The following is a 117,774-nucleotide window of genomic DNA, read 5'->3' as shown; positions in this document are numbered from 1 at the left end:
GTTTTTGTTTTTTAGGGCTGCACCCAAGGCATATGTAAGTTCCCAGGTGAGGGGTCGAATCTGAGCTGCAGCTGCCAGCCTATGGCCATAGCTACAGCAATGCCAGCTCTGAGCCGTGTCTGTGACCTACACCACAGCTCATGGCAACGCCAGATCCTTAACCCACTGAGTGAGGCCAGGGATCAAACCCACAACCTCATGGCTCCTAGTTGGATTTGTTTCTGCTGCACCACGACGGGAACGCCTTAAAAACCTTTTTATTGTGGAAAATTTCAAGCATACCCCTAAATAGGGAGAAGCTCCACTTACTCAGTATCAATCTTCAGCAATTAGCAATATTTTGGCAATCTCATTTCAACTGCCCACCCACCTTTATTTTTATTCAGTCATTTACAAAGAAATTCCAGATATTGTGTCATTTCACCTGTAAAAATTTTAGTAGGCATTTCCAGATAAAAACGTTTTAAAACATAACTATATGCCATTGCAGTTCCCGTCGTGGCTCTGTGGTTAACGAATCCGACTAGAAACCATGAGGTTGCGAGTTCGATCCCTGCCCTTGCTCAGTGGGTTAACCATCCGGCGTTGCCATGAGCTGTGGTGTAGGTTGCAGATGTGGCTCGGACCCCGTGTTGCTGTGGCTGTGGTGTAGGCCGTTGGCTACAGCTCCGATTCGACCCCTAGCCTGGGAACCTCCAAATGCCATGGGAAGCAGCCCTAGAAAAGGCAAAAAGACCAAAACAAACAAACAAACAAAAAACAAAAACAAAAAACATAACTATATGCCATTATCAAACCTAATCATTTTTTTATTATCATCTACTACCAAGTCCATATTCAGATTTCCCTATCTCAAACCTTTCTTATTACAGTTGGTTCTTTCCAGTCAGAATCCAAAAAAAGGTCCACACATAGCTTTTGGCTATGTTTTTAAGCAGCTTTTATTTGTTAACCATCCTTCTCCTTTACCTGATCACTGATTTACTGTAGAAATTGGGTGATTTGTCCTGCAAAATGGCTCACATTCTGAATTTGTCTGTTTCCCCTTACTGTCATTTAATATATTTTTTTTTCCTTTTGAAGGCCGCACCCATGGCATATGGACACTTCCAGGCTAGGGGTCAAATTAGAGATACGGCGAGGTCAGACCTGAGCTGTGTCTGTGACCTACGCCGAAGCTCATGGTGACACCAGATTCTTAACCCACTGAGTGGCACCAAGGATCAACCCAGGTCCTCATGGATACTAGTTGGGTTTGTTACCACTAAGCCACAACAATAACTCCTAATGCGTTTATCTTCACTTGCTTCTTTTTCGTTAACTTGTTTATTTTCTATAAACTGGCTTGATGGGATTCGGTTGGATTTGAGGGTGAGAGAACGTCAGTCTTTCCAGTGCATCACATCACACGTCCCATAATGGCACACTTGTCCCATTTTTTTTTTTTTTTTGGTCTTTTTGTCTTTTTTTTAGGGCCGCACCTGCGGCATATGGAGGTTCCCAGGCTAGGGGTCTAATTGGAACTAAAGGTACCAGCCTATGCCAGAGCCACAGCAATGCCAGATCCAAGCCGAGTCTGCAATCTACACCACAGCTCACGGCAACGGCGGATCCTTAACCCACTGAGTGAGGCCAGGGATCAAACCCGCAACTGCATGGTCCCTAGTAGGGTTTGTTTCCACTGAGCCATGACGGGAACTCCTGTCCCATTTTTCCAGGCTTCGTTAGTGTGTCGAGGGGGTGTCCTCCTTGTCCAAGTTAGCCATCATCCCCTCACTGAATGCCTTTAGCCTCCACGAATGCTCATTCTTTAAACTCTTTATCCTATTCGTATGTATAAAACAACAATTAGATATTTTTTAAAAAACACTCCTGCATTCATTAGCTGGACTTCTATAAAGAATAGCTTTCCCTCAAATACCATTTGATGACACAAAAAAACAGGCCATACAGCAAAGGCAGGATGAACTCTTTCTTTGCCCTTTCTCCCTCCAGTTTCAGAATAATACAACCTCAACAACGACAGGAAGATTTCATATTATCATGAATTCAGAATTTTTATATATTTTCCATTTTCTCAAAAGTACATTTTTAAGGGAGTTCTCTTGTGGCACAGCAGATTAAGGATCTGGCATTTGTCACCACAGCAGCTTGGGTTGTTTCTGTAGCACAGGTTCAATCCCTGGCCCAGGAACTTCCACATGCCCTAAGCACAGCCAAAAAAATAAGTACATTTTAAAAACTGGTGCTGGAGTTCCTGTTGTGGCTCAGTGGTAATGAACCTGGCTGGTATCCACAAGGATACGGGTTTGATCCCTGGCCCTGCTCACTGGGTTAAGGTTCTGATGTTGCTATGAGCTGTGGTGTAGGTTGCAGATGGGGCTCAGAATCTTCGTTATTGTGGCTGTGGTGCAGGCGGGCAGGTACAGCTCTGATTCAACCCTAGCCTGGGAACTTCCATATGCTGTAGGTGCAGCCCTAAAAAGACAAAAATAAAATAAAATAAAAATAATAAATTTGGTGCTGGAGATGGAATCATGATATGTTGGTATCAGCCTCCTGAGATAATGTTTTTTGAAGTGTGGCCACAGACCATATACATCAGCACCCCCTGGGGGTGTTCATTGGCTAATATGTAAATTCCAGGTCCCCACCAGGACCTGTGGGTGAGAATCTTTGGGAGTAGAGCCCTGGTATCTGCATTTCTAATAAGTTTTTCTAGGGATTTCTAAAATCGCTATGGAATGGATAGCCTTCTGGGACAACCTCATCAGAGCTTGGGGACAACGCACCAAGTGGGTACATATCTGAGCAGTTACTTCCAAATAAGGTGATAAGATCAATATACACTGATAATACCAGAAAAGAGAGGGATGGAGTTCCTGCTGTGGCTCAGCTGGTTGCAAACCTGACACAGCCTCTCTAAGGATGTGGGTTCAATCCCTGACCTTACTCAGTGGGTTAAGGATCTGGCACTGCCATGAGCTGCAGCATAGTTTGCAGAATCGGCTCATAGCCAGTGTTGCCATGACAGTGGCATAGGTCTCAGCTTCAGCTTGCAACTTGACTCCTAGCCTGGGAAATTTCCGATGCAGCAGGTGCGGCTATGTCAAAAAAAAAAAGAAAGAAAAGAAAAGAAAAGAAAAGAGAAAGAAAGAAAGAAAGAAAGAAAGAAAGAAAGAAAGAAAGAAAGAAAGAAAGAAAAGAGAGGGCAGATAAATTAGTTCCTTCAAGAAGGGCCCCGCAGACAAGAGCAGAGCTGTGTAGTCCTGGACTCCCTACACTGCTCTGCTGTGGTTGAGACAATCCAGGCTCTGACTACCCGCTGTTATGAGATCTCTGAGAAATGTTCACAACAGTAAATCCTGGACACCATGGCTCTACATGGCACTGTGGATTCCCACGGACCAGTGTTGTTCACATCCATAGCCTCAGATCCGGCACAGCTGCTGTCCTCTTGGCCCCGAGAGACTCCCACTGTCTGATTTGTGTCATCGCATTAAGAACATGGTTCTGCATCCATGAGGACATGGAGTGCTAGTTGTATTTGAAGGATCACTTAGCATGGTTCTCATACATCCTATTTTTGAATTGCTCATCTCCTCTAGGGAACACACGTCCAATGTTTTATTAAAGTCCCTAATGCTTGACATTTTGAGCATTTGTTTAGTTTTTTTTTTTTTTTTTTTTTTCAGAAAAGTGAGGATCCATTTTGGTCATTTCATTTGCCTTGTATTTATTGAATTTTAAATAGCATTGTTGAATGCACTGACTCACGGTGGGGGGAGGGATGCAGATGCTTCAAAGCAGAGCCAAACTTGCAGATCTTGCCAATTGAATTTTCTGCAGATTAGAGAAAACTCAACTACATCCCTCAGCATTTTTTCTGAGAGAATGGGAATCAGGTTCCTGGTGCAGAGCGGAAGTCCCAGATCTCCCCAAATGAATGCAGCCCCATTGTATGCCAGAGGAGCTCTGTGTTATGCCAATATCCAGCCTGCAGAAAGGGCATGGCAAAGACAGTGCTGGGCAATCCAGCAGGGGCCTGCAGGGGACCAGAATTATACAGAGCCTGCTTGGAGGGCCTTCGAGTTGCTGCCAAAGCCCTGGCATTGAGCTCCAGGCAGAAACCTGGCCTTGATACTATTTGATTAGGGCAAGAATCACAAATTCAAATACCTCTGTGGGTCAGGAAGGCAACATAGAGGAGTGAACTGGCCTGTGTAGGTGACTGGTGAGTTAGGGAGCTGTGTTCTCACTGAAGGAGGCCACCCCCGTCAGCTCGTCCGGGCTGTCACCAGGAACGAGGTCCCTGAATGGCTAGAGCCTCTGATATTTCAAGAAAGGCCGATCATCTGAATTTTTATATGAACGCTCTAGATTTCAAATGTGGGCATGAATTCAAATAGATTTTAAAGGCTGCGATGGTTAAGCTAAGTATGCCTGTGGGCTGCTGTTTTGATTTAGGGAATACAATACTTTACATTAATAAGCGCAATGAAATAGAGGAGAAATTATATTTCCCAGATCAAGATGGTGAAAGTTAAGAGTCTATAGCTGGTCTGCTGATGCTGTTAGCGAAGACGCAAACCATGAACCTTATAGGGATAAATTAGCTATATTCTGGTCAGCAGCCAGAGGCTAGGCATTTGCAGTTGTATGCCATTTGTCATGTAGAAGCTCTGAGTATGAATGTATATGGATCCGTGAGGAGCCATAAGTCAAAGTCCACGGTCTGCTGACTGGGTCAACGGTGATATCTTCCGACAAGAAAGCCATTGCATTACGGAGCTAGCCCCCCACCCCCAGCCCCCAGGAATCCTCAGAGGAAGACAGAGCTGGGGATTGACATGGATTCCTTTATAAAACTCCAAGCCCTGACTTGCTGACAAGGGAAGCAGTGAGAATTTAGACAGACTGCTGTGTCTTTCTGCAGAGTGATAGCCAGACAGCTCTCTGGCTATAGTGTTCTGTTGGGATTGGATTTCAGTGTCGAGTTGTCTTCTAATTAGTCAGAGAGAGAAAGCATGGCTGTATAACTACAACACGTGGACAGAGCGTTCTTTCATGGTTAACTACGTGCACTTACAAAATGAACCTGAACTCTGGGAAACTTAACTGAGTTTAAAGAGAAATTTTAGACTTAAGAACATACATTGAATAAAATGTTGAGTATCCTAGAAAAGATTAGGGGTAAATGGAGTAGAATTCTAGTTCTGGCTGTTTGCAGCTGGGGTAGGTCTTGACCATTTAACCTCTCCTGGCCCCGAGTTGGCTGAATTAGATGAATCTAACTGTAATATTCGATTATTTTACAGCTTACTCTTTATTTATTTTTCTAAATTTTTAGCTCTGCCTGTGGCATGTGGAAGTTCCTGGGCCGGGGATGGAACCCGCACCACAGCGGTGACCCAAGCCACTGCAGTGACAATGAAGGACCTATAACCTGCTGCACCATGAGAGAACGCCACACTTTATTTTCAAAAGCTGGTTGTTTTTCTGCCTTGCTTTTATTTCTCTATCCTACTTTATTTCGAGGAGATATTAGATGAATCTTTCTGTTTGCTAAATGGGTCAGCTGGGCCTGTCATATGTCTATGTTATTGTTTTTATATTAGTTGGGACATAGACTTCTCACCAAGATGGGCCTAAAAGGAAATAGGATGATGTGGACTTGGTGCCAAAGATATTTTAAAGCACATTATGAGGTTATAAATGGTTCTTTCTGTTCTGCTATAAAAAGAAACACAATTAGTTGTTAATTAAAATATAGTACTTGAGGAATTCCATGGTGGCTCAGCGGGTTAAGGATCTAGCCTTGACACCGCTGTGGCTCAGGTCACTGCTGTAGGGGGCGTTTGATCCCTGGCCCTGACACTTCGGCATACCGTGAGCCAAAAAAAGACAGTACTTTAATAACACAAGGAAATACAAATATATACATACCTAGCAAAGTGGCTAACATGAAAATGCTACATAATACTAAGAATAGGGAGATACAAAACAACGGGACTGCTGACATTCTGCTAGTATGAGTGTGTGTTAGTATGACCACTTTAAAAACCGGTTTGGCATTATCATCCCAGTTGAACACGCGCTGACTCCATGACTCAGCAACTTACCCGGAAGTGTAGACCCAACAGAAACAAGTGTCTATGTTTACCCAAGGACAAGAATGTTCACAGAAGCATTTCTGGTAAGAGCCTCCAGCTAGAAGGAAACGAAGTATCCCAAGTATCCTTCAGTGTTGACCTTGTGTATCAATTATGACATCTTATACAAGGTAATAGGATACAGCAACACAAACTAACAGACTACAGCTTTTCTGAGCAACATGGCTGACTCTCATAAGCATAATATGGAGCAAAAACAAAACAAAACAAAACAAAAAAAGCCTGGCAAAAAAGAGCTACGCACTGCATGATTTCATTTATATAAACACACACGAACAAAAAACCCAGGCGCAAACGAAGCTATGGCTTTAGACGACAGGATAGAGGCTACCTTTGGGGGAGAGAGGACAGTGATTGGAAGGATCATGGGTGGGGTGGAGGGGGCTTCAGGGATGCTGGTTAAGGTCTCTTCTTTACCTGGTGGTGGAGACACAGGTATGATACACACAGTTTCACGCCTTGTGCTGAGACATAATATTAACAGCTTTCTGAAAAAGTAAAAACCAGTAGGAATCAATAACAGCTGTTGCTGAAACGCATTAAAACAGTGACTTCAACTAAATGGTGCATAATTGTCACTCCCCCCACCCCAAGAAGGCAAATAAGCTACCTTGAATTGTCCTTTCTATTGAAAAATAAAGCCTAAACAGCAAGGAGTATAGTGTGCTTAAAATGAAAACATCTACAGTATCACTGATTCAAAGGTTCCAACTGAATCAGAATTCTATCAAAACCACATAATTCATTTGTAATCACCTGAATCAGTTAGTACTCCTGAAACTTTTGAATCCATTTACCTAGTTCATGCAGATCTGGAAAGGCTTGTCGAGTGAGTATTTATAGCACTTGGAGTCGTCAGGTCCCCACAGCCTACCTCTATATGGCCACTAGTAGTCATCACAGTAGGTGATGACTGGCAGGTGCACAGAGCTTTACAAGGTACATAGCACCACAGCCACCGAAAGGCGGATCTGCTCATGTGGCCTTATCAATGTCATGCCTAATTTGGCTGTCTCTCCCTATTTTCCGAAAAGAAATGCAAGAGTAGAACCCTAAACCCTGATTGGGGACAAAGTTGTACAGTGAGAGAATTCAGCAAAGTCTTGTTTTCCATGAACCACAGGGTTGCCAGCTTTCTAGAAGGGCATGACCACAAAGGAGAATTACAGGTGCTGCTGCCTGCAAGAAGTCTCATTCCAGGTGCCACTTGTGAATCGCTGCCCTCCCACCAGGTGGCAGTGGTGGTCGAGAGGTGGTGAAAGCTATGCAGGTGATCACACATGGGCTGGGAGCACACCAGGGTTTCATCTGGCAAGAAAGAACACATCTTTCCTTTATTGTAAGTAGTGTTTGTGGACATGGGAGGAATGTAATGCCCCCTAAAGAAAGCTTGTTCTAAATCTGTGCCTGTTCTAAATCTGATTAGGCTATTCGAACAACTATTTACTTACCCCAGAGAGTCTATACTTAAGAGTTTTCCCTATTTGATCCATTTTCAATGGCCTATTCAACAAATACGGACTAAGTACCTTCTAGGTGCCTACCATTCTGAGGCTGTGGCAGAAAGAAAGCAGCTGCAAATCCCTCCCTTGGGAGTGATGGAGCTTCGATTCCCCCGAAGGAGCCAGGGGCCATCTCATGTTAATTTCCTCAACCTAATAGATGGATTTGCTCATTTCCAAAACTCTTGGGCCCTCAGTCTGCCCTCCTACCCTTCTAAGAAGAGCACTCCATCAAGCCTCACTTATAGGTTCACTAGCCCCTCACATTTTGATGACAAATGTGCTAATAATCATGGCAAAGGGACAAATAAAATGACCAAACCCTTCCATCGATTCCCTGGCCTCCTTTAAGCTGCTGAGATCGCTCCATATTTTATGACCAAATCTCTCTAGAAAGTCTCATTTCTAAATGAGGGAAGCTCATTTGCTTCAACTTCCTCACCACGTACTTAGCTTCTAAACCCAGCCCTCTCCATACTCACGAGGGCTGTGCTTTCGTACAATTCAGATCAGAACTTAGAGGAAAGAGAAAACCACCAGGAAAGCAGGACGGTGAGTAAAACGGTTCTGCTCAAGTATTGTAGGTAAAGAAGTATTTACCGGAGTTCCTGTTATGGCTCAGTGGGTTAAGAACCCGACTAGGATCCATGAGGACGCAGATTTGATCCCTCGTCTCACCCACTGGGTTAAGCATATGGCGTTGCCTTGAGCTGTGGCATAGGTCAAAGATGCAGCTCGGATCCCTCATGGCCATGGCTGTGCATTGGCCGGCAGCTAAAGCTTTGATTCAACCCCTAGCCTGGGAACTTCCCTATGCTGCAGATGCAGCTGAAAAAAGAAAAAAAGAATTAATTATCTGTGGATTATATGAGAGCCTCTTGTGTGCACCTGCATTGTGCCAAGCATTTTAGTTTCTAAAGAAATGTCAAAAGTAACCTTTGATAAAAACCTGTCAAGGAAGATGAGACTGAGAAGTCTTTCTCTGGAGATGAATTTGAATGGAGTTTTTTTTTGTTTTTGTTTTTGTTTTTTTTTTGTCTTTTCTAGGGCCGCACCCATGGCATATGGAGGTTCCCAGGCTAGGGGTCTAATTGGAGCTGTAGCCACTGGCCTATGCCACAGCCACAGCAATACCAGATCCGAGCCATGTCTGTGACCTACACCACAGCTCACGGCAACGCCAGATCCTTAACCCACTGAGCGAAGCCAGGGATCAAACCCGCTACCTCATGGTTCCTAGTCGGATTTGTTGACCACTGAGCCACGACGGGAACTCCTGAATGGAGTTTTGAGGAGTGAGTGCACTCAAATTAGAAGAAAGAATAATCCATTGAGGGTGGGGGGAGTGGAGAGGCTGCAGACCGGGCAGCAGGAAGGGGGAGTGATGTATTTGATTTAAAGGTTAGAAGAGAAAAGAATGTGAAAAAGTATAGCTGTGTGTGCATACAAAACAGAAGCACTTTGTTGTGCAGCAGAAATTACCGCAACATTGTAAATCAACTCTACTTCAATAAAACTTTCAAAAATGAAAACAAACAAACAAAAAGGTTAGAATAGGTTGGGGCAGAGCCAGGTTAGGGAGGTTCTTGGGAATAAGGCAGAGACTCACTCCCCAAGGTAGTTTTGAGCTCTTCAATCATCTGCCACCTTATTTCCCCTTCCCTTGAAAGCCAGACACGTTTAGTCTGTTTCTTCACCTCCCTCTCACTCGTTAACCCATCTCAATATGGATCATCCAAGAGCCAATACTCTAACTAGTCCACACCAACTGCCTTTGGTAGAATTCAAAGAACTCTAGAGTAATAGGATCCATGGAAATAATGCCTAAATGAATCTGGGCAAGTTACTTAAATTCTGAGCCTCTGTTTTCTCTGAAGTGGGGAGTATAATAGAGCCTTCCTCATTGGGTTATCAGAAGGATTAAAGGCATCGGGGAGTCTTGCTCAAGAACTGAACATTGCTGCTACTATTGTCTTCTTTCATCTCTTAGCTGTATTTGATCCTTTTGACTGCCCCCTTCCGTCCTGAAACACTCTGGCATTACTGATACTGCATGCCTGTTTGCTTTTCTTCTACCATTTTATTTAATTTATTATTATTATTATTATTATTATTATTATTATTATTTTGCTTTTTAGGGCCATACCTGCGGCATATGGAGGTTCCCAGGCTAGGAGCTTAATCGGGGCTACAGCTGCTGGCCTACACCACAGCCACAGCCACAGCCAAGCCAGATCTGAGCTGCATCTGTGACCTACACCGTAGCTCATGGCAATGCCAGATCCTTAACCCATTGAGTGAGGCCAGGGATGGAACCCGTAACCTCGTGGTTCCCAGTCGGATTCATTTCCACTGCATCACAATGGGAATGCCTCTCTCTCTCTCTTCTATAATTTTGGAAGAACTGTATTAGTTTTCTTTGGCTCCTCTTCCTCTGCCTGATCCTCGCATGGTAGAGCTCTTTCTGACTATCCCTTGTCTATTCTCAGTCAAAACTCCTTGGTAAAACCCTCCCTAGGCAATTTCATCCATAACCACGTGGTCTCTGTTATCTTGTCTATATAATTACTTTTAGATTTATCTCCAGTCCAGACATATCTTCAGAGCCTGACTAATACCTGATAAACACTTCAGGTGTTTCATGGTTATCTATCTCCAACTCAGTGCCTCTGAAACTAAGCTTATTTCTCCTCAACCACCTACACCTGCAACCTCTCCTCCAGCATCCCGTCATACAGCGTGCCATTCCTTTTCATTCTAGTCAGAAACTTGGGTCTCATCTTTGACTCATCCTTGTCCCTCATCTCAATCAATCACCAAGCTCAGAGTACTACCTCCCCAAAAAGTCTTCACTCTGTCTGCTCGTCCCTGCCCCCCTTTTTGTCTTTTTAGGGGGCATCCGTGACATATGGAGGTTCCCAGGCTAGGGGTTGAATTGGAGCTACAGCTGCCAGCTTACACCACAGCCACAGCAAAGCCAGATCCGAGCTGTGTCTGCAACCTACACCAGAGCTCACGGCAACTCGGGATCCTTAACCCACTGAGTGAGGCCAGGGATTGAACCTGCATCTTCATGGATGCTACAGATTTGTTTCTGCTGAGCCACGATGGGTACTCCTGCTTGTCCCCTTTCCATTGCTCTTCCTCACCTAGGAATATGCAGGCTCCCAGCAGCTCTGTGACTCTCTCTGCAGATCTCTAAGTGGCCTCCCCTAGAGCACTTTCGCTCTTCCTCCACCCTCTTCCCCATCCAATACCCAGCTAGAACCATCTCATCTTGCAGTTAACCACAGTGTGTTAGCAAATAAAAATCTAATCATGTTCCAACTAGCCTAAAAGTCCTCCAATGGCATTTCAACCAACACTTCAAAATAAGCCAATTGTTCCTGAGACTTAGGGAATCTTAACTGCCCATAAATATCCTCATGACTTTAGATGCAGTTCCCCCATTGTAGGAACTCATTCCAAGGTTAGTTTACCCTTATTTTATGCTAACTGCATGCAGAAAGTAGTGCAGACCTTCATAAACAATGCCCATGCATCCCCCCATTAGAAACCAACCAGAGCAAGTGCCATGGCTGCCTTCTCTTATTCTGAGATCTCTAGGATCCTTCCACAGCGTCAGGCACAAAGCATGGCTTTATTAAGTATTTGTTCCGTACATGATGAAAAAGGAAAAAGGCTGTCATAAAGTTCTTCACAGAATTGCAATACAATCCTCAGAAACTTGTTTGGTTTTAAACTCAAGTCTACAGCCAGGAAAATGTTCTCCCCCAAGACAGCCCAAGTTTACTAGCATTTGCATCTCAAATGAGCTGCCATAACCTATTTGACAATGAGGAAAAAAGGAAAGGAATGAATGTGCCAGGCACAGTGCCTGAGACCGGATGAGACTTTCTTTTTTTTGGTTGTGCCCATGCGCGGTAACAGTGACCCAAGCCACTGTAGTGACACCAGATCCTTGACTCGCTGTGCCACAAGAGAACTCCCCGATGAGGTTTCTCAAATGCACAAAGTTCCTTCTCTGAAGGAGCTTCCAGGCCACTTGGTGAGAAGCCACTGCCCAAATGTTTAACATCTGATTTCTTAGGTGTAAAATGGCAAGCAAAGCAGACCTCTCTCCCCCTTTACATCCAACTAGGGTCGGGAAACAGACAGTAAGCAATCGTGTGCACAATAATAATAGCAGCTATCACTTATGCAGTGGTTATGCCAGGCAGGTGTTTTGGACTCTAGATACACAATCACACTCTCTGAAGAGGCTTTTTCCTGTTATAGATATAGAAATTTTGGCGTAAAGAAATTAAGACAGGAAGTTTCCTTTTGGCCCAGTGTGTGAAGGATCTGAGACTGGCTCGACTGTGGTGTGGGTTCGATCCCTAGCCCAGGACCTTCCACATGCTGTGGGTGAAGCAGAAAAAAAAGAAGAAAGAAGAGGGGGAGGAGGAGGGGCAGGAGAAGGGGAAGGGAGAGGGAGAGGAGGATTAGAGGAGGAAGTTAAGACATTTGCCCAAGATCATACAGTTGGTCCAGAGAATCTGGATGCAGTATTCATTTTTTTTAACCACCCACTCTACTGCCTCCATGCTGTGTGCTGGATGTTATAAGCATATTCATAAATAAAAGGTCTATGAAAGGAAGATCAATGGTGCTGTAAGAACACATGACAAAGGCATCCCACCCTGTCTTAGGTCATCTGACGGCTGAGTGGTGTTACCTAAGCAAGGAAGGGAAGCAGGAGGGGCACTGACACAAAACTGGTAGCAAATGAAGGGTGAGCATGGAGCCACCTGGGTATAGCTCAATGGCTGGTGGTAGGAAACAATCTCGAAAGGCGACATGGAGGAGGCAGATCTGAGGGAGGAAGACCTGGAAAAATCCATCCAGTAGAGAAGAGAGGAAAGGGAAATATCATGAATTTAGAGTGAACCCAATGCATTTTGGGCACAGGGAGACAATGGTGTATCAGAACTGTTTCAGCTGTGAGCAGCAGACACTCAATTTGAACTACCAAAGAAAACAAGGACTGAGTTCCCTTGTGGTGCAGGTTAAGAATCAGGTGTTGTCACTGCTATGGCTCTGGCTTCAACCTCTGGCCCAGGAAAACTTCTGCAGGGGAGATTAAAAAAAAAAAAAAAAAAAAAAAAAAGGACTTTACCATCTTCCATCTTAAGTTGCTGAAGATTCTCGGATACAGATCTGGCAGCAACAGGATAAATGATGTTGTTAGGATCTCTTTTACATTTCTCAGCTTCATTTTTCTTCATTCTCAGGCAGTGGAAAGATGGTACCTAGAGATTTTATATCAGCTCAGCAAGCTCCAGAAGGGGAGGACATCTTTCCCCAAAGACGCAGGGCTAATTCTCATTGGCTCAGCTTATATTACATCCTCCTAGCTGAACCAATCACTGTAGCTGGCCCATGAGATGCTCTCATTAGCCAGGCCTGGTTCTTGGGCCTTCATTTGTTTAGTGCCAGCCTATGTCTCATGTTTCCACTTTCCTACTTTCCCCAGTTTTGACTCTCTACATTCATACCAGCGGGCCTCTCTATGTGAAACACTTTCCCTCCAACTTCGCTCATTAGCTTGTCAACATTTTCATCATTTTACCTCTTATCACCTCAAAATAATGATTCCTCCCTGAACAAGGCTGAGGTTACAATTATTCTTCGATTGATGGCTTTTCCAGTTCAGACCTGTGAATACCAACCACACAGTAGTGTAAAAATGCATTTAATTATTCATGAGTCTGACAAGATCTGCTGTGTTCAATTGATTTGTTGTGTTTGTAATTCACTGCCCAAGTTTCAATCTGGATGTTTGTCCATATTGACCACTTTGGTTTTAGGCTATAGGCTGTTAAAAGGCATGCGAAGGATCCTTTTAACTTGCTGACATAGCACTCAATAATCAGATGATGTTCAGTTTTCATTATGTCAATGGCATTTTTCAACCCTGTGGACTTTGCGATCCATTATGCTAATGTTGGCAAAAATACTGAACTCTATGATGGCATAAAATTTTCATAGATTTAAGGCTCTGAATTAATGTCTTTCTAGTGGAATATCTGTGAAACTGCACCCCAAGGCCTGAGGTTTGGCTTTGAGGTTGCTCTTGAACTTGTTCTGTGACTTTCCTCAAGTATTTACAGCTTCCCAGACATCAGTTACCCAACTGGCCATAGGCTGGGTGTTTTTTGCTGTCTTCTCTCTTCAAGGTGCTTAGCCAGGCCAGCACATCAGCTTCCTTTGCAACATTTGGGTAAAAGGATTGAGGTAGGATACTTGATACCTAAGCCTTATTTATTATTTTATTTATTTATGCGACACCTTCGGCACGTGCAAGTTCCTGGGGCCTGGGATCAAACCTGAGCCACAGTAGTGACAACTGCTGAATCCTTAACCGCTAGGCTGCCAGGGAACTCTGATACCTAAGCTTTATTTTCCTGATCTACAAAAGACAACTGTAATAGTATCTATTACCTGATAGTTATGGTGATGACTGAAGATCAGGAATATAAAGAACGTCATGATTGAAAATGGTAAGAAATCAAAGTGAGTGATCACCATGTTTGGAAGTAAGATGTAGGTAGAATGACCTAGTTTAAGCAGGAATTGATTCTTTATTTTATTTTTGTCTTTTTGCCTTTTCTAGGGCCGCTCCCTTGGCATATGGAGGTCCCCAGGCCACAGGTGGAATCGGAGCCGCAGCTGCCGGCCTTTGCCAGAGCCACTGCAACTTGGGATCCAAACCACGTCTGCAATCTACACCACAGCTCACAGCAACGCCGAATCCTTAACCTACTGAGCGAGGCCAGGGATCGAACTGGCAACCTCATGGTTTCCAGTTGGATTCGTTAATCACTGAGCCATGACAGGAACTCCAGGGACTGATTCTTTAAATCCATGGAAATATACAGAGCCAAGAAGACCCCAAGAAAGCTTTAGTCGGCTGTTGTCTTTTTAGTCCCATCCCAGGTCCTAAGCATATTAGCAACCAACGGTTCTGAAATCTTACGTGTAGAACACTAAATAGATAATGGAAGACAGCGTGCTCTTTTCCCAGTATGGGACTCTTGGTTGGATAAAAGCTATTTTCAATTATATTAATTTTCCTCTAATTCGATTTGTCACAAAGTATATTGGTTTAAGAATTATCACCGGTTTCACTTGTACAACTTCTCCGATGAAAGCAGTAAATTGTAACCTTGTATGAGAACTGTTTCACACCTTCGGAAATTGGCTCCTCCACTTCACAGGAACCTATCTGCTAAGTGGTGTAGATTCGCTGCTTTGAGTCAGAAACCATGACCTTTTCTGCAGGAAATGCGTACACGCCCATACGATGACCCTTCTCTCAGGGGTTGGCTGCCCCTGAGAGAGGTATGCTTTCCTCAAAGGTGCGGAAAAGTTTGGTTTTCATGCTTTCCAGATTCAGATCTCTCCTCGGCCCTTTCCCAGTCCTTGCGGAGACCTCTCCTTTGTACCTGCTAATGTCACAAATTGCCCAGCGAGCCTTGTCTGGCCTCCGCCCAGACCCAGATTCCTGTCCCCTCCCGGCGCCCTCGACCAGGCAGCTAGCCCGCGGCTGGCCAGGGCTCTCGACCCCACCGTGTCCTGACCCCGTTTACTTCTTGGGTCCCCGCCGGTGCCATCTGGCCGGAGTCCCGGGGAGAAACGAAAAGTTGGACGTGGTCACCCCAGCACCTTGCCCCTTCCAATCTCCCAAACCTTAAAATCCCCTGGGCTGCGGAGGGCCGCGCCGCAGGCGACAAGTGAAGGCAAGAAAGCGGCCCCGCGTCCCCGGCGGCCTCTCTGCGGCGACGTGCCCGGCTTCCCCAGCCCGCGGGCGGCCCCTTCCGCCGGCCGACGCCCGACGCGGGCGCGGTCCCTGCCTCCCCGGCCACGCCGCGGCCCAGAGGAGAGGGAGGAGGCCGCCGGCGTTTCGGGGTCCGCCCGGGGTACCCGCAGCAGCGCGATCAAGGGCCTGGCTGCGTATTCCAGCCCATACAGAGCGAAGCAGGACCTTTTAAAAAAAGAAGAAAAAGGCCAAGCCGGGGGTGGCCGGGGTTGGGGGGGGCGGAAGAGGGAGGAGGAGCCGCGGGGACCGGAGCCGGGGACGGGCGCGCGGCGGGAGCGCTCGGGGCGCGGGCTGCACGCGGCGCTCGGGCCGCCCCTCCTCCCGGCGCCGCCGGCCGCGGCCCAGGCTGCTTCGCTCCGCCACTCCCCGCCCCTCCGCTCTCCCTCCCGCCTCCCGCCTTCCCCGCCCTCCCCGCCTCCTCTCCTCCCTCCCGGCCTCCCTCTCCCAGCCAAACTGAAAGCCGGAGCCCGGGCCGCCTCCCCGCCGCCGCCGCCGCCGCCGCCGCCGCCGCCGCCGCCGCCGCGCCCGGCCTCCCCGCGAGCGCTCCACCATGGCCGGCCCTGCTTTCACCTTATAAAGATGGCGGTGCGGGATCGCTGCAACCTTTAGACTAATGACTGTCCGAAACATCGCCTCCATCTGTAATATGGTGAGTGGCCGCCGCCGCCTCGGGGGTCGCGCCCTAGGCGCCGCAAAGCGAAGAAAGGGAAACCCGAGCCGCACGCCTGCCGGGCGGCCCGCGGGGGTGGGGGCGTGGGGGAGGCGGGGGCCTCGCGGCGCTGCCCCCGAAGTTCCGGGCCCCCGGGCGGGGCGGGCCGGTGGCGGCCCCGGGAGCGGGCGGGGGAGGGGCCGTCGGGCCACCCGCCCCCCTCTCGGACCCGGGACCCGGGAGCTTGCCCGCCGGTCCTCGGACCGCGCCGCTGCACCTCGGTCCTCGGGTTGCGGTGGAAGTGTCTTGGGGGAGGGGGCAGGCCGAACCCGGACGTCCCGGGGGACCGGGTTGGAAGAAAAGCTGGGGCGAGCGGGGGTGGGGGTGGGGGGCACCCATCCTGCCCTTGCGGTAGATAAAGCCCAGCCCGACTCCGTGACCGCCCTCATCTCGTTTTTTTTTTTGAGTTCACTCCTTAAACTGTATTTAAAAATTCACTTGGCAGAGGCCATCGCTGTATCTGGAGACATCTGAAATGCGATAAAGCTGTAAAAAGTGCAAAATGTGGTTAGGGAAGTGAACTTCTACCTGGCTTGGGAAAGCATGGCTATTTGTTTTGGAGGCCTCAGTTTCCCCACCTGTGAAAGGGGCACAAGGTTATATGGCAGTAACCCTTAGAGGCCCTAAGGATGGGGCTGACTGGGGGCGTGGAGGTCTCCAGGGTTATCCTGCCAGATGCTCTGCAGACCCAGCGCAGGCTGATGGGCCTGGACACAGCAAGGGGACTTCGCTGGGCTCCATCTGAGGATTGAGTCCACCGTCATGATGTGGAGATCACTTTAACTTGGGTTTCTCCCATTGCTTTCCCTTCCTTTGCAGTTTCTGCAGGAACAGCCAGAGCCCTTGGGTCACCAGGGTGCATCCTGCTGGTACCTCCACTTGTCAGAGCCTCAGAGAGCACAACCTGCACCCTGGCGTCAGGCATTGCCCTCCTGTGCGGGGTTTAGAGAGGGTGTACTTTGCCTCCACCCTCTAGGGGTACCACTCCCCTCCCCCCAGCTGGATGGAACACATGTTCTTTTAGTGCAGGGTTCGGGGGGAAACCTCCCTTGAAACACGCCACTAAAGGGAATCTGAGGAGGCTTGATTGAGAAGCCTGGGAGTAAGGTGATCTGGCTGCCCTTCCCCCCATCACCCAGCTTTTTAAATCTTCTGTCCCACATTCTATTGCAAGATTAACACATGGGAAAGGAGCATTAAGGAGCCATGTGTTAGCACAGGGGTGGCATCCAGACCCACTGGTGCTGGCTTCAGTTTTCAGCAGTGTTGATGGTGGCTGCCGCCCTCGTTGGCAGAGCACATGTGGGGCCTTCCCAGGGGGACAGCTGCAAAGGTATTGGTGCAGGACCCCTTGCATTTCCTCTCTCCCCTCCTTCTCCACTCATAGACAGGTCTCCCGCTCCTCCCTGTCGAGTGGCATGGATGTTGCTTGGTGCAGTGAAAAGGTGATGCCTTTCTTCTCGGTTTCTCTGTCTGCTAAGACCTGCTCCTGAGGGGAACCGTGAAACCAGAGCAGCTCTAATCCTCTGCTTGGTGCCTGCTGGGGTGGCCTTGGGCTTACAGGGCAGTGAAGCCATTGGTGTTGTTCCTATCCTGCTTTGTGTGTGGTGACACCTCTCTGGATTGAAGCCAGCTGGGAACTGGAGTGTCCCAAGACAAAGCCAGCCTCCAAGCTTTTTTATTTTATTTTATTTTTTTGTGCCCTCAGTGCAGCTGGGGCTTCTTGGCACACCTGAGCCGAATGTTACAACCCATTTCCAGTAGAACTTGGCCGGGGAGGCAAGCTGCAGGGAGAAGGTGAGAGGAAAGGGCCAGCACTGGGTCTGGAGAGTTGACACCTCACGCGGAGTCCCTAAAAAGGCCCCCAATTTAGGATCATCACCCAGGCGAGGTGAGGAACCCATAACTCAGAACTAGAAAGTTTTACGTTCCTATATAGACACCGTCTGGAGTAAGCGATGAAGAGTTTGGTCTCTAAATCAGACTTCCTGGGTTCAGTGTCCTGGTTCTGACACTAGCTTTTTGTCCTTGAACCAGTTGCTCTGTCTCTTTACTCTCCTTACCTATAAAAGGGGGAGGCTAAGGGTTCCTGGCTCATGGGACTGTTGTACTAAATGAGTTACTGAGCCTAGTAATGAGCCAGTGCCCATTGAGTGTCAGCTGATATCTACATCACCTTTCTCATTATTATGTCACCGTCAGTTGTCCAAAGGACAATGGAGATGATGTGTTTGTGGACCTGCTGGAAGCAGCCACTCATCGAAACAACCCACTTGTTCATGGATGCAAACCAGCCTGACTGTGGTGTAGATGGCCCAGTGGGAATCCTTAGCCCCGCCCCTTACAAAAGGCTGCTCAAGTCTTCCTGGCCCCTCCCAGTCTTACTTCCCACGGGGGAGGCTTTGGGATGAGCAGACTGCTGTCTGCTCACTTGATCAGACATCCGTTTTCATTGGTCCCCTCCTTCGATCTTTTCCTGGATGAGGATGAATTGTTTCCAGGTAGGTCTTTTGGGGCTCTCCTCGCCGTTTGGTTTCTCTCTGGGGTTCTTACTGATCCTTTCCACGTCTCCCTCCCTTTAGTCCCAGGTGCTTAGAGTAGTTGTAATAAGCAAATGGCAGTTGCTTTTTTTTTTTTTTAAAGCAGGTCAGTTGGCATATATCAAACAGCCTGCTGTGTATCCAGAAAGAATGTTAAAAAGGTATCATCCCTTTAGGGAGGACTTGTACAAACCCAGACCTAGCCCTGAGAAGTGGATTTGTTTCTGTCCAACAGACAAAAAAGGACCCAGCAGAGTAGGAAAACACCTTGTCGCAAATCCTTCCTGTGATTGAGAAACACCTTCTCTTGCCCCCACGCTTGTTGTGCCAGTTTTAGATACAGGGGTCTTGGGAAATGTTCACCTCCTCCCACGTGTCTCCTGCCCCACTGAAGTTCTGTTGTCCACTGGCACATTAATGTGAGTTCCCATTTGTTTTCATCATTTCGCTTCATGTGAATTCCTGCCATAGTGATTCTTGATCAACTTGCTTAGGGCTTGTCAGCTTAGCACAGAGATAGTAAAGCTTGTTTGGCTAGTGTGTGGTAATTTTCAAAATGCTGCTACCAAGCATGAGGAAATGTTCCTTGTTGATAATCCTCTGACTTTTGTCCAGGCCAATGGATTTAACGTCTTACTATTTTTATGGTCCTACAAATGGAAGGTTTGGAGGGGGAGGGGAGCGCATTTTCTCTTTGAAGAGCCTAAGGGATTGATTTTCTAGAGAGGAAGGATTTGTTAGGAGACACCACATGCGCCCTCTAGAAGTGGGACTTGTACTGATGCAAAGTGGTCTAAATCTTCAAATCTTAATTTCATTTGTTACTAGTGCCGTAAGATGTACCGTGGAAGAAACGCTGTGTGTCAAATAGATTATATCTTGTTCCTGAAAATGGCCATCTGTTGAGGACCTCTGTGCTAGTGTTGGTACCTATTATGTGCAGGTGCTTAATTAAATGAGGTGAGTCCCGGTCTCCAAGATGCTCAGCGGTTTCTTATCTTGCGGGTATAACATTGGTAAAGATGAAACAGTTTCAGTATAGTGTCATCCACAGGGGTGAGGGTTGAACGGAATCTCAGAAGTGATACAGTGGCCAGAGGAACACAGAAGGATGTTTCTGTAATACAGTTTGCTTTTGACTCCTTTTTTTTGGTCTTTTTGCCTTTTCTAGGGCCGCTCTCCCTCAGCATATGGAGGGGTTCCCAGGCTAGGGGTCCAATCGGAGCTGTAGCCGCTGGCCCACACCAGAGCCACAGCAACACGGGATCCGAGCTGTGTCTGCAACCTACACCACAGCTCACAGCAATGCCGGATCCTTAACCCGCTGAGCAAGGCCAGGGATCGAACCTGCAACCTCTTGGTTCCTAGTCAGATTTGTTAACCACTATCCCACCGGGAACTCTGAATTTGACTACTTTTTAAATTTTATAGGAAAATGTGATGTTAGTCAGTGTAACTTAGAACTGGAATCTGTGTCCTTGGCTGTCTCTCCATGAGTCTAATGGTGCGGGATTTTAATTCCTGTAAAGAGTGTGACTGGGTCCCTTTGCTGTACAGCAGGAATTGACAGAGCATTGTAAATCAACTATAATAAGAAATTAAAAAAAAGAAAAAATGAATTCTTGTAAATAGATGAAATCACCATGATATGAAGGGAAAGTAAAATTAGTAAAAAATTTGTAATAAAGCTAGAGGTTTTTTGATAGAGATCATTTTTTTCCCTTTGCCTTTTTAGGGCCGCACTCATAGCATATGGAGGTTCCCAGGCTAGGGATCGAATTGGAGCTGTGGTTGCCGGCCATAGCCACAGCAACACAGGACCTGAGCCCTGTCTGTGACCTACACGACAGCTCACAGCAATGGTGGATCCTTAGCCCGCTGAGCGAGGCCAGAGATTGAACCTGTGTCCTCATGGATGCTAGTCAGATTTGTTTTCCTGTTCCCACAACGGGAACTCCCTGAGATCATTTTCTATTGGTAAGCCAATTATTTATTTGAGGCAAGTCTTTTGAAAAAAGCTGAAAAAAATGTTAAATATTTTTTAAAAATATGTAAAAACCCAAATTTGAGTGAAGAGGTAACTTGCCTCTTCCTCAGTTATGGTTATTCCTTTCTAAAGGAGATGCAGGGAAGTTAATTATTGGAGATGGTGAGTTGAGTATAATGTATCAGCTAGGAGAGGTTAAAGTCATGTGTAAGCATCTCCTCTGATAATTGTCAGATTTAGAAATGCAGTCTGCGGTGGGATGAGCTACTGTTTTTTAAAAAAAAATTTTTTGTATTATAGTTGGTTTACAGTATTCTGTCAATTTCTTCTGTACAGCAAAGTGACCCAGTCATACATATATATATATATATGTGTGTATTATATATATATTCTTTTTCACACATTATCCTCCATCATGTTCCATCGCGAATGATTACGTATAGTTCCCTGTGCTATTCAGCGGGATCTCATTGCTTATCCCCTCCACATGCAAGAGTTTGCATCTACAAACCCCAAACTCCCAGTCCATCCACTCCCTTCCCCTCCCCCTTTGGCAACCACAAGTCTGCTCTCTGTGTCCATGAGGTGGTTTTTGTTTGTTTTTGTTTGTTTGTTTTGGTAGATAGGTTCATTTGTGCCATATGTTAGATTCCAGATGTAAGTGATATCATATGGTATTTGTCTTTCTCCTTCTGATTTACTTCACTTAATATGAGAATCTCTAGTTCCATCCATGTTGCTGCAAATGGCATTGTTTTGTTCTTTAGATGAGTTAATGTTTAAAGAAAAATTCTGCTCTTCTGGCCTCTCAGGTCTACAACGGAGGAGTTTGTGTGGGGTCAGGACCTAGCAATGAGGGCTACAGATTCTTTGCTGTTTTTTGTGAAATTGTAGGGGAAAACAAAGCTGAATACCAATATTTAGTTAGTAACTATATTCTAATAGTTAGTTAGAATTAAAGATTGATACCATTTTTTGAATGTCAACTCTAATTCACCTAAACAATACAACCTATTTATTTATTTTTCACTAATATGAAATTTTGGTATGTTCAGGTTATACTTGAAAGTAATTTTCTTTTTTTTTTTGTCTTTTCTAGGGCTGCACCCGCAGCATGTGGAGGTTCCCAGGCTAGGGGACTAATTGGAGCTGTAGCCACCAGCCTACACCACAGCCACAGCAACGTGGGATCCGAGCCACCGAGCCGTGTCTGTAACCTACAGCACAGCTCACAGCAACACCAGATCCTTAACCCACTGAGCGAGGCCAGGGATCGAACGCACAACCTCATGGTTTCTAGTCGGGTTCATTAATCACTGATCCACGACGGGAACTCTGAAAGCAGTTTTCTGTTTTGATTCTCATGTGCACTTCAGAGAAAATTCTCTAGTTCATACTTCTCTAGTTCATATGTTTTCCCCCACTGGCCTGGTTTGTCTAGTCAGTCTGAAGGGGTTGATGTTTGATTCTGTGGTATCATCAGAAAGGTATCTTTTGGTGGTTTTCTCTCTCGTTGCCCCCAGAGCCAGCCCAAAGCAATCTGATTGGGAGAGTTGAAAAAAGGGTGTCTTTTAGTCTAGTTGACTTCTCTGGCCTAAATATGTTAATGCAACTTCTTCTAATAAACCTTCAGTTGTGGTGCAACCAAATGCTAAAGATTTGGATGGCCTTGCTGATCTTGTAAGAGAAAAGGCCACCCCAAAATATGCCAGCAAAAACTTTTCTTGAGGGAAATGAATTCTGTATCAACAACAAACCAACTCTAAAAGCGTTTTGGAATGTTGCTGTTCTGGGATCATGGCTCGAATTTGGGAGACATCATAAGTCTTCCACATGACATTTTACACCCCTGAGAGTGATTATTTGTCAAGATAATTTGTTATGGTGGTGGTTGTTGGCCATGGCGTGCAACGGCTTGATGTGGCACCTCAGTTCCCAGACCAGGGATTGAACCTGGGCCTCAGCGGTGAATGCACCAGATCTTGACCACTAGACCACCAGGGGACTCCCTGCCATGGATAGTTTTAAGAGCATGAGGGAGAGGGGGAGCCCTGTTGCTCTAGGCTTCCTCTTGCCCATCAAATTCTGATTCTACTTTCAGTTCCCTCAGATGCTTTGCAGTAGCTCAGACCTGGGACTCGTTCTAGGTTGTGGTAAATTTTAAGCATACAGAGAAATAAGGAGACTAATAGAATGAACACCCATTATCTCCCAGCCCATGAAGAAACAAAGTGCTACAAATACAAGTGAACCCTTCTCCATCTCATTCCCTTCCCTCCAGACCATGACCACTATTCTGAATTTGATGTTTATCATGTGTTTTTATACTTTTACGAGACACTTAGGTATTCATAAACCACATAGAGGATTGCTTCCTCATGGTTTTTGTTTTTGTTTTTGTTTTCCTTTTCTTCTTGGCCATACCTGTGGCATGCAGAAATTCCAGGGCGAGGAATTGAACTCGTGCAGCAGTAGCAACCTGAGCTGCTGCAGTGACAACTCTGGATCCTTAACCCCCTGAGCCACAAGGGAACTCCAGCTTTCTCATATTTCAAATGTGCTCTTGTAATACTGAACATCCATCTCCTCAGTTTGCTTTTGTTTAAATTGTGATTTTGATGAGTTCCTATCATGGCTCGGTGGTAATGAACCCGACCAGTATCCATGAGGATGTGGGTTGGATCTGTGGTCTTGCACAGTGGGTTAAGGATTTGGCGTTGCCATGAACTGTGTTGTAGGTTGAAGATTCGGCTCAGATCCTGTGTGGCTGTGGTGTGGTATAGGTGGGCAGTTGCAACTCTGATTCAACCCCTAGCCTGGGAATTTCCATATGCTGTGGGTGTAGCCCTAAAAAGACCAAGAAAAAGAAAAAATTAATGACTTTGAGATTAAGCCATTCAAACACATGCAATTCTGGGTTATTTTAACTGCTGTAAGATATTCCTTCACATGAATATGCTACAATGTAATCATTTTATTGTTGAGTGTACAGTCTTATGTGTGTGCCATGACAGGTTTTTTCTTTTTTTTTTTTTTTTGTTTCTTTTTACTGCCTCATGGATGTTCCCAGGCCTGGGTTGAATCAGAGCTGCAGCTGAGGGCTGCACCACAGCCATGGCAACACCAGATCCGAGCCACATCTTTGACCTATGCCACAGCTTGCAGCCATATCCGATCCTTAACCCACTGAGCAAGGCCAGGGATTGAACCCGCACCTTCAGAGACAGCGTCAGGTCCTTAACTCACTGAGCCACAATGGGAACTCCTGCCGTGGCAGTTTTGAACTTGTATTCCTGTGCATGTGTTTGGAGTTTCTCTGTTGTTCACACCTAGAAGGGAAATTGTTGGGTCAAAGGAAATGGGCATCTTCGACTCTAATATATTTTGCCCACTTGCCGTTCAAGCAGTTGTGCTAATTTGCATTCCAGCCAGCTGTGTTTGGGAGTTCTAGTTGCTCCATATGCTTATAACACCTGATACTGTTAGACTTGAGTTTTTGCCATTCCGATGGGTGTCAGATGGTATCTGTGTGGCTTAAAATGTGCAATCTCCTGTTTATTAGTGAGGCCAAACATCTTTTCAGGTGTTTATTGTGCCGGGTTGTTTTTAATCCAGGGGCTCCAGGGCCCTTTCTGGAGCTTGAAAGACAGGCAGCTGGTTTTGTCTGCCCGTACGGAAATGGATGAGAAGGGGAGCATCAGGGAGGGCAAAGAAAAAGTCAACAAAGATAAAGATGCAAGGGAAGACAGAGGCTGAGGACATAGCAGGGTGAGGCAAACTTGTAGCAAAAGGATTATAGGCTAGAATAGAGAAGATATCTTGTGTTGAGAGGTGATTTGGGATCTGTTACTGTGCTAGCCAGGCCTCTGTTCAAATGACATTGTTCATGCTTTTTTTTTAAATTTTTTTTGCCTTTTTCTAGGGCTGCTCCTGCGGCATATGGAGGTTCCCAGGCTAGGGGTCGAATCAGAGCTGTAGCTGCCAGCCTACGCCACAGCCACAACAATGCAGGATCCGAGCCGAGTCTGTGACCTACACCACAGCTCACTGCAACGCCGGATCCTTAACCCACTGAGCAAGGCCAGGGATCAGACCCGCAACCTCGTGGTTCCTGGTCGGATTCGTTAACCACTGCGCCACGACGGGAACTCCTATTCATGCTGTGTTTAATCGCATTTGGCTTTGGTGAAAATGCTTGTCTTGGGGCCTCTTCTGGTGAGAAAGGGCAGCAAGGCTGGACCTGTGGGGTTTTGCTGTTTACCCGGTTGCTTTTTGAAGTTCTTTTGGAAAGGCAGTGAGAAGCTGGGTTCTCCTTCCTAATGTGCACTTCTTTGTCCTTCAGGGTAGACACACGGTGCAGGAAACCAGTTTTTATCAGGATCCACTTGAATGTACTTGGGAAATTACAGTCTCAAGTATTTAGAAAACATTCCCTGCACTCTATTTTAATTTTCAGAGTATGATGACTGCCACCTTATTGAAGGCAGACATGAATGGTTTTAAAAATATGAAGTTCTCCAGTGGTGCAGTGGATTAAGGATCTGGCATGGTCACTGCAGAGGCTTGGGTCATTGCTGTGGTTCGGGTTCCATTCCTGGCCCAGGAATTTCTACATGCTTGGGCTCAGCCAAAAAGCAATTTGATTGACGATAACTTAAAAAATGTACCTGAGTTTCTTCAGTGTACCAAAGACCCATGCCTGCAGGTGCATTCTTTTATTAAAAATTCAGTTCTGGTGGTGGGGGAGGGGTTTCCTAGGTGGTCTGGTGGTTAGAACTCAATGCTTTTACCACTGCAGCCTGGGTTCAATCCCTGGTCTGGGAACCGAAATCTCACGTCAAGCAGCTGCATGCCTTGGGCAAAAAAAAAAAAAAAAATAAAATGATAATAATCAAACTCTGAGTTTCTGTCCCTAGAGATTTTGATTAAGTGGGCCTAGGGCAGTGGAATCTGCATTTTAATAAATATTTTCTCTGCTTCTCACTCCTTCCTTCTGTTGCAAGCGAGCTGAGGATCACCCTTTGAGAAATATTGCTTTCCTTGAGTAATAACCTTGGCCTCCTAAAGAAAAATGCAGCTTATAGAAATTACCTGCCACCTGAAAGTTTTAAAAAAACTATATAAAATTATTTAAGGTAGTAATTTAACTTTAAGAGCCATAGATCATTGCTATCCTGGTAGATGTAGTTCTTGGTATTAAATAGCTAGAGTTTTATTGCTTTATGCTCCTCGAACAGAGATCCCCAACCCTGGCTCTATGTCACATCCCCTGTGAAGCTTTTGAAAAATGAAATCACAAAACATGAGCAACCCCCAAAAAAAAGGGATAAAAGAACATCATTTAATATATGTTAGAGACCCAAATGCCAATCCTTCAGATTTTAACAGACTTATAATTTATTCATAGTTGGTTAAGATCTTTTTTAGGATATCTTACATAAACTACCTTACATAAACCGCCAACTACCCCTCTTTCCTCTCTCCACCTCCTAGAACTAACCATTTTCCTGAAGATGGTATGTGTTTACTGGGCATGTCTTTATGCTTCATATTTATGAATCCATAAGCAGTATCGGTGTGTATAAAAATATGCAGCCTTTTGCAACTATCTTTTTTCACTCAGCAGTCGTATTCAAGAATATGCTGACACACACGTCTGCTTATTTTCTCTTTATTTATTCCTTCTAATAACTCTTTATTTTTTTAATTTTTTATTTTTATTTTTTGTCTTTTTAGGGCTGCACCCGCGGCGTATGGAGGTTCCCAGGCTAGGGGTCTAATTGAAGCTGGAGCTGCCAGCCTACGCCACAGCCACAGCAACGTGGGATCCAAGCCGTGTCTGCAACCTACACCACAGCGCATGGCAACGCTGGATCCTTACCCCCCTGAACGAGGCCAGGGATCGAACCTGTGTCTTCATGGATGCCAGTCGGGTTCGCTAACCGCTGAGCCATGCCCGGAACTCCCTAACAGCTCTTTAATAGTATTCTTTGACTTAACCATGGTTTACCTATTCATCCGCTTATCCAATGGTCCCTAAATATAGGGACCATTGGATAGTTTCCAAAATATTCTCTCTGGAAACAGTGTGGCAGGGAGTATCCTTGTTCCTGTCTTTGCACACGTGCCTCCGTTTCTCTAGGATGCAGTCCTAGAAGTGGAAATGCTGCTCTTAGGAGACGGTCCTCTGCACCTCTCCTTGGTTTTGTCTAACTGCTCTCTCCAAAGTGTTGGGTGACTTGGAGCTTTGCTGATAAGCAGCATCTAGGACTTCAGTCTCGGTTTCTGACTCTATGGAGGTGTAGGTAGGTCTGGGGTGGGTTTTAGGCACCTGCTTTTTTTTTTTTTTTTGTCTTTTATTTATTTTTTTTTTAGGGCCACACCCACAGCATATGGAGGTTCCCAGGTTCCCCAGCTCAAATCGGAGCTGCACCTGCCGACCTACACCACAGCCACAGCAATGCCAGATCCAAACAACGTCTGTGACCTACACCACAGCTCAAGGGAACGCCAGATCCTTAACCAACTGAGCAAGGCCAGGGATCGAACCCGCGTCCTCATGGATACCAGTCAGATTTGTTTCTGCTGAGCCACAGTGGGAGCACCTGCTTTTTTTTTCTTTTTTTACTTTTCAGTGCCACACTCAACACTCATGAGCACCCAAGGTTGGAAAACCACCATTGTATTAGACTGACATTTCCAGGAAGGCTCTGTTTATCTCATTCACTGTAGATTTCCCAGGCTTCAGCTCTCTGTGGTGGATGCACAGTAAATAATTCCTGGGGAAATGAATGAAGAGATGCAGCATGGGAGCATCTGCAGTCATGGATTGCCTTGCAATCAAGCAGTACTCCTCAGATTTTCTTGGCCACAGGACTTACCAGGATCTTGTTAAAATGCAGATTCTGATTCAGTAGGTCAAGAGCAAGGCTGAGATTTTGCATTTCTTTTTCTTTTTTTTTTTATTAAGTATAATTGATTTACAGTGTTGTGAGATTTTGCATTTCTAGCAACCTCTCTGTGGACCAGCTGCTCCTGGTTTAGGGAGCACACTTCCAGTAGCAAGACCTCTAGGGAGAAAAAGCAACACAATTTCTTTTTTCCCTACAGCTTGAAAGTGGAGGAGTTGGAGGCTTGACATCCTGCTTGGTAAATCTCAAGGCCTCTTGATCTTTTTCCAACACACAAAGTCTTGATGAAATACCCTCCTCACAGATTTTTTTTTTTGGGGGAGTGACAATCAAAGGATGTCCTGCCTGCAGAAGCCCTTTGTAAGCTGGGATGCCCTCACACATATTACTTCTCATAATTTTCTTTTAGTGAATGAACATTTTCCTTCAGTTTGCTCAAAGCACAGAGCTGTTGGTCTTGTAGGACCCATGGAATTGTTTCCTTTTGACCCACCATCTACGTTTAGTGGGTATTTTGGAGAAAAAACAGGATTGGGAAGAGCAGAGGCAAAATTCATGGCATGGTGTGGTCCTGACTGCGGGTGCTGGGGAGGTGGGGGCTCCCTTCTCATGTGTCTGGGGTGCGATAGACTGGAGAGAGGTCCCAGTTCTCTCCCAGTCAGCTCTCCAGTTTGTTCCCAGGTCAGACACTTAACATGGGGGGTTGGGGGGGACGCTCACAATAATTATGTAGTATTTTTTTTTTTATGTCTTTTTGCCTTTTTTAGGGCCACTCCTGCGGCATATAGAGGTTCCCAGCCTAGGGGTCAAATCGGAGCTGCAGCCACCAGCCTACGCCAGAGCCACAGCAACGCGGGATCCAAGCCGTGTCTGCGACCTACACCGCAGCTCACGACAATGCCAGATCCTTAACCCACTAAGCGAGGCCAGGGATCGAACCCACAACCTCATGGTTCCTAGTCGGATTCGTTCACCCCTGCACCACGACAGGAACTCCAATAATTATGTAGTATTAATTGATCTAATGTAGGTGTCATCAGAGGTATTCAGGGCAGTATGGGCCTGCGGTCAACTCAAGGTTAAACTACCATGAGACACTGCCATCTCGGCTTTGGTAGCTGGGGTCCTATGCCTCATCCATGACAGAGGCTGTGTGGTGTGGACAGAGGTGGAGAGATAAAAATAAATACAAATGACATGACATTCGGAACTCGTGGGTTTAGTGTGCTGGGCTATTCCCAAGCCTCTCTTCCTCTAGAGGAAAACCGTGGACCAGATCCAGCTCCTGAGACCAGTGGTTTTCCTTAGACCAGACTCGGTTGGCTGTCCTTCATGGTTTTCATTATATCTCTGGACCACTTACACTTATTTATTTAGTAGTAGTCCTTAAATCTGTTCAGCTTCTTTTAAGTTGGCCTCATTCTGTGCTAAGACATCTGTGCAGTAAGGGGTTTCACGAACTAGTGCTGGAGGCCAGCTCCGGGGGCCTGGGAGTGTACACTTTCCCCAAAGGAGAGGGACACTCGTCGTCTTTTGCAACGGAGACAGCCTCTTTGTCCCTTCTTTTAGGGCGCTGGACTCCTCAAATTTTATTGGCGTAAGTGGTTGATTATATAGACAGTTTCTCACTACAGATTACATCATAGTGTTAAAAGTATATCGGTTAACTTTTACGTGGTACAGCAGCTATACATCACATTCTAAGATCTTTGTTTTAACTAAATTTAGTGAGTACAATTTAAGGGCAGTTAGGTACAATACATCATGTGGAAAGGAGGAGACTCAGTACAAATCATCCCATGGCCAGCCAGTCTCCACAAGTTGAAGAGGTCACGGACACAATTTGGCATTCACAAATCTTGTTTTTAGACTGGTGCTTATCTTTAAAGTGTTATGGCAAGGAGACAGTGTAAGAAAATATAAACCAACTTAACTAGCTATCCCTTAAAAGCTTCCATAACTCATAGCTAGGTGTCTTTTGGTCAAGAATAATATATGTCTAACTTCTGTGAACCTCATTAAAATCCTAACTCTAAAGTTTACAATGTAACTAGTTAGTAGATAAACACTATGTTTTAATTAAGTTGGATTTAAATAGGGGAAAGTCCTTCAGGATGAAATTCTTATTATATTATTGTTGTAACTTTGTTAAATCACAAATCACCACAGGAAAATAAGAATGGAAAAGAAGAATAATAAGCAAGTAATCAGCAAAGACTGAGGAAAACTAAATAACAAATAAAACAACAGGAAAGACTAGGTCACCCGGGAAACAGTCCATGTTCTCCGGTGCAAACATGGAAATTGCTTTCCTAGGAAAGCCCCAATTCTTCCCCATCAACATCAAAATGAGAGCTGTGTAACCTGAGGCCTGCCCTGGGCTTGTACCATACAGGCAGGCTTTTATCCTGACCAGAAGCCCACCTTCGGCATGCACTGTTCAGGTGAGCTCCCTTCCTTGGTTAGGAACCTGCCTTCAGGTTTTTCTGCCATCAGGCAAGGTCCTTTTTTCAAGTCCCTGCATTTTCTCGGCTCCCCACAAACTAGTCGTATGCTTTTCTAATACGTAGCAAAAGCATAATTGCTAAAGTTAAAAATGTTGGTACTTGGAGTTCCCATTGTGGCCCCAAGGCTTAAGAACCTGACTAGTATCCGTGAGGATGCGGGTATGATCCCTGGCCTCGTTCAGTGGCATTGCTGTGAGCTGTGGTGTAAATTGCAGACATGGCTCTGATATGGTGTTGCTGTGGCTGTGGTGTCAGCCGGCCAGCTGCAACTCTGTTTCAACCCCTAGCCTGGGAACCTCCATATGCCACAGGTGCAGCCCTAAATAAACAAACAAAAAAAAATCTTCATAGTGGTGCCATCTAGGATTGTCTCTCCTCCCTCTAGGATTCATGGTCCATAATTTGGGCAACATTGTCTCAGCTAAAATATTCTTTTTTTTTTTTTTTTTTTGGTCTTTTCTAGGGATGCACCCTCGGCATGTGGAGATTCCCAGGCTAGTGGTCTAATCGGAGCTGTAGCTGCTGGCCTGCACCACAGCCACAGCAATGCCAGACCTTAACTGCATCTGTGACCTACACCACAGCTCACGGCAACGCCAGATCCTTAACCCACTGAACGAGGCCAGGGATAGAACCCGCAACCTCATGGTTCCTAGTCGAATTTGTTTCTACTGTGCCATGACGGGAACTCCAGATGAGAGATGCTTTATGCTGGTTCAATTCACTGGCTCTTAGAGGAACACTGTGAAACTGGTTTGCAGATTGTGGGCTGGTGCGCTTCCTTTGGAGGCAGGTGAGCTTCCTTTGGAGGCAGGTGAGCATGTGGATGGGAGCCAGTTGAAGTATTCACGTGGCTTTTGGCTGGATGTAGGAGCTTGCTGCCCTCCACCCTCTTGGAGACTCTGCTGCCCACTCCAGGCATATGGGTGATGAGAGAACTTCCCTCCCTGGGGCATTGCAGGGCAGAAGTGGAATCATTTCTGGCTTGCGCTTAGCCCAATGCCTGATCATTTTATTGGTGTTTTCTTCTCGTGCCCCACCCCTTTCCCCTTGCAAAGGAGTACAAACGATGCAGTGGAAAGATCCCTGAATTCGAGACTCGAGGTCCCAGGCTCCAATCCTGACCCTGTGCCACTTTGTAACTTCTGTGGCTTTGGGCAGGTAAGTTAGGTCTCTTTGGTCTGTAAGATGTTAAGAACCATTCCTTCTGGTGGGCAGCGCTGAGGAGGAGCTGAGCTAGGAACTCACTGCAGTTTCCAATCAGAGGCAAGCCCCGGCAGGGGAAGTGCTTGCAGCGGACAAAAGGAGGAAGGAGCTGTGATTTCCGACTGAGATGTTGTTGGAAGATGCAGGGCTGATGGTGTGTGTCAACGCTTTTGTAATCATCAGTCAGGAGACTGTGTTTTTCCTTTCCTGGTAATGAGGGCACATCATGTAGCAAACGATTTTCAGTCATCCGACAAGCATGCCACCTACCCTTTTGTGTTACCTGGTGTACAGTTAGGTGTTCCTAACAAAAAAACACCAAGGGGCTAAAGCTCAGTGTCTTTTTAAAACACTTTTTAAATAGAGTTTTTGAAAAGGTAATCTGAGTTCACGCCGTAGAAATTTTAGATTGTACAAAAGGATATATGTTGCAAATACACTCACAGTCCAGTTCTTGTCTCTGGCATCTGTCAGTATTTGCTGTTTCTCCCACTTCCATTCAGAGGTGTCTTATGCATATATAAGCAAATGTGTTTATATTTCTCTTCTAGTTCATCAATTTTAAATTGAGTTATTAATTTATGATGTGTTTCTGATATATAGAAATTGATTCATTATACACACACACATACATATATATTTTTCATGTTATTTTCCACTTTAGTTTATTACAAAATATCGAATATAGTTCCCTGTGTGATACAGTAGGACCTTGTTGTTTATCTGTTTTATATGTAGTGGTTTTGTATCTGCTAATCCCAAACTCCTAATTGATCCCTTCTCCACCCCCTTTCTCCTTTGGTAACCACAGGTTTGTTTTCTATGTCTAGTAAGCCTGTTTGTTTCCATTTGGTAAAAAAGTTCATTCGTATCATACTTTAGATTCCACAGATAAGTGATAGCATATGATGTTTGTCTTTCTCTGTCTGCGTTGCCTCACTTAGCTGATAATCTCTAGGTCCATCCATGTTGCTGCAGTCTCTTCTATGAGCATATACAGATCAGACCTGACCTGTCCTTTGCTTTTTGGTATCTTGGAGTTGAGTCTGTGCTGGTCTGTAAGGAGCATCCTCACCCTTTTTTTTATGGCGGCAGAGTTTTCAATTGCCTGATATATTAAGTTCATTTAACCAGCTTCCCCACCCCGATGGACATGAAGGTAGTTTTCCAGTCTCTGGTTTTTACAAACAGGGCTGCAGGGAACAGCTTTGTCCATACATTATTTTGCATATGTGGGGGTGTATCCTAGAAATGCATTATTTGCATTTGTAACTTTGATAGGTTTTGCCAGATTGCCCTCCGATATCAATATGTGCAACTCTTGTTGCCCACAGCCTTGCCAAAGCAGGGTGCTGTCCAAAAACCTCTTGATCTTTGCCAGCAGGGGAGACAATGGTGTCTTAGTATATTTTTGGTTTGCATTTCTCATATTAGGAGTGAGCTTGAGCAGCTATTCACACATTTCAGAAAACAAGCTCAGTTTCATTTAACTGTTTTGCTGTTGGCAATTATTTTCCAAGTCTGTAGGGAGGGACCAGTTTTATTTTTATTTTCAATCTGTCACAGACTAATACTTTCATAAAATACAATAAAAAATTAATTGCAAAATGGAATAAAAACCCCAAAGATATATAAAACACAAACTCCAAATTTTTATCTGTACTCAACAGATACAAAATTACTCTGTCCATTCATTACACATGTTTTCAGTTTCTGAACTTCACTCTTGGCAGAGGGTTAACACTTTTTGAGTAATACTGCTGTGAAGACCCCCTTGCTCCCTCTGTTTCCCCATTGCCACTCTCTTGGGGATGGGCAAAGAGAACAGGCAATTTTATTTTTTTTTTTTTCATTGTTATTGTTTAACTTTATTACTATTGCACCATTTATACAATTGCTTATAATTTCAATGCATCCATTGCACGTTTTTTTGTTTTATTATTATTATTATTATTTTCCATTTTCCAATGAATGGTGTGCTGGTATCTGTGACACAGGTTGGAAGAGAAACTGGAACTGCGATGAACACAGACTTTTTTTTTTTTTTTTTCATTTCCACCGACCAATAAATAGAACCACAGGTGCACCCAACCACAGACATGCATTAACTCGTCATGAGAAGTTTAGAGAGGCTAAGTAGGATGAGAGAATGTTTGTTACTCCCCAAAATACCTGTGGCGGAAAAATGGAGTCTTGGTGCCGAGATGCATGTGGACAGGCTAAGTGCGCTGTCTGAAAGTTGGCATCCAACCACATTAAAAAAAAATCAGGAGTTCCCGTCGTGGCGCAGTGGTTAACGAATCCGACAAGGAACCATGAGGTTGCGGGTTCGGTCCCTGCCCTTACTCAGTGGGTTAAGGATCCGGCGTTGCCATGAGCTGTGGTGTAGGTTGCAGACGCGGCTCGGATCCCGCGTTGCTGTGGCTCTGGCGTAGGCCGGTGGCTACAGCTCCGATTCGACCCCTAGCCTGGGAACCTCCATATGCCGCGGGAGCGGCCCAAGAAATAGCAACAACAACAACAACAACAAAAAGACAAAAGACAAAAAAAAAAAAAAAAAAAAAAAAAAAATCAAAATAAGAAAGGCTGTAAATTGAACAGAAAACACAGAAAATACCGCTTTCGTAAGGAATCTGATAGCCTTGGCATGGGCCCTGCAGGCAGAATCAAAACGCATCACCCCTGACTCCCCTTTGCCGAAGACACAATGTCTCGGATGTTAGTGGCTGGAGTGCGTGTAACAGCAGCTCAGGTATGAAGTGATATGCTTTCAAACCGTGCACTTTAAACTCCAGGACTGATTGGTAGCGTTGACTGAAAGTATATTAGATACTTCCCCACAAAAATACTATTTGGATTCTCCCCACCCCCTCCCGCCCTCCCTCGACGGGACCACATCCTTTTTCTTGGGCAATAGGTATCATTACTTCCAGTTTGAAACAAGTTAGTGTAGGGGAGAGAGCACGCATGCGCTTCAAGAGTTGTTAAGCGGTATTCTCTTCTCCAGAGGCTGCTCTTGTTATCTTTTGACTGCTCAGGTTTGATCGAAATTAGCTGCTGGGGTCTCGGCAAGTTTGACCTCGTCTGCAGGGGCTGCTGGGGTCTGGGCTTTGGCCGTGAAACTGGGTGCTTCCGTGACTGCTGGCGTCTCCTTGGAGGATAGGGCAGCCTTGAAGCTGCCGGGTTTTGTGTCTGAAGCTGGGGCGTCATTACTTTTCAGAGCCTCAGTCTTTGTGGGTTCCCCTGCCTCGTTGCTCTTGTCGTTCTCGGTGGGATCCCTGGGCTCTGCCGCCTCCTGCTCAGAATCCTTCCGGGGTGCCTGCTTGCTCTTAGCTGCCTCCGTCTTCCCCAAGCTCTGCCTTCGACGTGTCTTCCTTGGCTGCCTCTGCGGCTCTCTCGCCTTCCTTTGTCGTCCGGCTTGCTGACAGCATCCTGAGCATCCTTTTCTGGCTTCTCCTCCTGGTCGTTTTTCACCTCTGGGGTCTCCGCAGCTGCCTGGGTCTCATTCTCCTTCCGGGTTCCTTCCTCTTCTGTCCAGGCTCCTTCTGCCTTCTTGTCTTTGTCCTTGGCCTTCTCATCATTCACATTGTACCCCTTTTTCTTCTTGCTCAGCTTGCCTCCCATCTTGCAGTTCGGATCTGGGTGCCTGTGGTGTCCCTGGGTGAACGCGGTGCCGCCAAGGGGCCTGGGTTGCTGGCGTCGTCCAGCCGCGTGCCTGGCTGCTAGTGGAGGCTCTCTCTCCAGCTTGAGTTTTGACTGGGGAGCCCGGAGTGAATAGCGAGTTGGAGTGCTGACGCTGTCGCCGCTGCTGCTACTGCCCTGCTGCGGCCACTGCAGCCTCTTGAATTTGATATTTTATGTTTCATAATCAGTACATTACCGGATGTCTTCATTACATTAGAGGAAGATATCTCTGATGGTGCAATATTGATGCAAAGGCCAGGACTCCATGCCGTGTGATGGGATATTGGTGTCCTGGTTTTTCATTGATGAAGACCTTGAGCTTGAACTAGAGGTGGGCTGAGGGAAGTACTTGAAATCACTCCATTATTTAAATTTGCAGTTGGCCTCCTTGACTGGGTGCTTTGCCCGGAATCTCATGCCACCAATGCTGCCTTTCAGGAAAGTGATGGGAAGGGTACCTCAGGGTAAAGCAGGTGCTTAAGAGACCTCAAGTTCAAGGAGGCATCTTGGTGCCTTTGTACAACACTGGGTTGGGAATGAGGTTCTTGCTTCTAGCTCACTGAACTCGATGACTGGGTAAATATTTCCTCCTCCACCTGCAGCTAAAAGACAGACCCAGGCCCAATTTTCTCTGTTCTGCTTTTGAGTCGAGATTTTATCTTTGCTTGTAGACCTTGTTGTTTCTGGACACGTGGAGCATTGATTTCCAAGCTGGAGTCTTTAGCTGCTCTTTGCTGTCCCTTTCTATGAGGACTTGGATCACCGTGTATCCCAGGGTCACCTTTTTTCAGTAGTAGACAGTTTTGCTCTGTGTTGTGGTCATGAAGTGAAGTCATGTTGAGGTTTTTCCCAGAGGTCTTTCTCCCGCCCCAGGAGTGTAGAAGGCATGGAAGTGACATGCTGTCCCCATGCAGGATGCAAATGTCCTTTAACTGCTTTCTTGTGGATACCTGGCTCCTCTTGGATGCCTGGAGTTGTGGTTGGAGTGTGTTGGTATTAAGGTCGTGGGTTCACAGCTGACCTCCGCCTCATACTAACACTTGACCTTGGCGAGTTGCTTAAGCTCCGTTAACTTCATTTCCCTCACCTATGAAACAGGGTGAGTGAGTCTGCGTTAGTGACTTGTCTGGAGGGAGAGTGTCGCTTGGTGGGACTAGATGACCTGTCTGCTCCCTGGGCAGGATGGGTAGCACCCACAGCCCCTCTAGGTCCTGTGCACCTGGGGCTGGGTGATGTGCGATGGCCAGCAGCCAAAGAGGACACTCAGAAACAGTTGTAGCCCTCTGCCCAGTCTCTACATCTGTAGCTAAGGGAGTATTAAAAGTCTGAATGGGAAGATCTTCCTGGACTTGTGGTCAGGAGCTCAGACTCTGGAACCGAGTGGCCTGGGGTTGAATCCTGGTACCGCCTTTGCTGGCTGAGTAGAGCCCAGGCCCCTCCCCTCGTCCCTGCATGAATGGGATGGGGACAGTAAGTGGAACTGCCTTGGTTCATGGCCAGGAGTAATGAATACAGAGACGTGATCAAGCGCCACATACTTCTTACCCTGTTTACCAAGTTTATTCAATCAGCGCATTTAGTAAGTGCCTACTGTATGCAGCATGTTCTGCAGGGCCCTGGGAAACCTGTCAGACGTAACCCTGACCTCACAGAGTTGATGGTCTTGTGTAGGGGTTGGCAAGCTTGTCGGTAAAGGGCCCATTGGTAAATATTTTAGGCTTGGTGGGCCAAACTGTGTCTGTCACAGCTATTCAGCTCTGCTGTCGTCCTGTGGAAGTAGCTACAATAAATGAATGAGTGATCATGGCTGTGTTCCAATAAAACTTTATTTACAAAAACAATTGGTGGACCACATTGGGCCCATGGACTGTCATTTGCCAACCTGTGGTCCAGTGAGTGGCAAGACAGATGTTAAATAATCACAACTCAGTATGTTATTACAAATCGTGATTGGTTTTTATGAAGTGACATGTGTGGGACTCCGTGAGAGGGAAGGGTCGGAGAAGGTAGCTCTGAAGAAGTGACACTGAAGCCAGATGCCGAGGAGGAGGTAGCGGGGACAGGGGGCAGCGGCCAGCTGTGAGGGGCTGGAGAATGGGCTGCATTGTTGAGGATCAGAATTGCAACCTGTATCTCTGCCTCTGTATAGAGTCACAACAGATGTTTTACGACTTTCTTTGAATAAGAAACTGACGGTAGCTTTTTCCCCTGGTGTGTAATTCACATCCCTTCTCCCAAATGATCCCAGCACTTAGAGATGAGCTGTATTAATAACATATTTTGTTCTGCATATTTCGAGTAGGTTCGTTTGTTTGTTTGTTTTTTGTTTTTTGTTTTCATCTTTTTGCTATTTCTTTGGGCCGCTCCTGCGGCATATGGAGGTTCCCAGGCTAGGGGTCGAATCGGAGCTGTAGCTGCCTGCCTATGCCAGAGCCACAGCAACGCGGGATCCGAGCCACGTCTGCAACCTACACCACGACTCATGGCAGCACTGGATCCTTAACCCACTGAGCAAGGGCAGGGACCGAACCCGCAACCTCATGGTTCCTTGTCGGATTCGTTAACCACTGTGCCACAATGGAAACTCCCTGTTTGTTTGTGTGTTTTAAATATAATTGTCAGTATCTAAAAATGTAGAAGTTAGGGAAGTCAGCGTGCACATGATTCCATTACTAGGTGTAAAACGGTTTATTTCTTAGAACTAATGCTTATTTGATGTTGTTTTCTCTTTCCGCTATTTTAAACAATATTATCTTTTCCTTATTTGGCTAGATAAAGACTCACAGCCTGAAACCATTTGGGGAAAAAAAAAAAAAAAAGATCCATTTCCTCTTGACACCTTCAGTTTCTCCAGACTTCCAACCTCCATGTTACCTTTAATCTGAATAGGTTGCCGTATTCTGCGGCGATTTTGTAGAGGACGCCTGTGTTCCTCATTCTAGAACACTTTGGGAGTTGCCTCAGAGGTAGGGGCTTGCCTCTGTAATGCTGTGGCCCCATCTATGTCCTCAATTCTTGTACTTCTGGGGTTCTAAGGAGCCCCTGCCACCCTGAGGGTCCGTGCTGTGCAGTGCTTGGAGTTGTCCCTCTGGGGTCAGACAGCGTGAGTTCAGAACCTGTTCAGTACTTATTAGCTGTGCAAACTCGATAAAGTTGCTAATCCTCTCTGTGCCTCAGTTTTCTTATCTTTAAAACGAGGACAAAATGACATCTACCGCATGGAATTCTTGTGAGGATTCAAATGAGTAAAATATACATCAAGTCCTCAGAGCACGTGACTGGACACAGGGTTATTTTTGTGTCATCTATTATTATTACTAAGTATGTCTAGAAGCCAGTGATTGTAATTCCTCCTTAACTACCTTGAATTCTGGTAAGTGGCTCTTGACGCATCCTGAGATCTTGGGCTGCATTACTTCATTTTTGCTTTACTTTCTCCATAAAGTTCTAGGAATGACCTTTTGTCATCAAAAGTCTGGGAGTACAAGTCCTTCTGGGAACTGGTCCACTATGGAGTTCCTGTTGTGGTGCAGCCGAAACGAACCTGACTAGTATCCATGAGGATACAGGTTTGATCCCTGGCCTTGCTCAGTGGGTTAAGGATCTGGCGTTGCTGTGAAACTGTGGTGTAGGTCGAAGACACAGCTCAGATCTCACGTTGCTATGGCTGTGGCATAGGTGGGTGGCTACAGCTCCGATTCGACCCCTAGCCTGGGAACCTCCACTATATACTTTTTTTTTCCCATTTTTATAACACCCCCCCCCCCCCCGCCCCGTGGCATATGGAAGTTCCTGGGCCAGGGGTTGGATCTGAGCTGCAGCCATAGCAATGCTGGATCCTTAACCACACTGCCTTGGGCTGGGTTTTGAACCTGTACCTCCACAACAACCTGAGCTGCTGCAGTCAGATTCTTAACCTACTGCACCACAGTGGAAACTCCCACTACATACTTTTATACTTTGACAACATACTTAGTAAGTAAAATAAGCTCTTTTGAGCATATACCTAAAAATGTGATTTTTAGCAACAACATTCACCCTCCTGTCATATTTTCTTATTTTTAAATTTTATTTATTTATTTATTTATTTTGTATTTTTGCCTTTTCTAGGGCTGCTCCTGTGGCATATGGAGGTTCCCAGGCTACGGGGTGAATCGGAGCTGTAGCCACCAGCCTACGCTAGGGCCACAGCAACGCAGGATGCGAGCCATGTCTGCAGTCTACACCACAGCTCACGGCAACGCTGGATCCTTAACCCACTGAGCAAGGGCAGGAACCGAACCCGAAACCTCATGGTTCCTAGTTGGATTCGTTAACCACTGAGCCACGACAGGAACTCCCCTGTCATATTTTTTAAATTCCTGGTTTGTAATCAGTGACTTATTCTCTGTACTTAGAAATCCTTTCATGTTATTTTGAGCCTTTCTGTACTTTGTACACACTTGAAAGAGATCCTGCCTGCCTCAGGATGCAGAAGAGTGGGCTGCCGTGGGGTGATCTTGGCCTAGTAGACTTGCGTCTCTGGGCCTTGGTTTTTTTGTCTGCGAAGGGGTCTAGCTGATTTCCAAGGACCCTTCCTGCTCTCTGTGTTTGGCTTAGGCTCCTTCATGTCATGACAGCGCTCTCAGTGCCATCACTCAGATCCTCTCCTCCTGGGCAAGTGTGTGTCTCCTTTCTCTTCCTCGCCCCCGCCCCCCACACACACACCCCGAAGGAAGACACCCTGACATGGTTTCCTGATAAATTGCTTTTAATATTGCTTTCAAAGCAATGCCTTTTTATACCCATCCTGTACGTCTGTGATTCATCCTTTCCAAGCTGTTATTGTTGGTTTGGTGTTTTTGTAGGTCCCCCCACCACCACCACCCCCCGGCAGTCACACAATTGCTTTCAGAAGTGCTTTGAAGAACTAGCATTACAATCTCCTTGTTGGAACTTGTCCCAGCCCAGATTCTATTTTTAATAAAGTGTGCTGCCTTGTTTTTCAAAGGTTACCAGATTTTGTACTGATGGCAATGAGACCACTGCTTCTCATACCTCCAGCCCCTGTGACTTAGCGCTAGAGATCAGCTTTTTGTTCAGCATGTGGTCAGTTATTCTCAGTGCCTCCCCTTGGCCTTTCACACCACTGTGCTAGCTGTTAGCGAGGAGCAGGCGCTTGGGCTTGTAACACACTCTGCTATTTACATGGTGCCAATAAGGTTCCCAGGTTTGCCGGATTCCCTCTGCCACCCTGAGCCATGAGTAGGCTGAATATCAGCAATCCCACCTCTCAACCAGGAAACTAAAGGCCAAGAGAGGGGACGTGACCGAAATCAGAGGCAAATTTACACTCAGGAGGAAAAAAAAATGGTCCAATACAGCTCTGAAGTGTGTGCTGTGGGCCTTAGATAACAGGTCTTCAGGATATTGGTTTGCTAACTTACTATTAATTTTTTTGCAGCGAAAATAATATATGCTCATGGTAAAACATTTGAACAGTTGCAAAAACAAAAAGCCCCCTGTGGCATTGTCATCTGCCAGCCCCGCTCCTAGACACAGGTGACAAGTGTTAATAATGTCCCAAGTGCACTTTCTGGAATTTCCATTAAAATGTAGGTGTTGAAGGTGGGCCCAGGCTGCTGTGTTCCAAACCTCTGTGCCCCTCAGAAGTATGTCGGGCTGGGCATGAAGAAGGCTCAGGGTCTGCTGCCTGAAGGGAGGATGTTTCGGGAACCTTCCTACATGCACCCTTACTCTCTAATGTATTTATACTCATCAGTGTGTCTTGGGCAAATTTTCATAGCTGTACCTATAGAGCAACTTTTAAAACTAGCTACATGGTATCCCAGCCTATTTATTTATTTAAATTTTTTTTTCAGAAAAAGTACCCTATTTATTGCAGTATTCGTGCCTTTCTCAAGGATTTAAAGTAGGTAAAGATGTGCTATGATTTAAAAAAAATTCTTATCTATGAAAAAAAAAAAAATAAAGGCAAGGGAGTTCCCATGATGGCTCAGTGAGTTAAGAACCCTACTAGTATCCACGAGGATGCGGGATCGATCTCTGGCCTCCAGTTCAGTGGGTTAAGGATCTGGCATTGCCACGAGCTGCAGCATAGGTTGAGGATGCAGCTTGGATTCTGAGTTGCTGTGGCTGTGGCATAGGCTGGCAGCTGCAGCTCGCATTTGACCCCTGGCCTGGGAACCTCCATATGCTGCAGGTGTGACCTTAAAAAGATAAATAAGTAAATGCAAGATTCATGTCACATACAGTTAACAATTTTTAACTGTAAAATCCTGTGGCATTTTTTGTAGAGTGGGAGGCCAGCGAGAGGGACAAGGGGTGTAGAGTTTTCGGGAGCTTGGGAAGGTTGGAAATAGTGGCTGTGGAGGCGCCTGGAGAGACGCTGTTGGAATGCGGGGCCTGTTGAGGGCCACCTGATTTTGACAGCTTTGTACGTCTGTCTGGGTGTATGTTCAGAGAAGGTGGATTGTTTGACTCCCATTGGGTTTTTTTTTTGTTTGTTTGTTTGTTTTGTTTCGTTTTGTTTTGTTTTTTTTGCCACATGGTGTGAGCCAAGGACAAGGTAAGGGGAGTTTATAAGAGCCATAGAAATCTAGATTCACGGACTCTAAGCTGAATAGAAAGGAGAGGGGTGCGGGCTTCCAGAGGGCGTATGTGTGGCTGGGATAGGATGAAGCCACCAGGCAGAGCCCATCCTGGCTGGGTTTGGGGCGGCGATCAGATCCAGGGTGTGTCTTTGGGAGGGGGTGGCTGGGGTGGAGTGGAATAAAAGGCAGCTGGAGAAGAGGATGTGGAGCAGCCGAGAGATCAGGGTGTGAGAGGGTGCTGCCACAGGGATGCTGAAACCCCCCAGCATGACGGCAGGAGATGGGGTGTGAAGGTAGGGCATCGGGAAATGGGGGGTCATGCAAGGAGAGGAGAAAGGAAGGGGCTTGTATGGGGCTGAGAGGCTGAGCTGCAGAGGGCGGATGTGTGACAGAGGCTGGGGTGCAGTGGTCTGGGAGCAGCGCCGAGGAGCAGAGCCCAACTGATCTCTTGACCCTCCCAGACCTTGTGTGTGTAGGTTCTGTGAAAGAACATGGGCAAGCCTGACCTGAAGGTGGCGAGGAGGAAATGGGGACCTCAGGGAAGAGCCGTTCCACCGCAGACCCTGTTGGCTCACTTTCTTTTTTCCAGAGCTGTGCTGTGGGTGCTTCTCCCTACCCCCCCGCGCGCCTACGTGGTCTCTGCCTCTTGTCCAGGGTCTTTCTCTTAAGCACTGCCCCCTGGGTCACTGTACTTAACGTGAGTCTTGACCAGCCAGCCCCACCAACCCTCTCTTTGGTGGGAAAATACTAACATAGGTAGAAAGAAGCAGACTCAATCCAGTAATTCCCAACTAGCAAAAAATCATTGAATAGATGGCTGCCTCATAAAGACAGATTTAATGAGCTCTGTCTCCATGTGCTAATATACTTTGATATCTGACATTCCTCCTGGGTTCCAAGCTGTATATTGTAATGTTGCTTCAAAAGTGGCTATGGGTATATTTAATACACATTATTTACATCAGTTTATGATTGATATGTAACTTTATTGAAAAAAGTGCTTTTTGTCTGTTATAAAATTCTGCTTTAATGTAAGTATTATTTTATTTATTTATTTATTTTTTATTTTTTTTGTCTTTTTGTCTTTTCTAGGGCTGCACCTGTGTCATATGGAAGTTCCCAGGCTAGGGGCCGAACCGGAGCTGTAGCCACTGGCCTACGCCAGAGCCACAGCAATGCGGGATCCGAGCCGCGTCTGCAACCTACACCACAGCTCACGGCAACGCCAGATCCTTAACCCACTGAGTGAGGCCAGGGATCGAACCCACAACCTCATGGTTCCTAGTCGGATTTGTTAACCACTGTGCCACGACGGGAGCACCTATAAGTATTATTTAAAAAAGAAAAATCAGACTACTGTAGAGTCGTGTTATTGTGAAGGCAATGAAAACCACACACACACACACACACACACACACACACACGAAAAGACAGTGAGACTTATGCACACAGATGACCAGTGAATTTGATCTCTGATGACGAGTAAAGGAATTCAGATAGGTGGAGCAGTATAGTGAACCCAGAAAACAAGTGGAAACAAAGGATATTATGATAAGGGGATGGAAGGTGCTGTTTCTGCTCTGCTTCTGTTTGCTTAGAATTGAATTGTTCTGCATTTAATGTTTGCTATCGACATGTGACCATTTCTTTTGGCCCACTTTTTGGCCATTTCTTTCTGCGATGGGAGATTCTAATTATATGACTCCAAAATAAGCAACAGCAGCAGATTTATTTTTTATAAAACATAGCAGTCTCTTTTCTTTTTAAAATCCCTGTCTCTCAAAGCTTTGAGAATCTGTGAGCCGTGAGTCTCCTGTGATGGCCTTGGGGTATGAGAAGGTTGTGGGATGATGACAGGGCCTCAGGTACACGTGGTGGCTGGTCCTACCCACTACCCCCAGACTCATCTGAGCCTTGGGGTGGGGGATGGGGGAGGAGGATACTCTGTGTGGTGTTCCCAATGACCCCTTGGCCCTGAGTGGGGCTCAGTTGATGGTTTTGTTTGATAGCATTGCTCTGTGTAGAATTTGGTTAAGACCGAGGGCTCTTGACTCCCAGGTTCAAGTCCTAGCTCTGCCACTTATTGACTGTGGCCCTTGGGCAGATCCTTGACCATTTTAAGCCTTAAATTCCTGCCTGATAAATGGGAATTATAATAGTGGGAATACCTAATGGGAACATTGTGAGCCTATGTAGTGCCATTCCTGGCACACAGCGGGAGTCCCCAGTAACTTATTATCACCATGTTGGAGTGTTGAACGTGACTTGCCAGTTTGATGCATTTGGGAATTTTAGATTTTAACTTGCATTTCATTATTTATGATATTCCTTGGACTTTTCACATTCTCCGTCAGGCCTTCCCCGACCAGCCCATTGAAGCTGCAGCTTTGCTACCGTCCTTGCCTCTGTTCCGCCTCTGACTCCCTGGAGTTCCCCCTTTCATGTCCTGCTCTGTTTTTCTTCACTGCACTTAATCACCTTCTAATGTCCTGTCCAGTGTACTTGCTTTTTCTTCCAGGCTGTCCTTGTCCACTGTTCTGTTGTCAGAGCCTGGAATAGTGCCTGGCACATAGTGGGTACGTGATGGATAAAGCTTTATCCCAGTGGTGCCATTGACTTTGCCAGTGGTGAAAAAGCTACTGCAGCTGAGCCTTAGAATGCTTCATTTGGAAGGTCTGAGCTAGAGTTTGCTCATTTGCCTACCCCCAAGCCCCTTTCCTAGTAGAAGAGGGATGAAGCTGGGTAGAACGGGTTTGAGGGGATGACAAAATTGGGGGAGGAGAGGAATAGGCTGATGTCATTATCTCATCTGCAGTTGACTCATGCCACCTGTTCTTTCAGTGTGATCATCACCAAACTCTGTGGCCACCGGGGAGATGTCGCTCTCAGTAATGGACTCTCTCAAATATCAAATTTTGCTTTCTCATCTATTTGACGCACAACAGAAAACTTGTGTTATTTTTCTCTTTTAGGGCACCAATGCCTCTGCTCTGGAAAAAGACATTGGTCCAGAGCAGTTTCCAATCAATGAACACTACTTCGGATTGGTCAATGTAAGTATTGTAAAGTGTGCTATTTTATTTGATTTTACTTTTTTGTCCACGCCCGTGGCCTGAGGAAGTTCCCAGGTCAGGGGCTGAACTTGGGAGGCACAGCAGTGACGATGCTGGATCCTTAACCTGCTGAGCCAACAGAGAAACTCCTAAAATGCCTCATTTTTATTAAATATTTTAGAGTTCTTGAAGCAACTCACTGCCATTTCATCATCATCAAGTTTTAAATAATTGTTCATACTCCTTGGTTACTGTAAGTGGCAGCTGTTGAGGTGGGGGAAATTTAGTCCAGTTTTTCAAAATACGTGTTATCCTAGAAAAAACGCTTTCAATTATTGATCCATTGGGTCAGATTCTCATTTTCCCCCTCTACTTTAAAGGATTTCCCTTGCACACATAACTTTTAGGGTGATGTGATTAGACATTGTTTTCACATGCTGTCCTTTTACCATCTGGGTGGGCTCCTCCCTTGGTAGTCTTTTTGGAAGTTCCCAGGCTAGGGGTCGAATTGGAGCTGTAGCTGCCCACCTGCGCCTTAGCCACAGCAACTTGGGATCCGAGCCATGTCTGCAACCTATACCGCAGCTCACAGCAGTGCCGGATCGATCCTTAACTCACTGGGCAGGACCAGGGATCAAACCTGCATCCTTGGGGATACCAGTCAGGCTGTTAACCCACTGAGCCACAATGGGAACTCTGATTCCATTGGTGGTCTTGTTTCAGTGTGTATTGATTCAGCCAGAGTGTTCAGAGTGTTGCCAGAGTGTTCAAAGTGTTATCAGCTCATCAGCAGTAGCTCTTTAATAGCATAGCTTGGTATTTGAACTGTGGGTGGGGAGTGGGGGTAGCGCTGGGACCAGTTTCTCCCAAAATCCCTTGGCCTTATTTTGCTCATGCTCAGCAGTGGCCCCTTTGTCTATGGCCAGAGTAGCCAGGCTCTGCGTCCTTGACAAGTTGATTATGACCAAGTGGTAAGGCAGTATTATTACCCACCACCCTTGTGAACTTCCTTCCTTGCCTGATCCTTTCTCTCTGGGGTAGAGAATTTCAGTGACACCAGCTGTTGACTCCTAAGCACCTGGTTTTCTGGAACAACTGCTCTGAGCATGATCTCAGAGCCCAGATGCGATAGGTGCTAATTTCCACTGGGATTATTCTTTGCGAAAGAGTGCCACCCATGGTATAATGGCATGGACACTGGCTTTGAAGCAATGCTGACCTAATTGTGCCTGTGCTGGTCACTAGCTGTGTGGTCTTGGGCAAGTCACTTGACCTCTCTGAGCCACCATTTCTCTCCCTGTAACATGGCGATCATAATGGTTTCTACCTCTTGACTTATAGCGAAGGATTCAGGAGAGCTTCTGCCACGAGGCCGAGGCACCTTGTGGACACCCAGTAAATGTTAGTTCCTTTTCTTTCCCAGGAGTTGTCCTCTGGACCAGGGCCAAGCGTTACTAACGGGTGTCTGGGTAGAAGTGAGATACTGAGTTAAAGAGTAGAAGGAGGAAGGCCGAAGTACTGGAAACGTAGGGCATTGTGTTGATGAAACACTGACTTCTAATTTTAATAGTTTTTTGTTTTTTGTTTTTTTTTTTTTTTTTGCCATTGTGCAAAGGCCTCTTGCTTAAGCCCTGTGAGGAGAGTCGGGTTGGGGGATTTTGCCTTTAGGGAAGTACAAATGCAGACTATGGAAGAAGAAATGATGAAAGCCATCTCCTAGTCTGCTGGAAGCATCGAGAGATCTAAACTGAAGGATAGTTTCATGTATGTCCACCTCGGGTGGTAATTCATAAAAGTCCCAGCTTCTCCTTCAGAAGGGTTTTGTCTCATTACATCATTGTCACAAAGTAGACTAAAAATGTATATAAAAATAGGAAGTGCTCTGTCTCCGCATACGTGGAAATGTCGTGTGAAGTATGGCGGTGCATCTGCCATCTCGCACTCTTGGGCAAACGACACCCAAGCCAGCAGCCAGTCTTGAGAAGAGGCTCATGTTCTATTTTCATCTCACACAGCATTTTGTCAGCCACGTTATTACTCTTGTGATTTCCTTAGATTGTTTTCATTTTAGCATGTGTGAAAAATTCTACAGTGAATGTCTCAGCTCCAGGTTTTCCCAAAGCGTTGGCTCTGTGGTTGGTTGAAAACCAGTGAGATGGTGTCTTCCCTTGTTACTTATGATCTTGAGTATCCATGGCTTTTGAGAGGGGCAGAGTCTTACGGGGTGAGCCCCAGTCAGATTGCACAAGACCGGGACCTGAGTGGTATTATGGTGGGACAGCTGCCTCCTTGGCAGAAACAAGATTGCTCTGGAGAAAGTGAAGAAAGTCTGAGACCAAGGGCAGGTGTGCTAGAATCTTGAAAGAGAGAAACCAAAACAATCCCCTTGCACTTCAGGCAGTTTTAGCTGAGCAAGTGGTTTCTAGAACCTGGATTTCTTTCTGATTGGGCTTTTAATTTTCCCTGTCGTAGGAGTTTTGGTGTGTGGCAGTGTGACGTCTTTTGTGGAGCCAGCTACTTTTCTGAGGCTCCACAGGAAGTCAGTTTTTTCTTCCTCAGAGCCTCTCTTTTTAAGCACCGGAAGTTCTCATTAGGTTATTTAAAAATCAAGGCCAAGGGCTTCTGATCGTCTTAAAGGCTTTTATGGGCTGGAGTGCGAACAGGCTTGAACAGGCTTGTGGTGATTGGATAATTGCTGGTGTTCAGAGTGGCTTACTGGTCTTAGAACGTGGTGAGCAACTCTGCAATGTGTGTGCTGAATCTGGGCCGGTTCAGAGGGTGGCCCTCTTCCCACCCATCACCCCATCCAGAGGTGGCACGGCCCTGGACCCTGATGGGAACTCTCTTTGCTGTCCTTTGGCAGTTCGGAAACACCTGCTACTGTAACTCTGTGCTTCAGGCCTTGTACTTCTGCCGGCCTTTCCGGGAGAATGTGCTGGCATACAAGGCCCAGCAAAAAAAGAAGGAAAACTTGTTGACGTGCCTGGCAGACCTTTTCCACAGCATCGCCACGCAGAAGAAGAAAGTCGGCGTGATCCCACCAAAGAAGTTCATTTCGCGGCTGAGAAAAGAAAATGGTGAGTTAGCCTGGGGACAGATGTGTTTCAGGCTCTGAAAAGGGGAATCGATAGTTCTGTGTCGCCTCAAAATGAATCTTTTTTTTTTTTTTTTTTTTGTAATGGGAGTTTGCTTGTGTCACAGCTGGTTAAGGATCCGGTGTTGTCACTGCGGCAGGGTCACAGCTGTGGCTTGGGTTGATCCCTGGCCCAGGAATTTCCACATGCTGCAGGTGCAGCCAAAAAAAAAAAAAACCAACACCAACAACCAAAACCATACAAAACTGAATAAAAGTACTTAAAAACTTGAATTTGTCATTCCATTTTGGAGTGATCTTTTTAATTGCTCATTGTTGGGAGGAGTTTTTTCTGGATAGGATCTTGTAAGAGGAGAGATCGCCCAAGGCAGGACACTGATTGAAATAAATAGATTGATAACAATAATTGAATCAAATCGTACTGTCTTATAAACTTGTCATAAATGATTAAAGTAAATGCATATTATCTAATCAGAGCCTCTGCGCTGTTTTAAAAATAATCCTCCTGATTTTTATTCGCCAAGACATTTGAAAGATATCACATTGATATTTTTCCATGATAAAAATGTCTGGCTGATTTTCTTCTTCCTTTTTTTGTCTTTTTAGGGCCTCACCCTCAGCATATGGGAGTTCCCAGGCGAGGGGTCCAGTGGGAGCTGCAGCTTCTGGCCCACGCCACAGCCACAGCAACACGGGATCCAAGCCTCGTCTGCAATCCACACCACAGCTTGAGGCAATGCCAGATCCCTAACCCACTGAGTGAGGCCAGGGATTGAACCCACATCCCCATGGATACCAGTGGGGTTTGTTTCTGCTGAGCCACAAGGAAATCTCCTTTTTTTGTTTTTTGTTTTAAATCTTCTTTTTGGAAGAGGTAGTGGTGGAGACCAGGTTATTCCAAAAATTCTGCCTGGGTAATTTTGTGACTATAGAATATGTGCTATGGCAACTTGTGCTTCCCCCAGGATTTCAACCTCACTTGCAACAGACTTGCACAATCAGATGTTTGTGTTATAAAGTCTCATGGAACTTGATTGCTGTCTTTTGAAGTTGTTGTAGTTTATACAGACCAGAATAAAACTAATCTGAGAGGGAAGCAGAGCCCCCTCCCAAGTCTCCTTGTCAACATGATTAATAATGAAGTTTCATAGCTGCATCCATCTCTTGCTTGTCCTTAGGGCGAGCAACAGCCACCGGCTCCTGGAATCTTTTGTATTTGGTTTCAGAGCGCTATCGGATAGGTACAGTCTCATGTGTACAGCCCTCATCTCCCTTATGTGCTGCATTGAAGCCGCTTCCAGGCTGGTTCAGGGTTTAATACAATCTTTGGGAAGAGACCCTGTTGCTCTGGATAAAGTACAAAGTGAATAATTAATCATTGGTGGTCACCTCATATTCAATATTGATATTTTATCAGGGAGCTTATCAAGTAATTCCTGTTATTTTTCTTTCTGTAAAACAAAAAAGCTTTGGTAGCTTCGTATATGTATACACGGTATACACACACACACATATATATGTATACAATGGCTTTAAGAAGATATGGGAAATTTAGTTCTTGGTGGATGGTAGGTGAAAAATGGAAAAAGAACAAAAATTTTCTAAAAACTAATCCATTGAAGTTGCACAATAGAGATGAATATATGCCATACCTCTCTCCTCTTTCAATATAAAAGCTGAAGTGTGGTTTTTTACAATTAAGCACTGTCTTTGCCTTTTAAGAACCAGAGGTTGAAATAATGGCCTTCTCCCTTCCAGATCTCTTTGATAACTACATGCAGCAGGATGCTCACGAGTTTCTAAATTATTTGCTAAACACTATTGCGGACATCCTGCAGGAAGAGAAGAAGCAGGAGAAACAAAATGGGAAATTAAAAAATGGCAACATGAACGAACCTGCGGAGAATAATAAACCAGAACTCACCTGGGTCCATGAGATCTTTCAGGGAACGCTCACCAATGAGACTCGATGCTTGAACTGTGAAACTGTAAGCATCAGGAGGGCTTTCGTGTGAGCTGCTTGTGCGTGTTTGTAACAGCTGCGTTGTGCGTGAATGCAGGGTGGTGTCGTGAGTGCAGGGCGGTGTTGTAGCCCCCGCAGTTGTCTCAAATACCTGCACATCGTCTATTTATGTGTGTGCACCTCAGATGCAGACTTTTGGAAGCATGCCTCCAGCCAAGATGTTTCAGCCACCTCAAGTAGAGTGAGGAGGGAAAAATCGCAAAAACTAGATTGCTTTGCATCACGGGCTGTTTTGAGGGTCTAAAAATTCGACCATTGAACTGGACCTCCACCACTTAGCTTGAAAAGATTTTGGCCATGAGGCGGTCCCTCTCCCCCACATAAGGGGAATCAGCCATGGTAGGATGAACTTGAAATGGAAAGACAAGCTTGACCTCGGATTCTCCAGCAGTTTGCTGGGTGTTCAGGACCAGTCCCTTATAGCACTGCGGTAAAGACTGGGTGACTTTGTGTCTGGGCGAGTCTGGCACATGGCAGGCGCCTAGTGTTAGTCGAATTTGAAAATATTTTCCAGACAGTGATTCAGGATCATGTATATTTAACTCTTTGAGTGGCCTCATAATGTAGTGAAAAGCCCAGCTCTAGAGCCAGGCTGCTGTTGCATACTGGTTCTGCCAGTCAGCAGCTTTGGGACATTGTGCCACTGATTCAGCCTCTCTGTCCTCAGTCTCCTCGTCTGTAAATTGGGGATGATGAGAATGCCTATCTCGTGGGGTTGCTGGGAGGATTAAGTGATTTAACTCTTGGAAAGCACTTAGGACCATGCTTGGCCCATACCAAGTATGGGATAAAAGCTGATATTATTGATTATAACCACTAACAACATGGAAAGTACAGGTTCATCTGGGGTCTCAGAGTTTCTTAATAACATGGTATGAAAAATTCGGTAGCATTGTGCATTTTTCTGGGGTGGCAGATAGAAGCTTTTATCATACTCTGCAAATGTACTTGGACCCAGAAATGGTTAAGAAATGTGAATTTAAGTGGGAGGTTCTTTGTTTTTTGGCAGTCTTCTGTACTTTTAAGCAATTTTTGAAGCATTGTGGAAACAATTAGAAAGTATAGCTAAGCAAAAAGAAAGCAGAAGTTACTAGTACCCTCCCCACCCAGAGATGATAAATTTGTAGCATTTTCTAAAAATTGTGTATCGCATTAGCCCAGAGCTAACCATATAAACATTTTGAAATACATACTGCCAAAGCATTTAACATAATACTTACCTATCTAGAGATCTCTCCTCCTGCCCTTTCTCCTTCGTTTCCTATGTTTTATGTTCCGGTCACATTCAAATGAATACAGGGAGTCCCCACTGTGGCACAGTGGAAACGAACCTGACTAATATCCATGAGGATGCGGGTTCTGTCCCTGGCCTTGTGGGTTAAGGATCTGGCAGGTTGCAGACATGGCTTGGGTCCCACGTTGCTGTGGCTGTGGTGTAGGCTGGTAGCTGCAGCTCTGATTTAGTCCCTAGCCTGGGAACTTCCACATGTAGGTTCGGCCCTAAAATGCAAAAAGCGGGGGAAAAAAAAAAGAAAAAAAAAAAAAGATGAATACAGAAGTAGAGAGAATAGTGTAATAAATCCCACATGTGCATTACTTGGGATCAATGATTGTTAACACACTGGCTCATCGTCATCATCTTTCCTTTCACGGTTCCTCCCACCTCTCACCAAACTATTTTTAAGCAAATCCCATATAACATCATTTCATTTGTATTTTTTTTTTTTTTTTTTGGTCTTTTTGTCTTTTCAGAGCCACACCTGCAGCATATGGAGGTTCCCAGCCTAGCGGTCTAATCGGAGCTGTAGCTGCTGGCCTATGCCAGAGCCACGGCAGCTCCAGATCCGAGCCACGTCTGCGACCTACACCACAGCTCATGGCAACGCTGGATCCTTAACCCACCGAGCGGGGCCAGGAATTGAATCTCTGTCCTCATGGATGCTAGTCAAATTTGTTTCCACTGAGCCATGATAGGAGCTCCATGTAAATTTTGACTTATCTCTTCTTTGAACGTTTGGTGGAACTTGAAATTTATTTTTGCATCCCTAAAATAAGTAGTTCAGTTTGACTTGATTTCATTTGATCTTTATATGGATGGAATCATACAATAGGTATCCTTTTGTTTTTTCCCCTCAGATAATGGACTTAGTCACATTTGCAGGGTTTTTTGGGTCTATGAACAGGTTCGTTGATCGCAACAAAGGCAAATGTTGCACCCCCAGATCATTGTATCGCAGAAGCTGTTCCCAAGACCGATGTTACGTGGAAGGTTACCATGGCTCGGAAGTCTGTGCCCCGAGGGTCCTCCAAACTTTCGAACATGCCATGGAGTTTGTTTCAGGGGGATTCCAACCATGTATACTTTGTTTGTGGAAGAGAATGAGAGTGTGTGTGTGTGTCTTTGTGGAGGATGGTGCAGTCTGAAAAATCTTTTTTTGTGTGGTAATCTCCTGAAATGATTAGGTTGGAGGCAAGAGTGTTCTCTCTCCTCCAGAGTTCCTTGGGTCATCACCTCCATTTTCTTCACTCCTATAACTGGATGGGATCCTAGGCGTCACCAAATCCTTCTCTACCAGTGCCTGAGTCCCTGCTGTGATCTCCTTGCCAGTTGGTCACCAGCATCTGCTGGATCCCGTCCAGAGATGCAGAAACCCAATCTCCCAAGGCGACGCCTTCCATTTTTAGAAAGCTCAAATTGTTAGAAAGCCCTCTACTTTCGAAGAAGATGCATGGTCTGCAGGCTTTGTTGTTGTTGTTGCTGTTCCTGTAAAATGCTGAGAACTTGGAGGAAAAGAAGCCCCGTGTTTGTTTTCCTTCACAGAGTGGGGAGCGCAGGGCCGTCTGCGTAGCATCCTCTGCCCGGGGCAAGCTCCCTGGGCAGAGTGCTTCCAGCAGAAGTGCCAAGACCCTTAGGGAGCTCTCACAGTGGACCAAACTATACTAGATTTGGAGCAGCAAATTAGCCCCCCCCCCGGGGGGGGGAGCCTCGCTGCTGTGGTGGCCTCAGCTGGTAGTTCCTCCAATTGTGCAAAAACCCTCTGAGCCAGTTTTCATGCTTTCAGAAAACAATTTTTCCTTTTCTTTATCTGGGGCTCACCCTTCGTAAATGCTGCCTTTGATTGCAGTGCAGATGTCAGCTGACGGGTTTATGGAGACACATGGTTTCCCTCTGGGAGAGACGATTTTAAGGGCAGGGGGGTGGGGGGGGTTCATCAGGGCTGGCTTTTCCCGGGTAACCTTGACCGAGGTGCTTCAGAAGTGACTTGTGGGGCTTTTCCACTCAAGCCCCCCCGTTCCCTCGGCTGTCCTCTGCTTGGATCACAAGATGGGCTGGGCCAGTTAGAGCTTAATTCTGTTGTTGTCAGTCCCCCACTTTCCATTTCAACTGAGTTTTTGCTTTGCAGATTTGTGGTTTTCAGTGCTTCTCGGTGGCTGTAAGACACACTTATGTCTGTTACTGGAGCCAGGAGGTTGTCTAAAGAGCTGCTTGATTTAAGTACCATTTGTAGGTTCCTTCTTGCCTTGTTTGCAGAAGTGAAAATGGAGTCCATAGGGCTTCTGGGCCCTTCACGAAAAAGGAGTGGGGATGGGTGATGTGGTCAGGTGGGATCACTCACTGAACGGTGGTTCCGAGTGTCCAGGATTCAGGTGGGCTCCGGTTGTTCCCTTTTCCTGAGCCCACAAGCTTGGCACCGCCGCTAAGCCAGCACGTTTTCAGTGCCTGGCTGAACAGCATGGAGCTGCCACCTGGCCACCTTTGGTGCTGAGTCCAGTGAAGGCCTCTGGGGATTTTGAAGCACCTTTGAATGGGATTTTAAGAACTCAGGAATTTAGCAAAGCTCGTGATTTCTAGGTATGCCCTGTATATGCATATGTCCTCTTCATTGATTTGCAAGTCATTAAAAGGAAAAGCAAATTTTCAAGCCACCCTTTGAAAACTAGTTTTCAGGGACGTCCATGCCCAGAACTGAAGGAGAAGAAAGGAGACTAAGATGTAGCCGGTACCTGCTGCGAGTGTCTTGGAGGCTTGGTGATATATATGTTTCCTTGGAGACAAGCTGTGTTTTCACTTAGACCAGAATGAGATCCTTGTGTGTGGGAAGAAAGTGGTTTTATTTTCTGGCAGCTTTCTGGGAAGAGAGAAAAGGGAAAAAAAAAAAAAAATTGCTTGATCACTCATTGCTTTTGACTATGTCAGTCGGAGACGGGGAGAGAGAAAAAAATCCAACTGGATGGGTTTAGCACCATGCTTTGTTATCTGCTGTGGGGCTGATCCACCTGAACAGGACTTTCTCGCTCTCAGTTCTGGAAGCAGTTTGCCCTGGGAATTGATGAAGTTACTGTAACGTCCTCTAGTCCTTTAATTAGATCTGTACCTTTTGCCCTTCTCCCCGAAACAATTAAGTACAGGAAAAGATTTGCATCCAAAGGGAGACAGTGTTTCTTTGTTTTTGTCCCCCGTTGAAGTACAAGAGCCTTAGTCGAGCCTAATCCTAACTATCTAAATTATATATGACTTCAATTAGCTGTAATCCTTTTGTTATCTCCCAGAGAAGGGCCATTTTGGTTTAAACAAAGCTTTATTAATTACAGAGTTATAGTACCTGGGAATTATTTTTTAAAAAATCAGACATAAGAATGTAGAAAAAGAAAACCATTCATAATTCTGCCACCCAGATACCACTTAGAGATCTTTTGTTCAGTTATATATTCATTTATTTAGTAAATGTTTATTGGACACCCATTAAATGCTGGAAGGTGTTTTATGTTCTAGGGATATGGCAGTTAAAGCAAACAGAAAAGGCAGTCCCTACTCTTTTATTGACTCATGTACTTAAAGCCGTACATTTTCTTTTTACCGCTGCTTTAGCTGCATCCCTCAAATTTTGGTTTTTTTTTTTTTTTTTTTGTCCTTCGTTCAAGACATTTTCTAATTTCTCTTGTGTGTTTTTTTCTGTCTTCTGTAGTACTTTGAAGTATTCGGTATTATCCTAGATGTTTTAGTGTTTTCCAATTTGCTTCTGTTCTGGTTAGGAAATACGTTCTGTTTGATTTGTCTTTTCAAATTTTTTGTGACATGTTTTGTATCCTAACACATGGTCTGTCTTGGTAAATGTCCTTGAAAACAGAGTCTGTCCATCTTAGGACTGTTAATCTTTTGGATCAATGACTCTTTGCTGTGGGGGGGGCTGCCCTGAGAATGTTTAGCAGCATCTCTGGCCTCTCCTACTAGATGCCTGTAGCATCCCCGAAGATGGGACAACAGAAATGTCCCTTGACATTGCCAGCTGTTCCCTGAAAGGCAAAAATTCCCTTGTAGAGAACCCCTGAGTTGAAAATAAAGTGTATTTTGTAGCTGTTAGGTGTAATATTCCATAACTGTCAGTAGGTCACGATGGTTAATAGTTATTTAGATGGTCTGTTTCTCTTCATTTTTTTCCCCATCCAGTTTTATGTTATTTGCTGAGAAAGGGTGTTAAACTATCTAAATTGTTTTAGGAGAAATTTGCTCAATGCTGAAGGATTTCTTTGCCTGGCCGTATTTACCAGTCTTCCAGAGTCTCTGGACTGAGCATGACTGTGTTTGCTTTTACCTCCTCTCCCAGGGCATTTTTCTACTCTTTTGGAGCACCTTGGAGTAGAACGGTGCTATATTCCTACTTAATTTCTATAGTCTCAGGACCCGATTTTATCCTATGTTCCACTTGGTCAAGTTAGAGATCTCAAGGGACTCATTCCAATTTCACTCACAGAAGGACTGCCAGAATCTGACCCTGAAAAAACTGAAATGCCAGGGCCCATGGGATAAGCAGATGAATTAGGATCCCCATAGAGGTGAGAACTAACAAACACATACAAACAAACTGCTCTTTGGATAAATACTCTATTTATGACATCTAAAGTAGCATCTGTCACAGTGTAAATCCTAAATAAATACTTCTTAAGTCAACTTTAATTTAGCCAACATTGATTGGGATCTTTTCTGTGCCAGAGACTGGTAGCATATGAAGATTCAGTGGTGATACAGAGAACACAAGAGCTCATCACCATTTTTTTTTTTATTGTCTTTTTTATCTTTCCTAGGGCCACCCCTTCAGCATATGGAGGTTCCCAGGATAGGAGTCTAATCAGAACTGTAGCCGCCTGCTTATGCCAGGGCCACAGCAACTCAGGATCCGAGCCGCATCTGCAACCTACACCACAACTCATGACAACGCTGGATCCTTAACCCACTGAGTGAGGCCAGGGTTGAACCCACAGCCTCATGGTTCCTAGTTGGATTCGTTAACCACTGAGCCACGCCGGGAACTCCTCATCACCATTATAAAGAGTAAAATATAAGGAATGATAAGTGCTACTGAAACTGTCTAGAGATGGCATATGAACTCTCTTAGATAAGGGGATATTTGATCCAAAATATGAAGGTTGAAGTTCCCTCGTGGCTCAGTGGGTTAAAGATCTGGTGGTTTCACTGCTGTGGCACAGGATGGACCACTGACCAGGGAACTTCCGCATGCTACAGATGTGGCCAAATAAAAAAATGTGAGGTTTGAATAGGAGTTTACAAGATAGAATGACACTGGGAAAAGGCAATCTAAGCAGACAGAACATATGTGAGAATTTGTAGGGTGTTAAAAAGAAAATTAACAACTCTGGAACCAAAAAAAAACCCCAACAAAACCTAATTTTGAGATTGTCTTATTTCTCCCTCTAATTTTGTCAGTTTTTGCTTTGTGTTTTTGATTATTTTTAAAAAACAGCTTTATTGAGGTGCAATTTATATACCATAAACTTCATTCATTCAGTGATTTTGTGTGTGTGTGTGTGTGTGTGTGTGTGTTTGTATGATTTACTGAGTTGTGCAACTATCACCATAATCCAACTTGAGAAAACAATTTGAAAACATGTCTGTCACACCAGTAAGATCCCTTGTATCTGGCAGTTAATGTCTGTTGCAAACCCCAGGCCACTACTAAGCTACTTTCTGTCTTTAGGTATTTGCTTTTTCTGGACATTTCATATAAATGGAATCATACAACATGTGGTCTTTTATGTCTGATTTCTTTCACTTACATTACATATTTGAGATGTCGTAGCATGTGGGTTCATTCTTTTTTATTGGAGAGTATTGTTCCAGCTTCATGTATTTTTTTTTTTTCAGGCTCTGTTATGAAGGACTTCCATATTTTTTATCATGTTTTTTAGTAATTGATCTAATTATTAGGAAATATATTTTATTTCTCTTTTGTTGAAAATCAATTTCACTTCATATTAATATAGCCCACTACATATGTATATTAACTCTTTACATAATGTATCTTTTTCCATCCATTTTTAGCTTAACTGTTTCTTTATAATTAAAGTATAGCTCTTGTGGTTTAAAAAAAAAATCCACTTCAATTTCTGACTTTTACCTGAAAAGTTTATTCCATTAATGTTTAGTGTAATTATTGATATTGTTGGGTTTGAGGCTTCTATTTTATTATTTTTTGTTTGTTTGGTTTTGGTTTTGGCTGCACCTGTAGCATGTGGAAGTTCCTGGGCCAGGGGTTGAACCTGTACCACAGCAGTGACAATGCAGGATCATTAACCTGCTAAGCCACAAGAGAACTCATTATTTGTTTTCTGTTTATTCCCCTTAGCTTTTTTCTCTTTTCCTCTTTATCTGCTTTTTTTTTTTCTGATTATTTGTGTGTGTATATACTTAACCATTACATTTTAATTATCCTCTTAATGTATCTTTATATGTTGTCTTTCAGTGGTTGCACTAGAGATTACAATGCATATTCTTCACTTTTCACAGTCCACTTACTGCTAATAATGTTACTATTTCACATAAAACATAGATAACTTACAGCTATAGATGCAGTTATTTAGGAACTGTATTCCTTCCACCCCACTCTACCTTGTCCTTTATGCTATAGTTGTTATATTGCATTTATGTATTTTGTTTTTGGTTTTTTGGGGTTTTTTTGTTTGTTTGTTTTGTTTGGTTTTTTGGGTTTTTTTTTTTTTGCTTTTTAGGGCCACACCCATGGCATATGGAGGTTCCCAGACTAGGGGTGGAATTGGAGCTGTAGCTGCTGGCCTACCCCACAGCCACAGCAACGCAGGATCCGAGCTGAATTTGTGACCTCCCCCTTCCCTCCTTCCCCTTCTTTTTGGTTCATTGTGACTGTATTTCATTTTACTGGAGATATTTATAATTGTTTCTTTAAAATTCATGTTCGTTACTTCCAACAGCTGGCTTATCTCAGGATTGGTTTCAATTGTTTTAAGAATATCTTCCATTTTCCTGGTTCTTCACATATTGTAAATTTGGGTCATATCTGGGACATTGAAAATGTCCAGTTGGCTCTGATCTTGTTGTTTTTCTTCATGACTTTTGAGTTTCTTTAGCAGGCAGTTATCTGGGTGGACTCAAACTGCAAACTCTACTTCTTAGGCAGCAGCCTGATTCATGATGGGTCAGCACTTTTGTCTCTAGCTGAGTTGACCTGCATATTACTCTGTGTAGGTGTGTGGCTCGGGGGTTAGCCAGAGATGTGGGCAGACCGTTGGTGATACCTTCTCAGAGTCTTTCCCTTCTTCCCAGGGGACATAGTTTCCCAGATTCCTTTTTCTGGCTCCTGGACCAGAAAGACTGCATCCCTCCCCCACCCACCCCGATCCCCAGCTAAAGGCTGTGAAACCATGAATTCACTCTTTGACCCTCTTCTCCTCCAAGTGTAGACTCCCTGTCTGCCTGTTTGTGTTTGTTCTTTTTTTTTTTTTTTGTCTTTTTGCCATTTCTTGGGCCACTCCTGCAGCATGTGGAGGTTCCCAGGCTAGGGGTCGAATCTGAGCTGTAGCTGCCAGCCTTCACCAGAGCCACAGCAACGCAGGATCCAAGCCGCGTCTGCAACCTACACCACAGCTCGAGGCAACACTGGATCCCTAACCCACTGAGCAAGGCCAGGGATCGAACCTGCAACCTCATGGTTCCTAGTCGGATTCGTTAACCACTGAGCCAGGACAGGAACTCCTGTTTGTGTTTGTTCTTAATGCCTTCAAGTGGCTGCTGTCAGTTTATAGTTGTCTGAGTTTATGGTTTTCTGGAGGAGTGTTGAAAGGATAAGATCTTAGTCATTACTGAAGCCAGTCTTTTGAACTTCCATTTTAGTAAGGCGGAAAGAGACAATAAATGCATAAAAATAAAAGAGAGAGAGAGATGTACTTTGGAGATATTGCAGGTTTGGACCACTACAATAAAGTGACTATCACTGTGAAATGAGTCACACAAATTTTTTGGTTTCCCATTGCATATAAAAGTTACTTTTGGAGTTCCCGTCGTGGCGCAGTGGTTAACGAATCCGACTAGGAACCATGAGGTTGCGGGTTCGGTCCCTGCCCTTGCTCAGTGGGTTAAGGATCTGGCGTTGCCGTGAGCTGTGGTGTAGGTTGCAGACGCGGCTCGGATCCTGCGTTGCTGTGGCTCTGGCGTAGGCTGGTGGCTACAGCTCCGATTCGACCCCTAGCTTGGGAACCTCCATATGCCGCGGGAGCGGCCTAAAGAAATAGCAAAAAGACAAAAAAAAAAAAAAAAAGTTACTTTTACACTATTCGTAGCCTATTAAGTATGAAATACCATTATGTCTAAAAAAGCAGTGTACACACCTTAATTAAAAAATACCTTTTTGCTAAAAAATGATAACCGTCCTTCAAACCTTCATCGCATTGTAGTGGTAACGGCCAAGTGGTAACAGATCACCTTAAAATGTATTAATAATGAAAAAGTCTTAACTATCCTAAGAGTTAGGAACCTGTGACACAGAGACACGGAGTGAGCAAATGCTGTTGCCCAGAGCCTCCCTTGGCACCAGAGTTGCCACACATCTTCAATTTGTAATCTCCGTGCGAAGTGCAGTGAAAGGAGGAATGCCTGTCATGCTAAGTAGTTGGCTTGGTTGGTTGTTGCTTTGTTACAAACTCCCCCCAAGCTCTGAGGCTTAAATCAACTCTGACTTTTTAAGTTATCATTCATGCAACCTTGAGCTGTCTCTTGCGTGTGTCTGCAGGCCGCTGGAGCAGGGGTGTGCTCTCGTCTGGGCTTGGCTCGGGCACCTTCGTGAGAACAGCTCTCCTCCGTGGGAGCAGTGGCCTAGCCTGGGTTACCCATCTCTTGGTGACAAAAGAGCAGAAGGGCAGTCTCACTTTTCCTTTAATATGATACCCATAGTATAGTAACCCATTCCCAACTTTTGACCGTTTTAGGCTCTTTAAGATGTTTGTCCCTCCATGATTTTGGAGCGCTTATGTCTTAAAGCGCTTTACAGGTACCATCTTGTTTCATCCTGTGACAACCTTCTGAAATAGATCCTCTTGTTGCCCCCACTTTATAGATGGGGAAACTGAGGTACCAAGAGGCCAAGTACCTGGCCTAAAGCCATCCACTTTATTTTCTTATTTTTTTTATTTTTTGTCTTTTGTTCTTTTTAGGGCCACACCCACGGCATATGGAGGTTCCCAGGCTAGGGGTCTAATCGGAGCTGTTGCTGCCGGCCTACACCACAGCCACAGCAATGCCAGATCCAAGCCGTGTCTGTAACCTACACCACAGCTCATGGCAATGCCAGATCCTTAACCCCCTGAGTGAGGCCAGGGATAGAACCCGCAACCTCATGGATCCTAGTCAGATTCGTTTCTGCTGCGCCATGATGGGAACTCCAAGCCATCCACTTTATAAGTGGCAGAGACTGGCTCTGGAGCTGGGCAGCTTGCCAATACCCATTCATGTGTGTACCAAGGAAAGTATAAAGGATTGTGTCTGTATCTCTGAGTATTTCTTTCGGTGATTTCGCCGCAGTGCAGTTTTGGGCCATAGGATAGTTGCCCCACTTACACGAGGGGTATTTTCATGTTGCTCCCTGTTGACAGAGCACCTCAAAGCTGCTGCCCGGCTAATTTGTCCCTCCCACTCCAAGACAGTAAAAAGCCAGGCTAGCTGGGGAGCTGCTGGAAGGCAGGCCCTCCTCCGGTGAGCTCGGATAAGTACCGACCCTGCCTTGGTGTGGTGTAGGCTGTGGAGGCCGAGAAGCCTCAGGGGCTGGTGAGGGACTTGGCTCAGAGCATCCTCAGTCCTCCGGGGCAGTGTGAGCCCAGGCTCTAGGCCAACCCCGGGTCCGGTTGTTAGCACGGACAGCTTGGGGGGCTCTGCCAATGATAGTGCCTCCTGGGCCAAAGGACCGCTGCAGATGTAGTTAGCGTGACCCTCCAACCCATGGCACCTTCCTTCCCCACCCCCTGGCCCCATACACAGTTTGAATGACCAGGCGCAGGAGGAAGGGAGCGATTTCCAGGGACTGTGGCAGGAACGGCAGACAAGTTAATGGAGGGCGATTGTCTGAGCAGTAGGTTTTTTAAGCCTCTTGTCCTTTGTCCATTTCCATTGTCATCATTCGGCCCGGCTGAGCTGTACGAATACCTGTCTCATAGCTCCTGCTTTGAAACAGTGGTGGCGATGAATGGATAGAAAGAGAAATCTGGTTGTGTTTTCATCATGAGGAGTCTGACTCAAAGCTGAGATGCAGATGAGGTTAAATTGAGAATTTAGACCAGTCTCTTGTTTGGGATTGTTTTCAAGGTACCTGATTGCCACACCTGACTTTTGCTGCAGTTATAGTTTTGTAGCGTGTAAGTGTTTAGAGGTTTATCGACTTGTCTGTTATGTGTTTTGTACCTAATATCTCCTAATATCTTTTTCCTTTTTTTTTTTTTTTCTGGGGGGGTTTCAGGTTAGTAGCAAAGATGAAGATTTTCTTGATCTTTCTGTCGACGTGGAGCAGAATACATCCATCACCCACTGTCTCAGGTAACTCATGACTCCTGACCGTGGGCTGAGCTTTTGATCAGGCTAGTAAGTACGTGGAGGGAGTGGTGGTGGAGGGGGGAAAGACGGCCTGTGTTTCCTCGGGAGATAATCTTTCTTTCTGTTAAACCACTATAATCCTATTATTCTCTATTTCTTCTGTCCCAAGAGAGATGAAAAATAAGTGTATGTGGTCTGGAGAAGCGTCCTGCTGAGGAGAGAGAGGGTCAAGTGGGAGTCATTCATCATTAAGTTTAAAAATAAGGCTGGAATCTGTAGGACGGGCGTGTGTTTTAGGCTCCAACCAGCCTCTCTGCCTCTCCCTCTCACGACACACGCGCACTCGCAGTCACACAATTAACTTGAAACACGCTGCCCATGTCCACCGTTACTTTGTTTTCCCAGGCCCGTCTGTTCTGTCCTGTTAAAAAATGATGCCCTTTTGAACTGGGACGGATGAGAGCAAGGCGTGTTCGTCCCTCTTGCGGCATTGTGTGGAATGCTGCGCTTCTGAAACAAAACTGCATCGTCCCTCATGCAGCGCTTCTGGAACAAAACTCTCTCCCCATTAGAGTTGAGGGAGGCCAGCAGCCCGCAGTGAGAAGGCTGCCCCTGCCCAGGAGGGCTGCAGCTGTTCTGTGCTGGCTTGTGTGTTGCAAACGTACTCGAAGTCGACGTTGAGACACGATCCCCTTATCCTGTCCTCACTGCCTTCTCCTTTCAACACGGGGTCGTGGGGCCCTGTTCCAGACACTGGAGGTCAAGGGGGAGCGTCAGGGTCACACCTCGGAGTACTTGAGGTCTAGTGGGAATCTACGGACAGGATCCGTGCTTTGATGGACATAAGGCATGTCTAGAGAGTGTCTGGTAGTGGGGGTGCCAGTGTAGACCGAGGGCCTCCCCATGGCCTGGGATACCCCAGCTTATTAGAGTGTCGTTACAGGGCCCTGTAGATTCTGATCAGTGGGAGCTGGGTGACAAAATTGTCCTTTCGGAGTCCAGGTGCCTCAGAACTCCTCTGGAAGGAAGCTGGAGCGGGACTTGATCTGGCTGTTGACTGTTAGAAAGTCATCTTTCAGGGCAAAGGCACCAGCTCCAACCTGGGAGAGCTTCCTGCTTCTTCTGGGTGTCAGGTGATGTGTGAGTGGGGGCTGGGGGCTCTCTGGCTCCCCGGATCCTGAGCCCGCCCCCCCCAGCCCTGCCCGACCCCTCACCCCCAGAGGTACCTGGGCACCCCTCACTGGCCTGGCATTTCCTCCCTCATCTGCCATGCCCGGGGCCAGGTGTCCAGCACACATTTGCCGTTTCCTTGTTTGCAAAGCATTTGCTTGGCCAGAATGGTCTTTTTTTTGTTCTTCTTCTTCTGAGGGGTTCTGTTTATGGTCTGGGCTCCTAATCTTCCTGTGAAAGGAAGCCAGTTGGGATTTCCGTGGGGTTCTGTGGTCACAAGGATTAGGACAGGTTAAAGTTGTGTCAGCACAGGTCGTGGGTCGGGTTGGGGGAAGTTATCCTTGCCTGTTCTCCTCTGCCCCCTCTTCCTGCTAAGAAATTCCAGGGCTCTTCAGAAGGGCAGGTGGCAGTGGCTGAAGCCTTGAGAGCCACGCGGTAAAGGGCTAACTTTAGTGAGTTATATATTTCAACCTTTGGGGAACCCTGTTATGAACACATGAAACCCAGAATTATGTTTCCTGTTTGTTTTCTGGAGAAACGTCTCCATTGGCAGTGCATTCCCTGATGAAGGCAGGCTCAAGGCCTTTGGAGATGTTTGAGCTGGGCTGGGTGGGTATAGAATAGCCTTGTAACACCTTCTAAAGAACATGAGAGGAGTTCCTGTCACGTCTCAGTGGTTAACGAATCCGACTAGGAACCATGAGGTTGCGGGTTCGATCCCTGGCCTTGCTCAGTGGGTTAAGGATCTGGCATTGCCATGAGCTGTGGCATAGGTTGCAGACGTGGCCCGGATCCCTCGTTGCTCTGGCTCTGGTGTAGGCCGGTGGCTACAGCTCTGATTGGACCCCTAGCCTGGGAACCTTCATATGCTGTGGGTGCAGCCCTTAAAACAAAAAGACAAAAAAAATTCCCATTCTCCCAGGGCTGAGGAGGTCAGCTAGGTACTGGGAGGAAAATAGCCTTGCAATTCTCCCAAAGGACTATTTTAAAAATTACTCTTCTTTTTTTAAAGAAGTCTTTTCATTTTGAGAAACTTCTTCCCGTGTGCTAAGTTTATCTACACCCCCGTCTCACTTGCGTTGCCATAGGCTTATCTACTAGTTTCTCTGACTTGTGTCTTGGTTTGGGTTATTATTTACATAGAGTATTTGCTAATATCTGACACGTCCTTCTTTCGGATTTCTCTTTTTGATCTTCTTTAGTACTCGGAGGTAGTTCTCACACTCTGGTGCATCAGAATCACCTGGGGAAGTTGGTGAACATTGAGGTCCAGGCCATACTTGACGTCTGTGAGCCTGGGCATCTATTTTTAGTTAATTTTCCGGGTGATTTTGATAGCACCAAAGTTTGAGAACCGCTGGCTGTAAATCTTTGCTACTCACACGGGTCCGGGGACCAGCGCCCTTGACATCACCTGGGATTTCATCAGACCCACAGCATCTCGGGTCTCCCCCAAGAATTGAGTGCCTGCATCAGAGCCTGCAGTTTGACAAGGTCTCCTGGCGACTCCAGTGCATGTTAATATTTGCAAAGATCTGGGGATGGTGGGCCCTTGACTGCACATTGGAACCACCTGGGGAGCATTAAGAACAATGGTGCCTGGGTTCTACCTAGAGAGAGTCTGATGTAATTTGGCTGGGGGAGAGGGATGGAGGTTTGCTTTCAAAGATCCCCAGAAGATTCTGCTGAGCAGCCAGGTGATTCTAGAACAAAGCTTCCCAGCTGGTTGCCATGGAATGGGTTACAGGTGCCTACATCCCCTCAGCCTCTGCGAGGCTGGGCAGGGCCTGGAGCTGCCATAGAAGCAGCCATGTCTGTGTACCCCAGCTCCTTTCTCTGTAGCCTTTTTTTTTTTTTTTTTTTTTAATGTGGGTCATGACATGAAAACTACTGGGAAGCCTAGTTTGAAAATTTTTTTTTTTAAAAAAATCCATTTTTGAGCTATCGTGTTCAGTGGACAGTTAAAGTGTTCATTTAAAAAGTATCAAATATAGGAGTTCCCGTTGTGGCTCATCAGAAACGAATCTGACCAGCATCCATGTGGACACAGGTTCAGTCCCTGGCCTTGCTCAGTGGGTTAAGGATCCAGCATTGCCGTGAGCTGTGGTATAGGTCACGACTTGGCTCAAGTCTCACGTTGCTGTGGCTGTGGTGTAGGCCAGCAGCTATAGCTCCAATTTGACGCCAGCCTGGGAACCTCCATATGCTGCGGGTGCGGTCCTTAAAAAAAAAAAAATGCATCAAATATAGACATTAACAGGGGTGCCTGCCATGGCACAATGGATTAAGAATCCTATTGCAGCAGCTCCGGTGGCTGAGGAGGTGCAGGTTCGATCCCCGGCCCGGTGTGGGATCCGCCATTGATGCAGCTGTGGTGTAGTTCACAGCTATGGCTCAGGTTCATTTTCTGGCCCGGGAACTTCTCTATGCCAAGGGTGCAGCCATAAAAATTAAAAAGAAAAAAACAAACCATAGACATTAACTTGCTCACAGTAGCCATCTTACAACATACAACCATCCCATCCAGAAACATAGTGGTTCTCCATTTTTCTCAAGTGTTCTTGTTTACATTTCCCTTGGGTTTTATAGTTTTCTTACAGGGATGTGTGTTTCATATTAGATTTGTTCCCAGAGTGTATTTTTAAGAAGTGCTTCATTGCCACTTTTATTCTTTTTAAAGAAATACGAAGAGTTTTGTACTTTCATGCTGACCTCTCCTGCGCTTCGGCGTGATTTATCCTGAGGGTTGAAGAGACCTCTCTCCTCTCCTCTCTGACTTTTTCACTGAGAAGATTCCTCACTCTTCATCGCCTGCTTTTTTCAAAAAAATTTCTTTTTACAGCTGCACCCGCAGCCTATGAAAATTCCCAACTAGGGGTCGAATCAGATCCTTAACCCATGGAGTGGGACCAGGGATCAAACTGCATCCTTGTGGAGACTAAGCAGGGTCCTTAACCTGCTGAGCCACAGTGGGAACTCCAGTTGCCTGCTTTAGTTCCCACAGCTGTTCAGCATCATCTGAAAGACCTGCTCTGCCTCAGTTTCCCGCTAGGGCCATCCTGTTAACCTAACTTAGCTGCATTTCCCAATTCTCAACTCACAGATGCCCTTAAGCCTTACCCTCTCTTGTGGCAACAAGCTTCTAGCAGCTGGGGCTGAGCGGGATGGTGGTTATTTGTGAATCAGGTCTTTAAATTAGGTAGCAGCTGCTGCTCTATTTCTATCTATGTAGGTCTACAAAAACTTTTTTTTTTTTTTTTTTTTTGGAGAAATAAGAGTGAGTAGAAAGTGCTTAATTCCTTATTTGTTGCTGTCCAGGCCTTAGTTACTCAAATTCTCTTGTTGGGTAAACAGGTTTGTGTGTCACATTCCAAGAATGTCCATTTCCACCATCACCCAGACTCAGCTTCCCTTGGCCAAGGTTGCTCCATGCTAGCCCAGTATGTCCCAAGTAGGCCAAAAAGAGGTTTCACATCACTTTCTCCACTGAAGAGCCAGCCAGTCTTGATCTGGGTTTGAGTCTGGGTCAGGCACCAAGCACTTGAAATCAGAGGGTTGAGTATGATTGCCTTCTAAGTTGTCTCCTTGCCTTTCGACACCCCCGTGTGCCCCCCGCCCCCCAATCCTTCTTCCTCAGTGCTGCCAGAAATGGTCCACAAAGCTGTCTGATGATATCTTTCCTTCTGAGGCCAGTAAGCGCCAAGGGACCCACTCCAGCTTTGAAGAAGTGTGCTCTGTACCTGGTGTTCCAGGCTCTGGGCTGTGGCTCCACTCTGTCTGGAATCCTTGACTCATCCACCTTCCTCACTTTTCCTTTTTGAGAACCTGACTCAGATATCACCCCGTGGGGAAACATTCTGAATTACCCCAGTTCAAGTTCATCTCTCCATCCTCCATGCTTTCCTTTCTTTCTTTCTTTTTTTTTTTTGTCTTTTCTAGGGCTGCTCCCGCAGCGTATGGAAGTTCCTAGGCTAGGGGTCTAATCGGAGCTGTAGCTGCCGCCTATGCCAGAGCCACAGCAATGCTAGATCCAAGCTGTGTCTGCGACCAACACCACAGCTCATGGCGACACCGGATCCTTAACCCACTGAGCAAGGCCAGGGATCGAACCCACAACCTCATGGTTCCTAGTTGGATTTGTTAACCACTGTGCCACAACAGGAACTCCATCCTCCATGCTTTTCCCCGGGCTTTATACACACGCTTCTCTCTTTATCCCTTTGTTCAGCCAGCACGTGTATTGAGGGCGGTTCTGCATCGGGCCTGTTCTCAGGGCCGAGGCTAGAGCAGTGAGTGAGACAGGGTCCCGCACATGTATGGGGAGCAGGTAACCCCATGACTTGGAGGATGGTTGCAGATAGTGCTCTGCGCTCAAAAGAAAAACGGAAGAGCAAGGGCTGGATGATGAGTATGAGAGGGGCTGGGGAAGTCCTCTCCCAAGAGGGGACATTTCGGCTGAGCTCTGGACCATGAGCAAGGCCAACCAGGCTCATCGTGAAAGGAGCTGGCAGGGCTTCGAAAGCAGCAGCAGCAAACGCCCTGAGAGCGTGCACTGTCGAGCTACTCCTGGGGCTGGAGCCGCATGAAGGAGGAGGGGTGGGAGGTGGGGCAGAAGAGCAGTCAGGGCTCTGCAGACAGACGGCCTGTTGGCCATGGCAAGACATTTGGGTTTCATTCCCGAGAAACTATTGAGGGTTTTAAGCAGGGGCATCCATCATGTGAAAGAACTCAAGATTGACCCTCGGTGAACGCTAAACATTGTAAACAGCTCATCGCATGTGTCTTCGGTAGACTGCGTGCTCCCCGAGAACCGGCATCCTCTGCGCACCCCCAGCCCAGGGTACCACTGCTAACCGTCAGGGAATTTCATGAATGACCAATCAAGTGCTTTCTTTGGCTAAGCTCTGTTTAAGTGGTCGAGTCGTTAACACCACGTACATAACATTTTTCTATTTAATAAAGGCTGATCATTCTGGTCCTCGGACTCTCCCTATGAATAAGGAAAAGTCACAGGCTTTTTCAAGACTCTAGGGTATTATTGCATTCTGGATGTTGTTTTCAGCCTTGGAAGCAGTACCACAGGAATGTTAAGTAGACGCTTGATGACCAGAAAAGAATGAAAAGCCATGACATCTAGAATATGAAAACTTAGGAGTACAGTAAAACCCCATGATAAGGCAAAGAACATATAAGATGATGGTGGAGTTTTTTCCTTGGGAGGAGGCAGCTGAAGTCCCTGCGATCTGTGTGTGAGGAGGTGGGGAGTGGGCGTAGGTATCCTCTCCTGATAATTTGGGACTTTTCCTTTCAGCATCAAGGCCGATGGATGTGATTTAAATCTTATTATCTTTACTTTTGTGCTCTTTGAAAATATAGACCTCTTGAGACTGGCCATTTTTAATTAGCTGCATAATAATATCACCTTGCACTTTGTGTGATGGACGTTTTTAGACTCGCTTTCACTGTAATGGTGGGCTTTTACTGTAGTTAGTATTTTTCTGTTGTAATCCTATCTCCAAATTATAAGTATTCTCCGTTAAACACTGACTTTTTTCTGAATCGGTTGGAAAAACTAATTTGGATCTATCTGTCCCATTAATGAAGCTGTCCTTGGAAATCTCTCGCAGTGAAGTTCCAACCCAGCCTGGTGGCCACAGTCTAATGCATCAGAGCACCTGCTCCTAAGAAGGCTCTTTTTCTCATTACCTCTTTGTCTGCATTCACTGCAGTGTTACCCTACGGGTAATAGAGGCTTGAAGACATGGCAAACCAAGTACGTCGTGGACTTCTTTTAAGTTGAGACTATTTTTCTCTGCAGAGACTTCAGCAACACAGAAACGCTGTGTAGTGAACAGAAGTATTATTGTGAAACATGCTGCAGCAAACAGGAGGCCCAGAAAAGGTACGTGAGGCATTGCCCTTGGGGTGGGGTGTTGTGTTGTCAGAAGGAAGAGCACTGTGGAGCCCCCCAATCTGACATGGACTCTCAGGCCCATGCTCATTGCCAGGTAGTTACCTTCCTCCCCCATAAGATAGGATAAGAATGCCTACCTGGGGGAGCTGCCCATTCGTCTGACTCTTCATTCCTCTGTTCGTTTGTTCATTCCTTCATTCAGCGTGCCAGGTACTCCTGCTGGGTAAACAGGCAGCGAGCAAGTATATTCACTCTCCTCTTGGAATTAACAGCAGATTATAGGACTTCCCGTCGTGGCTCAGCAGAAACGAATCTGACTGGCATCCATGAGGACTCAGGTTCGATCCCTGGCCTCGCTCAGTGGGTTAAGGATCCAGTGTGGCCGTGAGCTGTGGTGTAGGTCACAGACGTGGCTCGGATCCCGCGTTGCTGTGTTTGTGGTGTAGGTCGGCAGCCACAGCTCTGAATCGACCCCTAGCCTGGGAACCTCCATATGCCGTGGGTGTGACCCTAAAAAGACAATAAAATAAAAGCAAATTATAAAAAGCACTTAGCACATTTCATAACACATAGTGGTCACCCGACAATGTTGTTAGTGTTGCCTAAACATTGGAACTTCTTTGGAAGAAAGACGAGGTAAAAACTTTAATCATTTAATAAGGAATCACGAGAAAAGCAAGCGCATCAGTTCTGTGCATAGGTGCTGAGAAAGTTATCGCAGTCTGAGTGGATGTAAAAGGTTGCCCATCTTTTTACCAGCACCAGCCAGTTATAGCTTTTGGATGGTGTGATCTAGAACCTGTCATTCCCTGTGTTCTGCCCCTGGAAGCCAAACAACTTGACGTTTTACCCTGGGAAGTCATATTTACCGTCAGTTAAGTTTACTCTGCCCGTGGCTGTGGCGTATTCAAGGTAATTGACAGATGCTCATTCCTGCTGCCGAGGCTAAGAGAGTTTCTCTGCCCAGCCTCCCGGCCCTTCATCTCCAGACACGCACATCTTTTCTCACTGCATCGAAACTTACAAAAGGTTAGTCATGGAGGTGGCATACGGGACTTATCATTCATCAGTGCCCAGGGGAGCTCACCTCTCTTCCCATCCATAGAATCAAAGCCTGCCTGAGGCCAGCCCAGGTCATTCTACAGGGGCAGGAAGGTGTTTTCTGTTAAGCCTTGGAGGTTTTACACATTAAAATGTCATGTGTTCCTGAAAAATGTGGGCTTCCCCATAAATTGTATGTTTCTGCTGATGTTATTTTGCTTGCTTATTTATTTATTTAGTTTGCTTTTTAGGGCTGCGCCTGTGGCATATGGAAGTTCCTAGGCTAGGGGGCGAATTGGAGCTGCAGCTGCTGGCCTAGGATGCCACAGCCACAGCATCACAGGATATGGAGCCGCATCTTGGACCTACACCACAGCTTTCGGCAACACCAGATCCTTAGCCCAGTGAATGGGGCCAGGTATCGAATGCGCATCCTCGTGAATACTAGTCAGATTCATTACCACTGAGCCAAAACAGGCACTCCCCACATTATACTTTTATTGGTACGTAAGTTCTGGGATGTCTCTTTGGCCAGAGACACCCCCACCCTTGCCCCCACACTTTTATTGCTGGTGAGGCTGCACTCGGCAGAGTCTGTAGAAGTCAGCTCTGCGTAAGCAAGCATCCTTTTGCAAATGGTTTGGCTGTTTGCTGGTGTGCAGTTTGTCAGGACTGCCCCCCCCCCGCCCGCTCTGCATTTGTGCAGGCGACGGGGTGGCCTGTTCCTCTCACAGGGTCGGGTCCCACTGATTTTCTGCTTCATGCTTTCTTAGGATGAGAGTCAAAAAGCTGCCCATGATTTTGGCCCTGCACCTCAAGCGATTCAAGTACATGGAGCAGCTCCACAGGTACACCAAGCTGTCCTACCGTGTGGTCTTCCCGCTGGAACTCCGGCTCTTCAACACCTCCAGTGATGCGGTGAACCTGGACCGCATGTACGACCTGGTGGCGGTGGTGGTTCACTGTGGCAGGTGAGGGCGGGTGGGGAGTGCGGCGCAGGAGGGGCAGGCTGTCCCCGGCCGGGGGGACGCCACCGCACCCTTCCTGGGCTGTGAGACTCAGCGCTAACGGTGCTTTGGGGAATCTCCTCCTCCAAGCTCTGGTTTATTTTTCGCCTCAAAGTGAGTCTAAACATACCTCCATACAGTAAAACAATTTAAAACATTAAAAAAATAAAATGCTTGATAATAGCGATAATCAAAATGTTCTCTCATAAGGGAAATGATAAATCTCCACTGGATATAAATGATGCTTAGGAGGAGTTCGAAATCATATGGAGAAATAAAGGTTTATGCGATGATTATAATTTTTAAAAGTCCGGGTTACACATAGAGTATGATCTCAGAAGTGTTTTAAGATGTCTGAGTAAATTTCATTAGATGGCATCTAATAATTGTTTGGCATTAAAAAAAATTTTATGGCTGCATCGTGCATATGGAAGTTCCCAAGCCAGTGAGATTGAATCTGAGCTGCACTTGTGACCTCTGTTGTAGCTTCTGCAGCACTGAACCCTTTTAACCCACTGTGCTGGGCTGGGGATCAAACCCGCACCTCTGTGGCAACCCAAGCTGCTGCAGTCGGATTCCCAACCCACTGTGCCATGGCAGAAACTCCACTTTTTTGGCATTTTGAATGATTAAAAAGTACTCAACGAATATTCTTTATGCAGTTTTCAGTCTTCCCCCAACATTCTATAATAAGTCCATAATCAGAAAAAAGACAGAACGAGAGAAAAAAGGCCTCTAGGTATGGAGAAGTAAAGTGTTTTGCTGAAAATTTTTTTTTTTTGGCCATGGCATGCAGTGGTTTGATGTGGGATCTCAGTTCCCAGAACAAGGATTGAACCCAGACCGCAGTGGTGAACGTGCCAAATCCTAAACACTAGACCACCAGGGAACATCCCGCTGAAAGCCTTTTGAGGAAGTATATTTTATGCCATAATTTGGTGTAAGCATGGAAATGCCTACTGAAAACTCACCTGTGTGCTACCCTTTGCTTGGCCGGGATGGGTGCGTGTCCCCTCCCTGGGATGGCCCTTGTAGGGTTCAGGTGGGGCCTGTCACAGAGCAGGTGTCTTTTCCTCTCCAGGATCAGCAATGTGTCACTCCTGGTGGAGGAATGGGTTGATGGAGTGTTTGCCCTGTGCCAGGTGATGGTATCAGAAATTGTCACTTCACATCCAGAGCACCTCGTGCTTTGTCCCCACGCAGAGTAACTTTAAGTCCCTGAATGTTTGCTTACATTCTCAGCCCGAAGTACTTGTTGGTCATTTATAAGCCACCTTTGTGTTTCTCCTGAAGAATAACTTCTAACAATTATTCTTTTATTCATTTATTTATTTATTTATTTAATTTTTTTGTGGAAGATCCCCAGCCAGGGATCAAACCCGAGCCATAGCAGTGACAACGCTGGATCCTTCACCTGCTGAGCCACCAGGGAACTCCAGTTATTCTTTGAAATCTGGAAACTAGCCATCAACACTGGGTTGGGGGGAGGTCTTGTACCTGGAGGGTCCCTGGTGTCTGAGGTGGGTGTAGGGTGGTATGGACAGGTGCTAGGGGAGCCAGGGAAGGATTCCCGGGGGTGACTGTCTGAGCTCTAGTCCCTGGGCATGCTGGTGAGGACAGGGCAGAGACCCATTTAGGAGAACTGGAGGACGAGTGGGAGGTGGGTTCTGGAGGAGTTGGTGTCTATAACTGGGGCCGCCGCAAGGATCAGAGCAGCCCTGGCCGCAAGACTCAGCGGGTGCCAGGTCCCTTATGCTCCTAACGAGGATTCTTTAAATTCCTGCCCCCAGAGGTGGGATTGTGCTCACACACGTGCAGGCTGCCCGTGCACAGGGATCAGGTGGCGTCTGGCTGTGGGCTCCAGAAAGCCCCGCGGTTAGGGAGCTGAGCCCCTGCTCCTCGTGCCGGGACCTCCTGGCCCACTGTTGGCACTGGCGCACAGCCTCATTCATTGCTCCTGCAGGTATTTTTAAACCTTTGTTTCCTGGGCTCCAGGGCGGGATCTGAAGGTACAGCAGTACTCAGGACCCCCGGGGGCCCAGCCCTCGTGAAGCTGAGAATCTAGCGGGAAAGGTAGATAATTAGCACGAAATGGCACCAGCCGGGTACCACCAGAAACAAACCACTGCAGACGCATTCATGGCTTTGGTTAGTGCTCTGGGGAAGGAACAGGGCCGTGACAGAGAGCAAGGAGGCACCTCTTTGGGGAAGGTGGTCGGCCAAGATTTATCTACCGAGGCGACACATGAGCTGAGTCCTAAGGAGGAAGAGGGCCCAAGAGGGCAAACGTGGCTGAGGACTCTTCCAGGCAGAGCTGCAGCAAGTGGGGGGGCCCAGGGACGGAGCGGGTAATGTGAGTGAGGACAGGAGGCAGTGAGTTCGAGTCCGCGGGGAGCAGGAGAGGGGCAGGAACAGACCCTGTGGGGTGTCTTGTCTTTAAGGAAGGCAAATTAAGGCAGATTCAGCTTTTCAGCTTTGCTGGTGCCTTGAAAAAAACAAAAGTCTAGATTTAGTTAAAAATTCCCTCAGTTGTGCAAATATAACCACCTAGTAGCAGCTGTTCGTTTTTCTTTCTGCTTTTTTCTATAGTGTACAATAGTGTGTCTTTTTTTGTTTTCCTATTTTTTTTTTTTGTTTTTTGTTTTTTTTTTGTGGGGTTTTGTTGTCCTCTTAGGGCCGCACCCGAGGCATATGGAGGTTCCCAGGCTAGGGGTCGAATCGGAGCTACAGCTGCCAGCCTGTGCCACAGCCACAGTGATGCCAGATCTGAGCCACACCACAGCTCATGGCAATGCCAGATCCTAACCCACTGAGTGAGGCCAGGGATCCCACCCGTGTCCTCATGGATCCTAGTCGGGTTCATTAACCACTGAGCTGCACAGGAACTCCTCCTATTTGTTTTTTTTATTTGTTTTTACACGCCCCACCTGTGGCATGTGGAAGTTCCAGGCTAGGGGTCTACTTGGAGCTGCAGCTGCCAGCCTACCCAAAGCCACAGCGACACCAGATCCTTACCCCACTGAGCGAGACTAGGGATCAAACCCTCACCCTTACGGACGCTATGTCAGGTTCTTAACCTGCTGAGCCACAATGGGAACTCCTGTTTTCCTACTTTTTATTACACATCATGGTTTAACATCTTTCTAAAACTTGAATCAGATCATGTCACTCCTCGAAATTCCCGAGTGTCTTCCTGGCTCACTCACAGCGAAGTCCAAAATCTTGCATGATAACCCCATCCCCCACCCCATCCCCCACCCTGGCTCACTTGGCTCCAGCTTCCTTGTTGTTCAGTGAAAACACCAAGAACTCTTCCCACCCCCACTCCTCCCCCAGACCTTGAACTTGCTCTTCCCCATTCCTGAAATTTCCATCAGTCAGTCACATGACTCTCTCTCTCTCTCTCTCTCTCTCTCCACACACACACACACACACACACACACACACACGTGCGTGCGCGCACACAGATATATACACACAGATACACAAAGATACGCACACACCCTATCTTCCTTCAAGGAGATTCCTTCTGCTCAAACCCATGTTATCAGGGAAGCCTCGTACGAGTAAGTGCCTGTCTTGTCATTCAGCAGCCCATTGCTTTATTCCCCGTGGCACTGATCACCACTGAAATATATGTGTATTTAGCTTAGTGCCTCTCCAACCCACACCCCAGGAAAGTGGGGCATCGGTTTCACTCCCTGCTCTTTGGCCTGACAGCCAGAATGCGTGTGCCATGGAGTCGTTGTACGATAGTTACGCGTTTACGTCCATTGACTTCGAATGTCTGTTTTCTGTGCAGTAGGAGTCCTTAGAAGACAGAGGTTTCACTCATCTTTCCCTTTGCCCAGCACAGCACTGGCACCTGGGGGGTCCCTTTGTGACTTGTGACCAAAGGAATGTGGACATGGACACCACTATACCAGGTTCTCAGTCCTTCTGATCTAGGGTTTTTCCTAGTAAAACACCTGCGTATAAAGAGTGGTATAAAGAAGTCAGTGTTGGAGTTCCCATCGTGGCTCAGTGGTTCGAGAATCCAATGAGGAACTATGAGGTTGTGGGTTCGATCCCTGGTCTCACTCAGTGGGTTAAGGATCCGCCGTTGCCGTGAACTGTGGTGTAGGTCACAGACACGGCTCGGATCCCGCGTTGCTGTGGCTCTGGCGTAGGCCGGTGGCTACAGCTCCAATTTGACCCCTAGCCTGGGAACCTCCATATGCTGTGGGAGCAGCCAGAAATGGCAAAAAGGCAAAAAAAAAAAAAAAAAAAAAGTCAGTGTTAACTTGGTCATTTTCTTTGGTTTTTGTTTTTCAGTGGTCCTAACCGTGGGCATTATATTACTATCGTGAAAAGTCACGGCTTCTGGCTTTTGTTTGATGATGACATTGTAGAGGTTGGTATGCAGAATGTTGGTATGCAGAATGTATTGGTTTCAATATAAAGGAATCCTAGTTGTAGAGAACTCCACACTCAATGATGTGGTCTTTTTTTTTAGCCCCCGTGGGTAGCACTAAAGGGAATAAACTCTGACGACCTGAAAGAATTAGGATTATTCCCGAGAGCTTCCCCAGTTTACCATTTGAAAGGCAGAAGTCCTGGCTCAAAGAGTGCCCACCTGTGGTGGCCCATAGATTAAGGGGAGGTGTTTTTTCCCCCAACAATTTGCCATGTGTATAATCAGTGTTCCTCTGTCAGGTCTGTGGAGTTATCCATTTGCTGTTGAAGTCTCCCAATTGTGATTTTTTTCTTTTTTTTTGGCTTTGGTCCTTTTAGGGCCGCATCCACGGCATATGGAGGTTCCCAGCCGAGGTTCCAATCAGAGCTACAGCTGCCGGCCTCCACCACAGCCACAGCAACACCAGATCCAAGCTGCGTCTGGACCTACACCACAGCTCAGGGCAACACCAGATCCTTAACCCACTGAGCGAGGCCAGGGATCGAACGTGCTTCCTCATGGATGCCAATCAATTAGTTTCCGCTGAGCCACGACCGGAACTCCCCAGTTGTGATTTCTGTGCTACTGTGTCTTCGGTTTTCTCATGCATGCCATCAGCTGTTCTTTCCTTTTCCCAGCAGTCATGTTAAACCATCGTGTTGTTTCCTTTCTCTTTGTCTTGCAGAAAATAGATGCCCAAGCTATTGAAGAATTCTATGGCCTGACATCAGATATATCAAAAAATTCAGAATCTGGATATATTTTATTCTATCAGTCAAGAGAATAATGTAAGGAATGTGGGACTAATCCGAGTGGGGAAAATGTTCAAAGCACTCTTAGCCTGGTTTCTCTGCAGCCGTTCCTCCTCCCCAGCGGCCCACCAACGGCGTTACTCCGCGTTTCAGTGGCCTGGCTGTGTTCAACTTTCTCTCCCTGCGTTTTTTTTTTTTTTTTTTTTTTTTTTTCCCTACTTGCAGCGCTACTCGTGGTTTTATTTTAGTCTGAGGTCGAGTTAACTGCAATCCGATTGTAGTAAGGTTTAGATGAATCACGTTTGCTAATTTTAGGATCAGGTACCTGCCAACGCCCCCCGGCTGTGCCTGGCTGAATTACATCGACATTTCATACAAACATCATTGACAGTCTCTTTGGGGTCTTGGCTAATCTCCCTAAGGGGCTTCCAGGGTCTCCATTCAATGCATTCCTTTTAACTCATCCCTGGAAACATGGCTCACCATTTGTAGCTTCTCTGCCTCTTTTCTGAGAGAAGGATGAGGTAGACGTGCCTCTTTTCGAGCTGCACCCATAGCTTTAAGTGTGTGCAAGTGAAAATGTTTAAAAGCAAGTGACCTCGAAACCAAAATCCTCCTCCAGGGAGCGCGGGGGTGAAAGAAGCTGTCGCTGGTGGCTGCGTTCCCCACGGAGCTGTGCTCCCCCGGCCGCCAGCATTCCAGGGGCTGAGGACGAGTGCAGCTCAGGGCAGGAGGAGCTGAGAGGAGGAAGCTTTTGTGCACAGCGGAAGTGGCTTTGCTGCCCTTTCTACCAAAACCGAGTTTCAGGAAAATGGCTCTGTGCTCTTTGTTTTTAGTGACACTTTGCTTGTGTCCTGTGAGTTGTAGCTCCCCTTTATCTGGCACTGCTAAGCTTTCCAAGGTATCCTTCCCGTCCAGCTGGTGTTTGGTGGTCCATCGTGGCAGGGTTGAGACACCTCGGGGACTGCCAGGGGGGTCCCTGCTCTCCTTCTCCAGGCATCGCCTGCACCATCCTTTTCCAGGAGGGACGAAGGCACAGCCCCTTTCCTCCTATCAGCCACTTTGTACAGCTCTTCACTTTTTAGCACTTCGGTCTGTTTACTGAGGCCCTGGCAAGTCCCAGGGCTCACATGGAACTTTCCCTGGAGGAGATGCTGGAGTTAGGGGGTGGAATGCAGGCAGGTCACAGAAAGTGTGAGTGGGCGGGTGGAGAGATGAACAAAGCAGCGGCGTTTCTCTGGCTCAGACTCCTAAGAATGCTTGACAAGACAAGTGTTTTTTGGAAGAACCTCATCTCACCATAGTTACTTTTTTCACTTTTGTTATATATGTATTTATTAGATCATCTAAGTATTGGTACCTTTTATTAAAAGGGTCGATGTGGTGTTTTGCTGTTGAGCTGGTTTTTCGTTTCCTATAAATGAGTTGTAGATCTTGGCTTCCTTTGGGAAGTCCATTGACTTCCATACACTATGATATACTGTGAACCTATTCTTTTGTTACCTAATAAATCAGCGAACGAACATGCAAACTCTTTGGCAGAATGTGAACTCAAATTGACACCGAATATGTTACTGGCCATTTTGCAGCAATTAAGAGCATAGCACTTTATCTCGATGAAAACTGGATTCCTTATCTTTGAAATATCTTGAACTGTTTCTCGCTCACAACTTCAATAAGCATGCCAACACTTCACCTGTTCATGCTTGAAGTGAAATGTTTTATTTTTCACTGGAGAAGACAAAAACAGGGTGATCTTCACATTATTGTTTTATACAAGTGATGAAAATATACCTTGCCTTGTTTCGAGGCGAATTCCTATTTATAAAGATGTTGTCTTTTTTTCCTCCACAAAACATATAACATTGCTTACCTGGAAGGTGAATTTTTATTCTGTTTTTAAGAAGAGACGCTTTCCGGTTGCAGGTGACTGATATAGGTAGGGTTCTGATTGTACTACACATAATCCATGTTTTTGACTGTAGGTTGCAAAGTTGAACAAAAGATGATTGCTCTCTAATATATCTGGAACTGATTCATGAGAAGAGCTAAAATAAGATTATCTTGGAAATGAATCTAATTTATTCAGAAAGAAAAGTTTGAATCGGAAGCCTCTAGAAGTAATATGTAAATGCTCAGTCATAGATGCAATGCTTTTGTTGTTGTTGTTGTTGTGTAAAAAGTTTTTCCCAGTGATTTCACTGAACTAGTTCCCTTTAATAGAAAGGGTCAGCTAAAATTCAGTATTCCTGGGTACATTTTTGGAATCAAAAAGTAAGTACTGAAGAGAAGACCAAGACATTAAAATGGTTGTGTGATGCAGGAAAGAAGATTGAGAAAAGACCAAAACACTTCTCCGCCAACACTCCATCCTTTTTTGTTTTTTGTTTTTTTTTTAAACTTTAGGGCTATCAGGGAAATTTCTTCCCTCTTCCTCCTTCATAAACGAAAAGAACCCTAGGCAGCTACGTTTCCCTCCAGTCATTTCAGGTTATGTGACGGCGAGGACACGTGATCACTTCTCTTCTTTTTCATCCCTCCCTCATCGTGGGAAGCAGGGAGTGGTGTGGGATGTGTGAGACCCTTCTGAGGTCAAGGACAGCACAATGGCTCAGCAGTATTCCCTGCGATGCCCAGGGGTTTTGTGTGTCATTTCTGGCAGGAGCGAGCAAGCCGGCAGTAGTTCTTTTACCTACGGGGTGTTTTGAAATAAGTTACAGTGATTTACAGGTTACAAAGAGAAAGAAGGAATATCTACTTTATTTGGTTACTTCCTTGTCGGACGTCGAGATGAGGGTCCGTTGGCTACAACGTCATTTGTCTCAATGTTGGTAGAATGCTGGTCTCCAGTCCTGTTCTTCTGATGCATTTTTTTTCATTCCGGGGCAACGTGAAGGGGGCTGGTTTGAAGAACGCCAAGGAATCACACAAGAGGGTGGTGCTTTGACTAGGAAACCAGTCATATTGGTTTTATAGCCTGGTATATTTTGGATTTCAGATGAAATGGGGGGCGGGGAGTGACAGAAATGGTCCCTATGCATTTATTTTCATGGATACCCTTAAATTTTCATGGGCATGCCTAACAATGAACTATGGTCTAACTGGAGCTTAGGGCTTATTTTAGATATTGGAGTGTAGCTTTATTACAGATGGATTTTATCTTTAAACATTGCATTTTGATCAACTTTGTATATTCATGTGTATTAAAATATTGTGCACTAAATGTTTTGCCCTCGTTTGCTATTATATGGTCAAGGCATTTATCAGCACTCGTGTGATTAACTCATGTAAGTGGCATGGGTCAGGGAAAACGATTTCCTACATTTCTGCCTAATTAAATTTCTGTTTTCCAGTATTACATTAATTTATTTTTGGCTTCCATTTCTGTGTAACCAAAATAGTTACTGTATTTGTGTGGCATTCCTTTATTTGACTTTGTTGCTAAGAAAAAAAGAAAAAAAGTTAGTTTTTATTTAAAATAATCTGTACCTTTTTTTTTTTAATGTAACCAACTCAAGCACTTTAAGCAATAATGTCAATCTTGTGAAACTTCAATCGGTTTAACACCCTGCCTCTAAAATTGTTTGCAAAAAAATAAATAAATAAAATAGGAATTCTCTTCCTAGAGAATTATATCTGGGTAGCATTACACACATGGACTTAAAATACTTTTTAGGAAATATGAGTTGTTGGCACGTCGTCTCGTGTCCAGGTAATCGTTTCAAACTTAATTTTGAAAGATTGTAAGGAATATTCTTTTTTTTTTTTTTTTTTTGCTTTTTAGGGTCAAGACTTTGGCATATGGAAATTCCCAGGCTAGAGGTCGAATCAGAGCTGCAGCTGCCAGCCTGCCCCGCAGTCACAGGAACATGGGATCCAAGCCACATCTGCAGCCTACACCACGGCTCACAGCAACACAGGGTCCTTAACCCAATGAGCGAGGCCAGGGATGAAACCACATCCTCATGGATACTAGTTGGGTTTGTAATGAGCCACAGTGGAACCTCCCATTGTAAGGGATATTCTGGTCGTTGTAATAGGTAGTTTCTGCTATTGTCCCTTTCATAAAAGTTAGTGTTTTCATAACTCACCACTTTTTGAGAAAGATCAATGGACTTAATTGAGAAACCTGTGTCTGGGGGAAGAGCAAGTTGAGACGATCAGTGAAAACCAGAATTAAGGATAGGTATATTCGCATCACAAGTAATTGCTTAGCTGAGATTATGCATGGCAAATGCCCTTATAAAATAAAAGATCCATTTCCAAAATAAAGAAGTGGCTTCCAGCTCTTTGATCCCATCGGCATCTGGTCTCTAAGAGAAAGTAAGAGGGAGTTGCCGTTGTGGCTCAGTGGTTAATGAATCGGACTAGGAACCATGAGGTTTCGGGTTCGATCCCTGGCCTTGCTCAGTGGGTTAAGGATCCGGTGTTGCCGTGAGCTGTGGTGTAGGTCGAAGATGTGACTCAGATCCTATGTGGCTGTGGTGTAGACTGGCAGCTACAGCTCCAATTGGACCCCTAGCCTGGGAATTTCCTATATGCCAAGGGTGCAGCCCTAAAAAGACAAAAAGATAAGAGAAAATAGGAATGCAGCCCCTGTCCTATGGTTTCAGAATGTGTAGCCCCCAGGACCAAGACTCAAGCTTGCTGTTAAAAATGCATTAAGGCTCCCCTGCCCCCCGAGCCAGTCACTTCAAGAGTCCCTGTGTGGGCAGGGAACTGTCATCGGAATACATTTGCCTGGGCCCATGATGGGGCTAAAACCCCACCGACCAAGGCCGGGCAGTGTGCCTTGAAGTCACCCAGTTTCCATCCATCATCTCAGGACAGTTCAGGTGAACCTGCCTGGGCTGGAACAGGCTTGGTGCAGAATCACCTGTATCCTCTGCCTTGAAGGCCATCAGGTTGGAAGACCTCAGGGGGGTGTCCTCTTTTCTCAGCCTCCCGTCCATCGTCCATCTATCACATAGGGCTGTCGCCACCAGCGTGACACTATTTCCTCCCCTCTGTTCATTGATACTGAAAACACCTCAAGCAGAGAACTGAGGCCTTCTGCTTCCATGCCTCATATTCACATGAAGATAAAGAGGCTTGCTGAGTCATTTCCCCGCAAGGGAGGATTTTGGTCCTGACTTGTCCGAGAGATGCCCCAGGTGGAGAGGGTTTTAGTGCTAGGCCTCCCAACAGGAGGTGGGGGCATAAAGAGGAGGAGCAAAGGAGTACCCGTTGTGGCTCAGTGGGTTAGGAACCCAACTAGGATCCACGTGAATGCGGGTCTGATCCCTGGTCTTTCTCAGTGGGTTACGGGTCCAGAGTTGCCCCAAGCTGGTTGCAGATGCAGCTCAGATCTGACATTGCTATGACTGGGGTGTAAGCCTACAACTGCAGCTCTGATTGGACCCCTGGCCTGGGAATTTGCAGATGCTGCAGGTTTGGCCCTAAAAAGCAAAATAATAATAATAATTTTATTTAAAAGGTCTGGGGGAAAGAAATTTAAATCGTGGAAGTGATGTTGGGATTGGGGAGGTGGACTGCATCACCACGTGGCACACTTGGCCCTTCTGCCTGGGTCTTCCTGAACAGACGGGCGCTGCTTCCCTCAGGGCGGTGGGTAAAGCAGGCCCTCCTTTTCTCCTGAATCACCTTCTTGGATCCCGCTTTCTCCCATGCCTGCCTTTTAGCTCCTTCCAGAAGGGACGACACATTCTTTTAAAAACAACAGGTGATGGGAGTTCCAGTCGTGGTGTAGCAGGAAGAATCCTGCTAGTATCCAAGAGGATGCGGGTTCAATCCCTGGCTTTGCTCGGTGGGTCGGGGATCCGGGGTTGCCGTGAGCTGTGGTGTAGGTCGCAGACGTGGTTCAGATCCTGAGTTGCTGTAGCTGTGGGGTAGGCTGGCAGCTGTAGCTCTGATTCAAACCCTAGCCTGGGAACCTCCATATGTTGAGGGTGGGGCCCTAAAAAGCAAAAAAAAAAAACAAAAAACAAATAAGAAATAAAATGAAAACAATGTGTGAATCCAATATGTTACAGTGATGGACTTGAGCATTTTGCCTCTTGATACTCATGTTAAAAGAGCCAGGATATTGAAAGTCTTAGTAGTGAATTTTTTTTTTTTTTTTTTTTTTTTTTTGGCTGGGTCTGCAGCATGTGGAAGTTCCTGAGCCTGAGCCACAGCAATGACAATGCTGGATCTTTTTTTTTTTTTTTTTTTTTTTTAAGCTGCACCTGTGGCATATGGAAGTTCCCAAACTAGAAGCCGGATTGGAGCTGCAGCTGTAGGCTTATACCACAGCCATAGCCATTCCAGATCCAAGCCACATCTGCAACCTACACCACAGCTTGCAGCAATGCTGGATCCGTAACCCACTGAGTGAGGCCGGGGATTGAACCTGAATCCTCATGGACACTATGTCAGGTTCTTAACCCGCTGAACCACAGTGGAACTCCACAATGCTGGATCTTTAACCCGCTAGACCGCCAGGGAACTCCAACAGAGGATTTTTTGAATAAATTATCTAAACAATCTCTTCCATGATTACCAGGTAATTAGAACCTGTCCAACCTTACCAGAATCAATCAGGGCATGAGTTTGTAAGCTCTGTGACTAATGATATTATTGGCTTATCAATCTATATTTCCTTTCGGGGTTCTCTTTCAGCTCAACAGTGCTTAGAACAAAGCATGTTAGGAGCTTACAAACAAGTGAAAAATGGCTTCATTTTGGCCCTGAGATGCCAGAATCAGAAGTGACATTTGATTTTGTATAAAAGATTTCTAATTTTGGGCTCATTTCCCACGTGATGATTCATAATAAAGTCTTTGTTAACGGGCCTGAGGGTATCGTAAGTTACACGGATGTGTCTTCTGCTTTCCCCCCCTCCCTCCAGTGAGCATGCAGGTTGTGTCAAGGTGGTGTGGAATTCCACAGAAACTACACGGGAAGGTTGGACCCTTGTGCTGTGGGTGGAAATTTGTACTTCCTCCTAGTTAGGGAGCTTAGGAAGAAAACTGAGATATAGATTTGACTTGGCAGGAAGCAAAAGAATGTCATAGCTGAAACCACTATTTCTTTTTCTTTTCTTTTCTTTTTTTTTTTTTTTTTGTCTTTTTGCCTTTTCTAGGGCCGCTCCTGAGGCATATGGAGGTTCCCAGGCTAGGGGTCGAATCGGAGCTGTAGCCACCGGCCTACGCCAGAGCCACAGCAACGCGGGATCCGAGCCACATCTGCAACCTACACCACAGCTCACCGCAATGCCGGATCCTTAACCACTGAGCAAGGCCAGGGATCGAACCCCCAACCTCATGGTTCCTAGTCGGGTTCGTTAACCAGTGAGCCATGTGGGAACTCCTGAAACCACTCTTTCTATGTATTTAACCAAGTCCTCCTTCTATGCTCCAACTCAACTGTATTCATACTTCAGAGTGTCTCTGAATTGACCTCGCCTAAGAGAACATTCTGTGCTGTGATAAGTGAAAATAAACATGAGAACAATTTGAGAGCGAGCCTGCATATCTTCTGCAGGAAGCTAAATCCCTTCACCACAGAGCCCAGCAGATTCACAAATGCCTGTTTCCCACGCCGAGGGGTAGAAAAATATTTTTCTATGGGTTGTAAAACCTGCATAAAGAAGAGACTCATTCTTGCCCCGCCCCCGCCAAACCCCATAGAATAAATTGCTTGAAAACAATTTTGAAAAGAAGTTGTTTCTGGAGTGTTCCCTGGTGGTCTAGTGGTTACGCCTTGGCACTTTCACCACTTAGGTCTGGGTTCAGCTGCTATACACTGTGGCAAAAAAAAAAAAAAAAAGTTATTTCTGCATATTTTTCATCTGTTATTCCAAATCCAGAAAACAAAAAATAAGTATAACTTACCTGCCTTGGTGTATTGTCTGTGCCAACTTATGAGGCTCCAGCAGAAGTAGAGGTGAAGAGAGTTTCCATTATGGTGCAGTGGAAACGAATCCCACTAGTAATCATGGCGTTGCAGGTTCGATTCCTGGTCTCGCTCAGTGGGTTAAGGATCTGGCATTGCTGTGGGCAGTGGCATAGGCCAGCAGCTGTAGCTCTGATCCCTACCCTGGGAACCTCCATATGCCACGAGTGCAGCCCTAAAAAGCAAAAAAATTTAAAAATAAGTAAACAAAATGAAGTAGAAGTGAAGGCTGGCGAAGGAGGGGGAACCTCCTCCCCACGTTCGCTGACTGATCTCCTCTTTAAATGGAGTCTGGGAAGGTTATGCAGAGCAAACTCACCGCAGGATGTGCCCTCAGCTGGGAACTGCTTCAGAATGTAGAATAAGAACGTGAAATGTGAATCTCAGGGCAGTAAGAGAAGGGGAATATGGTTTAGATCTTTAAAAAAAATTTTTTTTAAATCAAAGTGGGTTTACAAAGTAGCTCAGTTATATATAATTCTTTTTTATATTCTTTCCCATTATTTTTTTTGGCGGGGGTGGGGGGAGCAGGCTGCACCTATGGCATATGGAAGTTCCCAGGCTAGGGGGGTCGAATCAGAGCTGCAGCTGCCGGCCTACACCACAGCCACAGCAATGCTGGATCCAAGCCACACCTGTGACCGACAGCACGGCTCACAGCAATGCCAGGTCCTTAACCCACTGAGTGAGGCCAGGGATCGAACCCACATCCTCATGGATACTAGTTGGGTTCGTTACCGCTGAGCCAGGATGGGAGCTCCCCATTATGGTTTATCACAGACTATACAGTTCCCTTGGTTATACAGTAGGACCTTATTATTTGTCCAAAGACCCTTCTAGGAAGTTCTTCAATAGCTTAGCAGGTTAAGGTTCTTGCATTCTCACCACTACGGCTCTGGGCCCTGCTGGGTGGCACAGGTTCGATCCCTGGCCCGGGAGCTTCCACAAGCTGCCCGTGTAGCAAACAGAGAGAGAGAGGGAGAACCTGATATAAATGTGGCAACTTTCATTTAAAAACGAAAGAAGGAACAGAAGGAAGGCGGGGAGAGAGGGGGAGAGAGAAAGAAGGAAGGAAAGAAAGAACGAACGAATGAAAGAAAAACGAAAGACCCTTCTGCTGTTACTGGATTGCTTGTGACCTCAGGCCTCACTGCAATGTCTGTCCCGATTGGTGCCTTTGTCCTGAAGAGTCAGGTGGGACCCCAGTGAGCCCCACAAGTGCCCTTTGCTGATAGACAACCTATGGACTCTATGCCCTTTCTGTTGTTGCCTTGACCTTGATCTCTAGTCGGAGAAGTTCAGACTCAATTCAATGGTAGTGCGAGAAAGCCCTGGACTTGGAATTGCAAAGGCCCCCAGATTCTAGTGTGGGCTGCCACTAGCTGGTGCCATTGTCATAGCTTGTGGGGAAGGCCAAGGGTCAGGAGGCAGATGATCTGAGTTCAAATTCTGACGGTGGCTTCCTGGTTGGATGGTGGTTGAGGTTTGTCACCTCAGGCAGAGGCTGGACATACTGTTGGGGTTGGTGTTGGGGTTGTGATGGGTGTTATTTAGCAGAGGGGCCCTTTGCAGGTCCTCAAGGGAGATACAGATGCAGTTGCCAAAACAGCTGAAAGCAGATGAGAGCAGTTACTTAAATGATAAAGAAGGTGTGGGGGACTGTGCTAGGTTGTTTCATTTCATCTAATCCCCACAACATCTTCCAGGCGTAAAAAAAACACAATGAAAGAGGGCTGAGGCAGGGAGTTTCCATCGTTGCACAGTGGTTAACAAATCTGACTAGGAACCATGAGGTTGCATCGTGGCACAGTGGTTAACAAATCTGACTAGGAACCATGAGGTTGCAGGTTCCATCCCTGGCCTTGCTCAGGGGGATAAGGATCCTGCGTTGCCGTGAGCTGTGGTGTAAATTGCAGATGCAGCTCGGATCCCGCGTTGCTCTGGCTGTGGTGTAGGCCAGTGGCTACAGCTCCGATTCGATCCCTAGCCTGGGAACCTCCATATGCTGTGGGAATGGCCCTAGAAAAGGCAAAAGACAAAAAAAAAAAAAAAAAAAAAAAAAAAAAAAAGAGAGAGAGAGAGCTGAGGCGGAGGGGAAAAAAACAAAACAAACAAAAAAAAACAGCCCCTGACATCCATGAAGTAGCTTGTGACAGCTACACCTGGAATATTGTCTGGAGCCAGTTCCTGTTGTGCCAGAGTGGCTCCTGTAGGACAGAAACAGTCTCACGGGACACCAACCTCAGAAAAGGTCCTGGTGTGACCGTGATGAAGTGAGACTATCAACAAGACCACTTTCTGGGAGTTCCCATTGTGGCTCAGTGGAAGCCATTCTGATTAGCATCCATGAGGGCACAGGTTCGATCCCTGGCCTCGCTCAGTGGGTTAAGGATCTGGCATTGCCGAGAGTTGTGGTGTAGATTGCAGAGGCAGCTTGGATCTGGTGTTGCTGTGGCTGAGATATAAGCCGGCGGCTATAGCTCCAAATTGACCCCTAGCCTGGGAACCTCCATATGCCGCGGGTGCAGCCCTAAAAAGACACACACACACACACACACACACACACACACACACACACACAAAACACTTCCTAATTTCACCTAAGCTCGGACAAAACCAAAGTCACTGCAAAGCACAAAATACCAAACCACCTTCCTTCCACCATATCCCAGTCACTGCTGCTGCTTTCCTGAGGATGGCGTCAGCTCTGCTCCCACCTGCCTGGGGGAGATTTATTAAGATGCAAAATCAAAGGATTAGCCCTACTTCCTGACAGCACCAGTCCACAGTGAAACCTGTCCCTTGCACCCTCCCCCAAGTCACCAGACCAAAGCCCCAATCCTATATGTTCTAACACCCTCTTGCTGAGATGGCCCATGCCTTCCCACAGTGTGTGCTCTCTGAGCATTGAACGCAATCCTGTTAACCACTGCTGTGTTCCTGGAGGCCCGGCTGGAGAGCAGGGACAGAGGACTGTGCTAGACTGAGAGATAAGCCAACTTCCTGGGGTCGGCCTGACTCTGCTGATCTCATGGCTGGAAGGAGAAAGAGCCACATGCATTCAAGGTTGTCATTTGTGTCCTGAGACCCAGTGGATATGCAGTGACTCCTGCCCAGAGGGGGAAGGTGGTAGAAAGCTGGATGCCAGAGTCTTCTTATGTGTACCTCTGGATAAATCTGGACTTATTTTTCCTAACCTGTAAAATCTGAGCAGGCATATGATGCGTAGAAACTGCTGGAAAGCACTAGGGGTATGTAATGTGATTATGAGCAGGATATGGTACGACCTACAAGTTTGTTCATTGTTTATGGATTCCTGGCACCTCCTTATCTACCCTTTGACTCTCTCAGGTGCAGTGATGTCTGTCTCTAGAGACCTTGAATTCATAGGGGTGTCAGAACCCCTATTTGAGGCAGAGCATGACACCAGTAAGATGGGGCCTGAGCTCCATCGGCAGGAAGGGCATAAAATCTATTTCCGAAATTCCAATGTTCTCCAACAGTCCAGTTCCCAGCTCTGACTGGATCTTGTTGTGCATGCAGAAGAGCTTTTTAGGGCTGGGATGGGGGTAAGGGGCCAAGGGGTGAAGGCAGGTGACCAATGCCACCATTGAGGACTTGTGCTGGGTCTAGTGCCCTCTAGTGGGGATGGCCTAAACTGCTTCCTGATTTTTCTCAAAAGAACTGCTGCACGCATCTTGCGCTTATTTTCTACACAGTATTTGTCCATGGGTTTTTGTTAGAAACAAACCCCAAACCTGACAAGAATTCCTTTGGCTCCAAGACAAGGCTTAAGTTAAACAGGACCTCATCTTTCCGCAAGATGGGGGCGATGGAACACAGGAGCCCAGGGTCAAAGGAGAGAAGAAAGTGACCTTGAAGATGGGGTCTGGTGCATCTCTGAAGCTTCATGGTTGGAGAAGGGTGAAAACAAGAGCATGAGATCATGCAGGGGCTGGAGTGGAGGAACTAGGTCTGGAGAGCAGAGGGCAAATGATTCCTGGTCCTACTTGTTAATGTTACAGAGCCAGAAGGGAAGGAAGAATAAGGAAGGAAATGCCTTTTTTGAGAAATTGACATAAAGGTTTAAATCAAAGATCTAAAAGCTACTGTCTTATTTTAGGGGGTGTTGGGAGAGCTCCCCACAGCAAGCCAGCTGAGGGGACAAGGCGTAATTTTACTCCTTATAATCCAACCCAAGGACAAACATGCTATTTTATTTTCTCATGAACACTTTGGCTAAAATTCTTTACCAGCTACTGGTTGTGTGTGTGTGTGTGTGTGTGTGTGTGTGTGTGTGTGTATTTTTAGGGCTGCACCCAGGTTAGGGGTCCCATCAGAGCTACAGCTGCTGGCCTACACCACAGCCACAGCAATGCTGGATCTGAGCCACATCTGTGACCTATACTGCAGCTCACGGCAACGCTGGATGCTTAACCCACTGAGCGAGGCCAGGGATCAAACCTGCATCCTCTTGGATACTAGTGGGTTCATTTCTGCTGAGCCACGATGGGAAATCTTGGCTATTGATTTTTATCATCAAGACTGTGAGACCTCATAGGGACTCAATGGTTTAGAAATTCTGCATTGTTTTCTAGGTCAGTATTACCTAGTGTAAGGAGGGAGGGGCTGGTGGACTTTACCCAGCGTTCCAGGAGGGTCACTCGTCTGTGTGGTGGACCCATGTCGCAGAGAAGGATGCAGACTCCATTTCAGCCCTCTGAATCTCCATCTCAGCCTGGTGCCTGCAGAGCTGCAGAAGTCTGGGTGGGGAAGAGAAAGAGGTAGTCTTCACCGTCAGGGGTAGAGCAGGAACCAGAGGGTCTTAGGCATGGCCCCTCGCCCTCCCTATCCCATTGCCCAATGATCGAGGGCTGAGGTTTTCAAACTTTTCATTTAGTGCCGTAGCCTTTTTCAAAAACAAAGTGATACGTAGAACTTTACTACGTATGTATGTAGTATTTTATAGGGTATTTTTCTAGTATATGTTCCATTAATAAATTACTTTTATAAAGTTAATGAGAACAAAGAGGCTGCTTGAAGAACTTAAGATTTTGCAAGTGACAATCTACTATGGGCCTCAGCACCCAGGTTCTGTCTGAATATTTTTTGCTCACAAGGATTAAGACAATCCAAGTTCACACAGATATGTTGTTGCAAACACTGTTTTGTTTGTTCTGTTGTGTTTTGAACAGTTGTCTTGCAATATCCAGGATTCTTTTCAATAAAGAAAGGAAGTGGGAGAACTTCGACTTTTGAGGTGTTCATAAAAATAAGCTAATCTCCCAAGTGATCTCAGCTGGAGGTCTCCAATGAATTTAAATGTGATTTATAATTCTCTTGAATATGGCTGTTGATTACTCAACCAAGTTATATTTTCAGAGTATCATCTTGGTGGCCCAGTGGGTTAAGGATCTGGCATTGTCACTGCTGTGGCTCAGGTCACTACTGTGGTACAAGTTTGACCCCTGGCATGGTATGGGCATGGTCCAAAATAAATAAATAAATAAATAAATAAAGTGAAATCCTAACAAAAACTTTTGTGGAACCCTTGAAGCAGGGTTCCACAGAACAGTTTGAAAACCACCCATCTGGTGTTGAAAAGGTAAGGCTTCCCCAACAGCATTGCCAGGAGCTGTCATGTAGGTTGCAGATGCAGCTCAGATCTGGTGTTGCCACGACTGTGGTGTAGGCCAGCAGCTGCAGCTCTGGTTCATCTACTCTCCTGGGAACTTCCATATGCCACAGTGCAGCCCTGAAAAAAGGGAGAAAGAGAGAGAGCAAGAGAGAGCAGAGAGAGCTGAGATCACCAAGATGTCACTCTTGCAGGTTGTGCAAACTTCTCTAAGTAGCCCTGGGAGTGGTTCCTGCTGAGCGCCTCTCCTTATGTCCATGTTGGCCCCTCAAGTGCTATCCCTGCCCTTGCAGAAGGACAGGGAGGCTGCGCCTGGCTGTTGTGGAGTGTGCACCCTGGGACTCATTTAAGGGGCTGTCTGTTCAAGGTGGCCCAGCCTCCCAGACACTGTGTTCCCTCCTGGGCCCTCAGTGAAGGCATCTCCATACTTGTCGGACCACCTGAAGGTCTGCCCAGCAAACCAATTTCTCCAAACTTGTAGCAACCTTGAAGCAAATTTGGCCACCCTTTCCTGAGCCATTGAGGGATCCCTGCTGGGCTCTTTTATGCAGAAGCATCCTGGCTTTTCCCAGCTCCAGCTAGAGAACCCAGTTTCCTTTTCTTTTTAAAAAACACTTTGTCTTATTTTAAAATTGAAAGTAGTAAATGCTCATTATCTGCAATTAGGAGAACACAGTAGGAAAAGAATAATCTTCACAATGCCTTTTTTTTTTTTTGCTATTTTTTTGTAATAAATTACAAAAAAACTACATACATACACATTTTTTGAAAACTATAGAAATGACTCACAAATCATGATTATAGCTAAAAATTCAACAACACCCAGTTAAATAGAGTAAAAAATGAAAATTTCTCCTTTCTTCTTCCCAACTCCATTTCTTTCTCCCAAGGTAACTACTATTGAAAGTTTGTAGAAGGACTTTCTAGACCTTTTCTTGTATTAACCCACATATGTATACACAGAGGTAATATTAACATGTACATATGTATTTAGTTTTGATTTTTTTTTAATAATTTTTTTGCCCCCCCCCTTTGGTCTTTTTAGGACTGCACCTGCAGCTTATGGAAATTCTCAGGCTAGGGGGTCAAATCAGAGCTGCAGCTAATGGCCTATGCCACAGCCACAGCAAGTAGGGATCTGAGCCACATCTGCGATGTACACCACAGTTCACAGCAATGCCGGATCCTTAACCCACTGATCGAGCTAGGGATCGAACCTGCATCCTCCTGGATACTAGTTGGGTTTGCTGACCCATGACTGTGATAGGAACCTCTTGTTTTGATTTTTTAAATGTAAATATTTTAAAATGTTATTCTATAACTTGATTTCCCTCCAATTTAATTAGTCTTGAAGATCTTTTTCTACCAGTTATTTCACTAAAAAAAAAGAAAAAAAAATTTGTGGCATATAATGTCATAATATAGATTAGGTTCTGTTTTGCTATTATAAGCAATCTTACAGCAATCTTACAGTATCTTTGTACATATATCTTTGTGCAAACAGCATTTTTCATTTAAACTTAAAACTTCTCCCCTTAAAGCAGGAGAGATTTATATACATAGGCTGGGAAGATTTAGCTGTTGTCTACCTGCAGATGTTGAATTGGGTCCAGGGAAGTGCTTGGGGAATTTAGAGGGACTCTTTAAATCTTGGACAAAAATGAACACTGAACTTCAGAACTAATTGGTTTTATGAATGCCAAAAGAGATTTCTTTTTTCTTTTCTTTTTTTTTTTTGGTTTTTAGGACTGCACCCATGGCCCATAGAGGTTCCCAGGCTAGGGGTCAAACCGGAGCTCTAGCTGCCAGCCTGCACCATAGCCACAGCCAGATCCGAGCCACGTCTGTGAGCTGGACAGCCTACACCACAGCTCACGGCAATGCCGGATCCTTAAACCACTGAGCTAGGCCAGGGATAGAACCTGCATCCTCATGGATCCTAGTCAGATTAGTTTCTGCGGTGCCACAATGGGAACTTCCAAAAGAGATTTCTTAGTTTCACACTGGTTTAATATATGCAGACCCCAGAACCACTGTCTATGGATAATAACTGAAGACATCATTTTAAGGTTGCTGGAAGACAGTCTCATGGATATGACGTTTCCCTCATCTGCATCTGCATTCCTTTTTTTTTTTTTTTTTTTTTTTTTTTGTCTTTTTGCCATTTCTAGGGCCGTTCCAGCGGCATATGGAAGTTCCCAGGCTAGGGGTCTAATCGGAGCTGTAGCCGCTGGCCTACACCACAGTCACAGCAATGTGGGATCCGAGCCATGTCTGGGACCTACCCCACAGCTCACGGCAATGCCGGATCCTTAACCCACTGAGCGAGGCTAGGGATCGAATCCACAACCTCATGGCTCCTAGTCGGATTCGTTAACCACTGAGCCACGATGGGAACTCCCTGCATTCCTTTACTGCTGGACGATGGTGTGCCTAAATCCAAGAGCTGAGAGAGGTTTGAAAGTTGATAATGTGTGTTTTCCCATTGTTTCTCTTCCACCAGGGTATAGCATTTCCAGCTGGTCTGATTGCAAAACTTGTCTTCTTGCTGAAATGTTTTCCCTTGATGTGGGCTTATTTTGCAACTGTTGCCAACGTCACCCAAATTAAATTGTAAATGCCACCGAAATGTATTCTTACTTGGCTATATTTGAGATAAAGTTTAGCAATCTGCAAGTGGAAGGGGCGGGCTGGGAGAGAGAATTTCAGAAGCTACTGTTTCAAAGTCCTTCATGAGCGGGGTGACATCACCCCTGCTTTGACTTCAACGTCTCTTGACTAATCTTGTTTATTTGTCAGACAGGGATTCAACAACTCATTTCGCGCGGGTGCGCGGGTGCTCTGAAACACTGATAGGTAAGCAGGGTGAGACTGGAATCAAACCCAACATAGATGGGATTTGGGTTTCTGGAGCAGTGGCTCTCCAACCTGACTGTCCCAGAACCAGCAGGCAGGTTTCCACAGAGCTTCCTGGGTCTCACCACACATCTAAGAGATCACAGACTCCAGCCTGTGGTTGCAGTCCATTCACCTGTTCTCTCAGTGGAAACAAGTTATTAGTATGTAGTTTGTCATAATTACTTAACAGTTATGCTTATTACGTTTATGCTTATGGTGATTTTAATGATTATTGTAATATGTTGAAAGACTATATTTTGCTAATAGGAACTGACACATAACTTGTGATAATGACAACTGTGTATATACTACCTCCTTCCCTTCATTCCTCCACCTCTAAGACATATGTCAACCACACAGGCATCTCTTTGTGTTGGCTGGCCAATGCCTAGTCCAGGCCACCTTTCTGTCTTGCCTGGACTAACCTTTTTTTTTTTTTTTTTTTTTTGTCTTTTTGCCATTTCTTGGGCTGCTCCCGTGGCATATGCAGGTTTCCAGGCTAGGGGTTGAATTGGAGCCATAGCACCGGCCTACACCAGAGCCACAGCAACACCAGATCTGAGCCACGTCTGCAACCTATACAACAGCTCACAGCAATGCCAGATCCTTAACCCACCGAGTAAGGCCAGGGATCAAACTCGCAACCTCCTGGTTCCTAGTTGGATTCATTAACCACTGAGGCACAACGGAAACTCCCTGGACCAACCTTCTTTAACTGCTCCCTCCAGAGTTCTCTTGTGGTGCAGTGGGTTAAGGATCCGGCATTGTCACTGCAGTAGCCTGGGTCACTGCCATGGTGTGGATGCAGTCCCTGGCCTGGGAACTTCCACATGCCACAGAACCCCAGCCCCCCCCACCAAATCTCCTTTAATCATTCCCTCCAATCCATTCATGGTACAGCAACCAGAGGGATTTCTTTTACCTTTAAATTTTGAAAAATTGAAAACCTACTGAAAAGTTACAAGAATAGAGTCATAAGCCTCTCTCTCTCTATATGCTTTACCTGGATTTACTGATTACCGTATTTTGCTGTATCTGCTCTATCTCCTTAAATACGTTATGTCCTCTTTTTATTACTACTACTATTACTATTGTTGTATTTTTGGCTGATCCATTTGAAGGTACACTGGAGACATCAGGGCCTCTAAGAACAAGGATGTCCCCTTAACATAGTAACTACAGTAAATCAAATCCAGAAACTTGATTGAATACTACTCTTTAAAATATAAATAAGTATAGTCCATATTTAAATTTCCCATCATGGCCTTTATAAAATTCTTTTCTCTTCCAGGATCCAATCCCCACCAGACATTTAGCTGTCACGTCTTTAGCCTTTTTCAGTGTCAACTGTCTTTGTCTTTTGTAGCATAAGATCTTTGAAGAGAGCAGGTCGGTCATTTACACAACACTCCTCTGTTTGGGTTCCTCTGAGGTTTCCTCACAAGTAAATAACCCTGAGCGGTTCATCTGGGGTAGATCCTTTCTCCAAGCTTCATATCAGGGCTCAGAGGGACCACGGGAAGTCGTCAGCCTGTGCTTCTCCTGGGTTAATCACTCTCCAGGGGCATCTCATTGAATTAATCTCTGCAGCTACAGCAGCAGCAAAGCCATGTTCAACCTGGTCCTTGCGTCTCTGAGCTCCCCTCCTCCCTCTTTTCCTCCTCTCACTGCATTCTGGCCACACTGGGCTTCCTCCAGTTCCTAGAGCTGGTCAACCCTCGCCACAGAAAGCTCTTCCCCACTCTGTTCTCACAGTGGGTTGGTCTGAACATCCCAAGAGTTCACCTATTTAATTATGGAAAAGGGCAAAGATGGGGTGAAGATTGCCATGCCCTTGAAATGGAAGTCACTGCAAGGTGATTTTTTTGTTTGTTTTTGTTTTTTTGTCTATTTAGGGCCACACCCATGGCACATGGAGGTTCCCAGGCTAGGGGTCAAATCAGAACTGCAGCTGCTGGCCTACACCACAGCCACAGCAATGCTGGATCTGAGCCACATCTGCGACCTATACTGCAGCTCACGGCAACGCTGGATGCTTAACCCACTGAGCGAGGCCAGGGATCAAACCTGCATCCTCATGGATACTAGTGGGGTTTGTTAACCGCTGAGCCATGAGGGGAACTCCCTGCAAGGTGATTTGTGTTCCAAACATTTTCCCTCCTTAAGGCTTCCTGTCTTCTGATGTCTCTGCTTTTTTCCTTTAATGCTGGATGGTGCCAAGGTCTGGATGCTCCAAAGCATCCTGGCACATTCTCAAGTACAACCCTTCTCCCGTGTGATTCATTTAGGTTTTGTTTTGTTTTTGAGATTTTTGCAGTAAGAGAGTCTGAAAGGCAGCACTTTAAAAACAAAATCAAGGAGTTCCTGTCATGGCGCAGTGGTTAACGAATCCGACTAGGAACCATGAGGTTGTGGGTTTGGTCCACGCCCTTGCTCAGTGGGTTGACAATCCGGTGTTGCCGTGAGCTGTGGTGTAGGTTGCAGATGTGGCTCGGATCCTGAGTTGCTGTGGCTGTGGCGTAGGCCGGCGGCTACAGCTCTGATTCGACCCCTAGCCTGGGAACCTCCATATGCTGTGGGAGCGGCCCAAGAAATAGCAAAGAAGACAAAATAATAATAATAATAATAATAATAAAAACAAAATCAGGGTGTGCCCACAGTCATACCCTTCTGTGGGTAGCTCACATCTAATGATTGATGGCGGCAAAGGCCTAACTTGAGATATTTGGGCCCAACTTGAGACAACTTTAAAGGACCAGGAATTCCCTGGTGGCACAGTGGATTAAGGATCCGGCATTGTCACTGCTGTGGCTCAGTTCACAGCTGTGGCATGAGTTTGATCCCTGGCCCCAGAATTTCTTATGCCACAGTCACAGCCCCAAAAAAGGGGGACATTCTAAATCCAGCACTTGCCATGCAATTAAGAAAAACTGTGCTTCAGCCATAGCTCAACCTTCCCCTGTGCCCGTATCTGCATTCTTCACCTCCTTTTTACTGTTGCTGATTAAGAGCACCCCTAATAAACCTCCTGCATCCTCCCCCCAATAAAAATAAAAATAAATTTTAAAAAATATCAACTTTTCATTGTAGAGGAATTTATTATTTTTTTAATTATTTTTATTTTTTCCATTATAGTTGGTTTACAGTGTTCTGTCAATTTCTACTGTAGAACAAAGGGACTCAGTCACACATATACATACATGCTTTTTCTCACATTATCCTCCATCATGCTCCATCATAAGTGACCAGATAGAGTTCCCTGTGCTATACAGCAGGAGCTCATTGCTTATCCACTCCAAATGCAATAGTTTGCATCTAGGAACCCCAGACTCCCAGTCCATCCCACTCCCTCCTCCTCCCCCTTGACAACCACAAGTCTGTTCTCCATGTCCATGAGTTCATTTTAGAGTAATTTAGATTCACAGAAAAGTTGCAAAGATATTGCAGAGAGTTCCTGTATCCACCCTCAGCCTTTCTCCCTCATGTTCACATCTCAGATCACCTTGGTGTATGTGTGAGAACTAAGAAAGCAAGACTGTGCATTATTCTTTACTAAATTCCAGACTTTGCTCAGATTCTACCAGTTTTTCCACCACTGTTCTGTTTCTGTCCCAAGATCCAGTCCAGGGCACAACAGCACGTTTTGTTGTCATGTTCCACAGTCTAGAGTGGGACAATTTTGCTCCTTTTTTTTTTTTTTTTTTTTTTTTAGGGCCACACCCATGGCATATGGAGGTTTGCAGCCTAGGGGTCTAATTGGAGCTGCAGCTGCTGGCTTATGCTACAGTCACGGCCACATGGGATCTGAGCCACATCTGTGACCTACACCACAGCTCCCAGCAATGCTGGATCTTTAACCCCCTGAGCAAGCCCAGGGATTGAATTTGTGTCCTTATGTCTTAACCCACTGAGCCAGAGTGGGAAGTCCTCCATTCTTATTTCTCACAATTCTTTTTTCATTCAACAAACTTTCTTTTCCTTCTCTCTCTCTTTCTTTCTTTCTTTCTTTCTTTCTTTTTCTTTCTTTCTTTCTTTCTTTCTTTCTTTCTTTCTTTCTTTCTTTCTCTTTCTTTCTTTCTTTCTTTCTTTCTTTCTTTCTTTCTTTCTTTCTTTCTTTCTTTCTTTCAAGAAGGACAGTTTATTTGATACTTTTAATAGATGGTACTTTTTGGAGTTCTCGTTGTGGCACACCGGAAACGAATCTGACTAGGAACCATGAGGTTTCAGGTCTCAATCAGTAGGTTAAGATCTGGCATTGCCATGAGTTGTGGTATGGGTCGCAGACAAGGCTCAGATCCCACGTTGCTGTGGCTGTGGTGTAGGCTGGCAGCTGCAGCTCTGATTTGACTCCTAGCCTGGGCAACCTCCATATGCCTCAGGTGGCGACCTAAAAAAAAAAGCAAATAGATAGTACTTTTCCAAACGTGCAGTCCCTGAAGGAAACAGCAAATAAATGTATTCTTGTTGGTGATAAAGCTGAACACTATTGTATAGGCCATGTCTTTGGATTTCTTAAGCACAGAATTTCACTGGGAGATCAAATACTCCAAGAATACAACTTTTGAGAAGCAAATAGAATTAGACAGGGAGAGAATCAAGGACAGCCCTTTTCTTATATACATTGGGAAGTGATTAAACAAACTTATTTTTAAAGGTGTACATGCCAAGGTGTGATGATTCAATATATGTATACATCGTGAAATGATTACCACAATCAAATGAATTCTTGCGGTTTTGTTTCATGGTCTAGACATTTTCATCAGATATTTTATTTTATTTTATTGTATTTTATTGCTTTTTAGGTCCTTTTTATTGTATTGTATTGTATGGCTTTTTAGGTCCTTAACCCACTGATATTTTCATCAGATATTTTATTTTATTGTATTTTATTATATTGTATTGTATTGCTTTTTAGGTCCTTAACCCACTGATATTTTCATCAGATATTGTATTGTATTGTATTTCATTGTATTTTATTGTATTTTATTGCTTTTTAGGTCCTTAACCCACTGAGCGAGGCCAGGGATGGAACCCGCAACCTCATGGATTCTAGTTGGGTTCATTAACCACTGAGCCATGAAGGGAATTCCTGTCAGATATTTTATAGAAATGTCCTTCAATTTCAATTTGTCTGATGCTTTTCTCATGGTCAGATTGAGGTTGTGAATTTAGGGAAAGAATTCCACATGAGGCGCCTCCTCATTGCCCGCCCGCAAAAGGACTTATCTGGTTGCTGTTAAACTTGGCCCCTGGTTTTAGGTGGTAATCTGCATACCTGGCCACTGTAACAGTATTATTTTTCCTACTCTGTATTTCATTCTTTGGAAGTCACTAGGTCTGCCTGCATTGGGGAGGATGGGCAAAAGCAGCTTAAAACATTTTAGTATGCAATTAGTTTTGCGATTCAGAGCTTAATTTTTTTTTAAATTATTCCACTGTTTCTGGGGGCAGAGAGGCTAAAAATCTTCTGAAGGGTTTTCATCAAACTCTGCCTGCATACCTCCCTCACACGAATTACAAATGCCTTAAGAGGATGTGACACTTCTGAGTTGGCTCGCAGCCCGAACTAGCAAGGATTTGCTAGAAAGCTTCTGATGAAAATATTTTGAATTATATAAGGGAACTCCTATATTCACTTACTCATTTAATATGTAGATACTTATTTACTTATTTATTTCTAACTATTTTTTTTTGAAAGATCACACTAGCAGCACATGGAAGTTCCCAGGCTAGGGGTCTAATCGGAGCTACAGCTGCCAGCCTACACCACAGCCATAGCAACACAGGATCCGAGACGCGTCTGTGACCTACACCACAGCTCATGGCAATGCCAGATCCTTAACCCACTGAGGGAGGCCAGGAATCAAACCCGCAACCTTATGGTTCCTAGTTGGATTCGTTTCTGCTGCGCCACAACGGGAACTCCAATAAGTAGATATTTGTTGAGTGTCTACTATGTACCAAGCAGTGCTGGGGATCCATGGCTGCATTTTTCCATCCCTCAGTTTGACTTGGGAAAAGAAATAGAACCCCTACCACTTACTGGGTGCCTCCTGCGAGCTAGGAACTGGGCTAATGTCCTGTATTCATCACTAAATCCTTTTGACAGTCCTGCACATATGTTTTTTCTACCCCTAATTTATATTATTTTAAAATTGAATCAGAAAAACTCAGCATCAAAAGATTTACAATGAAATATAGGAGTTTGTCACCCATAAGCCATTCAACCCCCTAGAAGGACATACCCTCCCCCACCGTAGCTGTTACCTCTGGGTTTGTAAATGCTAACAATAATAGTTTTGGGAGTTCCTGTTGTGCCTCAGCAGTGAAAATCTGGCTAGTATGCACAAGGACGCAGGTTCGATCCTTGGCCTCACTCAGTGGGTTAAGGGTCCAATGTTGCCACGGAGCTGTGGTGTAGGCTGGCAGCTGCAGCTGAGATTCGATCCCTAGCCTGAGAAATTCCATATGCCATGGATGCAGCCCTTAAAATATAAATAAATGCATACATACATACATACATACACACACACATACAAGACTCACTTTCATTAAAAAAAAAAAAAACAATAATAGTTTTGAAATAAAGAAGACTTTAAAAATTACATGCTGTTTTAAAGTACTCCGCTGTCTGCCTGAGTTTAAATCCTGGATTCTATTCTACTTCTTGGTGGCTTTGTGACCTTGAGCATGTTACGTAACCGTTTTCCCCCGTTTTTTAAGTTTTATTGAAGGAGAGTTGATTTACAAGATCGTGATCATTTCTGCTGTGCGACAAAGTGATTCAGTTATACATGTACACACGTCCAGTCTCTTTCAGATTCTTGTTTGTTTGTTTGTTTGCTTGCTTTTTAGGGCCACACCATCGGCATATGGAGGTTCCCAGGCTAGGGGTCTAATCAGAGCTACAGCTGCCGGCCTACACCACAGCCACAGCAACACGGGATCCAAGCCGTGTCTTCAACCTACACCACAGCTCAAGGCAGTGCTGGATCCTTAACCCACCAAGCGAGGCCAGGGATCGAACCCACAACCTCATGGTTCCTAATCGGATTCGCTTCTGATGCGCCATGATGGGAACTCCAATGTTTATAGACTTTTTGATGATGACCATTCTGGCTGGTGTTAAGTTACTTAGCTTCTTGATGCCTCAATATTCCCTTCTGCAAAATGGGGGTGATAATTGTCATAGCATTGTTGCAAGGATCACATAAGATAACATGTGTGGAGTGCTTTGAAAGTAGTTGGTGAACACACAGCAAATGTTCAGTATTGTAACCTGTTATTATTATTCTGTGTAATGAGGGATAGACTGGGAACGATCAGTTTCAGTCTGATGTACATGGCCAGGATTTTCAATCCATTTATTTGCTTTTCCTCCTGGTGCATTTCCAGCCCTCAGCCGTGTGATTGGGGATACAATTAATTCGTCCACAGCTAGTCTTTAATCTCTGGATATTTTCTGACTCTTTGGCACATAAATTATCAACCTTTAAACTAAACAATTAGTCTTAGCTTGAAAGAATTTGTATATATCTCTAGGGCCACGCACAATGAAACAAATCCTTTGTTTCCTGTTTATATATAAACTGTGATGTTTCTGTATATATATATATATAAAAATGTCATCTCTCCTTTGAGGCATTTGGGGAAGGAGAAAAAAGGAAGACTGTGGTAATTAATGTTTAGCAATAAAGAGAAAACTAGTACAATTCTATGTGCATCCTCGAAACCCAGAAATGGCTCTCTCCAAGTCTGTTTCTTGCAATCATATTTTCTTTCTTTCTTTCCTTCTTTCTTGCTTGCTTGCTTGCTTTTTGCTTTTTAGGGCCACACCCATGGCATATGGAGGTTCCCACACTAGGGGTCCCGTCAGAGCTACGGCTGCCAGCCTACACCACAGCCACAGCAACTTGGGATCCGAGCCATGTCTTCAACCTACACCACAGCTCACAGCAATGCCGAATCCTTAACCCACTGAGACCTACACCACAGCCACTGCAATTCGGGATCGGACCACATCTGTCACTTACACCACATAGCTCATGACACTGCTGGGTCCCCAACACACTGAGCGCGACCAGGGAATCCTCATGGATACTAGTCAGATTCATTTCCCCTGCGCCACAGTGGGAACTCCCTGCCATCGTGTATTCTAATATAGTTGGTTATTCCCTTGTAGTGGGTTGAATAGTATCTCCCCAAAAGACATGTCCAAGTCCTCACCCTCTAAACGTTCTGAATGTGAACTTATTTGGAAATAGGGTTTTAGCAGATATATTTAAGTTAGAGATCTTGAGACGAGATCATCCTGGAGATGGACTGGGTCCTAAATCCAATGACTTGTGCTTATAATACACCTTATAAGGGCAAAAGCAGTGAAGGCTGAGGTTGAGATTGGAGTGGTGTGTCTGTAAGTCAGGGAAGGCTGAGGATTGCTGCTAAGGACCGGAAACTAGGAGGGGGTCAGGTGGGACGGAGTCCCTCTCAGAGCCTCCAGAAAGAACCAGCCCTGCCAACAGCTTGATTTGTGATTTCTGGCTTCTATGACTGTAAGCAAATACATTTGTGCTGTTCCAAGCTGCCATGTTTGTGGGGTCATTTGTTGAATGCTGCTGGGGTGCACTGCTGGGGTGCACTGCAAGGATATGGTGGGTAGTGGGGAGGACGGAGGTGGGCAGACATGGTGAATGGCTGGAAGGACGTCAGGGGAACAGTGCAGAAAGCATCATGAAAATTAGAGTTTTTGCCCTGTCCCACCCAGTGCACCTAGCTGTTCTGGGCCCCCAAACTGCCAGTCCCAGTAGGCGGAGGAACCATAGGATGGAGGCAGGGGCAGGAGAGAAGGCACATCCTTGCAGTGCTTGACAGACCCCAGGCCAGAGAGACATTGAGCCTCCTTTTCAGGGAAACTTTTTTTGTTGGTTTGTTTTAGGGCTGCACCCGTGGCATGGACAGTCCCAGGCTAGGGCTCATTTTGGAGCTACACCACAGCCACAGCAACATGAGATCCAAGCTGCTTTTGTGACCTACACCACAGCTCACAGTAATGCTGGATCCATTGACCCACTGAGCGAGGCCAGGAATTGAACCTGCATCTTCATGGATACTGATTGGGTTGGTTACTGATGAGCCATGACAGGAACTCTGCAAGGGCTTTATAAACCTGCAAGGGCTTTATAAATCCTGTGACTTGGAGAAGAATTACCAAAAAGATGGGGAACAGAAGCTGGTGTAGTGACTTAGTGCCGAGCAGAGGTGACAGAGTCCAGCTGGAGGCTTACTAAACTCACACCTTCCCATTCCTGGGGACAGAGCGGGACTGCAGGTTTCAGCCCCCTTTGCAGCTGGTAAAGCCTCCTGCCCCCTGAATCCTCCCGTGTACTCCTCCCCCCTGCCCTCTTGCCCTCATCTCCTGGCCAGGAGCAAAGGAGCCAAGTGACAACCCCAAGATTCAGCTGGAAGACGGTGGCCCCCGTAGACTGCCTGCCTTACAGCCAACTGAGCTTGGCAAAAGCAGGAAAGAAAACTGGCTAATGTGAAGTCCCTGAGATCGGGGTTATTTTTTGCAATAGCAAATGAACTGTAATAGAGACGATGGGACTCTCTGCCTTGTTCTCTTCTTTTTCATTTTACCTTTTGCCTTGACCCAGATGGAAGTCACACTCTGGCATTTAAGGGTACCTCCCTGGATAGAGAAGGCTTTGTTCAAGCTGACGAAGGTGGAATTCTTGTTCTGTATGGTTTTAATCAACAAACAAGCCAGGGAGTCAGCTGCTGTCCCTTTAACTTCATTTTCCAACAAAATGCAAAACAGGGCTTAAAGAATAGTCGTTCTTTGAAACTTTGGGGATACATACTTGGTATTCATTCCCTTCCCAAATCTCATTATCCCATGGAGAAAGCCTGACAGAATTTACAGGAGCTTGAGCTACTTAAAAGACACAAAGTGCAATCATCTTCTTAGAACGGAAGGTTCTCCCGGGGGTGGTGTAATCTGTGGAATGTGGTTTAAATTAAGCCCTCGCAGCGGGGGTTCTTTATATGAACAAGGATTACTCTCTAGGCTAAGCCCCTGTGGAAGGTCACCATGACTGGCAGCCAAGGACTGCATATCTATTTTATTTATTTATTGTCTTTTTTGTTAGGGCTGCATCCTTGGAATATGGAAGTTCCCAGGCTAGGGGTCAAATTATGGTGGCCTATACCACAGCCACAGCAATGCCAGATCCGAGCGTGTCTGCAGCCTACACACAGCTCACAGCAATACCGGATCCTTAACCCACTAATCGAGGCCAGGGATGGAACCTGCAACCTCATGGATACTAGTCAGGTTTGTTTCCACTGAGCCAGGATGGGAACGCCTGCATATCCATTTTAGAAAACATGCTCACCCTTGGAATGGAAAGAAGACGTAGAGACATTCTGCCCACTCCACAAGAACAGGGGCATGTTGGTTTGGTCAGGAATAGGTCAGGTTAGGTCACAACCGAGGGTCAGAAATCTCGGTGTCACAGTCGCCACAGCAGCCTCTGAAACACCAGCAGGGGTTTGTAACGGCATGAAAGAACAGCACAAGCCAGGAGTCTCTGGATAGCTACAGCATCTTGGTGATGGTTACTGACTGAAAGTGTGTGTTCTCCCTGCAACACACATGGACCCCCTCCATCCCTTCCTACCCACCTTTCTAGGTTGAACCCCTAACCTCCAATGTGACCATATTATGAGTGGAGCCTCTGGAAGGTAATTAGGTTTGGAGGAGGTCATGAGGGTGGAGCCCTCACAATGAGATTAGTGCCCTTTTAAGAAGAGAAAGAGATGCTGGAGCTTCCTTTCTGCCCTCTGAGGGCACCTCGAGCAGGGAAAAGGGCTCTCACCAGAGTCTGATAGTGTTGGTACCTGGATCTCATACTTCCAGCCTCCAGAACTGTGCGAATTACATGTCTGTTGTTTAAGCCCCCCCAGTCTAAGGTGTTTTGCTACAGCGGCCTGAGTTAAGCCAGAGGTTTACTTTGTACTTTAGATTCAAAGGTGTTTCTGGGTCCTGGTTCTTGCCCTTGACCCAGTGATTTTTTTGATGAATCCATGTGTTAGAACCCTATGAGAATCCTTTCCTTTCTGGAATCTGGGAGACCTAAGAAGTCTACCTATGAAGCAGTGTGTGTTATTTTCCTAATTGCAGTCTCTCAAATTACATGTCCTCTCGGAATTTATAGACACCTAGGCGCAGTTGTCACTTGACACAAACACTGTATCCCCTTTGCAAGCTCTCAGCGGTCCCAGGTCCTGGGAGATGACCGGGAGGGTGTGCCGAGTGCACATCTCCTCCCATCAAATCTGCTTGCTGGTCCTGGACCCAGTTTTCTTCACGTCACATTAGTGAAGCATCCCTTCCTCTTTTCCCTGTGCTCATAGCTGCACCAGTTTATTAACAAGTCTGCTTTCTTTGCAAATGGCGATAAATGTAATGCCAACTGGTTGGAGAAATGAGAGATGATTGCCCCACATAATTGAAAATCTTGGGTTCTATCTCCAGCTGCCAGCACTGTTTGATCTGGGGCTCACGTAATGTCAACAGGATCCAATTTCCCTTCTGCTTTCCTTTTATACTCTTTGTCTCCCCTCTTTTCTCTCACCTTTATGGCTCTATTGCCTCAATTTCAGCTCTATTCTTGGGGTGCTCCTGATTGAGATGGCTGTGGCCTTCGATCTTCCAGCGTCTGAGGTTCAAGGTCATCAGGCGAGAGCACTGGTTTCTATCCCAGCATTTCCACAGGAGCTCTCATTGCGTTTCCCTGGCTCTGATTCGAACATATGTTGGTGCCTCAGATCCATCACTGTGGGTGGGGAGTTTGAATGAGCTGCTTAGCTGAGGTCACATGCCTCACCCTTTGTGCTTTGGGGATGACAGGGTGGAGGGCAGGTGATGCCTCTAAATCACATGGTATAAGAATAAGAGAGGGTGGATTCCCCCAAGGAAATGAGACCAAGGCCTATTAGTGGAAGTAGGGTCAATGGCCACTTGATGGCCCAAAGTCAACAAATGCCCATCCATCACCAGTCCTGCCAAATGCTGTTCTCTGCATTAACAAAAGAAGGATGAACACCCTAAATAGTAAGGGGAAACCTCAACTCTCCAAACATTTGGCTTCAGTTTTTACCTGGAGCAGGAGATAGATAAGATCATGTTGATTTGGCATCCTTCAAACATTGTGTGCAAGCTGAACATGTAGCTTAGCAACTAGAGCACAGATTAAAAATAGAAATTCAGAGTTATCATCGTGGCTCAGTGGAAATGACTCTGACTGGCATCCAAGAGGATGCAGGATCGATTCCTGACCTCGCTCAATGGATTAAGGATCCCGCATTGCTGTGAGCTGTCGTGTAGGTCGAAGATGTGGTTCAGATCCAGCGTTGCTGTGGCTGAGGTGTAGGCTGGCAGCTGTAGCTCTGATTTGACCCCTATCCTGGGAACTTCCATATAAAAAGACAAAAAAAAAAAAAAAAAAAGGAAAGGAAAGGAAATTCACAGGGGGGCAAAATGCCCCAAACCCACCCAGTGGCATTACTATTTAACAGCCAGCACCACCTACTCCTCAAACCTGTCCTCTTCCCTGAACCATTGAGTGAGGCAGTGAGGCTGGCAGCATGGGTGACTGGAGAGGAGCTAGGACAGAGGTCCAGGGCTGATTGGCACCTGCTCTGCAGTATCCAGGGGTGTCAAGTGAATTTTTCAGGAGAAATTTTGTCTTTTGCAGTAAAGGATTGATAAATGCTTGGCCTTCATTCTACTTTAGTTAAGGATCTAGTTATGCTCAACCGATGCGCCACAGTAGGGGCAAAGAACAGAGAGTAGCCAGACTTGGCCGTTACAGACACAAGGATCCATCAATCAAACAACAAATAAAGCATCGGGGGAACACCAGTTGGGTGCAGGACACTCAGTGTTCATATCACAGGCACTTAATGATGTCCGGTTCAGTGCCAACCTGAAAGGCATAGGTGGAAAGAGCTATAAGGAATCCAGAGAAGGGAGAGAAGCAAGGATCCGCTATTAAAAAGATTTCAGTGGAGTTCCCGTCGTGGCGCAGTGGTTAACGAATCTGACTGGAACCATGAGATTGCGGGTTCGGTCCCTGCCCTTGTTCAGGGGTTAACGATCCAGCGTTGCTGTGAGCTGTGGTGTAGGTTGCAGACGCAGCTCGGATCATGCGTGGCTGTGGCTCTGGCGTAGGCCAGTGGCTACAGCTCCAATTTGACCCCTAGCCTGGGAACCTCCATATGCCGCGGGAGCGGCCCAAAAGAAATAGCAAAAAGACCAAAAAAAAAAAAAAAAAAAGATTTCAGTGAGAAAGGGGGCTTTCAACCTTAAAGAATGAGATCTGGAGGAGAAAGCCATTCTGAGTGAGAAGATAACACAGGCCAACACTCAAGAGGCCAGGCTGTGCTGATCGGGGGAGAGTCACGGTGCTAAAGCTTGGGCCTGGGAGTCTCACCCTCTAAGTCATGGTGTCGTATTTGCCAGCTGCACAACTTGAATTATTCAACCATTATGGTCCAAGGTTTTAAAACCTAAAATGCACACACAAGAAATAATAAGGCATTCAAATCAGCAAGGAAGAAGTAAAACTGTCTCTACTTATAGATGACATAGTATTTTTTTTCAGGGCTACACCCGAGGCATATTAAGTTCCCAGGCTAGAGGTCTAATTGGAGCTGTTGCTGCTGGCCTACACCACAGCCACAGCAATGCGGGATCAGAGCCACATCTTCAGCCTAAGCTACAGCTTGAGGCAATGCTGGATTCTTAACCCAGTGAGCCAGGCCAGGTTCAAACCTGCATTCTCATGGATACTAGTCAGGTTCTTAACCTGCTGAGCCACAGTGGGAACTCCTAGATGACATAATATTATATGTAGAAAATCCTAAAGACTCTACCAAAAAAACCTCTTGGAATGACTCAATACATTCAGTAAAGTTGCCGGGTACAAAATCAATCAATATACGGAATACAGTTGTTTCTGTACACTACCAACAAAATATCTGAAAAAGACATAAAGAAGGCTTATGCAGTGCAAAAGAATTAATCAACAAAATGAAAACGCAACCTACCAAATCAGAGAAAATGTTTGTGAACCATCTACCTGATAAGAGATTAATATTCAAAATACATAAGGAACTCGGGGAGTTCCCGTCCTGGCGCAGTGGTTAACCAATCCGACTAGGAACCATGAGGTTTCGGGTTCGATCCCTAGCCTTGCTCAGCGGGTTAAGGATCTGGCATTGCCGTGAGCTGTGGTGTAGGTCACAGATGCGGCTTGGATCCGGTGTTGCTGTGGCTCTGGTGTAGGCCAGAGGCTACAGCTCGGATTAGCCCCTAGCCTGGGAACTCCATATGCTGCAGGAGTGGGCCTAGAAAAGGAAAAAAAGACAAAAGCAAAACAAAACAAAAAACAAAATATGTAAGGAACTCGGTACAATTCAACTGCATAAAACCCAAACAATCCAATTTTAAAAATGGGCAGAGGAACCGAGTAGAAATTGTTCCAAAGAAAACATACAAAGTGACCAAAAGTGCATGAAAAGAGGCTCAACATCACTAATCATCAGGGAAATGCAAATTGAACCTGCAAGATATTGCCTCACACCTCTTAGAGTGGCTACCAGCTAAGACAAGAGAGGCAAGTGTTGGCGAGGACGTGGAGAAAAAAAACTTGTGTGCTGTTGGTGAGGATGTAAATTGGTGCAGTCACTATGGAGAGAAGTAGGGAGGTTCCTCTAAAAATTAAACATAGAACCACCGCAGGATCTGGCAATCTCACTTCTGGGTACCAATCTACGGGAAATAAAGTCAAGACCTTGAGGTATCTGTATTCCTGTGTTCATCGTGGCGCTTCCACATTTTTCTTTTTCATCCCTGTAGATCCTTTGAGTCTCCTGCTGGAACATTGATTTGGGAGAAAAGCAGGACCCAGCAGTTAGGTTCGCTTTTCCACAAAAAGGCAACTTATCCTAGAAGAATGACCCAGTTGACTTTTTTGTGTAGTCTGGCCTCCAGTGTAATCACACTCTCAAAATGCCTTTGGAACAGCAACATCCAGAGGCCTTTGGGTAATCATGTCTATTTCTTATCTGCAGAAAAATGCTCAGAGACTCCTTCAGCTAGAGCAATTGTGTGTGCAGCCTAATTATTATTTTAGAATATCTTAGAGCCATTTCTTGTTTGAACGCTTTCTATCTATCCAGCCCAGGACTGAATTGGGGACAAGAGAATGAGATTTGACAGTTCAGTGAAAAATGAGTTGCAATTGGCCCTCCTGTGCTGGGCTCTGGGAGAAGGTGAGCTGTTGGTATGGAGTGGGGTGGGGGTCGGGCATCGTCTCTGGGGCTGCCACGCTGTGTCACAAAGTTCTTTTGTCCCTTTTAAATGCCCTGGAAAGTTCTTTGAATCTAAAGACGTGTGCTTTTGCCCACCCCCTCCACCCTTCTCTTCATTTTCTCTGATTATAGAAAACATTTAACTTTTAAAGAATTCTAGAGAAGGCAATCTTTGTGTTTCTGTAGATCATAGCCTAATGAAGTAGGTTCTTCAAACTTGGCTTCCAATTTCTATTTTAAACCTAAGGTGGATTTTTTGGACAAGTCTTGGCGTCCTGCTTCTGACCCAGTCCCATTCAATCCATCTCCCATATCTGTTTCCTAATATGTCCCATTATTCTTATTGAATTAAATGATAATTTTGTGATGGTGTGTGTGTGTGCACGCTCACACAAGGGTGACTGTTATGAAGGTGTGATGTGGAAATTATTACACTCTGCCTCCTCTTCTTTCCTTCTCCTCCGCTTCCCATTGTGTTTCTGAACTTTCCATGGTTTCTGCGGCTCTGCCCCATTGTGTAACCTGATGCTGCCTGTCTTGGCAACCTCTGATTTTCTCATTGAGTAAACAATAGGTCCTTAATGTTGAAACCTTTTTATTTATTTGTTTTTTGGAGGGGGGAATATCCAGCCAAAACAATCCTCCCTGATACATGAGCTGGGTACCAGGCATCATGGACTTAACATATATTTATTGGATGAATGAATAAGAAAACGAATGAATGAAACTCCTACCTCAACCATACCTTCCCACACTCCAGCTGTACCTGACTGCTAACAGTTTCTAGACTAGGCTTTGCTCTCTGGCTTCTCCATTTTGCACCATCTGTTCTGTGTCTGGGAGAATACCTCCTCATTGTTCATCTGGAGAATTCCTTGGGTGTCCTCCTTCAGGACTGAGCTCAAACATCAGCAGTTCTGGACAATCTTTTTGGATTTCATGCTCCCAGAGTGGCTGTTTCATTTGTCTCTCTGTTTAACAGTCTACTTCCAAACTCAGTGGTGAAAATTAATGTTTACTACATTCCTGGAATCTGTGGGTCTGGAACTTGAACATGGCACTGCAGGGATGGCTGGTCCCAGCCTCAGCCGGAAGGTTTGAAGGTGGGGCTGGGTCATCCAATTACTTGCTCATTTCCTGGCTGGTGGGAAATGAGAAGGGCCAAACATCATAGCAGGGGCTCTTTGGGCATCTCTTTCTGTATCTCTGTTGTTTCCCCATATTGCAATTTCAAGGTGGCTGGACTTTTTATAGGGTGGCTCAGGGTTCCAAAGTTGTAGAGAGGGAGAAAGAGAACTAGGAGGAAGTGGTTTTCTTCTCTCTCTCCTTTCTTTCCCTTCCTTCCTTCCATCCTTTCTTCCTTTCTCCCTTCCTTCCTCCCATCCTTAACCCACTGAGCGAGACCAGGGATCAAACCCTCGTCCTCATGGATACTGGTTGGATTTGTTTCCGCTGCATCACAATGGGAAATCCCTCCACCGGTCAAGCCCTATGGCGTCACTGCCTTATAGAGCTTTCTGGAGTGTTGGAAACGACCACTATCTGTGCTACGTTATGTGGCCATTGAGCCCTTACAGTGTGGCTAGTGTGACTGAAGGACTAAATTACAAATTTTATCTCATTTCCATTCATTTTAGTTTAGAGCACAGGTGGCTGGTGGCTACCTTACTGGACTGACCTCCAGGGGATGGGGTTTGGCGCCATTCTGTCCGAGGCTCTGGGGACTGGATACTACTGGCCTTTCTCTCTTCAATAAAAGAAACAAAAGCCACAAAGCCTTTTTGTGTCCCTCTCCGCCCCCACGCTCTCACCAAAATACTCCGTTAATCTCCCGAGACAGCCCTTCGTGGCTGGTTTTAGCAACTCCCCTTTTCTACTCGCATCTTCTTTTTTCCTCTGGTCTTCTGCCCAGCTGGTTGGTCTTGACATATAATGTCTTTTGTTTCCATTTTGTTTGCTCCCTGGAAAAATAACTCCTCATGTCTAATCTGCAGCACATACTCTAAGGTAATTATCTCTGTTGAAAGGTTGTTGATGTTACTTAAGCCAGTTATCATCCTCATGCACTTTAATTAAAACCTGCCTTTAAACCTTCCTGTTGTTGACATGCTCACTAAGAATCTTTAATCTGGCCTCTCTGGCCTCCTTGTTTAATTACAGTTGTCATTCGCTGTGTGCTTCCTTTTGGTATGGCCTTTTTTTTGTTTGTTTGTTTTTGTTTTTGCTTGTTTGTTTATTAAACTGTCACTGGAATGTTCTTACCTTCAACATGGCTTTTTGGAGAGTAACAGCAATGTCTTTTTTCATAGATTGGAAAGGGGCTGGCGGGAATCTTAACTTTGTGGACAAAAACGTGTAGCTTTGTAACCCTTTTGGAATGACTTGAGAGTACAAAACAAATGTGTTTTCTTCCCTAAGTGCAGAAGTACTGCCACGCAGAGTTCAGGAAGCACGGCTGGGGCTCTGGAACAGTTTGCAATTGAAGGGCAAACTTTATTGGGGGATGTAGGTTTTGCAATCAAGGCACTTAGGCTGCTCTGGAAAGGAGAAGACACGGATTACCAGAGGCATCTGCAGGAAACAATGGAAAGTTCAGGAGTTCCCATCATGGAGCAGCGGAAACAAATCTGACTAGGAGCCATGAAGTTGTGGGTTCGATCCCTGGCTCCGCTCAGTGGGTTAAGGATCCGGCGTTGCCATGAGCTGTGGTGTTAAGTCATAGACATCGCTCAGATCCTGTGTTGCTGTGGCTCTGACATGGCCGGCAGCTGTGGCTCCAATTAGACTCCTAGCCTGGGAACCTCCATATGCTGAGGGTGTGGCCCTAAAAAGAAAAAAATATAAAAAAAAAAGGAAAGGTCAGGACAATGCATTAAATCCATCATCCCTGGATTTAATGCAGTGAATCTGAATTGCAACTCTGTGTAGGTATGGACAGAGTGGCAGGGGTGAGTTTGCAGAAGGCATAGAATTGTGTCTGATTCACCCTTGTACCCCCAGGCCTCATTCCGTTCACTCACCACCTACTCCATACCTGTTAAGAGCCAGGCCCTGTACCAGTGAATGAAGTGGGTTAAGATTCCTGTCTTCTGGAGCTGAACTTCTGGCAGGCATCAGGGGTGGGGAGAAAGACACAAATAAAAGGCAATAAAGGGGTGAACTATAGTATGTTAGACGTTAGCATGTATTATGAAACGAGAAAAGAATAGAGCAGAGTAAGGGATGTGGGAAGTCTGCAATGTAAATTACTATTTAAAATATAATGGTCAGGGAGTTCCCACGGTGGCTCAGTGGGTTACCAACCCGACTAGTATCCATGAGGATTTGGGTTTGATCCCTGGCCTTGTTCTGTGGGCGAAAGATCCAGCGTTGCCTGAGCTGAGGTGTAGGTTGCAGATGGAGCTCAGATCCTGCGTTGCTGTGGCTGTGGCTGTGGCTGTGGTGTAGGTCAGCAGCTGCAGCTCCATTTCGACCCCTAGCCTGGGAACTTCCATATGCCCCTGGTGTGGCTGTAAGCCAAGACAGGAAGTAAGAATAGCCTGGCACCTAGAACAAGGCCTGTCCTGGAGAATAGGTGTTAAATGAACAGATAAGTAAACAGTCTATCCTTCCAATCAATGGACATGTTATTCCAGCAGGCTTGTCATGGGGGTGGCAGTTGGCTGCCCCTTAATGAGATCTAGAGACTGACTCTCTCTCCAGCAAATGTCCCCAGTGCTAAGAATTTCCGTACACCTCAACTCCTAGTTGCAAGCCAACTATTTCATCAGATGTTCAACTGAGATTGAGGGATGTGTTCAAAGCCAGAGGAAAAACTGACATTGAATTTACTGAAATGTGCATTTATATAGTACCATGATCTCTAACGGGTACTTCCTCATGGTACATAAAACAAACCCTGCGAAATACCTATCTGTCCATGGAGTTGGATATTGCATGTGTGATGGGGGGCAAGCTGCAGAGATTTGCAGAACTGGGGTAGAAAAGCCAAGTTTCCCTCCCTTCAAAATTGTGCGTGGGGCTGGCCCTGTGAGAGAATGTTAATAACAAACATTCTTCATGGCTCTAAAATTACTTAATTTCGTGGTGATTTTACAACTCCCGTTTCAAGACTTGAGGCACAATGAAAGAGCATCATTGTCTGAGCTTCTCCAGAGTGAAAATCCGAAAGCCTATAAAAAGGTTCATTCTGCCAGAAGTCTGAGCTCTCAGGCTAAACACTAGATCCACATGAGTTGAGTTTAGAGGACTTGGAGCTGATTAAGTCATTCATTCATTTATTTGAAAAGTGTATTTGAACATTCAGTGTGAGCCCCTGAGGTGGCTGAGAAAGATCCTTGCCTCCTGTTATTTACATTCTTGTGTAGCAGTTCTCTCCTGCAATTGTTGGGGCTGACTTGGGTGACCAATAGGACTTTTTGGAAACAACTGGGTGTGAATTATGAGTCTAGGACCTAAAACATGGGATCGCTCTCATGTTGCTGTCTTGGGGCCCTTGCTTTGGGGGAAGCCATCATGTCCCGAGCAGCATGTTGGAGCTGCCCAAGTGGTGAGGAACTGAGGCCTCCTGCCAACAGCCAGCAGCAGTGTGGCAGCAGCATGAGTGGACTCCTTGGAAAGCAAATCTTCCTGGTCTGCTCAAGCCCTCTGATGATTGCATCCTTCGGAGACTTCTTGATCAAAACCTCCCAGAAAGATCCAGACCCATCCAGGTAAGCTGCTCCCAAATTCCTTAATAACAGAAAGTATGAAGTAATATAGTTTGCTAAAATAGCTCATAGAACTGAGGACGCCCTTCTGCTTGCCAGTGTATTATAAAAAATACAACCCAGGAGCAGATGGAAGTGATGCACAGGGCAAGATATAGAAGAAACTGGAATTCCCACTGTGGCTCAGAGGGTTAAGAACATGACATAGTGTCCGTGAGGATGGGGGTTTGATCCCTGGCCTCGCTCAGTGGGTCAAGGATCTGGCGTTGCCAAGAATTGTGGCATATGTTGAAGATGCAGCTTGGATCTGGCATTGCTGTGGCTGTGGTGTAGGCTGGCAGCTGCAGCTCCGATTTGACCCCTCGCCTGGGACTTTTCATGTGCCACATGTACAGCAGTAAAAACAACGACAAAAAGATAGGGAAGAAAGGAGCTTCCATGCCCTCTCTGGGTGCAGCAGCCTCCCAGCCCCTTGACGTGCTCACCAACTCAGAAGCCTTCTAAACCTCATTGTTTAGAGTTTTTGCGGGGGTATTGTTACATAGGCATGCTTGATTAAATCATTATCTGTTAGTGACTGAACTCACCCTCCAGCCCCTCCCCCGCCCCGCCACCCTGCCCCAGAGGCTATCTAGGGGTCCCTAGGTACCAGTCATCTCATTAGCATGTAAAAGACACATATCATTCCGGAAATTCCAAGGAACTAAGGATAAAGACCAAATATATATATATATATATATATATATATATATATATATGTTCCATTATACCACAATTGTTTAGGGCCAAAGTAAACTCTGACTTACTATTAAATATTTGAGTTAGCAGTGATAATTAATCCAGATGTTGGGGTGCTGCCCTAACAAAATTCTGAAATTAAATAAAATTCTGAAATTAAATTATTTAATTTAATATTTAATTCTGAAATTAAATAAAATTCTTAAATTAAATTAAATATTTGAGTTAGCAGTGATAACTAATCCAGATGTTGGGGTGCTGCCCTAACAAAATTCTGAAATGTGGGTGTGACTTTGAAATGGGGTGGTGGACAGGCCTTGAGAGGACAGTGAGTGAAGCCTAAAGAACACTGAAGACACCCCAAGTCAAGCTCCACTGACATTGGGTTATAACTTCACATTTTTTTTTTTTTTTTTTTGTCTTTTTAGGGCTGCACACACAACATATGGAGGTCCCCAGGCTAGAGGTCGTATCGGAGCTGTAGCCACCGGCCTACAGCACAGCCACAGCAACAAGGGATCTGAGTGGCATCTGTGACCTACACCACAGCTCACGGTAATGATGGATCCTTCACCCACTGAGCAAAGCCAGGGATGGAACCCATATCCTCATGGATACTAGTCAGGTTCATTAACCGCTGAGCCACAACAGAAACTCCTAACTTCACATTTTAAGAGAAAGTTTTCCGCTGCACCCCAGGTGGCCGTTCCTTTCTCAGTGACCCTCTTGTTTGTATGAATAAACCCTTCTTAGGTCATTTCAGAAAGATTTCCAAAATGAATGACTCCTAAGCACCAGGAATGGTATGAAGCCGAAAGTCGGCTTCATTTTGTTTTGTGTATTCACGGAGGGAACGAATAACCATTGAGCACCTGCCACAGGCGCTGGAATTATTTCAGGCACTGGAGACACAACTGTGAACCAGAAAGGTGAAGGCCCTGCTCTCACGGAGCATACGTTCCAGGAGGAGCAGATGGAGAATCAATAAATAGGCATGATCATTTCAGGGGGTGATGTAATTGTGCCAAAGAAACTCAAGTCGATGTTCAGAGTAACTCTGATAAATGACCTCTGATGACCTGTTTATCTCACACTGTTACAGCTTCTAGAGTCCAAGACGTCTGCTACATCCCACCTTCTGTCTTCCCACATCACAATCACCCAAACTTGGAAGCGATCGACATGTCCTTGGCCATGAATGAAAACCTTGACACTGCCGTCTGGGAACGGAGCGCTTGAATTAGCTGCTTCTTAGAGGAGTGGTAGATGCAGAGAAGAAATTTGGCTCTAGGTCAGGAAGTGGATGGATGGGTGGGCACTGGAGCCCGATCGCCCATATGACTTTACAAAGAGCCTGTTGGGATAAACCCCCGTGTTATCTCCAAAGCTGCCTCAGCAGCCCTCTTCTGCAAACTAGGGAGAAACTGTCAAAGGACCTATCTCAGAGGGCTGATGAGAAGACTGAATGAGTCAACAGATGAATCGGAGGTTGGGTGGTGCCCCCAGGTAAGATATGTTGACGTCCTAACCCCTTGTACCTCAAAATGTGGCCTGATTTGGAAATAGGATCACTGTACATGTAATTAGTTAAGATGAGGTCCCTAGGGTGGGCCCTAAGCTAGTATGATTGGTATCCTTATAAAAAGGGACACCGATCTACATAGGGAGAGTGGCGTGTGAAGAGGGAGGCAGAGAATGGGATGATGCATCTACCAGCTCAGGAACACCAAAGAGCGCCAGCAAAGTGCTAGAAGCCACGGGACAGGCATGAACCTACTCTTCTCTCGAAACCCTTAGGAGGAACCAGGCCTGCCAATACCTTGATCTTGGACTTCTAGCCTCCAAAACTGTAAGAAAATAAACGCCTGTTGGTTGGTCTGCCCGGTCTGTGGTATTTTGTTACTGCAGCCCGAGGAGATGGATCCAGTAAGTAAAGCACTTAGAATCGAGTTGAAATGAGTATGATTAGAAAGGGCATTAAATGAGTTACTACAGGGAACCAGTGCAGACTAGAGTAAGTGGCCAGTGGCTGTCCATCAGTATTTCTAGAGCAAAAGAATGGCAAACAGCCTCATCACACAGATTCTTCCAGAGAGAGGGGGCTGCATAAATGAAGGGACGACTCAGCCTCCTTTTAGGGCAGATTTTTTTTTTTTTTTTTTTTTTTTTTTTTTTTTTTTTTTTTTGGCTGCCCTGCAGCATATGGAGTCCCCAGGCCAGGAATCAGATCTGAGCCACAGTTGCAACTTAAGCTGCAGTGGCTGCAATGCTGGATCCCTAACCCATTGTGCCGGGCAGGGGATCGAACCTGCATCCCTGCATTCCCGGGCTGCTGCCGATCCCATTGCGCCACATTGGGAATGCCATACTTCAGGGCATTTAGGAAGTGATTGGGTCAAGGTTGGCCTGGAGCTCTTCTCACTGTTTAGCAAGAAACCTTCAACCTCAGAGGTCACTGCAAGGGTGCAGGCTCTGGGGGAGGGGTTGGGGGGCACAGACCTTGGCCCTGTGACTGTGTGCCAGGCAACAATAACAGTGCATTGCAAAGGCTGCTGAGGAAGGCAGAGCATACCCCCACCTCTACTAGGGAAGGAGGGGCTCCTGGCACCTTAACCCACCCCTTGCTGGCGCCGGCTGAGCTCTGAGTGTTCTCCGCTTTGATGTGGAGGTTGAAACTGCTAGCCTTTCCTGAGCACATTAAAGTGTCTGGAAATCCTGAAAGCTATGTTGCTTTGCTGGCTGTCATTGTCTAGAGGGAGCAATCCACTTGAGGCCCATCTGCCTGTCCTCATGACACACTCTGGTGACAGCTGCCTCTCCCACCAGCCCATAGAAAGGAAAGGGCAGTCGTGTGAGAACCACCCCCAGTGTTTTTGGCACATGTGTGCTCAGTGGGCTTGTGGAGATGTTGTGGTCCCTCTTGGGGCCACAGGGGAGGTCCCTGTGGGAGAGAGCAGGACAGCCTCTTCCATCCAATTACCATCGGTATGGACCTGACTGCGTCCACTCTAGCTCATTGTTTAAGAATACTCACGTTGAGAGTTCCCGTTGTGGTGCAGTGGTTAACGAATCCGACTACGAACCGTGAGGTTGCAGGTTTGGTCCCTGCCCTTGCTCAGTGGGCTAAGGAGCCGGCATTGCCGTGAGCTGTGGTGTAGGTTGCAGATGTGGTTTGGATCCCGCGTTACTGTGGCTCTGGCATAGGCCGGTGGCTACAGCTCCGATTAGACCCCTAGCCTCGGAACCTCCATATGCTGTGGGAGCGACCCAAGAAATAGCCAAAAGACAAAAAAAAAAAAAAAGAATACTCACGTTGATCATGAGTCCTTCTGGGCTTTATCTGAGGAGAGGTAGAGTTAAAAGTAGGTTATCTTGGAGTCCCCATTGTGGCACTGAGGAAACGAACCATCCATGAGGATGTAGGTTCCATCCTGGCCCCGCTCAGTGGGTTAAGGATCCAGTGTTGCCTTGAGCTGTGGTGTAGGTAGAAGACATGGCTTGGATCTGGCATTGCTGTGGCTGTGGTGTAGGGTGGCAGCTGCAGCTCTGATTCACTCCTAGCCTGATTCACTCCATATGCCCTGGGTGTGGCCTCAGAAAGAAAAAAAAAAAAAAGATAGGTTATCATGAAACAGGAAGCTCCTTTTTTTTTTTTTTTTCTTTTTACCACCACACCTGCTGCATATGGAAGTTCCCTGACTAGCTGGCAAATTGGAGCTGCGGCTGAGGCCTACGCCACAGCCCTGCCAGATCCGAGCCACATCTGTGACCTATGCCGCAGCTTGCAGCAATGCCAGGTTCTCAACCCTCTGAGTGAGGCCAGGGATAGAACCCACATCCCCACAGAGATGACGTTGAATCCTTAACCCACTGAACCACAATGGGAACTCCGGGAAGCTCCTTTTGATCAAAAGTTATTAGTCCATCATTATATTCCATCTGTATACAGCCTTTCTCCAGAGGTGCTGTAGGTGAGGTGAGCACAGGTGTTTGTGCAGTGTGTCTGGGATGCACCTGGGGTCCAGTAGATTAACCACCAACACGTAGCTAGCGAGCATGTGCAATGGTCCAAACAGAGAGGAGAGGGGCTCTGAGCGTTAATATACACACCAGCTTTCAAAGACTTAGTACAGAAAAAGAATGTGAAAGATCTCATTCCTAGTGCTTTATTGAGTACATGGTAAAGTAACACATTAGAGGTGTGGTTTAAATATTACAATATTATTAAAATTAATTTCACCTGTTTTTTTTTTTCACCTTTCAAAAACTGTCTGGCAGCTGCTTTAAAATTACATCTATGACTTCACCTTTGTGACTCAAATTATATTTTTAGGGCACAGTGTTGTCCAAATCATTGTCCAAGTGTTTTTCTGAAGGGTCACTCGAGTATTTTTAATAAGTTGACATCCTATTAAAAGTTTAGTCCTGCCTTCTAGAATTTGATAGCTGACACCTCATTTAGATATTTTAT

The 117,774-nt window shown here is 45.8% G+C and overlaps 1 protein-coding gene, 1 long non-coding RNA gene and 1 pseudogene across 4 annotated transcripts; 1 reads left to right on the top strand and 2 right to left on the bottom strand.

Moving 5' to 3' along the window:
* On the bottom strand, positions 3,658 to 14,404 carry LOC110262087. Its single transcript, XR_002346631.1, has 2 exons — positions 12,834 to 14,404; positions 3,658 to 6,661 (listed from the first exon to the last, which is right to left on the bottom strand). It is a non-coding gene; the product is annotated as an uncharacterized LOC110262087 (long non-coding RNA).
* Positions 15,794 to 79,629, top strand: USP46 (ubiquitin specific peptidase 46). Of its 3 annotated transcripts, none has more exons than XM_021101209.1 (9): positions 15,794 to 16,185; positions 44,646 to 44,726; positions 47,590 to 47,803; positions 49,579 to 49,808; positions 61,618 to 61,694; positions 68,680 to 68,763; positions 70,590 to 70,787; positions 75,138 to 75,216; positions 75,944 to 79,629. In XM_021101209.1, exons 1-9 carry the CDS (start codon positions 16,150 to 16,152, stop codon positions 76,043 to 76,045), a joined length of 1,101 nt encoding a protein of 366 aa, XP_020956868.1. In that variant the 5' UTR covers positions 15,794 to 16,149; the 3' UTR covers positions 76,046 to 79,629. The 3 variants fall into 3 exon arrangements, with proteins under 3 accessions (XP_020956868.1, XP_020956869.1, XP_005666703.1); XM_021101210.1 differs by having other exon boundaries at positions 16,008 to 16,185; positions 70,590 to 70,751; XM_005666646.3 differs by lacking the exon at positions 15,794 to 16,185 and adding an exon at positions 16,585 to 18,746.
* On the bottom strand, positions 33,931 to 37,099 carry LOC110262086 (annotated as a pseudogene).

The sequence above is a fragment of the Sus scrofa genome, chromosome 8, assembly GCF_000003025.6.
Source record: "Sus scrofa isolate TJ Tabasco breed Duroc chromosome 8, Sscrofa11.1, whole genome shotgun sequence".
NCBI classification, from domain to species: domain Eukaryota; kingdom Metazoa; phylum Chordata; class Mammalia; order Artiodactyla; family Suidae; genus Sus; species Sus scrofa.
The sequence above is the reverse complement of the archived record's forward strand: the minus strand, read 5'-3'. Positions and strand labels throughout refer to the sequence as shown.

Coding starts and splice junctions, on each gene's coding strand:
- USP46 (XM_021101209.1), top strand. CDS start 16,150: ATGACTGTCCGAAACATCGCCTCCATCTGTAATATG. Junction 16,186..44,645: donor TCGCCTCCATCTGTAATATG/GTGAGTGGCCGC, acceptor TTTCTCTTTTAG/GGCACCAATGCCTCTGCTCT. Junction 44,727..47,589: donor ACTACTTCGGATTGGTCAAT/GTAAGTATTGTA, acceptor GTCCTTTGGCAG/TTCGGAAACACCTGCTACTG.